This window comes from Amblyomma mixtum, chromosome 1, assembly GCF_055824585.1.
Source record: "Amblyomma mixtum isolate Tamu chromosome 1, ASM5582458v1, whole genome shotgun sequence".
NCBI classification, from domain to species: Eukaryota; Metazoa; Arthropoda; class Arachnida; order Ixodida; family Ixodidae; genus Amblyomma; species Amblyomma mixtum.
This window is the reverse complement of record NC_143012.1, coordinates 14,362,951-14,502,242: the sequence shown is the minus strand read 5'-3', so window position 1 is coordinate 14,502,242 and position 139,292 is coordinate 14,362,951. Positions and strand designations below refer to the sequence as shown.

Here is a 139,292-nt window from a genome sequence, read left to right as displayed (position 1 = left end):
CCGTCGCACGTGCACACAACGCTCGCAGGGCGTCTGCTACGGCGCCGCCCCGAGTTTCCGCTGCTCGCCGCTGCGGCGCTGGCGTCGCGCTCCCAAACTTGAGCTTGGGTTCCCTTCGTCTTGTTGAGAACGCGGTACGGGCCGTCGTATGAGGGGTTAAGAGGCGCCTTTAGAGCGTCTCGCCTTAGAAAAACATGCGTGGAGGATTCAAGGTCGGGGTGCACAAAGACCTGACGGTCGGATGATCGAGGCGGGACTGGGCGCAGGTGTTGAAGGTACTGCAGGGGCTGGGACGTGAGAGCCGAATGAACGAACAAGTCTCCGGGAAGCCGGGAATTTGACTATGGGCAACGCGATGGTAACATCGAAATTCCCCCCCCCCCCCCCCCAATTTGACCTTGTTTGATTTGGGCCGAACCATGTTCAGCCTAATATGACCTTTGTCATTCCGCTCGTTCTACCTTTGACAGGCCTTGACATTTAAACGGAATCGAAAGCATGTTGTTTAACAAAGATTCCCGGGTGGTCGAAATTATTCCGGAGCCCTCCACTACAGCTCCTCTTTCTCTCTTCTTTTTGGGCGTTCGCCTGCGATAGCCTCTGCTTTGGTGCGGGCTTCCTCATTCTTTTTTTTACTTCTTGAGAGTTTTACAATAAAGGGGAAAAGATTCAGCAGCTTCGCAACCGGACAGAATGTAGACATGTGCGGATAGCAACGTTTTGTGCGTGCTCTCGGGAGCGCGGCTGGCGAGTTGGCCTTACGCCACAAGAGCAATGAATTACGCCAGAGATTCGTGGTTAACGGTTCGTTCCACATGTATTTCGTATGGAGAAATTGTACTGCAACATATAAAAGGAAATCAAGATACATTTAGCTAAATTATACAAGCTCACAAAGTTATACAAGAGTCACAAAATAATACACTCGAAGGCCTCCACAAAAGTTTTTTCATATAGTTCAGTTTTTAGAGCGCACGCCCTTGAATGCAGTCTGAACGAATAGTGTTTGTGTATACTTAAACGCAAAAATTGGACTAATACGAATGCAAACTGTTTAAGTGCACACATTCCGAACAACACATCTTTACAACAGTCGTTCAGCTTGCGCCGATGATCCTCAACGGTGCACTACAGGCACCATCTTCAAACCGGCATACGAAATTCGAAGTCTAATTCACGGTTCACCAAGATGCTGGGAATGACGATAAATTGTGTTTGAGAAGGTGGGCGAAACCTACTGTCATTAATTATTGAACAGGATCGGATTTGTATTAAAACGCAATCGAACCCATCGTTTTTCACCAAGAGTGCTCGAAGAGAAGGCCGCAGATTTATGTAGGGAAGAACGTGTAATGTGTAAAATGTGAAACTGGTCACGGTGTGATGAAAAGGTCCCGAGACAGGCTGTACCCGAGTTCTAGGACCTCCCGTTCCCACAGAACTGGCTATTAGCGTCAAAACGTATGGAAGGATAGGACCGCGATCTAATAGGTGGTCCGCTACTTGTCATTGGTGCACTGTCGTGGTCGAAGACAAGTACTGACCACGAGCTCGTTGGTCCTGCGCCGGTGCACTAATTCGTCGCTGCCGGCCACGGTGCACCATGGTGTAGCAGCCGTACACTTCTGACACCATATTATCCTGGGCACTGCAGCCGAAAGCTTTGGCGAATTCTTGAATGTGCCTAAGGGGGACGTTCACCTTGTATTCGGGAACCATGAACGACCTGTGGAGAGTTGGGTCTGCTGACTCGCAGTTGTCTAGCGCGAAGTAGATGAAGAACAGCTGCATGGCAGAGAGCTCTTCGAGGCCAGCAAGCCGCAGGTCAAGCTTCCAGATTCGCCGGATGGGAAGGAGCTCTTCGAAGGCCTTCGCTGCCAGGATCAGGGCGGACGTGCGGCCGAGAAAATCCCTGCGCGCACTTGCCACGGCCTCGCTCGTTGGCGAAGCAGACATTGCGGTGAGGGTGGACTTGGCGTCTTCGTCGAAGCAGCTCAGCAAAACGGACAGCCTGCGCCGACTCTCTTCTGTGAAGCTCATCGAAATGTCTCGCTCGTACGGGTCCTCGTGCAGGAACTGCACCATAGCTCGGTAGAAGCGGACGGCAACGCGCGCCAGGTGGAGTACGAAGGACGAGCTGTTGATGGGCACGGACGTGTTGAACAGGGCCGCCGGCACGTGGATGACCTGCAGGGGGCGTCGGATCGATGCTTGCGTGGAAAATTCCGAGCCCGCGGCTTCTCGACTGAGTAGCGTGCCATCGCTGTGCAGCATCTGCAACTTCCGAGCTTGCTGATTTCGGGAAATGTCTGCGAAGAACTGGACCGCGCTGTCGGCTCTTTGCGTGTCTATTGGGGCGCAGGCTTCTTGCCTATGGCTGGCAGACGGGCCGAGTTGGGTCACGGTATGCCGCTTGACTCGGTAGCGTATGAACAGTGACGACAGCTCACTGATCCAGGGGAAGTCCAAAAGGTGCCCCAGGAACACGGACTCCAGCTGGGACAGCCAATCGCGCGTTGGGAGTTCCCGGCCCGTGGAATGGCGCCATATCTGGGCTGCCTTTGCGAAGCAGCCGGGCAGCACGGACTCCACGAGCCGTGCGCACAGGAGCGTGTTGTCCTCGGAGTTGCCGATTGTGTGGCCTAGCAGGCTCTCGGCGAATAGGTCTCGCAGACTGTGCAGGTCGCCAGGTAGAAACGGCGCCATGCGGACGACCGCGAGGAAGCCAAAGTAGTTCAACGCGTCCAAGGGCGGCACATCCTGTAGGGCGTCTTCGAGTTTTCGTGGAAAGTCCGGGGCAGAGTGAAGGACCACGTTGTCGGCTTCTTGGATTCGGCCACCCGTCAGAACAGTCAGGAACACGCGTAACCCCTCGGTCAGCTGACTGAAACGAACGACGACGACGCGGTCGTCCTCATACGTCGCGCGACAAACGGCGGCGATGGAAGTACATGCTGCTAGCAGGCGGTCTTCAAGCTCATCAGTAAAGGAAGCGCCAAGTAGGATGCCCGCTTCGCGGACTGCTTCCCTGACGAGCTCCAGTGCATTTTCACTCTCCTCGTTGGCGTCGGCGCAGAGACAACGCGGTTTGGCTAGCTCTATCACTGTTGCGGCCAGATCTTCTGGGTCGATGCCTACGCTGGGTTGGACGACAGTAGCCACGCCAAAGTCTCGACTTAGTTCAGCAGCGAAAGTCCATACAGTCTCGTCTTTCACTTCATCCGTTCGGGGCCACTTCTCTATCTTCCAATGGGAAAACAGGGCGTCGATAGCCTCTTTGGACGCGAGGGCGGAATTACTTGTGTCAGTGCAGGCGTCGTAAAGGTTCGCCGCTACCTTGATGTCTTGCTCACCCGCTGACCTCACAACATCGAGCAGCTGGTGTGTTAAGGCATCCTGGAGCAGGGTATCTTGCGAAACAAGCGATCCTGTTTTGCGGTCTGCTGGATGCTCGCTCATCCAAACGTCGCATACATGCCTGTAGAAGTCGTCACATGGTTTCGATTCATGGCTCAGGAGTCCACTCACGTAGGACGCCTCCCGCTTGCAATAATCGGTGGTGCAGTAATACGACTCGGTTGGCTTTGACGTAGGAACGACTGTTGGAGGTTGCCGTGTGTCTTCTTCTGTCGTGGTCCAGTGTTTGGGAGTCGTGGTGTAATCAGTAAGCGTGGTTTTGGTTAACGGCTCTGGTTCACGGGAAGGAGCGGGCTGCGGCTTTCTGATAATGGCGTATATCGTGATCGCGCAGGATACTATTATGAGCATAGAGCCGATACATATGAGCATCAACAAACACCAAAACGTCGTTGACATTTGCTCCGCGTAGTCCTCCGTGGCGAAGTCTACGTGCTTCTTTCTGAGCTTTATAGGGGACCTACTAGAACGCTTTCTGCGTCTTCTTTCTCCTGAGGTCCTACTTGAGCGTTTTCTGTGTCGTCTTCGTCTTGAAGACCTGCTGGAACGGGACCTGCTGCTTGTACCGCGGCCTCTTCTGCGTTGCGATTTTCCACGGGTTGTGTGCAGATGACGCCTTCTCCCTCCCCTTTGCTTCCTTTTTGCTGATGATCTTCTAATGCTTACAGATTCTTTGCTGCGACTGGCTTTGGATCTTTTGCGGCGTCTACTTCTAGATCGCCTGCCACGTCTTTTCTTGGACCTTGTGCCTACTATTCTTTCCGATGATCTGCTTCTTGAGTGCCTGGTGCGACTTCGCGATTTCCTGCCACGTCTGCTTCTGGATTCCCTGCTATGTCTGCTTTCTGATCTCATCTTGCCTCGGGACCTCGTTATTACAACACTGTCTGTGTGTCTTCTTTCGGGGCAACTGATCTCGGGACTCCTTTCAGTGTCTTCGCGTTTCCGGCTTCTGCTCGTGCGAGTTCTCTTGGAGCTTTCCTCGGGACTTCTTCTATGTTGATGGCGCCTTCCTCTAGATCGACTTCGGGAGCTCCTGCCACGGTGCCGTTTCCTTCGCCTTTTTCTGCCGCTTGATTTGTTCCTGTGGGAGCTGCTACTTGTGTTTCTCGTACGGCTGGTTTCTGGTCCTTTCAAGCTTGATCTTTCAGGCGTGCCGGAACCTTCCGACTTCCTTGAACGGAGGTCGGGTGCAGATTCCTTGGATGCGGCCTGGGTGTCTAACGTTCCTCGCTGACTTGGCAGCGTTCCATCCTTAGGCTTCATCTGCCTTTGCGGAGCCGGCTGTCTACCTACAGGAATGTCGGATGCCGTAGACGTTCCACGCTTCTCGTCTGTCCTAGAGGGCGCTGATGTTCGCTGCAGGGATGAGGGAGGACGCACCTCCACACTTGCACGATCATCCGGCGCCGCAAGCCACGTGCTCGATGCAAGATCTGTCTGGCTCGTTCGCGTTAACTCTGGCCGAGGTAGGGTGCCACGAGTAACAGGAATCGAACTGATGCCGAAATCGAAGGCCCGGAAGGGCTGCCCGCTTAGCTCGAACGTCGATTCTGCATCGCTAGCCGGTCCTTCAACTGGTTCCGTCTCCCGCTTTCCGCCCTTTTTTCGTTTACGCTTGGACGATCGCGATTTCCTGTGGCTTCTGTGTTCACCTTCGCCACGGCTGCCGCTGTGCTTCCGACCACTCGAAGACTTGGAGCTCTTACTTCCATGTTCTGATCGATGTCCTCTCTTATGCGACCTCCTGCTCTTTTCTTTGCGGTGTCTCTGATGACTATCGCCCACTGTGGTCATCGCTACCACCTCGAAGCGTCCAGTTTGGGCTTTCGGTACCACATCCTGTAAATGTGGATGGTTGTGTCGATGATGCCGCTGACTGTCACCTTGGCCTTCCAGAAGAGACAAGCACGTGCCTGACGAATTCAGCGCGGCAGCTTTCGGCGTCCCCGAAGTGTCCGTCTGCTCGGCGTACAAACCCATGTCTCCTTGTGCTATCGGTTCACTCTCTTCGTGGACAGCCCTCATCTGTATGCAATGTTTCGACGAACGTCTAGTATGACGTAAGCGCCTCTGGTCAGTTTCCAGCTCTCTGTGCATCGCCTGTTCTTCGGCGTGTTTGCCACGTACTAACCAAGGGACTCGCGCTTTGCCTTCCACTGCTTGCTTGGAAGGAGTGTCATGGGACTCTGAGAGCAATGTTGTCATTTCTTTTGGGCGTGGTAGCTCTACGTCCGTTTTCTGGTCTTGGATCCCCCTCGCAGCCAGTGATGACAACAGACCCGGTGCGCTCCTGCGAAGAAACCTTCTGGCAACGATTGCAATGCTTGCCGATAATCTCCCAGTCAGCGACGAGTTCGGCTGCAGTATGTTCGTTTCAAGGGTGCGGATCATATCTGCGTGCGCAGCTTTTCTGGGTGTCAGCAGCTGCGAGTCTGCGGTCTCATCTCCCGATCGCCGTGTGCCGTATCTCGTCGAAATGTTTTGGCTCGATGAAACGTAATTACGATGATCTGCTTTCGTGTCTTCGGTGCCGGCGTAGTTTACTTGGCTGCGAGCCGTCAGAGGGCCCCTGCTCTCCCTGGGCCTGTCGCGCACGACATCTGGGCTTTTTGACCGCTGTCCACAGACCGCGGCCGGAATTGGGACAACTTTCGGGGATCTACCGCGCGTCTTGCCTGAAGCTGTAGAACGTGCTTGGAGAGTAGAAGGCTTCACGCTTACTGGTGTCACCGGCAATGTGCTCTCCTCGCTTTCAAGAGATGCTTGCGGTTCAGCTGAAGTTGAAGTACCGGCGCTTTCCATTCTCTGCAGGCGGCTGGAAGATCGCTGTTTGAAGGACTTCGCCACTGAAGGTTTACTTCGCTGCCGCGGGCGCTCGGATGCATCGCAGTGCAGCTGGCGTTGAATATTTTCTCCTTGTGGAACGGTGGCAGCTGCATTTGGCGTGTGTAGTGGAGAAAGTGGCAGGGAAGTACCATATTCGTTGCCGTCCTCCCCTTTGGCAGGATCCGCAGGCTGGATGTTTGTATCCAGGTCGTATTGAGGCACCTGCGGGGACCAGGCCATGGCCGGGCAGCTCGGCTCTCCGTCGCCGGCTGATCCTGAACTGCTAGGCGGGCTGCGCTCGGTGAGAGATGAGCGGCGACTGACACCCGTAGTCGCAGGACTGTCCTGGTCCATTGCTGGCTGCTGGAGAAGCGACAAACGCACCCGCAACTGCTAAGTCGTCGGAAGGTAAAGATGGCGTCTCGGAGCGGTGCGGATACAGCACGCACAGCACGTGAGAACGAGTGTGAATAAGAACACGGCGATGATGATGATGATCGTGCTTGCATTCACTGCTGAATTTTCACTTGGTGATTGTGCTCGCATTCACTGCTGAATTTCAGTTCCGTTACGCATTTTTCGGTTCGCGTCTTCGTAGGTTGTGATTTGTGGAGGGCGTAGAGGGGCCTAATGTGTATCATTCTCAAAGGCCTGCCAAAAATCGCCTAGCTTTAGGCTCACTAGAATGTCCATCCACGCGGCAATCTTTAGTATAAAGCGAAAGACTGATGCGTTATTGGCACACAGTGGTCAGTGATGATGATGATGTCGCGGTCACACCCTTTACAACGGGAGAACATCTGTCATCAGAGTCCCCCCGAATGGTTGGGGACCACTCTGTTTCGAGTTCCTCGCTGCTGTGCTTTTGTTATTCTGTTGTTGACAAAAGCTGGCGCTGCTGGTACAGGTTTTGCAAAAGTCTTTTTTTTTTTGGCCCGGCGTTACCGGATACGGTGCGGAATTTCCATTAATTCTCATGGATTCACGCCAGTGCCTGAACCAGACGCAGTATAAAATCAAAATTACGACCTAATTCCACCTTTGTGTGAAATTTGAACGCGACTAACTTAGGGGTTTAACCGGGGCAATTTATATTCGATTTTTTCTGGGCGACGTGTTTATGACCACTTCGTCTTACTCGAAGCGCAGTCTTTTCAGATGTTCCTTCATACCTTGGGAAACAACCACAAGTAGGGTGACGCGAGGTTCGGGTGACAAGGCGGGTGAGGCAAAACAGCCAGACTAATTCTTACTTGACGACACGCAGATACTGGCGCGCTGGCGGCGAAGGTTCGTTGATGTTCCTAGTGGCTGTATAGAAATGTGTTCTTCAAGGAGTTGGAATATTTTGTTCAAGCTTAACGCTTAATAAAACAGTCGCAGCCCAGTGCAACATCTGATTGGGCGTCCTTTAAAAGCATGTTCAGCAGTTCGAAGTCAGACAACTTTTGATTCACCAGGTGGTGCGAGTGTCTGTGAGAATTGATTTGTCCCGGAGATATCTTCTAGGAATGTAACTGGTCGCTTTAGCGTGAAGCTAGTTGTCAGAGTGGTCAGGAAACTAAATCCAAACCAAGTCGAAGAATGCATTATACTTCACCGTGGTGCAACGGTATGCGGAGGTGTATTTAGATGGGGACGTGAAGGAGACGGACCATCCTGCTCCAATCATACACATATAATCTCATTTGGCGTACCGCACAGAATCCCATTTTTGGAGGCCATGAAGTTTAAAAAATGCTTTGTGCACATGGGACACCCTCTCTGAGAGTTTTCTACAAATCCGACCCAGACTGCATAAAACGTTACTACCAATATGTTTCACATGCAGTGATGTGCAATCTGGTGCACCCCAACTGCATGAAAGTCTCACCGGAAGAAGCTACTATAAGAGGTCTTCATATGTGCTGCGTATGTAGATCTTTTGGAATAAGTTGTCCTCGTGAATGAAAAATACAAGAAAATTCCTAACTCGCTTCCCTAACTTTCCGTGTTATTTCCAATTGTTTTTCGGATGCTTTCCGAATGATGTGCATAAGGTGACATGTAGTTCGTATGTATACAGACTTTCCCGCTATTATTCATCCGCATAAATTGTACGGGGCTTATATGATTTATACGGAAAACATGTGGAATGTATACAGTGGTCTATATGATCCACGCAGAAAATGTGCGGACTTTTTCTAATCGTAAAGAAAAAATAGAGCATAGAGACCCTTTTTACCCTTCTCTAATACAAGAAAGAGACTGACAGGAAGAGAGATTAAACTTGGCTAAGTTTAAGTTTTGGCTTTCGAGGGTGAGTTTGTGGACGGACAAAGCGAGCGTCGGCCGGTGTTTCTACTAGGATGTGTCTTGTGGCGGACGGGCGGCTGAGGCGCATTCCCGGAGCATGCGGCAGAAGGGCGAAGAGCCTGCGTATAATTCGGAGCCGTCGGGCGCGTGCAACAACGACCTCTGAGCAACTTGGGCAACACCCGTGTTCTGGATAAAACGCCTAACGGTTACAACAACCTTTGCTGAAGCGGCTGCAAAACCGACGTCTGCGCAGGTTCAAGGCGAAGGCCCGTGTCCAGGACTGAGGTGCGGGCAGCCATCAGAGGTTAACATATGCTTACGGTTACCATATGCACCGCGTGCCTCGATCCAGGCAGCGACGTTAACGGCGATGCCGTAAGGCTTAACGGTGGCTTATCAAGACGTAAGGTTATGGCGACGGCCAAGGTGTCTGCAGTGTGATGCGCTTACGGGCGTTGAGCGCAATGTGTCTATAGAAGGGTTGAGAGAGACTCTCCAACTTTCGACAGATCGACCCTATCAATGTCGGAAGCATACGGATGAATGTTGCGTGCGCTGCGAACACGTGAAAGGCGCTGTCTGCTATAGGCAGTGTCAAGTGCAGAACGCCAATTACAGGGCGAACAGTCCGCGTACGAACGTGTTGTGGCCCGCTCGTCAGTTAATGCTAGGTATATTTTGGGCAGGACGTAGCGCTGAAAGTTCACAAGCTCGAAGCCTGGAAGGCAACATAAAACGAAATCACTTGTGCAGTGCTTTGACTTGTGCAAATATCGGAATGCTCCCTTTTCATTCGAACCCCGCATAATTCTATCCAGTTTCCTTCAATTTTTCAGTATCAATTTCTCTACGAAAACAGATGCAAATTTTGTCTTACAAACTGCATGCGAACGCCTTCCAGTTTTCGTCGCCACTATTATGTTTTAGTTGTAGAATGGCCTGGATAGAGTTGCTACATCTTTGTAGCTCCGTGTGAACATTTGTGGACACCGTTTGTCAGATGATTTCGCACGCTTGCTGTTTTATTGTACACCCTTGTTGCAGCATGTGCGCAATATCCGAATATTCGCAATTCAGTCTGAACAGTTTTCTCCTACTCTTGTTTCTTTCACGATGTACCTTAGGACAGTGAATCTTGTGATGAAAGGATTGTGACCATGGAAGCTGGTCGCTAGGTATGTCAGTCGCATAGCTTTATCTTAGTTCATCGTACTGCAGAATAATTCGACGGTGTGAAGCAGGTTAAGCGAGCAAACACAGCGGCTCGACTGAAGCGCACGAAAAGGCCTCGTCGAATGCCTTCAGCCGCCGGAAGGGGACGTGGCAGCCTCCGGGTCTGCCGCCTTCTGTGGTGCAGTCCTGCAGTGAAAAACAGCCGCGGGAAATTTTTATTCGACGCATCTTAACAGCGCTGGGACGGTGCAAAAAGCTATAGATACAGGGCAAAGCACTGAATAACAAATGATATTGTAACGGGTAGAAATTTATTCGGAAACTTCGGTACATATTTATTCGTGATGGTCGATAACAGTTGCTGTATAGAGAGAATCTGCGTCATAGAGGGCTGTACAAGCGATAAAATCAGAGTCATGAACAGAGATTAAAACAGGAAAGGCGGAAATTAATCCGATGATCGTTGCTGTTTAAATCATTAAAAAATGCTGGACATGAAAACGAAACGCGCTAAAAGCAAAACGAAAATAGAATAGAACTCTATTTACACCCTTGCCGAAATATCTTGGCTTCTAATGACTTTGAAGGCATGGAGCATTAAAAAATATATACATATTTTTTAGCTGTAATAATGGCGACAGCACCAAGCTATTCAACGGCGAACACCTCGTTTTGCGTTTTGTAATGCCGAATAGGGGATAAAGCGATATTCGCCACCACCGCATCTTTTAAAACCACCCACTTGCATCACATATATTTTGTAGTCGGTGCGCCACCGCCATATAGAACGATTTCGACACAGAAAACTCCTTCAGCCTCATGTCTACAGCTGCTCAGCAGTTAGTCGCTCTGCAGCGACTTGGTCACAAATCTGACAATGCTAGACTACTTGAGTCGTGGGCAGACGTACACAACTGCCGGGAATGGGATCACTGAGGGTGTTCAGTCACATGCGCTTTCTTCCATCGCGACCTGTGCTCAAGAGTTACCGGAGCTTGCATAAATAGAACACGTGACACCTTGCGTCGTAGGTCACAGATCGTCTCAGGTGCGCGAGCCGTGGTCGCAGCGGGGCAGGATTGTTAAATGAAACAAACGCTCACCTTGAGACAACCGACTGTGTAGAGCATCCGGTGCGGGCTTAGCGAGGGCAGACGGGGCAAGCGGGGACCATCGCTCGCGTTGACCGCGATCAGCGCCGACTGGACGCAGTCGTACGCCAGGACGTTTTCGACCACGCTGTCGGACGGCGAACCTGCCGGCGCTCGACATTCGGCGGGGATGTCGGCACTGTCCGTCAGGTACCTGGACCACGTCGGTTAAAATGGCGGCCATCTGAAGCCACCGCAGCGCATTCCGGTTGTTTTAACAGTACTGAAGGAACACCATCCGGGATAATAGTCAGTGTAATATCAGTCTCATCATGAGAAAAGAAATAAGGAAGAGTAAGAAGAAGGAAATGAAGAAGTCGAATCAGAATAGTAATAAAAGCAATGCGTGAAGCCTCTTGGATTTACTATCACTATACACATTGGTCGTCTAATGCTGAGGTCCCGCTATATATAGTCAAAACAAGCTAGTACCAAGCGAAGAACTTTATAACAGCTTCTCGCTGACGAATTAGCCTCATCAAACCATAGATTAACAGGGCACATTATTTTTCTTATGTTTTGTCTCTGAGGTCATCTCAGTGTACATACTTCGAGCATGCACTGTTGCAAGGGAAACGAAAACCCAGCGCCCACACTGCAGCTATCAACACCGCCACCACTGTCATCATCATCGGTCGAAAATTCACGTTCGCTTTGGGACAAACGACCGACTATACTGCTGATCTCTCCTGCGCCAGCTAGCTTATCCCCGCAAAGTTCCTAATCTCGTCTGCCCACCTCACTCTCTGGTACTCTTTGCTGCCTTCAACCCTATAGCGGAGTTGGACGAGACAGGCTCGTCATAAAATTCATTTCTGCGTGGCTCATGACGAGTCCATGACGTGTGTTTTCTGGCACTCCGGTTTAAGCTGTATGTCAAAAAGTGTGCCGGAAGTCACGTGTTTTTGCAAGGCTACTGGTATTCATTGATCCGTGGCACAGCGGGGTCGTCTGCATCGTTGACGCATGTAACAGCTGCTGGTGGCCCATCGCGACGCGAGATCACCTGCTGCTCATGCGCAAGCGGATTTAAGACGCTGACCAACAAGCGAGAGAGAGCCCTCACATCCGGCTTCAAACAATGTGTAGTAATGGCCTCTCCTCTCGCCCAAAGGATTTTTTTTTTGTTCGCCAACAGATGACAGAGCGAACATTGAGTAACCATTTTGGTGCCGTTTCAGAAAAAAAGAGTTGTGTCCGTTGCGAGGTTAGTTAACGGACCCTTGGTTCTTGCCTTCGCATTATATGCTCTGCAGATGTTCATTTCCTATTCTTGATTTCAGCTGGGATGTTAATAACTCGTGTTTTGTTCCCGGGCCCATTCTTCTCTCTGCTGCATCCCAATGATGTCCTTATCATTTTCATTTTCATAGCTCATTATGCTGTCCACAATTTAATTTATTGCCTTTTCGTTAGCTTCCGAATTTCTGCTCCATACGTGAGTACCAGCAAGGTATACATCAGCTAACACATACTTTCATGAAGAATACTTGTAAACTTCTGTTCATTACGGAGCGAATAAATACAGCGCCGGAGAGGCGTCCAGATGCTTTGTACTTAGTTCCATCTTCTATTGCGCATCGTTTTCAAGTATACACTCTGTAGATTCCTGCTGTATTGCTGCCGTAAGCGATAGAGCGTCAGACAGCTTGTGAAAGCGACATATACCGTAACTATGAAAGAAGATAAATTAATGTAAAATGTGTTCCCAGATATGTACAGCTTTATAATGAATTTGAAGCAAAAATTTTCAAATGACCACATGACTAGCTAATATCCAGTCTAAGGGCGTAGCAGCTATGGACAAAAGAAACACGAGGAAATTAAACATCCTCTACTGACACAAGCATGAGCATAAAACCAAGCAAAGATCAAACAATGAAAAAAAAAGAAAAGAAATAGAAGATTTTTAATATCTAAGGGACTTAATTATGCACATACCTCTGAACAAGACGCCTTGCGATGAGGTGGCCGAGGCCCCCTACGTTTGCCGCCACGGGCCCATCCGGCGCATAGAAGGGCACTGTGAACAGTGCTGCCGGGACCATGACCGTGCCGTCGGTGGCCACCTCCACGTCCGCGTCGAGCGGGTCGAAGTGCACGTCTGACGGCGACACGCGCTCCTTCCAGGCACCCACAGAAGCCAGCCAGTCGGCGAGGAACCGGCCTCGGGGCTTCGGGAAGGACGCGTAGAAGGCGTCCAAACGCTCGGCGGTATCGGCGTACGCGGGCAGGCCGACGACCAGCCGGGGCGGTGTCTCGAACCTCGACAGCCAACGTCTTTAAAGGGGCAAGAGAAACAAATTTTAGAGTGCAGCTCCTAAGCTCCCGTTCCTGCATTGAGAGGCGTCGCCGTCGTCCCTCGGCGTAACCGATCGAACGAGCACCACAGCGGAGGATGAAAGACGGTGATAGCGTGAAGACGGGCTCCGCGGTGGCGACCCGAGGTGGCGAATAGCTCACGCGAGAATAATTCAACCGCCACCTGCTACAGCTGCTCACAATCCGGTGGGCAGGTTGTGGAGACGTACGTCACAAGGTCACGTGACCTGTGTGGCCCCCTATATTGCTTCAAGGCCAAACAGGCTTCATAGAAAGATCGTCGAAATTGCCGAGTGCATGCTAAAGCTAACGCTCTAAAACTGCAATATGAGCTCTGATCTGTCGTTCATTGTCATTACAGCTCTTGGAGCGCTGCACGTGACCTAAACTCACCTTACATGTCACAGCCATAACTCTGTTGTTGAAACAGAAACGAAGCCAAGTAGCATCAAGAACTATAATAATGAATTTTAGCGCGGGAATCATGAACTGTAGGCGTATACTAACGTCTAAAATATGATTTTAATGAAGCAAAACACGCAAGCAAAGATTCGATATCTATACTCTTTTAGAGACGAAAAAGAAGTTTGACCGCTTATGTCTCTACTCTGTTTGGTATATGTGTTTTATCTCCACAAATGATAGCAATGTCTCGTTGTAATATCAGTCAGAGGTAACCAAGAAGATTAGAAAAAAGACATGTGCACGATCAAGTGGCGTGCTCTCACTTTTTGTTGAGGCAATCGGCGATCGCATTCGTCATGGCGGAGGCCTCAGCTCGAGTTTTGTCCGTGATGTGCGACAGGTGGGCTATGGCAGCCAGCGCCGGTTCCATGACGTGCGCGACCATGCGCACGCAGCTGAAGATGAACGTCTGGACATTGGGCGACCTAGCGGTTGGGTGAGAAAACGTACGCGCAATTCCTTTAAGGGACCCTGAATCGCACCGTTGGACGCAGCGATTAAAGGCTGAACTCCGTGTACGTGTACGCGAACTGTCGAAGTGTTTTGTTCGTGTCGCTAGCCTCGACGCTTTTAGCAAAGCGTCCGAGGTGTGACATCAGCGCCTGTATTCCTTTTTCATATTCCGTATTCCTTCTGCCCTACGTTATCGCCGCGAGGATATATCTGCAAAGGCCAAATATGGCACCTTAGATATTTTTTATCCGTGTTTATTACCTCAGGGTAGGTTCTCCGCTCTTAAGACTGGTTCACATGGAAGCGATTGAGCGGCGCGTCGCAGCGAAAATTTCCAACTTGTTGGAACCTTGCTGCTCACGTGATGTCGCGACGACTCAAAAACAGGTTTTGGCGCCGCGGCGGCAGGAATCGTTAGCATTTTCGCTTGCGTGTGAACAAACCTAAGTCGAACGTTGACGGAAGAAACGACCCAGGGCGACAGCCTTCGTAAGTCATCCTACCGACTACCAAACGGCTCCCGTAATCGACAGTATAGAAAGCTTTAGTATAGTCAGTATAGCGTATGCCGCCTAATTACCATGACTGCGAGCCAACAATGAGCAGTTGGAGTGAATTGGATGCAAATTAAGCGAGCATAGTGGGAGGAAATCAGTCTAAATGTTTTTCGTTTCTAAGACAAGAAGCGGCGTACCTAGGGGGCTCGGCAAGAGCGGGCTCGACGAATGGGGCGAGTTCGTCCAGCACGTGCCAGCTGGTCCATAGGAACAGCGTGGGGACAGCCATTTGCTTCCACACGAACTCCAGCACGGTCCTGAGCAGCGGCGACTCATACACGCTGGCGTTCCGACTGTACGGAGTCTTCGCCTCGACCGCGTCGCCAAAGGCAGTTTGACTGACGCCTGTAAACGCTAGGTCTTTCACCTGCGACCACAAAGAATAAATTGCGCGGAAGCGCTGGAGAACACTGCCGATGGAACTCTACCGTTGCACGGTACGGACGGCACTTTAACAGAGCCGACGGCGGCCTGGCGTTCCACGGTATACGAACAGCACTCCTGAGAGCAGGGTTGACTACACTGTACAGTTCTGCGGCACGAAGGGAACTTTACTGTAACAGAGAAGTATAGGGTCTCTCTACCATTTCAGCAACAGCACCATTCTTAGACCGTGAACAGCACCAACCGCAGCATCGCTTTTTTTCACGAGATGTAGCGCCCTCCGGGGGAATGGGCGAAAAATGATTGAAAACCGTGCACATGCCGTGTACCAAGAGGGGGGACGGGGGGGGGGGGGGGGGGGCTGTTATCGGCAGCATAAAGGCTACCGAGAAGGCGGCGGGAGAGCACTGGTCTCATATGCAGAAGCGGTTCAGAAACGAAACTGGGCTGTTTTGCACATCGCTGCACTGTATAGGAGCTGGCAATATTCAACCAGTGGAGGAGGAGAGGCGCGCATGCGCAAAGCGCCCGTGTGAAAAAGTTGGATTAAAGACTGCGGTAGAAGAACTGACAACTGGCGGTACAATTGACGGACAACTGAGGAACTGGCGGTAGAGGAAGTGAGAGATGGTAGACCGCCTATTCAGAAAAGAATGCGCATATATGCGTATAATCTTCGCCGAGGAAACGCGCCTGATAAAGCTTTCCCGAAAAAGACAGCTTAAACAAGAAGATAACAGCCATCGTATGTTCCAACAAGGAAAGTGGCACCCGGATTCAGCAACCATCAGTGTCCAGCGTAGCCCTTGGATCGCGTACCTCCTTGACGGCTCTCGCCGTCGGTCGAATTTCCAGCGCGTGATGCGCTGCCTTGGCGCTGGCAACCGCCGTCTCGATGGCGCCGTACAGCGCGTACCGCAACTGCACGAGTTCGATGCTTCGCTCGACACCAGCGACGTCCATTAGGCTAAGTGCGTACCTGCAAAAAGCACGACGGGCAAGCCGGGGTCTTTGAACTCGTTCAGCAGTGCTTCCATTTGCTGCTCGTTTCATTCGTGCAGCATGAGGCAAGTGAATGATGCAGTCGCTTCAAGTGAGCCCGGGAGTCGAGGAAACAGGTTCCGGAACAGCGACCGAAGCCCGTCCTTCAGAACTTCCATAGTGAGTTCACGGACGGCGTCGTGGGTAGCGGGAAGGGAATGAAAAGTTCGTTGAAGAGATTCCTCTCGTGAGAAGGATGTGAGAATGACAATAAAAGACATTGCGTGTGCATCTTATTGCATAATGCTGCCACCGATGATCAGTCACATTTTCGTGTGTCTCTTGACAGCCAGTCCTGAGCTAGTAAGAAGGGGTGTGCGAATACCAAATTTTTCGAATACGAATCGAATACGAATACTTGGTTCCGAATATCGAATCGAATATCGAATAATCAAGGACAGACGCATTGAACCACTACAAAACATTATTTGAGCACCCAAGAACATAACAGTTCAACTATCAGTGATGAAATGAACACAAAAGGTGTGTGTGGCTGCACAAAAAGTATCAAAGTCTGAACATTATTCTTAGAAGAGCGGAAATATCTGAGAAGATGGCTAGTACACAGCATTGATTAAGGCTAGCTTGCCATAAGCACAAAAGCGCGTTGCTGGGATGAACATAAAAGAGGTTGTCGTGAAGGAAAACCGGCTGCTCGGCATGGTCAGGCAGAAGTAGTTCCCTTCTAGCTGAAACGACTTCTCCAGCCACAGAAAATGCCCCCCCCCCCCCCCCCCCCCCCCCCCCACTTGGTGCTGAACTGGCACGTATTGCGGGGTATTTCGTGCACAGCTCTGACTATACCAGCTGCGCAGGTATAGCCACAAAGAAGCTCACTAGCGCAGTCAGCTACTGCACGGCCCAACGTTACGCATTGCTCTGGGCGCCGCGATGTTGTTATGTCTCTGTCGATAGGACTTGCGCACCGAAATGAACGCCGGTGCTCGCAATAGGATATTCGGCTAGATTCGAATATTCGCGTCGGGTCGAATATTCGGAACAACACGAATACTTGAATTTCGAATCGAATACGAATACTAAAAATATCATATATGAATTATATTCGAAAACTTCGAATATTCGCACACCCCTACTAGTAAGCAGTAAGTGCCGAATTCGACCGGAAATACCTACTTACCCCATGTCTGCCTTCCTGGACACTGCAGCCTGAAGCGCGCCGCCGCCAAAATCCACGACGAGCGAGTGTGCGGCGTGAGGACGAATCCTGAGGAGGGCGCTGAGCCCGTAGACGTAGGCCAACTCAACGTGCAGCGCTAGCACGTCGTCGGCCGCCGTCGGCGCGCCTGGAGGCGGGTCGTACAGGAAGAGGTTTAGCCTCTCCATCAGCCGCCGCAGGACGGCGTGCTGCGACCTCCTCGAGCCCCTGATGGCCATGCAGTCCCGTAGAAGAGTAGCGGCCTTGTGGCGTGCGCCGTCACCAGGAGTGAGCGCGTATTGCTCCGCGGTAAGTGCCAGCTTCAGGTAGGAGAACATGAACTCCTGCGTGTACAAGAGTGTAATCGTGTGTTGGTTACGTGCCTTGTAAACGTGGCACACTGGGAGAGGACGGAAGACAAGAAGTGCACTAAGTGTTCTAGCACATCCTGTTTGAGTATGATTGATTGATTGATTGATTGATTGATTGATTGATTGATTGATTGATATTGAAAAACCTTTATTGATCTAAAGGAAGGTGTAGATGCTCGAAGTCTTCTTTGTCGGAACCCGTGGTCCTGGGCGACAAAGGCTTCTGCTTCCCAGCGAGCTCGTTCGACCAGCTGGTCTCCGGTGCCCTTCCTATTTCTAGCGCGCGTGTGTTTCGAAGATCAACTTTTGCGCACAGTGCGTTTGAGAAATGCCGTTTTTCCCACTTTTTTAATGGGCGCTTCTTGTGTGCCCTTTCTGTTCCTACTGCGCCGTCTTTCGAATAGGTTTGGTTTGGTTTATTAGAGTTTAATGTCCCAAGGCGACTCACTATGAATATTCTATTCTTTCACTATTCTTTTAAATAGGAGCTCACTCACAGTGGTCCAAGAAGTGAAGCACCTGCTTACTGCAGTGCTCTTTTTTTGTTGCACTTCCTGTTCCTAGTGCAATGTCTATTGAATATGGACTTTACGGTGGCCCGGATCGCGGAACGGGCTCTATGCGCGAACGGGGATCTAGCTGTTGTATAGAGAACCGACCGAAGTGCTTTTCAACGCGAAAGATGTACGCCCTACTTTTGTCAGTAATAAGGAGGGCGTTCTCCAATGTCGCCAAAAACTTTCGTAGCACGTCATTATTTTCCGATTAAAACACTACCGGGTAGTGCTTTGACCTGCGATGCGTTAGGGGTGGTACACGACCAGCCATTTTAAACCTAGCTGTCTGCGCGGCCTATCTGACGAGTATGTTTACAAAGTTCAGTTTTTTGTTCGCAACTACGTTGTATAGTGCCAAGAAGTCGTCTCCTACAACGTACACCGCCAAATCACGCTACAACGATGGAAGGGTGAAAAAGCAGGTGGTGTCTGGAATGTGTGACTGCCCTCATTACGTGAACTCGTCGTCACATATACACCACGCGTTGGGCTCCTCCTGGATTCGAGCTTTAAAACAAATTTTCGGCTTCATTCAGCGTCGAAACATCGAGATTAAACTGGATAATTGACCCTCGCGCGGAAGTGAGATTTTCATTCAGCTTATATACAATGGCAATGCCGCTTACACTGGGGATAGTTCCTAATTCAGCTGTCGTTCTGTAAACGTTTACCGGCATCTCCAAATTTTGGGATAGTTTATACATGGATTTTTTTTCGGCAGTGTCGTAACTGGTGCGGTTAAACATTCTACGCCTGCACCCACACTGTGACGTCACAAGAGAGTTACAAATGGCGGGCGCAGGCGAAAGCTTTTCTCTCTCATTGCAGAAAGTAGTGCAACTCTCGATATCATATGTCCGCACACTGAGCTCCAGAGCAAGTGGAATATATTTTTACAGCTTCAGCTGTTAGAGGAGTTTTGGGTGGAAGTCACATCGCTCGCACGAAATCATTTCATCGTCACGTGACCATTGTCGGTGACGTCATCATCGGTCATCTCACCGATCGTTGTCACTATGATATGACACTGGCTCTTGCGTCTCGTGATCGATGACCAACATGGTCGTGGATGATAATAATGAGTCAAACTGGGTCGCATCCATAAGTCGCATGACCTGTTAATTGTGATTCATGGGGGCCCATTAAACGTCTTACACGGGACGGTGACCCTTTTCCTGATTATCTCCTCACACAGCATAACCCACGTGCCACATTGCGTGAACGTCCCTTGATTTTTTTCGAGCCACGCTGGGGTGAAAGGAGTTATTCCTTTCGCACCCCGCATAGCGCTTTTCGAACTTTCCGCGTACCCTGTCCACGATGCTGCCCCCGGGTCCACTAAAGCGGCCGCACACATGGTCGTCGAAGTTGCGGCACGGCTCCACCAGCGGGTTGAGCGAGTCGCGGAAGAAGTCCGCCGTGGCCAGGCAGCCGGGCGAGTAGCAGACGCTGCCGTCGTCGCCTTCGGGCGGGGGCAGCGGCAGCGAGGTCACGGGTTCGCTTCCCCTCACGAACGCGAACGCCATGAATGCCAGCAGACCCACGGCGGCCCCGACCAGGGCGCCGACACACCATACCGCGGCCGCAGTTGGCACCGAGAAGTCGTCGCGGATGGCCACGTTCTGGTGCTCCTCCTGATGCTGTCAAGGCAAGCACCGAAATGGCGGCTCGCGATGTGAAATAGAGAGGGACGTACTGTCGTCGGATGCAACAGGAGAAGGAAGCGTCAAATGGGCCTCAAAGGAGGCCCTCTGACCAGTGATTGCGACCTGTATGCCTGCAGTCCGGAACTGCGGCAATCCCTCTTCAAGTAGAGGGATGTGCCGCCTTGCCGCCGCGGTGTGGTTGCAAAGCTCAGGGAGAAGCTTCGAGGCCAGTAGGAAACATCTAAGACCCCGTTATTGCGAACAGGTCAGCCACGTATCACACCTTGAATTCAATGAGGCTTGATACAGGGCTCAGAATAGACTGAAAATTAAACATATCGGCAGGACTGCCTGTAAGGTTGGGCTTGATTAACTTGTAATACTTAAAGGCGATAGCCACCGGCTCCAGTCACCTCTAAAGAAGGAGGCGAGCCGGCTTCGAAACGTTCGGCTTTAAATATAAAAAAATTTTTGGTTGGAGACTTGTCAGAGTTTCTTATAAGTGTTCAGAATTCTTCGGAATTTCGCCTACTCGAAAGAAGTATCGCGACCGGCGGGAAAGGCCATGAGCTCGGGGTGAAGAAGCTGGTCTGAGAAGATCCATTATACAACGTGGTTTCAACCCGAGTACACGAGAAAGAGAGCAAGAGAGAATGTTAGTGAAATACAGGGATTTCAACCGAAGTTACGCAACATACCTGAAGAGGATCCGCGGAGCTTGCGTCGAACATCGGCTTGGTCATTTCTTCTTCTTCTATTCCCCGCAATCGTTGTAAAACGTGCCCCGGGGACGCACGATTAGAGGATCGAGAGGAAGACAGAATATAAAAGCTTAAAATATTTTGCATTTTGAATTAATCACTTATTAATTTTTCGCTCTTTCTCTTCAATCCAAACTCATTTTTTTTTTCACTCCCTGATCTCCTTGTGGTAGACTCCCCCGGTGTTGCTCTCCCGTATGCTTTTCTTTTGCCTTTATTATGTACAGGTGAATACCAACCTTTGCCTCCTGATTCTTGGCCGATCCCCCAGTGTGGGTATGTGACAACTTTTCAAAGGCTAACAACAATAACAACAACAACTGAATCAACAGAAACAACTATAGAAAGGTTAAGGAGCATCGTAGGGGGAAAAAAATTAGGTAATGTCGTGCTAATCAGAATCGATGCTACTGTGAAAGCGGTCCCATACGTACTGTGTTTCCGGGTTCTTGGTTTTCGGGTTTTGGAAAATGGGTTTTTTGGGAAAAGAAATGGCGCAGTATCTGTTTCATATCTCGGTGGACACCTGAACCGCGCCGTAAGGGAAGGGATAAAGGAAGGACTGAAAGACAGGAAGGAAGACGGGCCGTAGTGGAGGGCTCCGGTATAATTTCGGCCGCGTGAATATCTTTAACGTACACTGGCAGGCGCACGGGTTTTGTAGTTTTTCGAATTCGGGGGTAAAAATCGAGCGCGACTTTTCATCTTCATAATAGGAGAGGAATCTGGTTTTTCGTGGAAACATTTCGAAATTCGTTTTTTTTTCGGGTTAAACTTACAAAGTGTAATAATTTAATCGATCTTTTTTTAATCGGAGGGTAACTATTAGGGCTTTGTTTCGGGCTGGAAAAATCTGAGTTGTCCAAATATTCCGGAATTTGACGCTTCTTTGCTAATTAATAATTACTGACAGTAAAGAATGTGGATAAGTTAGAGTCTGGGCAGAGTAGTTCCGCGGGCACAGCTGTTCCGGAAATCGGGGGAAAGTCTGGTTTCACCCGATTTTTCAGGAATATGTCCGGGGCGCAAAAATCGGGTTGTACCAGAAAACGAAGAATCCGAAGTATAATTCGCACATCCCTGTGAACTGCCTTTGTCAAAAAATTTTTCGTGTAGGGTTGCACTTTTCTATCTGCTGCACTTCTGTACAGGTGTGACCTGCGGTGAAATTATGTCCACAAATGGCGATGTGTGCTAGCATCAACAAATGTGTGGCAGCCTGCCTGCCTGCCTGCAGAAATGTTTATCCAATGCTGTTGGCGCCCATTTAGTTGGTTTATGGGGTTTAACGTCACAAAGCGACTCAAGCTATGAGAGACACCATCACCTCCATCGAAATTCGACCGCCGCGGCCGGGTTCGAACCCGCGTCTTTCAGGTCAATAGTCGAGCACCATAACCACTGAGCCACCGCGCGCGGCGGCTCGTTGGCGCTTATTTAATGTAACGCCACGCTACGTACTTGATGGCCGCCGTGCAAACCGCGGTTTGAGAGGATGTGCTGTAAATGATCACGTGGTAAAGTGTGAATGATGGCACTTCAGTTCCTGCTAACCGGATCACACTATTAACGGATAACGCCATTGTAAAGCTCACGCCTAAGAAATCACGGCAGCATTTGAGCAAATATGCACACACGGACGAGCAGCTGTGGTATCTATCGCCTAGTACATGATATACTTAGGGCCCTTCGTTTTCGGGTTTAAATTTTTGCGGAACTTGGGGGGTGGGGGGGGGGGGGGATGTAAGGGGGGTTGAAAAGCGTCTTCAAATCTTCCGCAACTCCCCCCCCCCCCCCCCCCCCACCCCGAAACACACACTTTGCCGAATCTACACGGCCGACAAACGAGATGCCGCCACCAGTGCAATCGCCGAGATCTCTGTGGGCACTAAAATTCCCCTGGATGTCCTGTGAACGTTTTAGACGTCCATGGGACGTCCAGTGGAGTTTGGATAACCATTGGGGATAACGGTGTTTTATTTGGCTTCGTCGTCACCGAAAGTGATGCGAATGTCCGACTTTTTTTGGTTGATTCTGGCAAGTACCCCAACAAATATAGCAAAGAACAATTCTGCCGGCAAAATTCCATTTATGTGCGAAATATGAGCACGAACAATTCATTAGTTTAATTGAGCAAAGCATTCTATGGCGCACGCTTTTAGACTTCTGACAATCAAGTATTGCTAGGGACAGTACCTCAGTACCTCTTTCATTGAAGCCAAAAATAGCCATTTCCGCTTGGGGCGCTGAGAGCGTTATCTTTCCTTAGGTGCCTCTTCAGACAGAGTAGCGGTGAGTGAAATCTCTTCACACACAGAAGACGAAGGTTCGATTCCCGCTGGTTTTGCATTTCATTTTTTATTTAACCTTAAATTATACTTTTTGAATGCAGAGAAGCCATGCAAAATCAAAAGAGCCAGCCGAAATTTGTTCAGTGCCGCCTCGCTGCTGCCGCGAACTTCACTTCCAGCATAGCCTCTGGGATTTGAGCTCCACTGTGATTGATCCATTTAAGGTTTAATTTTCCAGTTTGACAAGCTGAAAGAGAAAACACCACAAGCAGCCCGCAGACGAAAGCTTCGTTCAATGACAGCGTACCTACCTCTGCTTGACGGGCTCCGGTGGGCTGGCATACTACAAGCTGAACGAAACAATTCCCAGTACTTCTTGTAGGGCATATTTGCCTTACTACGACGCCGATCAGAGCTTGGAGTGTATCGTCGGCATGGAGGAAGAAAGTTTTCTTTCCTCCATGATCGTCGGGCATGGTGCGCTGCGTGGCATGGAGCTCGCATCCCGAAGGTACGCTAAAAATGTGAAGTTCACACCAACAGCTAAGCAACTGCACAAATTTCGGTTTCGGTTTCTGTTGTCTCTTTTTCTTGATCACGGTTTTTCTGCATTCAGACACAATATGATTCAATGTAAGAGAGAAAAAGTTCAATTAGCGGGAACCCAAGCCTACTGTTCTGCGTAATGCGAGTTCACTAGCCACTGCACAACGCAGCGTTCGCTTTGCGCCATGGCTAAAACCTCGCCTCCGCCCTCGAGGCTCGAGGCAACCAAGAGGGATAACGCTCGCAGCGCTCCAAGCGGAAGTGACCTTTTTTGGCTTCAATTTCAATACACAGGTGGCATAAGCATTTCAGACTAGTGCGCATCAGTTCTTGCGTTTACATCCTCAGATAGGCGGGTTGTAGTTTAGTTCTCATTGGGGGTTGTAGTTTTCTCTGTCGAAGGCACCGCGGACATAGCCGATGAGTAAGCAGGTAAGTCATGTTTATTTCGAGTTATATTGTCACGAAGCTTTGTAGTCTGATTTTTCATGTTCTTTTCCTTCGGCACATGGCTCTATCGCTTTTCTTGCTCGCGAGAGCCGACCATGTTTACGCGCACCGCAAATGCTTCTCTCGCTTAAGCCATGCGCTTTCGCGCTGGAATTTTACGCGCAGATGGCATACAATAGTCTTGCTTTTTCAATATCAAGTTTGGATGATTTACTTTTATGATTTGACCAGAATTTCTGCAGCTTTCGCATAGTGCGCGGTTACCGTTTAAAGCGTTGCAACATTCAGCCCCTGTCGGCCAGGCAACGGCCACTGTCATAACCACTTGTCATAACCACCTGTCATGACCATTTATAACCTGTCATAACCACTCATATTTGCCACCTCCGTATCGTATTCAGCTTGCGGGCACGAGTTCTCTCAATAACAAGGTATGGAGTTCTGCTACGCAACAGTTGTTTTGGTGCAGTGGTCCCAAACTGTCACGTGCGATTTTGATGCCACCTTGCAGTGGTTACAAATGACAGCGATATGTGACAGCCGCTCCACAGATCATAATTCGTTCTGTTTTATGCAGATGCTGCAGCAACCGACGTCGTTTTCGTCACACTGACGTCGTAGCCCACCGTTTTTCAACGAGACTGAAGTTGGGTTGTTCGGGAAACTTTGTGAATATGTCTGACACAGTAGGGCAGTGCGGCCAGTCTGGTCATTTTAGGAACGCTACAGGTGGCTATGATTCGACTAGCCCTACGTTTGCGAACGAGACTGTAGTTGAGTTACTCGTGGAAGTGGAGATAGAAAATATGTCAGACACAGAAGAACGGTGTGGTCAGTCTGGTAACAGAGGAAATGCTGCAGGCGACCATGACCCAGATGCACGTGACAGCGACTTTGAAAGTGAGTATTTGGAAGGAGCGGCATTTCAGAAAACTGTGTGGTATTTTTTTTTCTTGGGGGTGGTGGCAGGTTATTGAAATTGATTCAAGACAAAACACGTGTAACATGTGCTGGCTTATCCAATTTTTGAATTAATGTCAGCTTTTGGCTAACTAATAGGAGAACGAAGACTTTGAAATTAAACGATGGACTACAAAAAAATAGTTAAAAAACAAAGGTTAAACATAAATCAGTCCAGGTGTTGTACACAAACTGCATTGATGTCTTAGACATCATGAACATGAAAAAAAAAGTACTCGAGGCATACTGCCTTCCTAGACAAACATGTGCCATATAGCTAAAAGGTTACTGGCGCATCTCTGGCAACCACATAAGCGCACACAAACGTGACAGTACTGTCACATATGGTGAGATTTTTAGTAGTAAATCAAAATTCTGGCAGCTTGTTTTCCTCAGACCAGCACAGACTTGATTGTGCCTTCCTTCTGTGTTTGCGTCTTCGTTCAGTGAAAACACTTGCATATAAAGGGTAAAAAAAAAGTTTTTTATGCAAGTGTTTTCAATGAATGAAGAATATAAAAGTTTATTTAAAGTTTGTTTGCAAGTATTAGGTGCGTCCTGAGATGTGAACCAGAAAGTGAATCAGCTGTTCCATCAAGATGTTGCCTTCCAGGAACATAAGCGCCTCTGATGCTGCTATTTCTGTAATTTGACAAGGCAAAATACAACTCAGCACAATTACGTCTGCCATGCAGCAGGGGCTTGTCATGAAAACAGAACAGACATTAAGAAACTGGGTATCTATTGCAAAATAATTTTAGCCGCACTTTCGCATCAGATCTATTTACTTGGAAGTAAAAAGAATGCGTTGCATTAAAAAAACTGGTGGGTAGTTCGCCCTCTCCAGGGCTAAAAGGCGACGGCAGCTCTACAGCATCTTGCCATATACACATACATATGCACATACATACAGCACATACTCGAAAGCGCCCACCACTCTACCCGCATGTGCCATATGGCTCAAGCCCACATTGCAAAACATTTCATGTCCAAAGCATTTATCTTTGCTCAGCAGGGGAATGCTGAAGTTCTCACTGCCGACACAATATGACATTGTTTAAACCTGGACAAAGCCTCCCCTAGTGCAACGCTATGATGGACAAAACACACATAAAATATAATGTTAATAAATAAATGATGAGCTGTGGATCGAGTGATGACTAAAATTTCGGTTGCTGCAGCTCCTTTAGAGGCCATATGACTGTAAGTATACTGTAACTGTAAGGACATCTGACTGTAACCCACGGCTTCGCTGACCTCTGCATAGCAGCACAGCCTATCACGCCTCATGTTAGATTTCAATGCACAAACTCATTGTGCTTTGCACGTCATCTTAACTAATACTACGATCGAACTAATGTTGTTGCCAGATGTGCCGTGCCTATGAAGATTACTACCCAGTGATTACTATCAAACTAAACAAGCTAAACCAAGATAAACCAAACAAAGCTGACCTTGCAGTTGACAACTTCGGTTTAACTACTTTAAAAACTCTACATATTGAAGTTCACTGCACCATTCAACGAGAGTGACAGCGTGCCTCTACTGATCCTTATGATGTGGAGCAACGGGAGCATGAACTTGAGAAACAGCGACAGTATAAGCGTGCCAAGATGTCTAGTGAAGCTCCTGAAGAGTGAGAGGTTCGCCTCGAGGTGTCGCAGTAACAACTATGTGAGACTGGCAGCTGAACTACCCGAGGAGCGATAGGCAAGACTGGCTTCCAAGATGGCCTACCTTCAGCGAAGAGCTAAAGAATGTTTCGCAACGGCTTTGTCTGCGACTGCATACTTTGTACATGAATTTGTGGAAACTCCTGTCAGATTTTCGTGCAGTGCCTGTGATAGACCGTGGCACAGGAGGGAGTTGGAACCGGTGAAACCCGCTATGCATGAAAATTTGGCGATGGCCTTTCCCAGAGTTAGCTGCTGAAGAAGTTGACTCTTTCATAATTTGCAAAATCTGCTAAAGTTTGTTGTAGCAGTTGAAGATTCCATTGTGTAGTGTTAGCAATGAATAAAAATACCCGGCGTTGGGGAACATGTATAGATCTTGTGTTCAGTAACGTTACCCACATTACTGATTTTACTATAGCCAATTACTTCACAGATATAAGACGGCCTTTGTAAACGTCAAACCATGTAAACAACAATATGCTCCATGTAAAGTGTGCTATTTCCAAAGAAGAATGTGTGCAAATAAAGTGCCTTTGCTACAACAATTTGTCGTACGAGTGATTACTACCTATCTAAACAAGCTAAACCAAGGTCAACCAAGCAAAACAGACTTCTCGCTTGACAGCTTCGGTTCAACTACATTAAATCCCTACCATTTTTTTTGTTTGATTCCACATTTCTTTGCACAATAGAGTTGATAATTCTTGCAATATGAAATGCTTAAGCCCTGTTATACTGTTTTGATGCCATGCTGGAGGATGAATAGCAGCTAACTCTGCTCTTTTTCATGGGTATATTACATGACCATGAAGCAAAAAATTTAATAAAAAAAATTTGGTACCAAAATAAGAAATTCAAGGAAAAAAGGGCAAGCAGTTTCTGTTAATGCAGCTATTCTCTCGGGCTTCCCTTCTTTGTGAAGCATGGCGTCAAGGCGTGCTTGAGTAGACAGGAGTGCAGCTAATTGTAGTGAGAGTTTCTATTGCTACCACTAATTTATTCTTACTGTCTCGACAGGTGCTTGGTTAAAACACCAGGTTTTTAATCACGTTATATTAATATGTGCTCATTTCCATCAAGCATATGCAGACTTGATAGGAAAATATTGTTTCAAAGCTGAATTTGCCGTTAGATGCACTTGCACAGGTTTTGATTAAGGTTGCCTTTCCTGTTCTCTAGCTTGTGGCCATAGCACCATGTGAGTTGCAACATGTGGTGCTTTGCATTTATTGAAAATACTTGGGGTTTCATGATGCAGGCTCGGCCACCGCACATTGCAAACAAGGCACGCTCCCTGAGCAGGATTTGCATGGTGGAAGATCCTCTCCAGGGTGCTGTGTGACTTTTCATGACAGTGCGGGACATGTCGGTGATAAATCCACAAGCAAGCAGCTGGAACAGTGCAGCCGCTACAGTAAGGGCTTTGCAAAAACAAGCCACCAGCTGAAGAACCGTGACATCCACACCGGTGACAGTCCTTACCGTTGTGACCTCTGCGGCATATTCTTTGCCCGAAAGAGCAACTTGGTGGCACATTTGCGTACCCACACGGGTGAACGTCCATACCGCTGTGACTACTGTGACAGTAGCTTTACTGTGAAACAGACCCTGGTGGTGCACCTTCGCTCCCACACTGGCGAGCGTCCATACCATTGCGACTACTGTGACCGCAGCTTTGCACTAAGGCACAAACTGGTAATTCACCTGCGCACCCACACGGGGGAGAAGCCTTTCCGCTGCCACATCTGCCCCAAGATCTTTATAGAAAGCACACACCTATCGAGGCATATGAAAGTTCACACACATGAAAAACCATTTCAGTGTCGGTTCTGCCCAATGTTGTTTAGAGAGAAGCACCACTTAACAGTTCATGAAGGGAAAAAACATGCTAGAAATACTATGGCCCCACAAAGTTCCAGTGCCAGCTGACCTCACAGTAATATATGCCAGATTGGTACAGTACTGGCAAGTTGTTGATCCAAAAAATTCGTAAATTTATACGCGTTAAAAGTACATTGACTCCCGCACAAGAAGCAAAAGGATACCATGCTCCTACATTTGCATATAGGTATGGGAGTAGGACCTTGTCATCTGTTGTAGGGAGCGCTTATTCCAATAAGCTTGTAAGAAGAAAATGCGCATAATCAGTATTAGTGCAATATCTTGGCGCTCTGTCAACAAAACCTTAGGGGGGGTTGACAAAAGTGCTCCTCAACATTCCTGCAGTGAGTGCATCCTTTATATATATATTTTTTGGCACCAGCTTGTTAATACAAGTCTCAAAAGTCAGGTTGTTGGTTAGCTCAACTGGTATTTATTACATGTGTCATAAAGGTTGTTTTCTACATTGCACCTGCCATTATCATCATTATTAGCCAGACTACTCCCATTTCAGGGTAAAGGCCTCTCCCGTATCTCTCCATTTAACCCTGTCATGTGCCAGCTTCGGCCACCCTATCGCCACAAACTTATGTCATCCGCCCACCTAATTTTTTTTGCCGCCCCCTGCTGCGTTTGCCTACTCTTGGAAACCATTCCGTTGCTCTTAAAGACCATCAGTTATCTTTCCATTGCATTACATGCCCTGCCCAAGCCCATTTCTTGCTCTTGACTTCGACTGGGATGTCATCAACCCTTGTTTGTACCCCGACCCACTGTTCCCTCTTCCTGCCACTCAATGTCCCTTAACATGGGGCGTGATCGGTTGCGGTGATAGCATAATGCTATCGTGCGGTAGCTAGCAAAGCAGATCTGTTCGGGTCGCCCCGGGTTCGAAACCCAGTCGCGGCAACATTTCTTTTATTTCTGCAGGTATTTGAGAGGTATCAAAGGTCAAGGCTTCAGAGACCCAAAGGCTTTTTCAGGATTGCTATAATCGGATACATTTGAGGTCTGCAGTGAAGCTCCGCCCACATTCGGGAAAGCCGCACATAATTCTACGACCAAAAGTAGTCCGTTCTCAGAACTTTTTTTGTCACGTGACAAGAAGAAAAAAAAGCTCGAAGTTTGATACGTTGTCTGTTTAACAAAGTCAAATTATAAAGCTGGTTCCGTTTACTGTTGTTATTGGCTAGCGGAGTAATACTGGACGACGGCTCGGACCGTGACCCAGTGTTAACTCCTTTTTTATGTTGCACCCTACTGTAGTGAAGTAGTGCTTCCGCATGAAAAGAGGGGACGCACGGTGCAGCGGTTGACGAGCGGCAGGTGGCTTGTGATAGCGCTGTCACCGGAACACCGACGGAGCGAGGAGCGACAGCTGGCGTGCGATTGCATCGCCACCCGAAACGGCTCACACAGTTCGCGTTGGGGGGCGCCACAAATTTGAGCAGGAGCGAGTGGAGTGGGAGCACGCCCCCATGTGGCGACAGTTTTCCCGACATTCGTATCGAAATTGTGACGCAGTCGTTCATCGTACACCTTTGCGGGTGGTGCCATAAAGATTTCTCGTTGCTTACAGCATACGTCTCTTGAGGCTAGCTCGTGGCAGGGATTCGGAACACCGACATATGTACCTCCAATTGTATGTCTTTCTCAGACTTTTGTTTCAAAATTGTGCCGCAACCTTGCGTCGTACAACATTGCAGGTGGTGTCACACGAGTTCTCTCTATGCGTATCTGCTAGTAAAGTTTGAAGCTAGCTCGCGACAGGTATTCAAACCGAGTGTCCGAGTGCTTCGTTCCGATATTTGTGGATTCAGCGCTTGTGGAGTCTGCGTTCAGAGGCGTGTCTCGTAGTTTCATTCGACAGTGATCTTTGCACCAGCCGCCAAATACGCTCTTAACAGGAAGGAGTAAAAAGGGAGTAAGATGTTCTATAGCGCTGTGTGCTCTAGAGTACAGCTTACTCCCATATAGGTGTATTTGTGTTCAGAGTGTGCCTGAATAGCGCCGGTCGTAATGGCAACTGCCGTATGCATACGTTAAAAGCTACTGTCTTCAACCGGGCATCCGAAAATGTTGATGATTATTAGGTATATAACGTTGCGACCCCCACCGTGGCGCTGTGGCGTTCGGCTGCTGATACCAAGGTCGCGGTTCGAATCCCAGCCGCGGCGGCCGCATTTCGATGGTGCCGGAATGCAAAACTGCCCATGCGTTAATGAACTCTAAATTAATCCAGAGTACTCCACTGCGGCGTCGTTCATAACCCATGTGTCACTTCGGGACGCAAGACCCCACAATTTACAATGTATAACGTTGCAGATGCTGCTCAAAATGTGTTTGTCAGAGCGTGCATGAAGTTTGTCACCTGACATCATCTGTTCCATTGATAACTTTCTCAAAATACCAGGCCACGTTTTGGCATGTTAAATAGGGAAGCTATATTTTTGACGTGTGGTTTATTATTTTTGTTTCTGTCAAAACGGTCAAAACTACATGCACGCCTATTGGTGAAGTATTCATTGCAATTCAGGAAGGTTGCACCAGTCGAGCCACTTCGAATCTGTGAATAATACTTATTGTGAACAGGTTAGACGAAAATAACTTCCCACTAGTTTCTGTTGACCCACTGTTCAGTTCGTGCTATAAACTTCCTCAAGCAACTTCTGAGCCAGAGCCTCAGCATATATTACGCTCGAGACAATGCACTATGCAGACTCAAATTCCATTCTACTCAGTTAGTTCTAGTCTGGGAGGTCGTGTACCGCAACCAGCTCATTGAATCTTTGGGCTGAATTGTGAATAGCTGCGAGCTAATAGCTTGCAAGGACATTGCTCTTTTAACCGTTCCGACCTTGGGGCCGTCAACTGGCGCCGTGACCTAAACTTTAGTTTCCCGACGTCAAAACAAACGCCGTTGTCAGTTGAGCTGGTTCATTAGGCTCCCTATCGCGACAAACATCATCAGTCCTCGCGCTTTCATCGAGTAAACGACGACGAAGAAGGTGCCGCGGGTTGGAAAGCCTACGAGTAAGAGGTAAGCCAAAATTTTCTAGACTTACATTGCCTCAAAGCTTTGTAATGTTTGTTTCAGAGCACAGTTCTTAGAAGCTCGTTTCCGCATTCCGCGTCGTCGTCGACGTAACCGGTTTTCCAAGTAGTAGAGCGAAACGCCACCTGAAAGGTGGCTTCCACGGGAATATGCCGGAGGGTGGCTTGCAGTGTAACACGCCACGTGCCGCCACGCGTCAGTGTAGGCGTAACACGCCACCTTACAGGTGGCAGATAGTAGCAGAGTGAAACGCCACCTGTCACGGCGAAAGCGAATTAATGGACAGCTGTAAGGTGGCTGCCTGCCACCTGCCAGCGATGGCAGGTGGCGTGTGAAGAGGTGCGTTTTAACTTCGCGTTACCGACTAGGCACTTGACCCGCCGACAGTCGAGCGTACTTGCTGCTTCCCCGAGCACCGATTTGTATTCTGTATGTGGCCATGGGTTCCCCAGTAAACAAACTGAGTTCTGTGCCAGTTTAATTGTCTGCTTACTGTTGCCGCCCCTGTCGTTACAAGCCCCAGAGATTCAGGAGATGTTATGACGTGAGCCGTCTATGCACCCGGAGGTGGAGCCGCCGCTGGTTTTTCAGCATCCCCGGAGAGCCGTCAGTTTTTCCCGGCGTACCGAAAGGAAGACACGAAAAAATTACTTGTATGACGCGTGGTAGTGATGAACTTGATAACACGACGAAGCCGAGGAACATCTTTTTGAATTGGAGGAAATCAACTCGACCAATGAGTTGTTTTGTCGCGCTTAATACGAGCGCTTATGAATGCTAGCGTTTGCATTTTTGGTGTTTATACGATGCCTATGTGGGCGGGTAATGCCGCATGCATTTGCGTTTTTTCATGCTCCTTGTTCAAAGCCACCTTCATGCGGCCTTCTCGATTTTCTTGCCACGCAATAGGGGGCCAAATTTATCTCGAGTGATCTTAGCCTTATTAAATTCTTATTACGGTGTTCGAGATTGTCGTTGATGTTATTGGCGTGTTACCTCGAATCTCCTCCGCCACATTCAGTTGGGCACAGCCAAAAGCGTCGGGCATTTATAACCCATCAACGGTTGAGAGCCTTGTTCCTATACTGCCACTCAGAATTGAATTCTGCTTGTGAGAGTTCGCTCTATGAAACAAGGTGTAGTTATGAGACATACACGTAGCACTATTCAGCTTGAGTTTGACCCACTGTTGCTCAAAAGCTTTTTTTTTTACACAAGTAAGGCCTCGAACACGAGAACAAATGACATTACATGTGTTGTTTTGATGCAGTAGCCCCGTTTCGCCGTGTACACATTTAACGTCGCCATGGATTAGTGATTACAGATTACAGCGACACCTGACGGCCGTTTCATTTACCATAACTCGTTCTGTTTAATTCAGGTGCTGCACCAGTTTGCCGCCGTAACCCTATACGTTGGTCAACGAGACTCCAGTCGGGTTGTTCGTGAGACTTGGAAGAAATGTCCGAGGGAGAAGGACATCGGGGTCACTCTGGTGACATCGGGAATGCAGCAGACGGCTATAATACAGCTAGCCCTTCGTTTGTGAACGAGGCTGCAGATGGGCCATTCCTGAAACTTAAGAGGGAATTTATGGCCGACGCAGTAGGACAATGCAGTCAGTTTGGTGACAGCCGGAACGCAACAGGTGGCTATGATACAGCTAGCGCTATGTTTGTGAGCGAGACTGCATCTGGGTTTTTCCTGAAAGTTGAAAAAGGAACTGTAACTGACACAGAAGGACAACGTGGTCGGACTGGTGGCAGCGGAAACGCTATAGGCGTCTATGATACAGCTAACCCCACGTTTGTGAACGAGACTGCAGTTGAGTTACTCGTGAAAACTGAGATTGAATCAGACGCAGAAGGACAATGTGGTCAGTCCTGAAGCAGAGGGAATGCTGGAGACGACCATCACAAAGATGCACGTGACGGCGACTCTCAAAGTGAGTATTGGGAGAGAGTGGAATTTCAGAAAACTGTGCGATAATTGTTTGGGGTGCAACCGTTTTCTGTTACATTAGTCGTAATGTACCGGAAATTGTGGGCATTTATCTTGCAAGAGATGTTTTGTGATTCAAGACGAAACACGGGTAAATGTGTTGTTAGCTTGTCACTCTTTTGAATTAATGACAGCTTTTGGGTACGAAGATGTTTAAATTGAAAGATAGACTACAAAAATACAGTTGAGAAATGGAAGTTTAATATATTAACACTACACTGCCCTTGTTAAGAACAACATGGACTCATTGACACTCCGATCTGTAGCACACTAAGGGGGTAAAATTTAGCAGAGCGAAGGTATTACTTTACCAGGGTGCATCCACACTGTTTGATACCAAGATAAAAAAATTCAGGCAATAAGGGCAAGTAGTTTTTTTTTTTTTAACTGCTATTCTCTCCGGCTTCCTTTCACTGTGAAGGATGACAATATGGCGGCATGAGTATACAGGAATACAGCTAATCGTAATACGCTTTTGTATCACTGGCACTCATTTATTACTTCACATCAACAGGGCTTGTGGTTAAAGTAGCTCTAGTTTTAACTTAATTACATTAATGTCTGTTCATTGCCCTCAACAATATGCAGAGCGAAATGGGAAAATATTGTTTCAAAATCGAATTTGATTTAGCCCACTGCATGTTGCTTTAGAAACACTTTTCTAGGTTTTTGAATAAGGTCGCCTTCCCCATTCTCTAGATTGCGGCCGTAGCGCCACGTGAGCTGTGACATGTGCGGCTCTGCCTTTACTGAAAATACTTCGGCTTCCATGATGCAGGTTCGGCCACCGCACATTGCAAACAAGGCACGCCCCCTGAACAGGATTCGCATCGTGGAAGGTCCTCTCCAGGGTGCTGTGCGACTTTTAGTGCCAGTGCGGGACATGTCCGCGAAAAACTCACCAGCGAGCACCAGTGCAACCAGTGCAGCAAAAGCTTCGCCAAAAGAAGCCTCCTGCTAAAGCATCGCAAAGTCCACACCGGTGACCGTCCTCACCCTTGTGACCACTGCGGAAGACGCTTCTCGCGAAAGAGCTACCTGGTGGCACATTTGCGTGTCCACACGGGTGAACGTCCGTACCGCTGTGACTACTGCGGCAGAAGCTTTGCTGTGAAAAAGACCCTAGTGGTGCACCTTCGCTCCCACACGGGCGAGCGTCCTTACCTTTGCGACTACTGCGATCGCAGATTTTCGCTTAGACACAAACTGGTTATACACCTGCGCACCCACACTGGGGAGAAGCCTTTCCGGTGCCACCTTTGCCCCATGGTCTTTGTAGAAGGCACCTGCCTGTCGAGACACATGAAAATTCATACTCGCGAAAAACCATACCAATGTCGGTTCTGCCCATTGTTGTTTAGAGAGAAGCACCATTTAACAGGCCATGAAGCGAGAAAACACGCTAGGCGTCTTATGGTCTCATAAAGTTCCGATGCAGAATGTTCCCAACACTATAAGTAACAGTCATTGCTAGCCGTCCTCGCAGTGGTTAAATGTGGCAGATTGCCGACATACTGACGAGTTCTTTATAAAAAAAAAATGTAAATTTGCATGCATTCAAAGTACAATGGCCCCTGCACAAGAAGCTCAAGGATACTGGGACATTTGTTTAGAGAGTATAGGATCATGTCATCTGTTGTGGGCACCACTTGTTATAGCAGTGAGTTGTTTAAGAATTGAATAAAATTTGCATAAACAATATGTATTAATACGTACGCATTACTTTGCTCATTCGTGGCGTCAACGGAAAGTGTGTAGAAAAAAAATGGCTGTGGCTTAGCTTGGTTAAGCCTGGTAATTGCGAAGCAAGGCGACATCTGACAGGCTTGACAAGAGGAGCGAACCGGCGTTGGTGCCTACCAGCCTCGCGCTGCGACGGCGCGAGATGGGGCCCCGTTTTTTTTTTTACACAGATGGTATGACGTCACTTCGCGCGCGGCGCACCTGGTGAGAGGAGCGGGAGTTAGGCCGCCGTTGGTGCCTACCAGCCTCGCGCTGCGACGGCGCGAGATGGGGCCCCGTTTTTGCACATGGTATGACGTCATGCCAAAGGTGATGCCAAAGGTCAAGTGGTGCCTACCACCGCCTCGCGCTGGAACGGGCTGAGGTGGTAGCTAAAGTAGTATTGCTTCGCAATAAAAGTGTGGACACTTACCCGAGCTTACCAGAGTTACTCGGTTGCTCGGTAGTAACTCGGGTAAGCTCGGGTAAGTTTGGAGGAGCGCCGCTGAAGCTGCCGCCAATGGGAATAAGCTCAAGTACTAACTCGGGTCATTATGATCATCAGCCTGACTACGCCCACTGCAGGGCAAAGGCCTCTTCCATGTCTCTCCAATCAACCCTGTCCTTTGCCAGCAGCGGCCACAGTATCCCTTCAAACTTCTTGATCTGATCCGCTCGCATAACTTTCCGCCGCCCCCCTGCTACGCTTGCCTTCTCTTGGAATCCTCTCCATTATCCTTAAAGACCAGCGGTTATCTTGCATTCGCATCACATATACGCCCTGCCCAAGCCCATTTCTTCCTCTTAATTTCGACTAGGATGTCATTAACCCGCGTTTGTTCCCTCACCTACTCTGCCCGCCTCCGGTCTCTTAACGTTACACTATCATTTTTTTTTTCCATATATCTTGCTGCGTTGTCCTTGGTTGTTGCGTTGGTGGTCGAGACTAATCCGGAGTCCTCCACTGCGGCGTCGCTTATAACCATGGTGTGTCGTTTCGGGACGTAAAATCCCACGATTTATATTGCATAGCGTTTCCGACACTACTTAAAACGTGCGTGTCGCTGTCTGCATCACGTTTGTCACCTGACGTCTTTTCTATTTACAACTCTCTCACAACAGCCGACCACGTTTAGCCATGTTAAGTAAGGAATTTAAAGCCTGGCGTGTGATTTATTGCTTTTGTTCTGTCAAAGCAGGCAAAGCTACACTGCTTGCCGAACGGTTAAGAAGTATTAATTGCAATTCAGGAAGGTAGCGTCAAACCACTTCGAATCTGATCTGGGAACCATGCCTATTGTGAACAGCTAGGTTGCACGAAATTACTTCTCCCCCAAGTTTCTTTGCCTTGGGCAGGGCATGTAATGCGAAGGCAAGGTAACCGCTGGTCCTTAATGATAACGGAGTGGATTCCAAGATGAGCGTAGCAGGGGCCGGCAGAAAGTTAGGTGGACGGATGAGATTAAGTTTGCGGGGATGCGGTGGCCGCAGCTGGCAAAGGATGTGGTTAATTGGATAGACATGGGAGAGGCTTTTGCCCTGCAGTGGGCGTAGTCAGTCCGGTGGTGGTGGTGATGATGATGATGATGATGACGAAGTTTCTTTAGAGCCGCTGTACAGTTCGTGCGATCAATTAGTGGCCAATGGAGCCTCTGAGTCAGAGCCTCGACATTGCACTGCGCTGAATCAAATTCTGTCTTCCAGTTAATTCTAGTTTTGGAGGTCGTGTACCGTAACCAGAGCACTGAATATTTGGGCTACATTAGTGGACAGCTGCGAATTAATAGCTTGCAGAGGAACTGGCCTTTTAACCGTTCCGACCTTGGGCCTTCGATTAGCGCCGTCGCCTAAATTTTAGATCCGCGACATCAAAACATTGCCATTTTTGGTTGAGCTATTTATTATACCCTCCCTTCTGCGACAAACGTCACCAGCTCTCGCGCTTTTTTCGGGTTAACAACGACGAAGAAGGTGCTGCGGGCAGCAAAGCCTACGTGTAAACAGGTAAGCCAAAATTATTTCTGCTTGCCGCGAAGCTTTGTGATATTTGCGTTTTCACGTTCTCTTCCTACGACACGTGGCCTTATCGTTTTGTTGCCACCCGAGAGGAGACCACAGGTATCTCGAATTGTTGTAGCTGCGTTCAGTGATTTCTACGGTGTCCGAGATTGTCCTTGCTGTTTAGGCGCGCTTGCTAGAATATTCTTTGCACATGTGAGTAAGGCCGAGAGCCGCGGCTATTCTTGACCCTTCGACAGTCGAGCATACTTGCTGTTGCCGCCGCGACGGAGTTGTATTCTGTATGTGGTCATGGGTTCCCCAGTAAACAAGCTCAGTTCTGCGCCGTCCCTAATTGTCTGCTTACTATGAACGCCTGTGTCGTCAAGCGCCCCAGAGATTTGGGGGAGATGTGACGTGAACCGCCTATACACCCGGAGATGGAACCTACCGGTTAAGTCATCACTTGTTTTTTCAGCATCCTCGGAGAGCCGCATCGCCAAGAGTTGAACACTTTCTTCCTATTACCCCATCACAGTTGAATTCTGTTTGCTGGCATAAGTTCGCTGTGTACAACGAGGTAAATTCTGCGATATACACGTGACACTATCCTACTTCATCTGACCCACTGGTGCTAAGTAAAGGCTCAAAAACGCGAACAGATGCCATTACATGTGTTGTTTTGATGCAGTCTCCGCGTTTCGTCATGTGCAATTTTAATTAACGCAACCATTGATTAGTGATAGCCGATTACAGGGACATGTGACCGCCGCTTCATTGATCACGTTCCGTTTAACTCAGGTGCTGCATACCGTGACGTCGTTTCCTCCATCTTGCCGCCGTGGCCCTACGTTGGTGAATGAGACTCCAGTGGGGTTGTTCGTGAGATTTGAAAAGATGTCCGACTCAGGAGAATGTGATCAGTCTGGTGACAGCGGAGACGCTCCAGGAGGCTATGATACAGCTGGCCCTTCGTTTGTGATCGAGACTGCAGCTGGACCATTCCTTGAACTTAAGAATGAATTCATGACCGACGAAGAAGGACAGTACGTTCAGTCTGGTGATAGCGGGAACGCTACAGGCGGCTATGGTACATCTAGCCCTTCGTTTTTGATCGAGACTGCAACTAGGCCATTTCTGGAACTTAAGAATGAATTTATGACCGACGCAGAAGGACAGTATGTTCAGTCTGGGGATAGCGGGAACGCTACAGGCGGCTATGATACGTCCAGCCCTTCGTTTGTGAACAAAACTGCAGCCGGGCCATTCCTGGAACTTAAGAATGAATTTATGACCGACGAAGAAGGACAGTACGTTCAGTCTGGTGATAGCGGGAACGCTACAGTCGGCTATGATACGTCCAGCCCTTCGTTTGTGAACAAAACTGCAGCCGGGCCATTCCTGGAACTTAAGAATGAATTTATGACCGACGAAGAAGGACAGTACGTTCAGTCTGGTGATAGCGGGAACGCTACAGGCGGCTATGATGCAGCTAGCCCTTCGTTTGTGATCGAGACTGCAGCTGAGCCATTTCTGGAACTTAAGAATGAATTTATGACCGACGCAGAAGGACAGTATGTTCAGTCTGGCGATAGCGGGAACGCTACAGGCAGCTATGATACAGCTAGACATTCGTTTGAGAACGAGACTGCATCTGTGCCTTTCCTGAAACTTGAGAATGAATTTATGACCGACACAGAGGGACGGTGTGGTCAGTCTGGCGATAGCGGGAACGCTACAGGCAGCTATGATACAGCTAGACCTTCGTTTGTGAACGAGACTGCACCTGGGTTTTTCCTGAAAGTTGAGAAAGAAAATGTGCCCGACACCGAAGTACAGTGTGGTCAGCCTGTTGACAGCGGGAACGCTGCCAGTTGCTATGCTACAGCTGACTCTACGTTTGTAAACGAGACTGCTGTTGGGTTATACCTGAAAGCCGAGAAAGAAAGTGTGTCAGACACAGAAGGAAGATGTGATCTGCAGTCTGGTGACATTGGGAGCATTGCAAACAGCTATGATACAGCTAGTCCTACGTTTGTAAACAAGACTGCAGATAAAATGTCAGACACCGAAGGACAACGTGGCCAGTCTGGTGACAGCGGGAATGCTGACGGTTGCTATGATGCAGCTAGCCCTACGTTTCTGAACGAGACCGCAACTGGGTCATTCCTAAAACTTGAGAATGAAGAAATTGTGCCAGACACAGATGCACAATGTGGTCATTCTGGTCATGCCGGGAGTGTTGCAAGCGCCTATGATACGGCTGGCCCTGCGTTTCGGAACGAGACTGCAGTTGGGCTACCCTTGAAACTTAAGAAAGAAAATTTATCAGACACAGAAGGACAGAGTGGTCAGTGTGATGACAGCGGGAGCACTTCTGGCGGCAGTGACACAGATGCACCTGACAGCGACTCTGGAAGTGAGTATTTGGACCGAGCGGCATTTAAAAAAAGTGTGTTAGTTTTCGGGCCATTTCCTTACGTTAGTTGCGATACACCAAAAAGTATGCGCATTTACTTTCCAGGAAAAGAAATTGCTCATTTATGATTTGACAAGGAACACATATTGCAAAATATCGAGCACTACTGCTTAACGTTACTGCGGAACGTTAAACCCCCATAAACTAAACTAAACTGGAAATGGTAGACTGTTGCATCCTTCAAGCCACATGACGTGCACTGAGAACAGACGTGCAACATATGTGACCAGTTGGGAGAATGGCCTATTCTGTATTGTTGCAAATACGGAAGCTCGCACGAGAGGGCCAGTTTTTCTGCAGCACGTCCAAGGTTCATTTGCACTTATCTATTTCCCAAAATTGTTCAGAGACTTTCACACGTTGAAGTGAGCACATATCTCTTTTATGCCACATATTTTTGCAGAACAGATTTGATATTCGATCCTTGCAACCTGGAATGCCTAAGCCCTGATGTGCGATTTTTAATGCGTATCTGTGACCAATAACTACTATTTTATGTTCTTTTTCCGACGATATGCTACGTAATCCGATCAGACCCGAAAAATTTTATGTAAAAGCTGCTGGTTTGAAACTGAAAAAAAAAATCAGATGTGAAAAGGACAAGCAATTGTTCTCCAATTGCTATTCTTTCAGTCTTCCTTTCAGCGTGCAGGATAACATAGATGGGGTTTGAGTAGAGAGGAGCTTAGTTGATTGTGGTGAGCCTTGGCTCAAGTCCCTAGTCTCATAATTAAATAGTTTTTAGGCGCAAAAAAACAGACGAGACACATAGGAAGGTAACAGGACGAAGCGCCAGGAACAGGAACAGGCGCTTCGTCCTGTTACCTTCCTGTGTGTCTCGTCTCTTTGGCGCTTCGTCCTGTTACCTTCCTGTGTGTCTCGTCTGTTTTTTGCGCCTAAAAACTATTTAATTATGAACCAAAACCAACTAGCCCAGCAGCAAGTGCTCTTAGTCCCTAGTCTCAGTATCGCTAATTTATTCTGTCTGTGCCTTGACAGGCGCTGGTGTTAAAGAAGCTTTAGTTTTTAACTTGATTACATTGTAGTCTGCTTATTGCCGTTAACTAAATGCAGACAGAAGCAGGGAAACCTTGTTTCAACACCGAATTCCTTAAACCTGTCGAATCTTGTGTTACACATGTGGTCTCAAGTTTTCCATTAGGTTTCTTTCCACATTCTCAAGCTGGTGACCATTGCTCGAAGTGAGCTGTGACACGTGGGGTTCTATGTTCTTTTAAAAATACCCTGGCTTTCACGACGCAGGTTCGGACACCACACAAACTAATCCTACCAGCACGAGACATGTCCGTGGTAAATCCACGAGCAAGCAGCAGAACCAGTGCAAGCAGTGTGGCAGAAGCTTCTCCCAAAAAAGCCACCTCTTGAAGCATCTCCACGCCCACACCAGTGACCGCCCTTTCCGCTGTGACCACTGCGACCGCCGCTTTGTCCGAAAGTGCCATCTGGTGGCGCACCTGCGCACCCACACGGGTGAACGTCCGTTCCCCTGTGACTACTGTGACAGCAGCTTTGCTACGAAGCAGACCCTAGTGGTGCACCTTCGCTCCCACACGGGTGAGCGGCCGTACCGTTGCGACTACTGCGACCGCCGCTTTGCACTGAGACACAAACTGGTGATACACCGGCGCGTCCACACGGGGGAGAAGCCTTACCAGTGCCAGCTTTGCCCCATGGTGTTTGCACAAAGCACACACCTCTCGCGGCACATGCGAGTTCACAAGCGTGAGAAGCCATTCAGTTGCCGGTTCTGCCCAAAGGTATTCAGAGAGAAGCACCATTTAACACGACATGAAGATAAAAAACATATTAGGAAAAATAAGGCCCAGTAAGGTTCCGAAGGAAATATTTCCCGACATTACCTAATACAGTCATTTCTAGCTAACCTCTCAGTGGATTTGTATACAAGATTGCCTCCATTATAACATGTTCCTTATCCACAAAAAATAGCAAATGCACGTGTTTCAGAGTACATTCACACACAGGAGGACTTTAGATGACCTTGTAAGGAAAGCACAAGTGAACAGTACTCCTGCACTTGCATGGATGGGAGTGAAATCATGTCATGTAAAGTTGGCGCACGTGTTACTGCAGTACGCCTTTAAGAATATGAATAAAATTTGCACAATCAGTATGTATTTATGGTGCAGTATCTTGACATTCTGCGCACGACTGCTTAGGAAGGGTGTAAAAGAGCTCGTTAAAATCTTTTAGCTACCACTTTTTTTGTGTGTATTTCTGCCACTAGCCTGTACCTGCAAATACAGGCGGGTGTTTCACCTAAGGCTTCACACAATCTTTTAAAATAGGCTTTTTGAGCTAGAAGACCGATTTTTTCGGCATTGTCAGCAGTGTAGTACATAAAGACAGCTAAGATGTGCTAACTAGCAGGCTGGTTAAGTAATTTTGACTAACCTTTTAACTATTACTGCTAGGCTCCTTAATTATTGCGTGTCGTGCACAGCCCACCACAAGTTTGGTTTGGTTTATTGGGGTTTAACGTCCCAGAGCAACTCAGGCTATGAGGGACGCCGTGTGAAGGGCTCCGGAAATTTCGACCACCTGGGGTTCTTAACGTGCACTGACATCGCACAGCACACGGGCCTCTAGAATTTCGCCTCCATCGAAATTCAGCCGCCGCGGCCAGGATCGAACCCGCGTCTTTTGGGTCAGCAGCGCCGAGCGCCGTAACCACTGAGCCACCGCGGCGGGGCCCCTGTAATACCACAAGTAATATCCATACTAGTTCTTAAGTTTCGAAAACGCGGTTACCGTCGACTCTGTGGACCAACAAAGTTTGGCTACATAGCGCCAAAATACATGCGCTTTCGAGAAGCTTGCACGTAAAGCAACTTCTCCAGAGCACGTAACTCGTCGAAATAGCCAAAATTTGTTGGGCCACATCGCCGAGGGTAACCGCGCTTTAGAAATTTTGAAGAATGTTATGAATATTGCTTACAGCGGGCTACAAGTGTCAATAATTAAGGTGCCTCAAAGTAATAGTTAAAAGCTAACTTTTCAATATTAGTTAACCGGCATACCAGTTATGCTACACCGCTGACAATGCTACGGCGAAAAAGCGCTCTTCTACCTCAAAAAGCGTATTTTTGAAAATTTTGCAAAGTCCTAGGTGAAAGACCATGTATGCCATAGCTGTCAGTTCATTGGTGTTTTTTTGCACACTTTTTAAAATGTTCTATACAGTGCAGCTGTCCATGGCAATAATTTATGTGATTTTCAATCACATCAATAATTTTTTTAAATGAGAAAAGCAGTATGCCGCAGAAAGGCCCCTGCAGTTAGCACTTTGGCAAGGCGGCTGCTCATGTTTATGGCGGCAGTGAAAGTTCCGCATAGATGTTGGGGCTACTGCTTATATTATTTTTCGTAAATCGTCCAATGGCCATTGACTAATTGTCCTGAAAGGTCATCATCATCTTTCACTTGTTGCCTGCTGTTAAAGATCGGCATTATCTACTGTATATATGAGGTATTCCTCTAAATTACGTTATCGGTGTTTCATCATCATCATCATCAGCCTGACTACACCCACTGCAGGGCAAAGGCCTCTCCCATGTCTCTCCAATTAACCCTGTCCTTTGTCAGTTGCCGCCACTGTATCCCCGCAAAATTCTTAATCTCATCCGCCCACCTAACTTTCTGCCGTCCCCTGCTACGTTTGCTTTCTCTTGGAATCCACTCCGTTATGGTCAAATGTTTAGGGGAATCCCCCAAGGTGGAGTAGATTTGTAATAAGGGAGTAATTACTCCCTTATTGCCGTCCTGGTTAGCTCAATTGGTAGAGCGACTGCTCCGGTGAAGCGGTGGTCCTGGATTCAAACCCCGGACCAGGACGAATTTTTCTTTAACTAGGAAGTTTCTGAGAAAGCTGTATAGCTTTCCTTTGTAGCCGTATGGCTGCGCTCGGGTGGATGCCTATGAGTAATTACTCCCTTATTACCAGCGGTTATCTTGCCTTCGCATTACATGCCCTGCCCAAGCCCATTTCTTCCTCTTGATTTCAACTAAGATGTCATTAACCCGCGTTTGTTCCCTCACCCACTCCGCCCTCTTCCGATCTCTTAGCGTTACACCTATCATTTTTATTTCCATAGCTCGCTGCGTTGTCCTTAACTTAAGCTGAACCCTCTTTGTTAGCCTCCACTTTTCTGCCCCATAGGTGAGTACCGGTAGGATACAGCTGTTGTATACTTTTTCAGGGATATTGGTAAGCTACCATTCATGATCTGAGAGAACCTGCCATATGCGCTTCACCCCGTTCTTATATGACCAATGACCAATGCGAATTTCGGGCATTTTCTTTGCTGCAAGTGAATATATCCAATCGGCGCCTCAGCTTTACATTGCGGGCACAATGCTGGAGCAGGAATTGCCGGCATATCTCTTCTTATCAATCAGTCCATTTAGATATATCAGGGTTGGCCTGTGCGACACCAAATTAGGCAACAAAGATTTCTGCCTCCATTGCCACTCACAAATCTGCAGCTAATCTCCTAATAAGTGGATGGCGGGAGAGCGCTATACCTCCATAGCCCCATACATTTTCTATTTCATCAATATCACCACCTTAGGCGGGCCATTGCAGCAGCATGATACCCCCGTCCTCGAAAATCTGGATGCATGGGCAAGCTGTCGCTGTCAAAATTGGGTTGTCCGCTACTGCAGTCAGTATCAGTCGTTCTTTCGCTTCATTTGTGGTCCTTATCCTCCGTCTGCGCTAAAAGTTGAGGGGGTGGTCGTCGTCCCGATTTACGTCTATAATCCTGTTGATTGTGGACAAAAGTCGAAATACGAAGCTATTTCTCTCTGTGGCGTGCCGTGTTTTGAAAGTGTGACTACTTTCAGTTTTGCGTCGTACCTCACGGACAGCACTGAGCGCTCCGTGTAAAAATAACAACGAGCAGCACTGTTCAAAAAAAAAACAAACAGTGAAATGAATCAAAAGACGTTCATCTTAAAGTTGCTGCATGCAACATCGCCCTTCCCGAAAACGCACTCGTGTGGCCAACTAGCAAACGGCCAATTGGATTGCCATGGTATGTCGAAGCTCCGTCTTTTCCCAATTTTGGAACAAAAGCCTGCAGCAATGTCCCCATGCAAAATTTTGCAAGAGTTAAAACCAGGACGGCGGCAGACGGCATTTTGTTGCAGAGGGACGGCCGAGGTGTCGTAAAAGCAATTTTCCAATTGGATTTATTTGTTTTTATCCAGTCTCAATTGTCATAAACGAAAGGTGAAGCCTTCTCATGAGACGGCATGACCTTTCACAAATGATATGTCAGCCAAATGTCTGTGACGCACAAAAGTAGTCGCAGACGTCACGCCGAAGCATCCGTCGCTCGCACGTTCATTACCGGGGTCATTATGCAGTCGAAGCTTTGTCATCGCACAGAGATATAACGTGGTCGTCGGAAGGAGGCAAAACCACAGTGTCATCCCCCTCGTCCAGACCGTGGGCATGGCCAGCGTTAGTATCGAGGCGATGCGGCTGGCGCCATGCCGGCGCTAGACGGGGATTGCCGAACCACTGAAAGTCGAGTGAAGGCTGCAGTGTAGTGCCTAGAATTGGGGAAAAAACCACCAACCCAGTGCACACGTCAGCATCTTATCGCGGACGCTGCTAGACGGCGCGCGCTGTACCAAAATTAACCAGAGGCCACGCCCTCTTTCTCTCTTATTTCACTCCCACTTCAGGTGTCCACCGAGATATGTGAAACATACTGCGCCATTTCCTTTCTCAAAAAACCAAAACCAAACCACGTCCTCTTGAGTTCGCGTTTCGTTCCGGCCCGATGCACTCTAACGTTGGCTCGTCCGTGCCCTCGTCGCCTCCCGGGTGCGTCATAGCGCTCCTGGTCCAGTGCCCGGGTTCCACAGAAAAAAAGCAAAAACAAACAAAAAACGTGCAGGCAGTCGTACGAGGTGATGCGGCAAATTTGTGTTAGCAGTATTGGTTGTATCCCCGCCTTTGCCAAGAGTGATCGAGCAAACGCGACGGCGGCCGGAGCAAAGTTGCAGTCGAGTATCAGCGTTCCGCTCACCGGCGCTGGGCCTACTCCTCAGCTTCGAGTGTAAATTGGCGACGTGGTCTTGCGCTCTGGTTCACCTTCCTTGGATGATAAGTATGTGTGGCGTCACTGGCGTGTGATTTCGCGCCTTCGGAGCGCTGTCTTTGGCGCTGTGCGCAGTTGATAGTCGGCAGGCGTGCGGTGCGGAAGATTCGGCGCTCTTGGGATTGCACCTGGCGACAGGGACCAGACGGGCTGACAGCGGGAACGGCGTGGTAGCGTCAAATAGATGAGTTTTTCTCCCTTTAATGTTTAAATAGGTGCATTTAGGTGCAGGCTATATAGCTTGGTTTGCGCATAGTAGGGAGCAGATTTGAGTTTTTCTAGCGGCTAGGTGATACGAACCGACAGCAAAGTTTCTCAGCGCTTATTCGTGTGTCATGTGTCGTTCGATATGAAACAAAAAAAAAGAATTTTGTGAACGAAAGTTGACTATTCCCTTTCCGGGTGGCGGGTTTTGCAGTAAACCCGCGCATGACAGCATCCGGAATGCTCTAGGACGAACGGTTGTATCACTGCTGTTTTGATACGGAAATTGTTTTTAGGATAGGGAATGACGCAGCAAGTGTGTCCCATCTCGGTGGACACCTCAATCACGCCTTAGCGAGGATGTAGTCTGAGAAGGCGTACAGTCAAAGGTGCATGTGTCGTCGGTTCAAATCCCTATCGCAAGCTAGCCTGCAACTTACTAGCAGAAGCTGCACCCCGGAACGCTGTGCGACAGACTGTTGCGTCACAATTCGGACACGAATGTTGGGAAAAATGACGCGATTATATAGACAACCGACATGTACAGTCTTTGTCAAAAGTATACAGCCCAAGAGGTCTGCTTCTGAGCCCTGCAGCGCAGCTCCTCTTGCATACCCAGGGACCCTAATCTCACGAATGCCGGAGCAACTTAAGCACTCAACCTTGCAATCTGAAATGTGCTAAATATCTCCACTACGCGGCTTGGAAGCAAACACCATGGGCTGTATATTTTTGACAAAGACTGTACAGGATTGTCTGAAGTGATGGTTCTCGGCTTGCTGCCTACGTCACGATGATGTTACCGCTTGATGATGTCACTGTTTTTTCTTACCATCGCTGGGATTTTCTGTTCCATCTGCGAGTACGCACACTAACGCACATACGGCGCCGGCTTGTCTAGTAATGGGACTAGTAATTCTTTCGCATTCAAATCAACTTGCAAAGAACATGTCCTGTTATCTGGAACAATTGCCGGTAAAAGAACATGGCTCAGGGTAGATTATGTACAAGGGGCAAATGCGGGCAAGTCGACAAGGAACTAAAATGTCTCAATTACGATATAAAACAGTTTGGAAGCAGTGCCGATATTTTTCAATAAATGGTCACACCATGGATCTGGATGCACAGATTGCAAAGAGAAGGTAATGCTAGACCTCTGTGACCAGAGTAACATAGTTATTATAAATAGTGAAACTTAATGCGAAGGACAAATCAGGTGGGAATTCCGGAACAGGCAGACGACCCTTGCCTAAGGTTTTAGGGATCTACAGAGTGTTTCAGGAACGTGTAATATCGGCGGCTGCTGGAATCTCTGATCACCCAATCGACACTAGCTACCATGGACCGGATGCAAGGAACTATGCCGCCCATCTACGCACGCTCGTTACGCCACGTGTTGAGAAAGAAAGGAGACAGCACTGAGCCCTGCTGGGTGCCCTTGTCTCCCAGCTTAAAAGTTTCGAACTTGATTTCTCCTAGATTTACTTCTGCTGTTCTGTCGGTTAGAAAGTCGCTAACGTATGTTGCCGGCAACAGGGGGAAGCCTGGCTTCTATGTTTGCTAGTTGTTCCAGACTTTGCTGGAAGCAAGCCATGGTTCGTTCCCTGAACATGAAGAATTCCGCAGTGAGATTATCAGCACGTTCGGCTATTTTGTCCATCAATTCTAGCATCTTGAGCGTCAACCTGCTTCCAGAGCGTGTTTATGTCCGGCCTAACCTTGCTGTGGGTTTTAGACGATGCGCCCTTGTTTGGACTTTCTGCCGCCTTTTTAGGAGTACTGTCTTCTGTGTTTCCCTCTCTGGGTAGAGGTCTTTTCCCGGGGACTCTGGTGCCCGTATCCATTGCGTTTTGAATGTCTCCCCCTTCGTTTGTGCCACGCGGGGCCGCCTGAATCGCGTTTTGTGATTGTTGCAAAGGTGGTTTTTAGACCACTTTCGGCTGTTTTGTGTTACCGCTAATGAGTTTCCTCATCTAGGCAATTTCCTTCTTTATGGTGTCTAGCTTTCTGTCCGTCTCAGCGAGCTGCTCTACCAGTTCCTTCTCCCGAGCGGTCTCCCAAGGGGAGGTCTTACCTGGCCAGCTCACCTTTTTGCCCACGTCTCTGTTCTTGCTTGAACCTCTTCCTTTGCTCGATCTGCTGTCTCTGTCAGGACCCGAGCTGGCGCCTCCGGTTCCCGGTAATGGTGGGAAGGAGCTCGATCTGCTTCTCCTCCGGTGGCCTTGGCGGAGTCAGCTGCCCCTGGTTGTTCTTGGCTTTGTAAGGTTCTTTCTTGGCCAACCGATACTTGCAGTTCCGGCTGCCAGTGTTGTGTGCCCCCCTTGTCTGGGGAGCTTTGAAGGCGAAGGCCTTTAATGGCTCTTACTCGCGGTGTGCGTCCGTGCGCTGGAATCGTGCCAACTGTGGCCTGTCCTCCGCGCAGCGGCGCAACCTCCTCCCTTCCTTAACCGGCGCGCCGGGGAGGGGGGTGGGGGGGGGGAGGGGGGCGCGGCTCTGCATAGCAACCGTAACGTCACACAGTAGCGGTAGAACGAGCGCGCGCGCGTCGGCGGTGGCAGCTGCACCGCCGCTCCTTCGCCAGACGTCTCGTTGCAGTTGAGTGAGGCGCTTGGCTCCGAAGCGGCCCATAGAGTCCCTCGTTTACTGCAAGCACCTTTGGGTAATTCAAAGGGATAACGGCGAACACTTTTTTTTTTTTGCATAAGGCTTTCGCCAAGCACACTTTAGAATTTCCAGTCTTAGGTAATTTTTTGTCTCCAAAGGTGATCAAAATAGATTCGACTTGACGATTCTTCTGGCGTTGAGTACTACTATGTCCGGGTTGCGTTTGATGAATCCTTGACGGACTTTTTCCGGTGTTCCGATATCATAGGCGTTGCCGCGACGTAGGGTGCCATGGCGAGGGTCTTCTCCCCGATAACAATCATCTTGATCCCCGCGTAGGTGCTCGCGCGTTGACGATTCGGTATGCTGATCGTGTACGTGTTGTTCACGGATTTGATTCTTGAAGTGTCTTCGTCCAGGACGTCTCCATATGGTAGTTGCGCGGCCGCGCAGGTGGCCTGCAGTAGGTGACGTGGCACGTAATTGTGCAAATTCCAGCAAGCCTGGAGATTATTTTATAGTCGCTCTCCGGGGGCTTCAGCATCGGTGCCCTTTTTCGGATGTTCGGATCTTGCCTCTTTTCCTGAGTGGCAGTCGATTTCTTCTCCCCGGCGCCGTGCTCGCCAGCGTTCCCGGCGGCGTTCCAGCCAGCGTTTCCGCTGGCGTTCGCAGGCTTCCCGCCTTCTTTCATCATGCGGTCGTGCATGCTAAGAACGGTCTCCCACTCACCGTTCTCAAATTCGAGGGGGCCAGTTCGTCTCCGTCGACGGCTTTGATCATCGTGGTGGTCACAAGGCCGCCCCAGTGGCCGGCTCCCGTCGATGCAGGGGTAGCTACGCTAGGTCTGGGCGTTAGGCCTAGCTAGCTATATCACGCGTCCGAAAGGTGAAAAGTCCCATGAAATGCGAAATAGTCCATCGTTTGCCCACAATCCGGTGTCATCTTGCACGGAGTGACAATCCGGATCCGTTCGCGGTGGTTTCCGGCGCGCAGGCCCAAGTTGAACGCCGAAAAACGGCTGCTTGGCGGGAGCACATGCGACGCACGTCCGCGCCTCTGGCCGGTCTGAAATTTTAGAGACCCGTGTATTGTGCGATTTCAGTGAAAGTTAAAGAACCCCAAGTGGCCTAAATTTCCGGAGCCCTTTACTACGGCGTCCCATACAGCCTGAGTCGCTTTGGGATGTTAAGTGGTATGATGACTGTGATCTGTGAATGTTTAATCCACTAACGTTAACGCGTCATACTCCCCCCCCCCCCCCCCCCTAATTTTTGCCCTGCATCTCTTACACCGTTCTATGTACACACAACCCGGACGATCCTTTATTGCGACATTCCTTTCCTTCGGCTTTAGTATTTCTAAGCAGCTGCTTTAATTTTTCTGCCGCACTCCTGGCATTCCTTCGGGGCGATCTTTTCGCCTTTCACATATCCCTCTGAAACTCACTCAAGTTGCATGACCTTTGCACATTTGACGGCATTCTCTTCCTTGGCCTAACCTATCCCTCACATTCCCTGCTGCTCCCTAATTAACTTGTCATACTCATTCCTCGCGTTCCTTTTCTTCCCCTTTGCCATCACTCACACTGCCCTGCAGCTTCAACTTGCCTTCCCTATTCCTCGCATTCCTTCGCGGTGGACCTTCACATCTCTCTCACATTCATCTGCAGCTGTCTTCCCCTCCACCTCGCACTCCTTCGTATTTCACGTCCCCTCGGCGCCTATCCCTTTCCGACCCTTCGCTCTAGCGCCACTCCTTTCACTTCGTCCTTCCTCACATCCCCTCGCACGATTGCGCCGCGACTGGTTCATTGATTGATTTTTATTAGTTTTTGACGCGCTTTCTACATGATTTTATATCGAATTCTGGCTATATCGAGCTATTTTGTGATCACCACGCTGTTCAATATGAGATTCGAGCTCCACCCACGATAAAAATAAGTTGTTAGTTTCCACACACTCCATCACTAAAAGTGCATGCATGTTTATTTGATGTCATCTTGGTATTCAAAAAAGAGCTAGATTAGAAGTAAATGATCTATTACAAAATACAGAACAGTGCACAACTATGGAAGAAATGGCCGCACCTGCTGGTCTGCCTGCAGTCCTCTCCGCTATCAGTGATAGCTTATTTAAAACATACACTTGTTTCTTGTCACTTCATCCAAATACCATAACTATTAGTCTTCCACTCAACTGAACCAACAAAATATAATTTAGACATACTCCTTGCATTGAATGGAGTCCGTGCTAGCTCACAGTTCACTCTCACGTCAATGCAAGAGCATATCTGATTTAGCGTGGACAAGAGAAAGTGTGCCATAATGTGGGAGTACTGGATTGTTTATTTCCTTGAAACGTAACATTGACTGATAATTATATACACTGAATGGATACAAATGAGTATACGTTGCACGTAGCTGACAAGGAAGGGGATAAACACGACTAGCGGCGGCGAGAAAAGTCAGAAAGAGAACACAAAATGCAGAGGATGTTTTGTTACTCAAGCAGTATGCATATTTGTTTCCAACGATGCCCTACCACAGCCCCTTAACGCTGCGCGTTACGAGAGCACCAAGAAATGAAGGGAAAAGTAGACATTCTCGAGGCCGGCAACAGAACGGAAACAGCACAGTCAATATAGCAGCGATAGAGTGAAACACCAACCAACATGCGTTCCGCGCTTACGAACTTTGCTGCAACTCGATACTTGGTGGCGTGCGACCTTACCTGTATGGCACTACTGAAAAAACCCTGATTGGACCAAGCTTTGAACAGTTAGTACAAGGGATTGGGTACTTACTCGAGAAAGTGACAGCATAAATATACACCACTGGTAGAGATAGAGGGGAACAGGGCAGGGAGGGTGTTGAAGGGGAGAGGTGTTCCGCCAAAGCCACAAGCGTGCTGATACTAGACATGGCCGAGAGATATACAGAGCTAACCGTTATTGTGAAACGAGCTAGTATGTGAGCTACTACGCTGCGGGCTGTCTACTTCCAAACACGGAATATACTGGCTGCGTCGATGAGGCAGGAAACGTAGGTTACAGACACATGGGCGCCGCTAGAAAGCACATATCTCAATGATGCAGTACTGCCTCGGCCACCTGTCCAAACAGAACGGCGGCTCGGGAAGGCTTGGTGGAGACAAATGGATTATGTACAATACGGAAACCAAAGCAGCAAAGCTACGGGTGTGATTACGTGCCAGACACATGCCACGCTGTTCATGCATAACTCAAGATGAAGTAAAGAGTAGAGAAACAGGCAGAGGCTGCTGCTACAAATACAAAAACAAAGACGGCAGAACTTCCACTGTGAGAGATTAACTATCAAGAGAGGGTAAACGGACAAGACAAACAAAAAGCAGTATTTCCTCGTCTCTTTGCCACGAGAAAAATATTGGTAGCGCTTGGGTGTAAGACTGAAATCAAAAGCACCAAAGGAGACAAACAGTGCAATGAATTCACAAGCCTCCATTCAAGACAATGAACGCTTACAACAAACGCGAAATGCTACGTATGGGAAACACGAAAGCACAGACGCAGACTGAGACAAAACACGGTAACAATTTGGAAAGTTCGCCAAGAACGAAGAAATGACACAGAACTGCACCTGAAACGTGCTCAACTCAGATAACAGCAACAAAACTGGAAAACAAAGACAAGGACGTGAAAAAAAAGAGAGAAACATTTGATTTTGGCGCACAACACTCATTGGAAGATGCAACCGTTAGGAAAGGAGGGTCAAAAGGAAAAAAAAAAAAAGAAAATGAGAGAACAGCAGGAAGCACAGAAGCACAGAGGAGGAGGTGGGGTGGGGGGTGAACCCAGGGTGACAGACACAATGCGAGGTATCCTAGTCTTACACCGTGCATTCTTATGCCAATAGATCTGCTTGCTACAACTACTCCCGACGCAAAAACAAGGGCCCCTTTCCAAACAACAGCAGAGTAGTGACAATCAGAGCCCTTGCACACAAAATGCACGCTCACACACACTCACACGCACACTGTAAACCCATCACAGCGGCAAAAAGACGCAAAAACGACACGGAACACAAAAACATGAAAATTAAAGGAACCATCCGTCACTGCCGCAGTACTTGCCGGCAAAAGAACCACAATCCATCATAGTTGTCGTCTCCCTTTGTACAAGCCATGGGTACAAACACAGCAGCTTGACACGAATGAAAAAATAAAATAATAAATTGCTGGGGAGTCATCACCAAAAATGCAACAATAAGAAAAAAAAAGTACACGCTCGTGTTGAAAGAGTAGTGTGATAATTTGCCACTAAAACAGCGGGAAAAATAATGCAACGATTAAATGGGGGGGGGCTTACCAACTTCAAGAATAAACGAAACGTGAAAACGACGGTAATGGGGACACGGCTACAGTAACAACAGCACTGACAACTAAGCCACACTGGCCTGCCTTCTAGGCCATTTTTTTTTTTTCGCTCTTTGTGTATGTTGCGTGAACCGCAGTTCGGGCTGCTGCTCCCAGAGCTTCGAGGCAACCGCTCGAAGAAATAGAGAAAAGAATGCGCGCTCGAGAAATGCACCTATGTCGGGTGCACGAAAAGGAAAAACCTCGTGCGCGAAAGGAAACACAAGAAAGGGAGCATTGCCGCAGCCAATTTCTCCTCTTGCCTGGAGGAGCTTTTGTCACTAGGGCTACAAAGTCTGGGGATTCTGCAAAAGCAGTGCATAAAGCGCCAGAAAAGCGGGGGCTGCTGCGTGTTCCGCGAAGGAAGAAGTTTGCAACTCCGCCGCCATCTAAACTCCGGGCGCGTCTCTCTCTCCCTTGGTGCTCCGCAGAGGAGTAGCTTTGAAAGTGTCAGCCTTCGCCCGGTACCTCGGCGATGTGACACGGCGAAATGAAAGGTCGCGAGTAAAAGAGAGAGAGAGAGACGACGAAAACGGCAGGACTGCCTCTGGAAGTGTCGTCTGCATAGGTTCGTCCAACGCTGCCGCTACTGCTCTCCACTTGAGAAAAAACACTTTGATGGCTAGTTTGCACAAAGAGGAGCATCTCCATCACGTCACTCTCCCTTTCCAGTGCATTACGCACGCTCTGCGTTCTTTTTTTTTTTTTTTTAGTCCAGGCTCCCTCTCCCCTCATGAAAGGAAATCAAGTCCTACGGCGCTCGCAAGCTGATGATGCGCTCGCTACGTACTACTTCAACGCTGATGATCGGGGAAACAGGATGATGGGGAGTCAAAGGGAAGCCACATATATCTGGAACAGTGGCAGGCTGGGGAGAGGGAGTTCTCAGGAAAGGGGGAAGCAAGAGAGAAAGGATACACGGAGCCCCAAGACCTCACTCACTGAACGCCAGAAAAAGCTAGGCAACAGGGCACGCATTCCCTCCCAAACGCTTTTCGCTGCGAAAAACTGGGGAACAACCGCCAACAGGTAACAACTGCCGCGGTGATTGGAAGCGCCTCTGCCCACTGTCTGTCTGCATCGGTTTTTTTTTTTTTTTTGCTCTCTTCTATGCATCGGTTCCCGACACAAAAGTGCTTCGAGACAATGGCCACCACAATTGTGTCGATGTGCAGTGAGTGGCATTTTTGTTTCTTTGCATCAAGTTTCCGGCTGGAAAGGGTGGGTAGTAGTCTGTGAACCCGCTTAGAATAAGAGAGCCGGAAACGGAAGAGCATCATTTTCGTCTTTGTTCCGCTGCTGCCGTCGTCGTCAGCGACGACTACGAGTCCGAAAAAAAGCGAAAAAAAAAAAAAATTCCCCCGAGTTGTTGTCGTCAAACCCCTCTCCCTGGTGGACCTGCCCACCACCACAAGACCCCGCTGCAACTGGTATGCTCTGCTTGTTACACGCTTTCCCCTCCAGCACCTGAGTTCCCGCAGTGTGTGAAGGAATAATGGGACTCATAACAGTGGCATATAAAAAGGCAGGCAGCTTAAAACTGAGACAAAACTCAATCCAGAGTGGGCAGGAGCACTTACTCCGCTGGAATAAAAAAAAAAAGAAAGCACCGGCTTGAGCACAGCATCGTATGTGTGCCGATCCGATCAATGAAAAGCACCGGGACAACGGGTGGGCGACGCACTTGCAATGAGAATAATTTTCTCAGTGTATTAAAAAAAAACTGAACGGAAAGAAAATGGGTGAGAGAAGAGAACACAAGTTTCTTTCACATGCCGCTCATTAGCGGACCGAAAGGGAACTCTTGGGATGAGCTGCTGCCGCTGGCCCCGAGGCTAGGCCCGCTGAGACCGGCGACGGTGTTGGAGGGGGCGACAGAGAGACGGTGCAGGGCTTGAGGGGGGGAGGTGGGCGGGCCTTAAGTGCCCACCTTCATCTTCTTGTAGCGGAAGTATGAGTCGGCGTAGTGGCCGCCCAGTGCCTGCGAGTGCTGGCCGATGTAGCCGTGCTCGGGCGACGGCTCAGGTGATGGCATCAGCTGGTGCACCTTGCGCTTGCGGTCCGACGGGGACATCTCGGATTCCTGTCGACGAGGCAACGCAGAGCGGAAATGTCTTTTCAGCGCATCTCCAAAGATAGAAGCGAGTGCAGGTCAAAGAAGAAGACTTTGACAAGAGAAAGCTTAAGGAGGTTCACGGTTTTGACATTTTATAAACCAACATGGGCGCCGATGATGATACTAACTCCAAAAGCACTTACGTTATCAATGGCGCTGTGTTTGAAAAGACGGCACGTTACTTAGAAAGCGGTATCCTTGGCTGAGTTGCAGCGAAATGCAAGGCTTGCTCTTCAGCAGTCCACAAGCTGTACTACAGACTCCTTTTTTATTCCTTTTTCTAGAAGGACTGGGACCGGCTAGGGTATTTTGCATATCAAACATTGTCACAGCGCTCTGTGGAGCCGGTTAGCGGCACCAAGGGGCCATCACTTCGCTTCACCGGTTTACGGCGAAATCGAGATCGGGCATCCCCGCATGGCACTCTAGACCTTCGAATTAACCAGGCTGGTGTAGTCCACTGCTTCAAATTATCCAGTCAAATTTATGTCAGAAAGTACAGGACTGCAAAAATTCTTCGAATGATCCGGGATTTCGCATTAACCAAGTTCAAATCATAGAGGTTTTACTGTATTTTACATGAAAACAGTGACTAGAATGACCTTTCAGCAGGTAGATACAGTTAAACTTGGATGTAACGACCCTGCATATCCTCAATATTACAATTTTCCGAATCCCCGAACACTGCCCCCACTGAAACATGTATTTGTAAACCATATGCAATTAAGGCAATGCAGCGGTCGACCTTGATATAATCAACTAGCCACGTGAGCTATCCATTAACTAGTGCTGTGTTACTTGAAATATGGCTGAATCACGCGAAAGTTTCATGACGATAAAACGGAAACAGCCACGAAAGGAATGCTTATGATCACAACGAGCAAATGCTCTCGACACGATGCGTCGTGCGCCAGCGTGATTGGCACCTCTCGGGTGTTTCCTACTCCCCGTTTCCTCGTCCGGCACGTTAAGAAGCCATGTCATTATTCACGGCAGAGACAGTAGCGGCAGCTACCGCAATCGCACTCTCAACGCGATCGTGAAATGTCTCCCCATGCTTACGACTTCCGAGTAATGAGAGTTTATGGTGAACACGCTTTCTAGGCCATTTCATTTACATTTATTTCATCATTTTGGCTTCCATTCTGCACAGCCTTTCAAGTTTTCACCCAAAAACTGGATATAGCGAACACCTGCACGTAAATAAAAATTGCAGACTTTTCTAGATTTCAGTATATTCAGGTTTAACTATAACTGCAAATACATTTACTGCAGTATGCATGAAGTGGGCTGATGAGGGAAGTCATGAAACAAGCTCACATTACCCTCACTGAAAACGGCATTAGTGAAGTTTTGTTTTCTCACACTGTTCTTAATGGCAGTGAATTGAAAGACTGAATTGAACTGAATTCAATGCAGCGCTTAAGCCAGCCTGCTTAAAGAGCTGCATGACAGCAAACAATGCATCATTGGTTATATCCCAGCTATTTTCACGCCTCATGCTCCTCACTTCTTACGCGTCACAGCCACTGTTTGGTTGATGAAACTGAAACAGCATGTAAGAAGAAATTCAATTATAGATTACTCAATGGTAGCAGACGAATACCACGTGGTGATCCATGCATTCTAATGTCTTATGCATCATTACAGAGAAGAAAACATGCAACTAAAAAGAGGTGTCTACAGTCCTTTAAGAGGTCAGCCTCTCTAAGCCGAGTTATAGCAAGCCTATGGACAGGAAAACGATTGAGGTAACATTTAAGGGGGGATGAGGGTCTTGTAAACTTTTTTTTTATTTGTTAACATATCTTTCTGAAACTTAGCACCTGGGTGTATCATTGAATGCTGATTTCGAATATGCATTTAGATTTCAAATATCTCAGCTGGAAGGAAATATATGGCAAAATGAAATATCCTAATTAGGTCATTTCTTATGGGCCTTTTTAGTAAATTATCAGTTAAATAAACATTTTTAAAGAATAAGCAGACATTTGCAAAGGCCCAAAGCACATCCTAAAGCTAACAGAATGTCTACAAACTAATTTTGTTGATCATAAATAAACAACAAAGTTGGAAAGAAAAAATGACGTGGCGGTAATTAGCCCACACTTGGCCTAATTGCTCATATATCATGTTTAAAGGAAAAAAGAAAGCTTTAGCATGTGCTTTTGGCCTTTGCAAATGTCTGATTATTCTTAAAAAGTCATTCTTCAACTGATAAATTACTATAAAGGCCCGTAAGAAATTGCCTAATTTGAATGTTATTTTGAGATAAATTTTCTTCCAGGTAAGATATTTGAAATCTAAATGCATATTTGAAATCAGCATTCTATGGTACACCTGCGTGCTAAGTTTCAACAAGTTATGTCGAAAAATAAAAAACAAGTTTTCAAGACCCTCATCCCCCCTTAAACGACGAAAAAAGCCAGACTGCGTTAGCTGCTATGAGCAATGGTTGAGAAAGACCGCGACGTAGGCGTCCGACCCTGAGATGGGTGCGACTCCTCACCTGCTTGTCGTAGGAGGACCCCTGCTGCATGATGGGTTGACCCGACTGCTCCTGAGACTGCTGCCCTCCTGCCCAGGCTGACTGCCAGCTGCAAGACGCGCCGGGGGGACTCTGCTGGTCGCGGCTCTCGCTCGACATGTTGATGGCTTCGTTGTTTGCATCAACCTGCACAACAGCCACGCAGCACGGTTAGCCGAGCAAGCTGCGCAGTGTGGCACCACTGCGATGCCAAACAATGGAGGCCAAAGTATAAGCGGCAACAGGACATAAATGCACAAGAAGGAAGATTATACCCGTCATCATCACAGCCATCATCAGCAGCCCAGCCACACACCCTTCAGGACAAAGGCCTCTCCCACTGATCTACACTCAACCCAGTTCCGCACCAGCTACAGTCACCCTATCCCCGCAAACTTCATCTCAACCACCTACCGGACTCTGCAGCCCGCCGCTTTCTTTTCCTTTTCCTCAGAATCCAAGAAGACAGATGGAGGTGAAGGCTAATTTGTGATCAATGAGACAGGCCTTTGTTCAGCAATAGATGCAGACGGGATAACAAGTTTACCAAAGCTTTCGCCCACTCGGTTCCGGACAATTTCTTTACCTGCTGCTGCTGCTGTTGTTGTTGCTGCTGCTGCTGCTGCGGCTGGGGCGGGTAGGTGCCCTGACGCTGGCAGGCGCCCGCCTCGAAGGCCCAGCTGGGGTGCTTACTAGAATTATCCATGGTGGAATAATTAAGTGGACACTGGGGCTGGTAGACGGGCTCGCCCTTGCGCTTGTGGCGCTCCTCGGGCGAGCCACCCTCTTCCGCCGCCTGCTTGGCCTTCTCCTCCCCGTTGCTGCTGCTGCTCGAGGCTGCCGAGCCGGGCTGCTGGCCCTCGTACTGGCCGGCCTCCGACGGGGGCGCTGGCAGGCCGAGCGCCATCTGGCCCTGCAGAAGACGGCACATAAAGACGCTTTGCATATTGCAGCACAACAAAGAGACACACAGGGACAGTAAAAGGAAAAAGATAGGCAGCAAGATGTCCAATTCTGCACACACAGAACTCTAGACGGACAGCAGAGGGGCATTTCGCAAGGCGCACAGACCCAACACAACATATAAAGAGCTTTACATGGTCTGTAATGCACTGGCCCGCTCCGCATCATGTTAACTCCTAGCAACACCATGTTAACTCCTAGCAACACCATGTTAACTCCTAGACAACACAAAACAACAAACTGAACACTGGGCAGAAGGGGGGGGGGGGGTCTTCCTCTCTTGTTCAGTTTATTTTGTGTTGTAAAGAATTCTGTCATCCTGCCTTCTCACTACCGCTGTTCACTCATGGGCTACCTAATATGAAATGACAGAGCGACGCCCTACTACTGGTATAGCTATGAGCATGTAGCGATGCGCATGTTTAACACCGGCCATGTGCCAAAGAGAACGAGGCAGTGCCAGCACAAGAGATTAAGAACGCTGTCGGACTTTGGACTCGGCCGGATGCCGCTGCCGTGGTTCTTCCAGCTTGCTTTAATAAATGTGAACGCGGTCACCCCTTCCCGGCGACCTCAATAAGCTCATTCACTGGTGTAACTGGTGGGAGAAACACTGCCACAAGAGTGCAAGACAGAAGTGCCTCATTCTGCTGTCTCAATGGTTCATGCTCTCACTGATGTGCAGACCAGTGATAGATATTGATCCTTGTTCTGTATGTTTCCAGTTAGCGCGTCCATGACTGTATGCTGATGCATTATGTGCCACTACTGTCCAACACTGGATTCCAGGACTCTTTCTGGACGCTTGCGGTATGCAAGTCCAGACACACCCACATGTCGAACTCGGTTCAAGAAGCCTTGTTAGCCAGGCATAAAAACATGACTAAGGACTTTGAGGTGCCTTCAACTGCACAAGTTCTGCACAACCCATACCAAAAAACATGAGCCACTCACCAGGGCCTGTTGGGTGCAGATCTGTTGGTTGAAGAAGTTCTGAAGAGCTATGAGGGCATGGTTGCTTGCCGCAGTCGTCGAAACCTGCAGACAACACAGGCTAAGCTTTACAACAGTGCCAACCAACAATATGCCAATATACAATGGTATAAACTACTTGTGCTTTATTACGACGTCGCATTTTCTTCTGAGAGAGAACAATGTGATCTGAGTTACACTGGGTAGAGTTTATGTTTAGCATTGCCACTGTCTATACCGGGCAAGTTTTGTCTGGCACCAAACAGCTAACAGAGAAAATTTAACGTATACAGAGAGACTGAAAAAAACTGAAAAAGAGAAAGCTTAGTGATCCATGAACTATTTAAAAATGACTGTCTTATCTGCCCACTTCTACACATCAAAATTTTGAACCAGTGAGTGTCTTTGGTGGTGTCTCGAAACTACCAGACTGCAACAGAAACTAACAGAGTGTAGCAGAAATGCTGGAAATCGGTCCAAGCATCAAAAATGAGTTTCAAAAGTAATAAAAGAGACTGCAATGACTTGGAGTAGTGTAGTTCGTGGCATGATCGCCCAACACGACACAGCTCTTCCAGACAGGAAAAAGATGTAGAATAAGGGCCTATTCGTGCACACTCCATGTCAAACTATTTTCGAAACGGTGGTGCACAAGACATGTCCTTATGGCTGGTATCTTCGATAAACTTGCACAGTAGATGTCCAAAAACCAATTCGATACACAGGAGCCCACGGTAATGAAGCTGTACGCACACATGTGCAATTTATTGAAGATAAAATTGTGCACCGGTGTAATTTATCAAATATGCTAAGAGGCTATAATCTAATGAAAATAAATATAAAAGCACTTACCTGAGACGCATTCTTCCCCTTGCCCTTGAGGTTGATGGCTTTCTGGAAGGTTTTTGCAACTAAAGAAAAAAGATGATGACAGATACTCAGAACAAAAAGAAAAAAAAAAATTTATTTCAATGTACACGGCACTCGTGAAGGGTATATTTGACTGCGCACTCTGGAACAATGTGTGCTCCCCTCGCATACTAGTTCTAGCTATGATCCCACACGAGATCCCACAAAAATTAGCCTAGCTCATAAATCTTGAGACTGATATATTACAATGGGTTAAATAACTGTTATGTGATTTACAGAGGTGTTTGCAGGCAATAAGACATTTCAAAACCAGTCTGTGCTATTCAAGTTGTTCAATATGACTTTCCTGGCGGCAAGGCTGCAAAGAGACAATACCTGCCATAAGCCTACGGCAACATGTGCTTCAAGCAGATTTGTGATCAAATTTTGTGGTTAAACGGATAAGTAAGTCCACTGTAAAAACAACCAGTTCGATCCTGACAGGAACTGTTAAATTGCTATTCGATCCTGAGTGTTTGCAGACTGAATTGTGAGACTTTAGAAAAAAGCGCCTGATTAGCAAAGGATCACCGGAGCTTGACACTCACAAACTGCACACTTCACTAATCCAGAACATTGGGATCATTGGGAATCCAGAATCATTGAAAGGATGCCAATGAGTAATCACTGCCTTATTCCCAAACGAACAAGCAGGCTCACCCTTTGAGTTCTGCACGACCGAGAATTGGGCGAGCAGTGCGGGCGAGAGTTGAGGCGTCTGAATGATACCATTGTTCTTTTCCAGCTTCTTAGCCTGCACACACACACAAAAAAGAAAAAAAAAACACTATTACTAGTGTACACAAAACACAACACTCACACTGAAATGATAAGCCACAGAACAATGACAGGCAAGCAAGAGCATCGTAAGGGTAGTGTTCGGTAATGCTCAGTGAGGCGGAAATATAAAGGGGCCATGAATACTTTTCACGAATGCTGGCACCTTTGAGGCTTTTAAGCATTGTTCTAAACAGTGAAGGATATACAGAGGTAATATGATCATGCGAGGACACACAAAGGGTCGTGAATGAAGGGGAGACAAGGAGCAAGCATAGGGAAAAGATACCAGAAAGGAAAGAAATGAACCATGCTGAAAGGGCAGTAAGACTCTCTACAATACCACACCTGGACACTGAAAAGAAATTCATGAAATGGGCAAAACGAGCAACTTCAGCTATACATGGGCGAACGTGATGGCACAAACAGACCAGTCCAACACATGATGCTAAACCAGGAAATTTTTGAAAAATTGATGAGAAGCCAGTGCAGGTCTCAAGCAGCACATGCAATATGCACGGTGCTCAGGTGATGTCAGTAAGCCGCCACCTTGCCAACCCCAGCCTTTGACGACGAATTCAAGGGCCTGCCCACTTCTCTTCTTGTACAATGACACTGGACAGTGGCCTCACTTTGAAGTGTACGAGAAGCAACACAGGATAGAAGATATGAACTTAAAAAAAAAAAAAAGCAAGACCTGATTTAAGGGGGGTTCATGTCCTCCTTGTGATATGAACATGTTATTGTGCACACTATTTTACTCCTAAAAGAACCCTGAAATGATTCTGATGGCCATATTCTGACGCAACAAATCTGTAAAAATTGTTTTTGTATTCGAGGCAAATGTGGAAGCTCTGCGTGGACCCTATAATTTAAAAAGCAACAGGGGCAGGTTGGGGCATTGGCTGGGCGCAGTCCCGACCTGTTTTCTTTATTTTTTTTTTCTGGCATGTAGGCACGTATGGATTAAGGGGGAGAGCAGCAGCATCATTTTTAATCGCCCATGTCTTTGGTGTTAATGAAGCTTACAAAAATATCTTTGCGGTGTGGTGACGAGTGACGGAACACTGATCACTTGTGCACTTTTTCTAACCCCAGTAAATATATTTTCATGGTCCCTTCAACACAGCCCTATTCATTGCGTGCTCAGGTGATGATGTCAGTAAGCGTGCGTGTTGGTGCTTATGGTACTACTGGCCCTATTCTGCCTGTATGGGCACTATATAGGTTTTAGCCTACTCATAGTCTACTCTAACTGCCCCGACTTACCTTGAGACTGATAAGCTCTTAGTACTCCTCCAAATCATACAATACTGCAGTCAATGAAAAGTCTTGAGCAGAGCTCGCACAGAACAGTATGAATACGAGCCTCACCTGTGGGTCGTTCCACGCGAAAGGGGACGGCGCGCCAACTTCTTGACATTTTCGATTTGGCTGAAAAAATTCATATGAGTTAGGATAAGCCCGAATAGAAAGTATAGGGGTGATCTTTCGAAGAAAAAAAAAATTTCGTCCTCCAGATGTTATGCTCCGAAGTGTAACAAATCATTAACATCTATGTATTTTGAGAAAATTATTGTTAATGAACTGTTGCTTTTCCATAGAAGTTGATCTCAGCACGTAGACATGTACTGAAATGCTTTGTTGAGTCTCCAAAAGTAAACGAAGAACGACACCATTTTGTTTTAGTTGTTAGCATGAGTTTCCGAGCTAAATCGTCCATAAAGCAAGTTGTATGTAATACTGAACGTGAAAAAAATAACTAAACTAACTGTAACTAAGGTCTGCTTCTGCATGTAATGGTAGGCAGTGAAGTGGAAATTAGATGAAATGATGGGAGCTCGAAATGCATCATTCTGGTCATTAAAATCTTTTAAATTATTCGCGGCAGTTTGAAGTGCCTAGTGGTCAATCAGAACCGTGATGACGTCTCATTTTCGCATCCTATAAACCACTAGTACATGTCTGTACTCACTCAGCTGAAAGCTGTTTAATGTGGCTTCCAACATGGTATAAGCTGGAGAGAAAGTTCTTTTCACATCAATTCATGCAATAAGGCTAAGGGTGAAGAAAGACAACTGGGCACCAAAACACACACAAAAAAAGGGGCTAACACTCAAGCATTTGTACTTTCGGAATGCCTGGTAGGGGCAGTCAATATTATGGCAGCCAAGAAAAATCCGGTTGGGGCAGTCAAGATTACGTTCTCTTCATTTACCACATCAAGATGACTGAAATACATGGGCCCCAATGGGCTCTACGCATTTCCACCCTGTCCATTGTCTCAACTGAGGGCTTCCATATTAACAAGGCATAAAATAACTAAAAATGTTTGGTTTGGTTTTATGGGGTTTAACGTCCCAAAGCGACTAAGGCTATGAGAGACGCCGTAGTGGAGGGCTCCGGAAATTTCGACCACCTGGGGTTCTTTAACGTGCACTGACATCGCACAGTACACAGGCTTTTAGAATTTCTCCTCCAAAGAAATTCAACCGCCGCGGCCGGGTTCGAACCCGCGTCTTTCGGGTCAGCAGCTGAGCACCATAACCACTGAGCTACCGCGGCGGCATAACTATGTCTCGTCCCAAGAAAAACTGTTCATAATTGGAGTTTCTCACATTAATATGGGTCGTATTTATAGTACACGGCTGTAGAACCGCAAAACAGGAGACAAGTTTCGGGATTTCCACATTTTTCAAAGTAAATTTGGGGTGCATACCCTATTTACTTGCATAATTTGCGCACCACCAACAGATCTTCGAAAAAAAAAAAAAAAAAACTACTTGCATATTTTGCATTCTCTGCTGTGCAAACCCACCAGCATGTACGTGGGTGCATGCAATGGCAGGCTTGGGAAGATCGGCGTGGTTGGTTTCCCTGATAAACAGTTGTGCGCGTGCCTGAGTCTGAAACTACTGGTTTGCTGCTTATCAGCCAGGCCACACTCAAGTGTGCCGTTTTGTTGTGCCCGTTATCTCCTTTGCCTCTCACTGCTGGCTTTGCGACCGCATTGTTGTGCGTTTATTGTTCTGAGCTTGAGCCGCCATGACATCCAGCAGGGAACTGCATAACGTGGGACGGGTCAGGACAGACTGAGTCTTATATTTGGACTAAGTTTGCTTTCTGGCCAGTAAGGGGTGCAAGATGAGGGCCTGGTCTACCTATAGGCACCAATATACAGTACATACTGTGCATTATTACCTTTGTACCGTTTTTCAGATGTGTTCAGAAAATTTTTGGGTCATCTGCGCACCGAAACCTTAATTAAATAAACAGTAAATGTGGTATTTTTGGACACAACTACCGTGCCATATCGTTGCGTTAAAGTTGATAAAGGTCCTTGCGTTGTTCTTCACTATAATTGTAGATATCTTAATTCAGCAAGAAAACAACGCTGGTAAATGTCAAACAGGTAACGGTGCACGACATTACCACAACAGCCAAATGGTCAAGCCACTTAATTAGTTGCACATATAAAAAAACTGAAAAACTATTTTTTTTTTTGTTGGGGAGAAAATTTCTTTAAAAAAGAGTCACACCGGCGTGGTGTCCAGGCACTCACCCTGCTGGCAACTCATGGCGGTGTCTCCTACGGTCGAAAGAAATGTAGTCTTTCGGCAACATTGGGTTAGCAGACAATGTCTCGCAATTCATTGGTAGTCAGAGAAGGCATCATCCCCCACCCGAGTTTGAAAAGGCATACATACCCTGTCGCAGCAACTTGGGTCATCTATTCATTGCCATGGTAAGTGATGGGACTCATCCTAAGCCATCATAATGTTCCAGTAATTTGAAATGCTATTCAGATCATAAATGACACTACTTCTGAAGGAGTGCTGCTGATTGTGTGCGGACTCTATATTCATATAAAGAAAAATGACAGTGTCGCGCAGGTATTTGACCCTGACTTTTAACGTGTACCCAGTACAATATATGGTGTGCATATACAGGGTGCTCCATTCACTTCAATACAAATAATTAAAATTGAATTACCTATGCATCACTGAAAAAGGTAGATACCTTATTAAAACTAAATATAAATATCAATTTGCCTATTTATCTAACATGCTCTGACTGCTTTTTAAATCTTAGGTTTAGGTGAAAACTATAGTGAATAACACGGAACGGCCTATGTACTGAAAGCATTACGCCGTAACATATTTATTAAGAAAAACTGATATGGTGAAACTGCTCCACTTGGTCGTGTTATATCAAAATTTTTAATGCTTATAGAAACTACTAATTAATTATAGGAGTGGGTCTGGAAATAAAGGCTATGTTTTACCAAACCAGAGCATACCAGATGCTGATGCCACGCTGGAGTAAAAAAAAATAAAATGACTTCTAACAGAAAGTACTCGTAAAATTTTTTTTATATGTGAAACTGATTAACTGGCTTGACCATTTGGCTGTTTTCGCAATGTCATGTGCCGTTTTACACATGGTGTTTTCTGGCCCTCAGCGAGGCCGTTTGCACAGATTGAGATATTTGATTGAAATTAAATTAAAAACAACTCAAGGACTCCTATCAACTTTAATCCAACCAGCATTATTATCAAGGCTCTAGAAAACACAGCAGAACAGATCTGTCCCTAAATTTAAACCCCCAATTTACTTTTAAAAATGTGGAAATCCCAAAGCGTTTCTCCTGCTTGATGCGCCTAACTCAATACAAAATTTTGTCGTTCACTGCTTCCCTTTTAGGGCGCGACAGGGCACATGAATACATGTCTACGTGCCAAGATGCTCATTAACGATAGCTCATTAACAACAATTTTCTAAAATACCCAGATTAAGGCGATTTCTTAGACTTTGGAGCACGACACCTGGAGATCAAAGCTTTTTTTTTCTTCAAAGAATGCCTCTATACTTCTACTTGGCTTTGTCGTTATTCATACTAACTGTTTAGCCAAATCCGAAATGCAAGAAATGCGCGCCTCTCATTTCGCATAGAATGAACCCTGTGGTAAGAAAATTTCTAGCCGTTCATCTGCCGATGATATCAATGTGATGCCAAGAATTTCAATACAACCTGCCGATGTATACTTTCCTATCGTTTTAGATGCTGTGGTCATATATCAAGACAGCTTGTGATGACCACACAGATTTTTTTAATGACTGGAGAGGTTAGTACAACGAGCTTGGGCATGCTGATTCCTGGGTCATGTAATGTTGTGATTCTGATATTGATTTCATTCTATTTTTGCTTTCTCGTCCTTCACAACAGGCCGAAGTGACACCATGCCCTTGATTTCCATAACTTTGCTCGAGCCAGTAATGAAGAGTAGACGCGGGGCACAGTGCCCATTCAGCCAATGACAAAGGGTGGGAAAAAAACAGCAATGGTATTGGTTTCAAAATCATTATGCCAGCCCTGATGAACACTGAGGCATAAAACAAAAGTGAAACTCAGAGGCAACATGCAGAAACACACAGAAACATGCACAACACTTACAAGCATGCCCACTGAAAGCCATACTAGATTCTGAGAACTCTGCTACCGTAGAACCTCCCTATAGTGAAGTGGCTCAGACAAGCGAAAATCTTTATTGAAGTAGAACTCTTCTAAAGTAGAGTCACTCAGACCAACAAAAATTTTTACCATGTCAGTTTTTGGTAATGGCATGACTCTAAAGATGCTTTCTGGTAATTAATTGGCTACTTACTGAACACATAGTGTTGGTTTAGCAAAGAAACACTTAGAAATACCTTCCATCCTGCTCTTCTGGTTTCTTTATATGATAATTATTTATTTTCAGTTGTCACATTTTATGTTATAAAATTTTCTACGTCGCCTAAAACTTCTGGTAGTATGTGCCGTATATATATATGAATACAACATGGCCTCAAACAGCGTGGGAGGTGTTAATACTCGAGAGACACAACGAAGCATGGCAAAACACCCCCAACGCAGTGCTGCGACAATTCACCCCTTTTTTGCCTTCCCTACTCCTCACTTAAGTGCTTTCCCTCTCTTAGTGGCCCATGCTGCTCATGTTTATAGCCTGCTACTCCTTTTATATATTTTTTTTATGCACACCGTAAGCTTTGCCTCAAGGCTTGACAGCAGTCATAAAGTCAGCTTTTCCTTGCAGCTTGCAACGCCGAAAATTCCAACGCCAGATTTTCTGGGTAATGGGCCTTTAATGCTATCGTGTTAAAATGGAACCGTAGTTTCACTTCACTGTACCCATGGAAGTTTACTATGCGCAAGTTTACTATAGCGTGGTTGTACTGTACCTGAGGAAAGGTGAGAAGACCACAGCTAACACAGAGGACGCACACATGCACAGTGCCGGCAGCGCACGTACCTGTTCCTCGATAATGCGGTTGTAGAGCTTGTACGCGCTGACGCCAGGGGAGGTGAAGAGGATGTTGAGGCGGTTGCCGTTGAGGCAGTGGCCGTGGAGCAGTTCCTTCGTCTTGCGAGCGTCCTCGTGCAGACGGAATTCCACAACGCCAAAACCTTGTGGTACGCCGTTTACGATGGACAGCTGGCAGTAGGTCGGACTGGCAACGGTCGTGAAGAGCTGCCGGAAGGCATAGATGTCGCAGAAGGTGGTGGGCAGGTTCCCCACGTAGAGGCAGCGCGGGTACAGGTCCGCGTAGTTGACCAGGTTGTGCTCGAGCCAGTCGCAGTGGATCTCCCCCTGGGCCACCTGCTTCTTGTGCAGCAGGTTCTTGGCCTGGCAGGCGACGGCGCGGCTGCAGTACTCGACCAGGCCGAAGCCCAGGCTCTCGTCCGTGGCGTGATGGTAGATGAGGAAGCAGCGCACCACGGGCCCAAACTTCTCGCACAGCTCCTGAAACTGCTTGACCGTCCACTGGGTGGGCAGGTTGGTCACGCACAGGAAGCTGTCGCTGCTGCCCATCTTCAGCTTGGCGTCCGTGCCCAACAGGGTGCGCGGGAAGTTCCAAGGCCGGATCAGCGGGTCAAACTCATACGAGCTGTCCACTTTCATGCGCGCTGCACACAACAACGTGCACCTTCTATGAGGGCCCAATTAATGCCACAGCACATGTCAGTTACGCTGCTTCACCTTTAATGGATGAACAACAGGTGATAAAGATGTGTGCAGAGGGATAACATGAAACAGATGCAGAGGCGGCTGGTCAAACTCATACGAGCTGTCCACTTTCATGCGAGCTGCACACAACAACGTGCACTTTCTACGGGGGCCCAATCAATGCCACAGCACACGTCAGTTACACTGCTTCACCTTTAATGGATGAACAACAGGTGATAAAGATGTGTGCAGAGGGATAACACGAAACAGATGCAGAGGCGGCTGGTCAAACTCATACGAGCTGTCCACTTTCATGCGAGCTGCACACAACAACGTGCACTTTCTACGGGGGCCCAATTAATGCCACAGCACACGTCAGTTACACTGCTTCACCTTTAATGGATGAACAACAGGTGATAAAGATGTGTGCAGAGGGATAACACGAAACAGATGCAGAGGCGGCTGGTCAAACTCATACGAGCTGTCCACTTTCATGCGAGCTGCACACAACAACGTGCACTTTCTACGGGGGCCCAATCAATGCCACAGCACACGTCAGTTACGCTGCTTCACCTTTAATGGATGAACAACAGGTGATAAAGATGTGTGCAGAGGGATAACACGAAACAGATGCAGAGGCGGCTGGTCAAACTCATACGAGCTGTCCACTTTCATGCGAGCTGCACACAACAACGTGCACTTTCTACGGGGGCCCAATCAATGCCACAGCACACGTCAGTTACACTGCTTCACCTTTAATGGATGAACAACAGGTGATAAAGATGTGTGCAGAGGGATAACACGAAACAGATGCAGAGGCGGCTGGTCAAACTCATACGAGCTGTCCACTTTCATGCGAGCTGCACACAACAACGTGCACTTTCTATGGGGGCCCAATCAATGCCACAGCACACGTCAGTTACACTGCTTCACCTTTAATGGATGAACAACAGGTGATAAAGATGTGTGCAGAGGGATAACATGAAACAGATGCAGAGGCGGCTGGTCAAACTCATACGAGCTGTCCACTTTCATGCGTGCTGCACACAACAACGTGCACTTTCTAAGAAGGGAGGCCTCCCAATCAATGCCAAAGCACACGTCAGTTATGCTGCTTCACCTTTAATGGATGAACAACAGGTGATAAAGATGTGTGCAGAGGGATAACACGAAACAGATACAGAGATGGCTCACTATTAGGTTACTTTTTTCGGACAGAAGGAGCAACTGAAGAAGCAGCAGATAAAGCGTGCATGAAAATAACACGGTCAACGACCGGCTGATAATTTATAACAGATTGATAATTTATAACAGATTGATAATTGATAACAGACTGATAACTGACAACAGACTGATAACTGACAACAGATTGATAACTGAAAACAGATTGATAACTGAAAACAGACTGATAACTGACAACAGACTGATAACTGACAACAGACTGATAACTGACAACAGACTGATAACTGACAACAGATTGATAACTGACAACAGACTGATAACTGACAACAGATTGATAACTGACAACAATTGATAACTGATAACAGATTGATAACTGATAAAAGACCAGCTGAGAACAGTCGGTGATAACACAGCAGCTTGTAGAAATGTTATCTGGTTTGTGATCATGGAGCGCACCCTGTGCCAGCTCACGTCCACAAGTTTTGCACAGGAAATCATGTAATTACCAGCCAAACTTTGAACGCATGCATTCCACCAGCGCTCTCCTTCTTATTAGTAAGTTTATTACTAGTAACACCTCTGTCTACAGCTCTGTTTATGCAGCAGCTTGGTGGCACTCAGTTCTGGAGTATCTCTTAGGCGTCGACACACTTGGAACGCACCTGCACACGACAGCAACTGTTTCCTCTTGACAGCTCAGCAACGGCCATGCACCATTGTTTCCCCGAGAGAATGCGTGAAACAGGTGTGCGGACAGACGCCTCAGAGACAACACTCTGTTGTGACCCACAAAGTAGGAGGGATTCGCGTTAACTTGCAGGCTAGAGGGTTGTCGTGATTGCACCATGACACTTTAGGCTCTGTAAATGTGTTGTGCTCTCCTACACCGAAAACAAACTATGGGTATATTTTTGCAGCCGTGAACTTCTTACTGGAGCTCCTAGTGGACAGTGCTTTAACATTTTCTAGATGTAAAGCTTCACCTAAGATACTGTTGTGCAAAATGCATTGTGCGGCTGTAAAATATACACCCCGTCGTGACTTCTCCAACTTTTTTTGCAACAGCTAGTAAAGGTGCCACCTGGTGTTGTAAGCCTAGAAAACAACAAATGAGGAGTGCAAAGACGCACAGGATAAGGTAGCGGCACGGATGATCGCATCGCGCCCCTTCCTCAGTAGGCCTTTAAAAAATATGGCCGTCAGCAATCAAATTACACTTTTGACGCCCTTCTTAAACTAGGGTGTTTAGGACCAAAATTAATATTTTCTGAAGCTTGAAACCCCTAAAAAATGTCTTAAAGAAAAGTACCCATGCGGTGTTTTTTTAAGATACCAATACAATCCATTTTGGGAATTGCCACATGTCCAACAAGAAGTTCCAATGGAAGAAACCTAGCCCGAAACCATACTATGAATGTGAATAAATTTCCAGGACCAGAATTAAATGGGAGTATGCAGGGGCATTACATGACAAGTGTGCCCGATACTTCATTAAGGATTAAAAGGCCCGTGTAACAGAGGTATGACACCCGACTAGGAAGTTAGCCTAGCTTTTCAAGATAAAACAAATAATGTCAATATTTTAACACAACTGAGATTTTCAGCAAGGTGTGCACAAACTGCAACAAATATATCACTCAACAACAGCATGAAAACACATTTCGGGCCCAGGAAAGGTTTATGCAAAAAGAAATGTCCCTAGGGCTTACCTATGTGCGTCCTCCTGTTTATTTCTACCTTCTTCACCAGGGTCCCGGTTTGTTGGAAGAAATCAATGATATCCTGAAAGGGTGAAATAGCAGCTGTTAAAACAAGTATGGCTGGGGATTAGTGCTGCATTCTCACAGGTTGTAAAAAAAAAAAAAGGCAGGACCATCAGTGCCAACATTATGCAGCAAAAGGACTTGTGAACCTTGTGAAAGTGGACCCGCAATGGGGTGTTTTTCCAAAGGCATTCATATAAAATAATGGAAGAGAAGAATGGATACACACAGCATGGGTTTGCCTAGTTTTTTTTTTTTAACAAACAGGAGCTACCTCAGCTTGCACCTGGTCCAAAAAAAATTTACCTTTCTTAAAGTACTCATGGCCCAGGTGGTCATAAAACTGAACAGTATACTATATACTGTCATATAGTATACTTTATACAGTATATTATATACTGTCATATACTACGGTACTGGATTTGAGTACCACAACCTAAAGTGAAAGTGAACATGGTACAGCCCTAAAATAAAAAAAATTCAGGGGGCACTTAACACTGTTTACGCGCTGTGAAGGCAAAAGCATTAGTGTGTCATCGAGTGTTCGAACTCGACACAGGCTGCACACTGAGAAATGAAACGGACTCTCCTCCGAACGCTGATTCCACAAAGGTCCGATTAAAGCGCTCAAACATTTGGTTCGAATACCTATCGTGAGCTAGCCTCTAAACTGACTAAGAGATGTATGCTATACGCAACGATATATTGTATGACACTATGATCGGTTGTGTCACAATTCTGATACAATGATAGGTTCTTGAGGAAAGGAAATGGTGCAGTGACTGTATCATGTCTCAGTGGACACCTCAACCACGCCTTAAGAGAAGAGGTGAAGTCTGGGAAGGTATACAGTTGAAGGTGCATATGTTGTCGGTTCAAATCCCTGTCACAAGCTAGCTTCCAACATGACTAGCACAGCTAATGAGAAATCGTATGACACCACCCGGAATGCTGTGAATAGTGATGACGTCACAATATTTTTCTTGCAATTGCTGAGATTTTCTGTACCATCAACCGAGTACACTAGCACACGTCGCCAGCTTTTCTTTTAATGGGACTAGTAATGCTGGTGCATTAAAAAAGCAGCTGCTCACCTTTGCACGAAAGTGTGAGAGAAAAAATTTTCCTAGGCCCAATGAGGAGTTTCCAGCTCCGAAATTTATTCAGTTTTTTTTTTTGCATTTTTTTTCCTGCCTGCGCAGTGAAAAGTTGAGAAATCAAACAGAACGTCACTTAAAGGGTTTTATTCTTTTTTTCTTGAGGTTCTGGGCTAGCCTCCTTACTGCTACCACAATGAGAATACGAAAAGCTTAATAAAACTGTATGAAAAGAAAAAAAAAAGTCCGGTTTCACTTTGAAACATTTCGCAATGCCCAAGCAGACATTCCGCGGCGATTGTGGTACTGTCATGAAAAGCAGTGGCGTGGCTTTCTTGCAATGTTTACTGCAAATGCGCCTCATTTCAATGAGTTTCTGTAGTACAGCTGCAGGGTTTATACCTGTTGCATACGTGTAGGGGTTGCACTGTTGAGTTTAAACTGAAAAACACCGATAAAAGTACACCAAATTCATTTTTTAAAATTCAGTTTTAACCGAAACCAATCAGTGTTTCTGGGACGCACCTCACAGCTAGCTGGCTGTTCAGTACTACTTACAGTAGGTCACAGAAGAAAATTATATAAGTGCTGTAACCAGGAATGCTGTGAGACGATGTCATCTTAAGAATTTAGAGCTGCGGTTCAGTGGTTGTGAGTTTTCGATCATTTATCCGCAAACTGAGACACGCCGTTGTGGATCGGGAGGCTGCTCGTTCCAGCTAAGTGCTGTCAGCTAGTGTATACTCCGTCTACTCAGACTTATCACCCTGTCACTTGGTTAAGTAGGTTTTTCTACGGCTTGCAAGTATGCTGAAAACTTTTAACCATGACAGCTGTCAAAGCGAAACTATGTATAAACGGCGCAGAAGTTTCATGTAAAGGCTTCTGGAACGGTTAAGCGGCAGTTCCATAGCAGCCGTCAGCACGCGGACCATATGATGCGGGCCCACTTAAGCTTTTATCTCACGACTTGAGCATTTATTCCCGACATATTTACTTTTTACTACGACTGTACAACTTCCTTCTACAAGGACGTAACTCTTAATACAACTATTTGTTTTTTAATTAGTGCTAATAGTGAAAAAAAAAATTGATGCAGCACATGGATAATCACATCTTTCACACAAAAACAAACAAAACTTCGAACATAGGAAATCATATTCGCTGAAAAAAAAAAAGAAAACGAAAGTTGTGCTCCGAAACAAACAGTGAAAACTGTTTGCTCAATTTCCAAAAAATAAAACCAAACAGTCCAACCCCTACATATGTGACAATAATAGAAGGACTAATTTCAGTGCATTTCAGCAGCAGTGCCCTTTTTGCATGCATGTTCTGAAATCTAAAGCAATTCCTCAAAGTTTGTTCACTACGCTACAAACTGGATCATTAACAGCATAGTTTCAAAGAGTGGTTCTTTCTAACAAAGTTGTATGATGTAAAATGGCCACAACTACAACTCTGTTGCAGCTATGTGTATATGCGAGTGTCCACAATTACCTTAAGCTATTAAGGGCCCTGCATTGGCAAGAAAGAGATAGAAAGCTCCTTGATGAAAACTGAGATTAGCACTTTCCAGTCTTCACTATGGAATTCCCTGCCTTTGCAAGAAAGCTGGCTTCTATTAAGAAATATCTGTTTCAATAAGCACAGTAGCCCTGAAAAACTTGGTGAGCAATTCAGTAGTTGCAATATTAAGAAACCTATTCCCTCACAAAGAAACCTAGTACACTGGTTCAAGCATCAAGTTCAACCCTTTCTAATGACATCCAGCAGTGCAAACAATTGGTGTCACCTAAAGACTCTTACACTGTGAAATGATTTCAATGTATTAGAACAAAGTGTTTTCAGTGCACTTCATCATTAATGCAGTATTCATGCTCGCAAACATGAAAATAGGTTCTGTACCAAGTCGTGCAAAGTCTGGGATGCTGCGAACAGTACAAATAAGCAGCAGGGGTTCTGACATAACAGATTGTTTTCTTTCACCGCCTGTCACTCAAAGCCAGCTTTGTAGGTTCACCGACAGTGCTTGAAGCAACATTCAGATGTATGCAGCTGTTACACCTACATAACTCCTGTACAAAGAATGCCCGAGACAGTTTATGTTAACATGTAATGGTGCATTATAACGTGACATGGGGAGCTAGTTTCTGCACGTGCCCTTTCAGTACAACACACTGAAAGTGACACTGAACCAGCGCAATTTTTGCTTTCAGTAAAATTCAACTGTTTGGCCTTTTGTAGGTGTCAACATTAAAGTTCTCTGCCTCAAGTCAGTGCTTATGGGCTGACAAGGGAACAGTTACTGAACATGAAAGGAGCATTAAGAAAGCCATGGCAGTCTTGCTGGTCAGTTTTCCTATGACAGCTTCTTCTTTTTTTACTAATACAGGTCTTTTTCAAGGGCAAAAAAAAAAAAATCACGAGACAAGAACAAGCACACTTTATTTACAGAAATAAAACATGGATACATTTGTAAGCAAACTTATGGGAGAGCTAAGTAAACGAATAACTAATTTTTTGTGCTTACTTCAAAACACCGAGAGAGACGACACTGACAGTGTTATCGTTGAAGACGACCCAGGAGAATCAATAAGCATGTCTGAATGCAGTGTCCGGCAGACCAATACAGCAAAGGGAATTACGCGGAGAAATTTTCGTATTCTGAAGATTAAGAAGAAATTATGCATAAGGGAAGCTAGAAAGCTGCTCGACAGTGCAATGACAACTGCTGTAATCTGACATAGTTGTCACCCCGACTGTAACTAAACACTATGAATAGAACTAGGTACCCACGGTCTGTAAAAAGCAAAAGCATATTTCAACCAAACTGCACCAGTGTCAGATTTTCAGCGTTTTTAACAAGCAGGACGGTGATGGACCGAAACGAGGAAACTGCAATGACTGCAGACAAAAAGCGGTCCTAATCATGATGAGATGGTGCAACACAGTTTAGTCAAAGCTCACATGGGACATCATGTCTTGCTCCTGACAGTACTTGGTAGTGCTGCACTATGATTTTAGCTGCCTATGAGCACTTGCTTATGACATGTAAACAAACTACCAGTACTTCTAAAGCACTTGGCTTCCTATGGTAACAGAAATTTAGATTTGCCTTGCTCTGTAATCGTGACAAAAAGCACTGCAGTAATTCACAATTGCAGCGCTTCTGTAGTCCGTCAATTTCTTTCACAGTCAGATGCAGATGCTTAGCTGCTTTGCTGTTATGCAGGAGCTCAGCGCTACAGTCAACCTTCACACTTTTGTCCGCTAACGTTGCGTTGATATTTTCTGTTACTGCGCAAAGCCAGTAGCGATAGCGGGGGACACTCGAGAAAGTCAAGGCAGATAACGCCGAGAGAACGATAAAAACTGAAGCCCGTTTCAGACACCGACCCCAGACAGCCGCAGTCCAAACACGACAACACCACGAAGCCGGTGGAACGCAGCTAAGCGTGTGTGCCTCGCTCACCGAAGCGCGGCTTCGGCCACTTCAAGGACGACAGTACCTCGCCGGGCCGGTGGCAATGCTTCTGCTTAGTTATTCACCTCTTGCCCCACCCCGACGACTTCCGCCATGTCGCTAACTAAGAATTACGTCTAGTATCCGCTCTATGCAACTTTTGTTTTTGTCAAACCTCGGCTGCCCTGTCCACACAATTCCCTGCCGCATTCACTTCCCTTATCACAGGCGGAACTCAAGACGCGAACGTACACGCGCGCACACCCACACGGATTTATTGACAAACAAAGCAGAGCAGGAAACCCGCGTTCGCGCGGCAGTTCTGTTTCCGCGTAAGGTCATTCCCATCTCTTCCGCACAAAGGCGGCGGTTGACAGCGGGCTGTGCCGTTCCGTCCTGATTTGTACGATGGCTCCGATCCAAGATGGTCCCATATTCTTGGAGTCGCGCCGTGGCCCGAGCCAGCGAAACATGCATGCCCCCGTGCCTCACCGCGGAAGAACTCGCGAGGCGCGCAGTGGCGGCAGCGGGGCGGGAGTCGCGACAAGGCATCGTATGAAAAAATAGTTCCACGCATCTTTTTCTATTTGTAAATAAGCGGCACACTGCAGCATGCGCGCCGCTCGGGTCAAGTAAAAGCGAACAGGCGATCGAAGAAAATAAAGAAGGGGCGGGAGAAAAGGCGCGCGCTGCGCAGGAAAAATACCACCACGGGATGCGGTACAAAAAAAATCGATACACTCGCGCGCACGCCACCACCGCCGCCCCTCCGCTGCCTGCCTCGGCTTCCTCCTCTCCGCGAGCCTCCTCCTCCTCCTCGCCTGGGCGCGGGCGCCTACCCTCCCCCACATGCGCGGAGCTGAAAAGAATTCACGACGAAAATAACGAGCGCTGAAGAAGGAAAGGAAAAACGGAATAAAAGGTGTCGGCAGCCAAGCAAACACAACGCTGCGCATGACATGTTCAAAGACGCTGGTTTCGGGGGCAGCGGTAATGAACACGGCGTTGCGCGGGCTCCATGTCGCGGCCGCACCAAACCGCAAGATAACGTTGAGGGAGGGGGAAAACAAAGAAAACGCGGCGCTATGCCGCTGGCTTTGTGGACGACGAAGCGGGAGCCCCGCCGTCATTGCAGGCGCCGCGCCGAGGGCCCCTGTTTGTTTACGAACGCTAAGGCAGCACAAGACCGGCGCTCGTGTTCGGACCCGGTGTGCATGCCCAGCTCGTGGCATCGCGTGAGCGCGGCGTGCGATCAGGAACGCGAAAGACTCGCCTTTTCGGTGACTGACGGCGAAAGATGAACCATTTGGAGATTCCGCCCGTTGTGGAACTGGCGGAGGGACTGTAGCCATCGCTCCTCGCCTTGGCCCGAATCGTTGCCGTTGATGAAAGGGCAGTTGGCGTCTCCGCTGCATATTTTCTCGCCTCCTTTAATCTGCGAGTAGCAGTCTTTCATGGCTATTCCAGAGTTCAGGCCGACACTTCTCACACCTGCCGTTGAACAGGCCGCCATATTGATGCTTTTTAAGTCTGCTTTCGCGTCCCGCGCGCATGCGCAGAGCCGGCGAATTCATCTCGCGGCAGCAGGGGAGGGCCGGACACGTTTTTGTTTGCTAGCTGGGGCGCTTGGGCTTTTGCTTGTGCTTCGCTGGCGCGCTGCTTCTCTCTCGTTCGGTTCCTGTCTGGCGGGGCCGAGCGAGCGGCTCGCCTGCGCGTTGCTGCCGCAGCGCGTATTTACTGCGCCCTTCGGGAACACTGGCCTCTCCGGTTTTGAGAGCGCGCGCACGCCCGCCGTGCGTGTGTGCGGGGGATTTTCGGTTTCGGCCGGTCGCTGGCTGGCTGCTACGACGCCACTCCCCGTGCCGCACCGAGATGTCTAGCACCGTCGTCTAAAAGCCCGTGCAGTTTTCTAGGCGACCACCATGCCGTGCCGCACACGCCCAGCGGAGGCGCGAGCGGGAAACAGCCGCATTTTCGGGCCCCGCCTCATGGCTGGCTGTCACTCAAACCAGCTGCGCCCCAGCGCCTCCGACTTTCGCATGGCGCGTGTCCCAAGCACCGCGAACAATCGCGACAAGCGTTGTAATGTTCTTGCGGAAATTTTGTGGCAGCTCAGTAAGGTTAGAGACTTTTAGAGTAGGGGGACGTTATGGGAATAGCAGGGCGCCAGTGCGCAGGCGCCGGACAGTAACTCCCCTCGGGTTATTCTGCGCATGCGCACTGGCTCGCCGCTATTTCCCTATCCCCCTAACAGATAGGGTCCCCTGTTCCAAAATTCCCTATTGTCACAGTGCACCTCTTCAGGTCACAAATAACTAGTGGACCACACTAGAGCTAACCAGCCTTCAGCACATTTATAGCGAATGCTTGGCACTAGTGTCATAATTGTTTGAGGCACTTGACACAAACGACATTACCGACATGCCTGAATCACCACCAAGCAGATCACTGCCCATACTGTTCTGAACCGCAGAAGGATGCTTTCTTGCAAAGCACAGACATCCGTTCATACTGGCAGATATAACTCTTGCCAAAGTGTTCATTCTCACAAGCACAGTCCCATCACTCAAACCATGCTTGAAGGAGGCAAGGCATGTGCCATGCATTGATCAAAAATTTTTCGGACCAATGTTCTTGACACAAAACATGCAAACACAAGTAACCACAGACGTACTGCAAAATGACTTGTGTTTATTATTCAATGGAGAGTCCTCGTCCAAAAATCAGCACTTTGTGTGTGCATCAAGAATGTACAAGGTTGCGGTTGCATTCCATTCAAATGGCCTGAACTGTGTCATGACACCAGTGATGTGGCCCATGGTGACATAAAGAGAGAAAAAGTAAGGTGAACAGAAATAAAATAAACTTGAGGTAACCGGAAGAGGCCCAACCCGGCCTACTTACAAAAAAAAAAAGGAAAAGCACAAAGTGGCACCACACTTTCCCCCCCAACCCCAATTCACACAAACAAGGAGAAAAAAAAATACACTTAAGAGAACACTGGGCACTGTCCTGCACTTCCCCATCTTCGCACCTCTCGGCCAACCCATTCTGGTCCCCTCCCTTGCCGAGCTGGAGAGAGCTTCACTGTCCCGACTCCTTGAGGAATTCTTCGTAGGCGGCCGCGATCTCATCGTCCATGTCGTCATTACAGCAGTTGTTGGCGTAACCGCTTCCACTGCAAAGGAGCGTTTAACACACAAAATTAAGAGAATTCTACCACATAAGTTCTACTGCACCAATCAGCTGCTCCCTTCCAGAGTGGATACTGTACCCCAACTTTAGTTAGAAGTGTTAGTTTTCAAAGGCTATTTGTGAATAATGCATATCTAACTTCCTTCTAGCCTGTGTGACCAATATCATTGTGTGAGAAAAAAAAAGGCAGAATAAAAATACATATTTTTTTTCACATTCTCAGTGGACAGGTTTGATATCAACACTGGAGTGCTTTGGGCACACTTGTGATTTATGCTTTCTGGAGCACACTAGTGATTTATGTTTTCTGAATTTTTAAAAATTTTGCTTTAAATGAGGTCAAAAAAGTCACCCCTAGAGCACTAAAAAGAAGGTACTCTAAAATTGCTAGTAATCCGCATAACGGAAACTGTTGTCTAAAATTGTTTTCTTTCGTAAGGGTGCTGCTGGCTAGTTGGTGTAACATGATAAAAAAAGGCGAAGGAAACAGCGCCTTTGTCAATTGCCTCTACCTCGTCCTGTGTTTGCACTGTTCCTCCTTTATTTATCTTGTTTTCTTTGAGCTTAAAAGTTTGGTTGTACAGCAATGTGTCTATAAGTTCGCTAAAGACCGCTTGTTTCCTATATTTCTATTGTTTCCGCCTTAACATCTCTCATCTATCTATGCGAATAACTGACCTACAGAAAAAAATAAAAAATCTGCGTACATACATGTGTACTGAAAAGATCTAGACTGTCAGTTGTGTTAAATATGGTCAGAAAGAGTAAAATCAGCTTCATGACTACTATTACTGCCTATGTTTGGATACAGACTAGGTATTCTCCTGCAAAGGCAAGGGCAGTACATAAACTGGTTGCTACAGATGAAAAAAAAATGGCTGAGGCTTAGCTAAGGTTAAGCCTTGTCAGATGCGAAGCATATTGGTGGCTAGGCTTGGTAATACATGGCTTTCCTTGGTTGAATACTTGGTCATTTTAATACAACCAGTAGAAGCCTTCGTCGTGGGGGAAGACAACGGCATGGCTACAGCGGAACGCCGACTAACCCCGAGACGCGCGTTGGGTGGGCGCCTGGATTGCCACGGAAGCCGCGTCCGCCTGCCCGGTGGAGCGAGCGTTTCACCTACACCGAGTGTGAACGCGCGTTCGAAATGCGCGGGAATGCCGCTCGAGGACATTCCGGTGTCTGTGCGATGGCATCGTTCTCCCTCTCCCAGCGCGTGATGGCGATCTGTCGTGACGTCATCGTGTCACGTGGTTGGTCGCGTACAGCTCCGAGCGACGGCGTGAGGTGGGGGACCTGTTTCTCATCTGTCATGACGTCATCGTGTCACGTGGTTGGACGCGTACAGCCACGGTGACGGCGTGGGGCATAGCTCTAGCAATATGCTTCGCATAAAAGACTAAGAAGAGTGTACAGCTCTGTAACACTCCACGAGTCAAGGCACGCTAAGAGAAGACACAACCACGGTTGAAGTCGACACTTACTCAGACATTTCGATGTTCCCCATCCGTTCTGTGAGCAGGAGCTCTTGGATAAACCTCTCCTCTTCATTGGAGACTGGCACGCCGTCGGGACCACAAGTAATGGGAAGGCTCTGCACAGCAGCCGATGAAGGCACGCAGTATAAGTGACACTATACTTGTCTGAATCACCCAAACCAGCACAAACGCAATTATATGTTGGTATAACTAAGTTGTAAGTTGAAGACAAGTCCTCTAGTCGAAACGTTGGCAAAGTACCCTGAGGTTTTCCTTCCCTTGTTCACCTTGTGAATATCAAGAACCATCTGACCAACCTCTCGCTATCATACATTGTAATCAGCATTTTTTCACACACACACAAAAAAAAGAAAGAAAGCACAGTGCTGTTATCTGCTTTTAAGAGGGGAGCCTGGTCTTGAAAAAAAAATTATTAATGAAGTCACAGTTAAGAAATCTTCAGGGAATATGTATTTCTGTGTGCCGATTTGAAATATGCCATTTAATTTCATGTAAAACAATTCCTTGAGCACTTATGTAATTTTTATGCATGTATTTTGTGAAGAGCTTTGAAAAACATATCTTGCGGGAAACTTGCTGAAATGGATGCAATTGGGTTCTCTTGACACCAAGGAATGCAATAAGGGTAAAATTGTCTTCCTGCTTGTCATAGAACTTAAGTTATAAGGTTTTGAAGTTGTTGCTTCAGAAATATCAGGATAATTTTACCCTTATTGCATTCCTTGGTATCAAGAGAACCCAATGGCATCCATTTCAGCGAGTTTCCCGCAGCAAATTTTCTTCAAAACTCTTTGCAAAATACTAGCATTAAAAGTGCATAAGTGCTCAAGGAATTGTTTTACATGAACAAGAAATTAAATGACATATCTAGAATCAGCGCACAAAAATACATGTGCCCTGAAAATTTCGTAACTTTGACCAGATTAAAAAAATTTTCTTTTCAAGACCAGGCTCCCCCCTTAAAGGGGTGACATGTCTACCACAAAAAGCGATACCAGAACGGTGGCAGGCGTTATGCCTTCCTACTGACAGCACACATGGCAGTTTGCTCGTCAAAAGGACGTTGGCAACTCTGGAGCTGCTATGGACTCAGTTTATTTAGAATAAAACGGGCAAGCAAAGCAACAAAATCCGGTGCTATATGCGGAGGCCAACCCAAATTTGCAAAATTACAGATTAACAAAATCACTGTGGAAAGAAAGCCTTTTCTAATGCAGTGCTAAGGCATTACACAAAAGGCTCGCACACTGTTAAAAACGTTTCGGCCGATTTTTTGTGGCTGACTGCTCTAGGGAAAGATCAGACGCAGGTCAACAAAGTGAAACTGGTTGTTGCAGCAAAAAAGTTTTGGAATCACAAAAGAGGATGAGATATATCGCTATGAGCGAAACAGCAAAGCCCTCAAAGACCACGTTAAGATAACTCCCCAATCACTATTGAGTATACGGTAGTGAGACAATCTGCCATCGTTAAAGGAGTGCTTGAAGAAAATATGCAGACTGTGGGGCTTGTTTGACTGCACACTGCACCCTAAACATCTGCACCGTCAAAAGTAATGGTGCAGTGCTCCAGATTTGTATCAGTATGTCTAACAGAAATTACCTACGCAAACCTAATGCCCTAGACCAGTTGTGAACTAAGGCTTATGATACCATGTAAAACTGCTGGGCCATACTATTCGCAGGAATGATGCCACAATGATGGAAATTTGGTAACTAAGTTTGCCTGAACTAGTTTACATTCAAAGGCTTCAATAATGAGCTTCTAAATATTTCCTAAATATTGCCACTATTTCATGACTACATATATATACACATACATACCAGGTGTTTCAGTGAACACTTTCAAAAATTTTTTAAAATAGGCTTTCTGGGGTAAAAATATGGCTCTCGTGGCACAAAATTACCAGTGATGGCGGACCTCAGAAAACCAGTGAATCATCATAAGTAGTACGCTGGTTAACTAATTTTTAACTAGTAGAGTTAAGTGCCTAGTTGCAATTAGGGATTTGTAGCTGGTCGTTAGTAATAGCCATATCAGTTTTTAGAATTTCAAAAACGCGATTACCTTAGCAGCTGTGGCTCGACAAAATTTGGCCTTTTTGACTAGTTACGTGCACTGGAGGGGTTGCTTTGCCTGCATGCTTTTGAAAACGCACGTATTTCCGCATGACACAGCCAAATTTTGTTCAGCCAAAGCAGCCAGGGTAATCGAGTTTTCGAAATTCTAAAAACTTATATGGCTATTACTAATGACCGGCTGCAAATTTCTAATTGCAATCAGTTGCCTACCTGTGATAGCTATAAAGTTAGTTATCAATAATTATTTAACCAGTTTACTACTTAAGAGAATTCACCAGTTCTCCGGTTAGCACCAATACTGTTAATATCGTGCCACAAAAGCCATATTTTTGCCCCAAAAAGCCTATTTTTGAAAATTCCTGAAAATGCTTGCTGAAACACCCGGTATATATCCCCACATACAAGCACCCTTCACTTCTTCATTTTTACTGATCACAAAAACTGGATGGCATTATACTCGGAGCCCCTTTAAAACAAATTCCTGTGATTTATTACTACATTCTTGCTCTACTGCTGTGGTAAATGTGCAATGTTACCATTTACAGTACACTTCCTGGGGTCAGTTATCTACTTTTGTGTACCAACGATGACCCTAGTTTGCTTGCAAATTACTGCAGCCACAAACACTTAGTTCTAGCATACTCTGGACTGGTCATGACAATGCACGTAACCTAGAAACCCTTCAAACGCGGGTTAGAAGAGCGTGGTCGAGAGCCGTGCTTTCTGAATCTCAAGCCAAGCAAAGTGCGTCAATCCAGGCTGACCCAAGCATGTGAGTCATGATTACCTCAGAGCTCGGCATCTTTCCCGGGGCACAGAAGCACCACATGCTAATAATATTTACATAACTGACGATGTGATCAGCTGCAGTCTACAGCAGAATCTCAACGATATGATCACAAGTAATACGAATTTGTAAAATTCCCTGGCCAAAATGCCCTGCGTACAAAGGGTAGAATTTTGGATGTTCTGAACACTCTCCCGCTCCATTACAGGTTACCAATGCCACTACCCATGCACTGTGACCGCCACAATCACCAGTCTGATGCTACGTATTATGAGCATTGAGTGGAGACTCGTGGCCCATATGACGCCGCGATGGCTAGCTGTGTGGAGAGTACCATAAGGTGGCACGTGGCTGTAAATCAACACCGTGAATGTATTTCCCATGCTCCTTAATAAGATGCTCTTCTTGGAGGATGCAAATTTCGGATCGTGCAAACATTTTTTGCGACCACTTGCGGTTTATATCGTCGAGATTCTAATGTAGATGAGCCATAAAACAGAGCAGAGCATTAGGCTAAAAAAACAAGAAAGAAAAAGAAGCACACATGCACGCACTTCATGAAAAGGAAAAAAAAAAAAAAGATTGGCACAAAGACAAAAAAAAAAAGGGCTTAAGCGACTCAACTTAGAAAGAAAGTTTACTTGTTTCGATGGCGCTCTCCCCCCGTGCCAGGGTTGCAGGGAGAGGTAGGACAGGGAGGAAGCAGGTGACAGTGCACAAGGGAAGTGGAAGGAAGAAAACAAACAAACAAAAGAAAAAAAGAAGAAAACCCCCAAGAGGCGGAAACAAGCAGGGGGGAAGGAGCTGCAGTTTCACAGCTCTTATCTCAGGCAATACTCTGCAAAGAAGTGAGAAGAAAGAGGGCGTGCCCCAACGGTGTTAAGAAGCAGTGCAATTTGACATTCAGTACCTGGGGTGAGATAGACAGGCGTGCTGGCCACAGTGCTGCCACGACAAAATGCGCCGATCTTTCTGGGGCAAACATGCTAGTGGACCACCGCTATTTGGACACACCAAAGAAACAATTTTCGCGCTAGTTGAAATCATTTTGGAGTCCTTGATTTTAACCAGTGTCATCTCCTTGTCAACAGTGCACCTCCAGTTCGCCTACTCAGAGAGAGGGATTGTTAAGTATGAGAACTCTACGGTGGTTGGCGTGCACTACGCTCTGTCAGGTCTGGATTCCTTCAGATTCCAGGAACTTTTGTTGGATTCTGCTGGCTTCCAGAAATTCCCACGGACTTCCACTGCCTTTCTTTGTCTGCTTTCTTGCAATGAGAGGTTGCCATACATCCTGAGTAAGCCTTTTTACAATTTACAAGCACCAATTTGCAATCTCTGCTTTCTTGCACGGAGATGTGGCCAAGCAACTTGTGTAGCTTTTTAACAGGCACCAATTTCCAATAACATCTCAATTAATTATTTGCACTAGCAAGCCTGTAACTAATGACTGATGATCCTAATGTGACCTTGTAAACGGCAGCATTTCAGCAAAAAACTTCGATGATCACTTAAAATGTTCTGCAAATCATAATCCTTATAGCAGCACTAAAGGCCCGTTCACACTTGCCCAAAAATCCGGCGAGCGAAGCGGATTCGGCCGCTTTTGACGGCGAGCGACGCGGAAAGCGGCGCGGCGAGGGCGATCGGGCTGGACCCATTTCCGCCGCGCGGCGACAAACATGGCGGCGCCCTTCGAAGCCGGACCCCCCGCTTCAGAGAGAATTCTCGTTGTTGCTGCCTTTTTCAGTGCGTTCACTGGCCAGAAATGCGGCACAGGTCTTTCGCTTCCTCTCACCTCGCCTCCAAGAAAACGTATAAGTGGTAAATTTGCTTTCTTTTTTTATCAGGCAGCTTGACGATTCCGCCGCTTCTAGGCTTAACAGCAGAGTCGGTTTGTTGACAGTGATGGTTCTCGCCCTGACAACCAGATGGCGCCACTACACGCTGAGTTTATTTTTGCGTCTGTGCAAGCATACGCTGAACTAAAAGTGAGAATGTGCCAGCGTTTAAAGTACGTAAGCATGCATACGCTTATGGTACGTAGACAGCGCAAATTTATGCTCTTTTCTCACTATATCTGTGCATGCCACTAGCAGCTACGTGGTGTGGAAAAGCGAGAAACAGCAGCGGCGCGGCGGATCCACCTCGCCCGCGCGTGAACAAGTGAGAACAGGTCCTTGTTTTTACAGCGAGCGAATCCGCTTCGTTCGCCGGATTTTTGGGCAAGTGTGAACGGGCCTTAAGTGCAATGGAGCTTGAGTCCACACAATGCAGTCAGTGTGACTGTTACCACACCCTTCCTCCCTTCAAAACCTCCTTCCCCTTGCAGTGCTATGACTTGATCCCCATTAAGGATGCAGGGTCAGACTTCCACTACGGCACCTCTTTCTCTCTTCTTTCTTTCACTCCCTCATGGCAGGGTTGAAAATGTCCACTGATAAATGAGACAATTACGGTGCCCTTCCTTTCCTTACAAAACGAGTAAACCAGTCAGCCACTGCACGCTTCCTTCCTCACAACCTTGCAACACTAAGCATTACCAAGCTCTAGTGCCCCCGAGCGCTACTGTGCCTTTCCTTTTTCATAACTTCATCATCTAAACACTAAGCGTGATCAGGCTCAAGTGCCTAACTACTACAGTGCTTTTCCTCTCCTTTTTCTAGATATATTGCTTTGATAGATACCACCACAACAAACAGCCTTCGGGAGGCAAAAAAAATGTACTATCGGGGACAAAAGTAAGTGACCCCCTCCAAGTTCCAAGCTGTACCACACTGCATGTAGGCGCCACCTAACGATGCCCTCCTGGTCTCGACTCCAGCTGTGCATCGTTAGAGGGGAGTCGTTGCTTTTGTCCCCAATGGTGCATGCAAAGATGCAAGGAGATGAGCAGGCGAGTATACACATTATAACAAGCTGAACACGTAGCAATTTGGTAGCAGCTTGTAGTATTCTTAGCGAATGCATCGCAGACCTATCGAGTCAGCACTCCTGTCTATCCCACTCAGTCACCCAGGAGAAAAAGCAACAGACAGCAAGACACGGCAAAGAACAGACCAAGCGAATGCGAAGAATAAACATCCACTGAGACTTCAAAAATGCAGCGCTCGACTTTCCCGCCGAGTTGTGACAAGCCAAATGAACACTGATGGTCAGAGAGCAGTCTGCCCACATGCTGAATGAAATAGCAAGACCAGGACTGATTACTTTTTCACTGCTTGTTTTTGATATCAAATGCTAATTATTAAAGCCCCACATTAAAGGTGAACCTTAATAACCAGGGCTGCATTTACGAAGCTCGCTGCCTTTTTGTTTCTCACATGCAACAGGAAAAAGAGAACTCAGAACTAATGTGCGTTGTCAGGACACCTCAGTTTCACAGTAATGTGATAATGAAAGGAAAGAAAAAGGTTCATTCCGAGGCGAAAATGATACTGAAAAGAGTTGAAAACACAACAAAGAAAAATTCCTCGGCAACTCAGAGGTAGCAAGTTTAACCAACGTTACAACACTGATGCTCGATGTAGTGCTTAATGCGATGCTGCTACACAATACAATGCTACATAAAAAAATGATAATCCCTACAATAGAAATAGCCTTTAGTCAACTTCGTTAGGTCAACAACGGGAGATATTATACACTTGAATTCACTCTGCAATCTTAGCCATGGAGCCAGGGACCCATCTAAACCCACGAGAAATGCCTCCTCTATTTTGATGCCAGTCACATCCGTCGCTTCACAACGGGACCCGTTTGGACGCCTCCGTTTGTTTATTTCTTCCTATGTGGAGCCACTCACAAGGAGCAGAGGCAGCACAAACCACTGGCATGCCTGGGATTTCATGCTGGTGATGGAATGATGACAACAGTGCCCGAACATTGAAACAAATTTTTCACTCACCTATAAAACTTAAAGGTGCAGTGAAGAGGAATCTGAAGTAGTCTTTTTGCCGCGGGAACTCAATCCACTCGTTCCGAGCATCCTTAGAAACTTCGACTTATTGCCCTGTGTGGCCGATTTCCCTAATTAAATCGAATTAATGTCCGGCTCCCGCCTTTATTTTTTTAATTCTCCCCGTATGGTGGGCGGAGTCGACCAACGCGTGGAGTGCCTTTCAGCCAGCTCCGTGGAGGCTTTGCTTTGATTTTTTTTGTTTTTTAGGTTTCCGTGAATAAATAGTTTAATTCACAGATAATACAGCTGCAAAATAAGCCCGCAGAAATAAAAATACATGCGGACTATTTGCTTCTACGGATTACTGTGTATTACTCCGCCGATGGCAGAGCGGCAAGCCGCCACGGGGCTGGGTGAAAGGCACTCCACGCGTTGGTCGACTCCGCCCACCGTACGGGGAGAATTCAAAATAAAAGGGTGGGAGCCGACGGTAATTCAATTTAATTAGGGAGATCGGCCACACAGGGCAATAAATCGAAGTTTCTGAGAATGCTCGGAGCGTGTAGATCGAGTTCCCGTGGCAAAAAGACGAGTTCAGATTCCTCTTCACCTGCACCTTTAAACCTTGCAGTACAATCTTGGTGCTACGATCACGGCTGATACGAATTTCAGGATGATACCAATTCACCAAATTCCCTTGCCGGAGTGCGTGGTGTACAGTGCAGAGAAATTTGGATGTTCCGAACATTTTCTCACACCATGGGGTAGGAATGATATGAATGCAAGAGCTGTGAACGCACCCTCGAGCACTAAGTTCTGCCTGCACATAACCGACAAGCAGCACGCGCAGCCATAAGTAAATCCTGTCAGCTGGAAACGGATTGCGTGAATGCAAATGCCGTGTTTCTACACATGGCTCTTGTTTGTTTTGGATATGACACGAATATCTTTCACATACCAGTGAGATTTGTATCATGGAGATTCTAAGGTACGTATAGGATGTTTATTTTTCAAAGAAACGGATATACTGTATTTACTCGCATAATAGGCGCACCCCGAACTTGGCACTGTGATCAATACTGTATTTACACGATTGCAAGCCGACACCTCGCCACCCCCCGCTCCCCAATCTTTATTTTAACAAAGTTTTTGCTGAACTGACTACTAGCCCTCACTAGTGCTGCTGCGGACCCACAGCACGTACGAAATCGCGTAGAACAGCCGCACACAGTTTTCAGGGATGCTTACTTTAAACGTCTGTTTGGAAAGCTTCATTTCCAGCCGGAAACGTTCCCGACTTAGGCCCGCGAAAACCTCGGTGCTTGGAGTCGCGTACGAAAATTTAGGGACGCCGCAGTCGCAACTGCCGCACTTCTCGGCCACATCGTATTTTCCGACCTGCCGCATGCTAGCCGTGTTCGAGAGCAAACTCCCAGCCGTGTAGCTGTTAAGGTCCTTGGCCGTCGAGCTAAAACAGCAACGCTCCGCGGCAAAGCCATAAACCACGATGAACTATCGCGCTACCGCAGATCCCGGCACTTGACAGCAACAAAAAAAAAAAAAAAAAAAAAACGAGCTGGAGATGCTGATGGCGATATGGATAGCGAAAGCTCGCGGCGGAGGAACACGATGATGATGATGATGATCTTGGCCTTGGGCGCCCTCCGTGGGTGGCGTCTGGAAGCTCCTGTGCACGTGTGTGGCCTCCACGATCAAGCGCCCGTTGCGCGCAGCCGGAGCCGATCGCAGAGGCCTCGGCGCGTGCATTCCGAAGGCTATTCCCGCATGGGTCATGGAAAGTTTCGGTGCGGCCCTTCCACGGATCTTTTTTTATATATTTTCTTCGGGAAAACGGGGTGCGGCCCATACACGAGTGCGTTTAAGCGGTGTGTTCAATTTTGAGAGTCGAAAAATTTCCGGAAATTTTACCCCGCGTAATAGGCGCACCCCGAACTTTGAGCCGGATTTTCTGGAAAAAAAGTGCGCCTATTATGTGAGTAAATACGGTAGTAAAGAGCGTCTGGCTGTGACGACATACCTCCAGTGGAATTATCACTTCGCAGCATGCACGAAGGCTAGGAACAAGAGGCCAACTTTCGGAGGCAAATGGATACTGAAGAAGATAAAACAGCGCTATTTGAGATGGCTTCACCGCTAAGCTTAAAAGCTGCGAGGAAAAGCCAACTTTTTGAAAGCCTTGGGGCCATCAGGCAAAGCGTGCAGCGTGAACAGAAAAAAAAAAACAAGTAAAGCTGGCTATGAATACACAAAAAAGGTTATGTGGGTTTCTGAGAAAGGGAAGCCTGTAAAAGTGCAGTGAGGAGCAGGGAAAGGATGAAAAGGGGCAAACATTCACAACACGGACAAGCAAAGCGGCGGTAAGAAGCGAAAGCACTGTAGCACTGAGTGAGAAGTGTTGCTGTGCATGACTGCGTTGCGCACATTTCTTAAATAATGACGCTGCGGAATATTCCTGAGGAAAATTAAGCCTGTGTTATAGTTGTGGCCGCATTGTAATCGCACAAATGCAGTACTTCCACAAGACGTAAATGAAATCGAAAACGTGATAACATAATGTGATAAAGGAAAATAAATATTTCATAAAGGGATATTAAGAGCAGGATGAAAGGTATTTCTGAGTTTCTTATAAACCAACACTTTGCGTTCAGTAAGTAGCCAATTAATTACCAGACAGCATCCTTAGATCCATGTCATCTCCAACAACTGATATAGTAAAGACCGTGAGATAGGAAAGATTTTCGCTGGTCCTAGTCTCTTTAGCATAGAAGGGTTCTACTGTATATCTGTTCTAGGGCCAACAGCTTTCGATATATGAAATGAAAATTACCAGCGATTATTAAAAAAAATTTAGGAAGAGTTCGCTGTGGCCAAGAACTCATAATATCTGTGTTCGTTATATAGAGATCTAACTAACTCTTTACGCCCTTCTTTCAATTAAATTCGGAACTCTTGCAAACAAAAAGAAAAAAAAAACAGTTTATAAGGTGCTTCGGCCTACAATCTGGACCACAGGTTCCATGCCAAACGGGTGGTGCTCTATACAATGTTACACTTGGCTGCTCCAGTCTAGACAGTATGATAATTTCAAAAAAAAACAGAAATGGACACCACAATTAACTAAAAAAATTCAGGGGGGCACTTTGTTGACCTAAAGTGCGGTGAGGCGAAAGCCTCTAGTGTGGTGTTGCTGCTTGTGTCACTGATGTGTGGTTAAGATGCTAATTAAGCACACAATTGTTTGTGAATCTTAAATGCTGGAGACACTGGAGGGCGTTTGGGAGGCATCCGTCTGATTCGACGCCTTTCTGCAAACACTCTCCAGCGTCCTAGACAAGGAGAACTACATACGTGTTGGCAGGAAGTAGCGTAGCCATTAGCACACTCGGCTGCGGAATGGAAGGATGGTGGTTCGAATCCCATCGTGCACAATGATTTTTTTTTCTGGTCTGACTAGAAAAGCGTGACACCTCTGCTGACAACCTTCTGTCGACAATGATGAGGCATTAAAGGCTCTGGCCTTAATACGTAGCATAAGTTGAGTGCAGCAACTTCCAAGCTCCTGCCACGCTGTTGTGCTACCTTAGGTGGCAAAGTGTCCCAATGAGCGACGCCTCCCAATTTCAACTGCCCTCTCCCCACAACTACCCTTTCCTGCCTTCTTCACAAAGTAGCACCTTGTTGGGGAGCAAGCCATGCAAGTAGCTTCAACTATGATGTAAGCCACTGCCCCACACAGTGGTAAGTAAACGAACCGACGCGTCCATGGGACTACCATCGCAAAGCAAGCAAAGCAACAGGCATCGAAATTCGAGGAGGCATTGGAATGAGTCTCAACAGGCACACCAAATCACCCATGCTTCAGAAAGCGACTAAAGTAAAAGGATAAGAATAGCCAAAGATAAAAAGGGCAGTCCAAAAGAAAAGGCAGGGCCTTTCATGCCTCGCGAGCCTATGAGCCAGTGGCAATCAAGATGAGGATGTCGTAAAAGCCGACTCACGTCATCCGCCTGGCCAGCCGATGGGGAGCTCGAAGATGACGAAGAGCGGCCCCAGTTCCTCTCACGGAGCTCGAGGACATTCTTGACCATCAGAGCCGCGGTCCTGCAGGCCCCATGCACAGAGCAAGAGACCAAGAGCATGTGTTGATGCAGTAACAGCAGAGTCACCAAAAGTGCAAAAAGATGTCTATAGTCAGTGACAAAGAAGGCGAATAAACCAGAGGGCCTAATGGCCATTAAAGCGCGTGGAAGAGCTTGTGGCCTAAGTCATGCTACTCCTTTATTAATAAAATGTGATCATCGAACACATTTAGCCGCTATTTGATTTTTAAGCACTATCACTGATGACTTCAGTAAAAACAGAACAAGAAAAACAAACAGTAGAAACTCGATCATACGAATCTCATGAGGTCACGAAAAATAAGCATATCATCCAAACAAACAAAATTTGTATGCAGAATTTACGCAGTTCTGTTTTCAGCTGCCAGGATTGACCTACGGTCGTGCGCCACGACAGACTCGTAAGTTACCATTCACTACTCGCGGTGCAAACCGCACGACTGGCGATCGCGGAGTCTGTGATCTACTGGCAAAGAGTACTTGGTGCTGGAGGTTGCGGCAACTCGCGTGATCATATCATCCGCAACAGAAGAGGAGGTTTTTTTGTTAAATCCGAATTTTTGCCCATTGCACACAATGCACTCTGGCCAGGGTATGTTATGAAATCATATAAATCTCGCATTAACCGGGATCGTATTAACAAGGTTTTACTGGATGCTCAAGAAATGAACCATACTGCACTTTTGAATCTAGTTTTTGTGACACTTTTCAGAGCAGCCTTTTGCAAAACTTTTTTCAACGAGCCACACGCGAGCCTTTGAATGAGACTTGAAGTGGAGGCCACTGAGATGGCGGCCCGTCACTTACGGGTCAATGTCCTTTTTCTGTGAGATCTCGCAGAGCTTCTCAAATACACTGTCGAGAGCACAACAGTCAGTTTCAGGAGAGCCCACCTTCTCGTAGTCCTCCAGGCAGGCACCAGTAAGCTGGTCATGAGAGAGAGAGAAAAAAAAAGATATGTATTTAGCCACAGATTTCATGCCACTTAACATCATCAGCCCGATTACGTCCACCGCACGACAAAGGCCACTTCCATGTCCCTCCAATTAACCTTGTCCTGTGCCAGCTGCGTCCACGTTAACCCTGCAAACTTCCCTAAATCTCATCCCCCACTTGACTTCTGACACCCACCTTGTTACAGAAGTGTTAACCCAGTGCACCTTTAAAACTAAACACAGCTTGCACTCATTGAGCATTCATGGGTCACAGATACTTGCTAAAATGGAGCTGCAAAGACCAAGGATGAAAAGGATGATGAACTAAAGAAACACAAAATTTAAAGGACAAAGCACTGATTGAAGCACGCAGGCAAAAATTTTAACTTAACTGTCTCGCAGCTTCGACATGCAGCCTGAAAATTACCCCCTTCCTGCTTTCCAAGACTAAGGTTTCAGACCATAAAAGAATTCGTTTCTGCTGAACTAGGAAAGCGATCTGTTGATCCAGGTTTCTGTGCAATATAGAAATGTCTCCCGAGGTAGCGAAAAATATTCATACCATCAAGAACGAAAGAAATCTGTATGCAGAGAGCATGGGAAAAGCAGTCACGCAGATCTGTTTACGGCTGACAGGATTTATTTACGGCCGTGTGCCATCATTCCCTGTTCTCAGTGCGTACTGCGTGATTGGCGGCCACGTGTCGGCCATGTGCGAACAGCACTTAGTGCCAGAGCTTGTGGTTATGGCTTGCACTTCGTATCATTTGTAATGGTGCGAGAGAGTGTTTGGGACAACCAAATTTCTGCACATTGTGCACCATGCACTTTGGATGGGGAATATCATGAATTTGCATCAATGTTCTAATATGCACCCCGAATCAGAGCGGAACACAGTTCTACGAGGTTAACGTCCCAAAGCGACTCAGGCTATGAGAGATGCCGAAATAATTTAGTCCATTTCGGGTGCGCCGACATCGCACAGAACACAGGCCTCTAGCATTTTGCTGCCATTGAAATGCAACTGCTGTGGCCGGGATCAAACCCGCGTCTTTAGGGTTAGCAGCCAAGCACCATAACCCCTGAACCACTGCGGTGGCTTGCATGCCTCACTAACAAAGTTTCTTGAAATTACCCAGAAACAGAAGAGGCATCGCAGCCCAAACGAGTTTCTCAGTCAATTTCTGGCCAAAAAACGCAAGTACAGTTTCTAAGCACAGCTGCGCCACGATGCTCTCCGCTATGTGCAGCTTGAATTCTTTCAGAACTGTACGCCTGCTACTTCATTAGTAAATTTAATACAACCAAATGTTTGGGTATTAGGAGCACAAGAAAATTAGCAAAGCACTTCTACGTGTTCCGCATCCAGAAAAGTCACAATGCAACAACTGATTCCATTTTGTAAGTGCGAAGACTACACTACTAGCACTGCCAGAGTAGATGAACGATTGCAGTTTCAGTTCTTCTACAAGAAACTGCGTGGAAATCCATGGTTTCTGTTTAGTACTACTACTATTTTACGCAGACAAACGGCTCCAACAGATACAGCATTCTCCCTTTCTTTGCCTCTGTTGTACATTATACCCCGTTAATCTTTGTAGTATTTATGCAACTCTATGCAGTAGAGTCGTACCCGGATATAACGAACTCATATATAGCAAATTATGCTTTATATTGAACGCTCGGAAGTACTTTTAATATTATGCATGTGAAATGTACTTTTATAATGTACCACACATTGGTTATATCAAACGCTGAGCGCCTGTGATCAGTCAACAAACACCCATCAATGCGCTGCTGTACCGGCTCCAGGTAGTCTCCGGGCAACCATGCTACCCGGCCATGTTTCAGTGAAGCCCGTGAAATGCATGGGCGGGAGCAGCCCTTTTAAAATCCGCGCCATCAGCCAGCCTCGCTTTGTAGCGCTTCTATTCGGCAGCCACATACCACGCGATCAAGAGGGATTGGTAGAGTTGGAGAACAGTTGTAGATTCCAAAAGAGTAATTTTTAGAAAAACAATTTTTCGGTCATTTTCTTTGCCCCAAAGACCAGTGTTCCCCCTTAACGTTCTCGCTTGTACCATCATGATCACGTTTCCTTCACCAATGATGGCGCAACATACTAGTAGCACCTTCTTACTTGAACCACATGTGCTGTGATGGACCACCACCATCAGCCTACTTATGTTCCCTCTCCCACTGACTTGCAATTAACCCCATCCCACACCAGCCACGACCACCTTATCCCCGCAAACTGCGCAGTCTCATCAGCCCACCTGACTCAGCTTCATTTAACTTCACTTAGAATCCACTCTCACACCTTCAGGAAACATCAGTTATCCATTTTCCACGTTACATGCCCTGCCTCAGCCCATTTCAATTCTGGCAAGGCTACCATTCACAGAAACGGATACGCCTGCTAAAATGATAACCGTGCAGTGAAGCCATTTCAAAGGCTTTTGGACCTGGAAAATTCAGAAGTCCAGCAGTCTAGCAGAGGGGTGAGGAGGAGGAGGAGGCAGTCCGCTGCTCACCTTCAGCACCTGGATGGTGCACTTGATGTTTTCCTTAGTGAGTGACTGCAGAAGTGCGTGCATCATGTTGGGAATGCAGGAAGCCAGGTGCTTCACCTTGTACGAGTGGTCCTCTCGCAGGAACTGCGGAAAGGACAGCAACCACAAAAAGAGGGAGAGTTGTCAAGCTGGCTCCATATCCAAATACTACCAACCCCTCGAGAGAGAGAGAGAGAGAGACTGTCCCACAAAGCACTTGGTGATTGGCTGAAGGAGCCTAAGCTGGGGCCACATTCTGTACATGACCGCCAAGTGGATGCGTCCAAATGGCTGTGGCTTAAATTATACTCATGCCACACGCTCACAAGAAATGGCAGTAAATGCTTAAGGCCTTAAGTTTGTTAATGCCATTATTTTTGGAGTTCGTGCTACACGTCCACATTTAATGCCATTATCGAAAGTGACGATGACGATAACGCTTGCAAGGTAGTTAAAAGCTTCATCTGAATATAAACATTGCTAATGAGCACAATATATGGGAAATGTTGTTCAAATGTAATATAAAATCGATTTTTCAGAAAATACGGCTGTTCCTTCTTTACAAGTAGGAAAAGTAGCCATAGACTCGCATGTCAGCACCCAAGTCGAGAGTACCTGTCAATACGGCTGATAAAAATGGCGCTCTTCGCATCGAAAATGCAGTATAGTTGCCTCATCTGACTGAAAGTTAAGAATTAACTATTTCCTACTGGTTAGGAAGTTGCTACTAACAAAGCTGCATGCTTTTCTGCGTGTGGAATGGGAACGAGAGTAGGCATTGCACGGGCGAATGAGTTGTGGCGAACTCAATAGGTCGCGAATGGCAGTAAGGTTAATGCCATTAAATTTGTGCGTGTGGCACCGCACGAATGCCATTAAAACTTAAGGCACTAAGCACTTAATGCCATTAAATCTGTCCGTGTGGCACGGGTATTAGACACCTTCTCTTACTCCAACAAATGGAAAATGTCGTTTCCCTTGTCAACGTAATGAACACTCCATAGCGGCATTGCTAACGCTCACTTTGGAGGAGTACTGGTCCAAAGCACTGCAGACAGCGCTACATTATCAACAGTGCTGGAGGAGCGGCAGTTCGAAGCGCAAGTCCGATAAAACTGAGAGTGGTACAAGGAGAAGTTTTAAATGCTGCGCCTTTATAGACAGCATAGCAGGTCATTTAAGTGCTAGCAAGCTCGCGGCTTAGCAACGATCATTTTTCTTCAATTTCCACTGCGCGACACAACAGCCTGTACACTGCATACGCAGCTGCTTAGACAGGACAACTGCCAGTAGCATACCGGGTTAACTACGAGGCACACCTCTCCTGTACTGTCTACGTTATCGAGCTGAGCTAGCAAGGATAGAAAGATGAAGAGAAAAAAAAAAAAAAAAGAAGACAGCCTCAGACAGAGTACAGACGTCTCTGTGGTCCAATCAGAGCAAATGCATTTCTCTGGCATTAATGTATGTTGTTGGCTATATTGGCGATTTGACGTGAATAAAAACAGCTTAAAATATGAGAGACAGAAATGTCCCACCCAAGTGCTGCCTAGCAAATGAATGCATTTATTGAATGAACGCATTAAATGTAAAGAAAGTATGCACAGATGCACAAACAAAGTTAGCATCAACAAAGCAAAAGCACCAAAGGCCTAGCCGTCAATCATGAAGACAGGTTATGACAGATTTGTCTATGCCATAGCACACGAGGGGGCATCATGTGTCAGCAGACTTTCTGTATTGCAGTCTAGCCATGACATGGCCTATCATATTGCATGACTGACTGCATTTGAAGTTTTGTTCTGGTGTTCTTTTTTTAGTTTTGCTCTTGTGCATGCCTTTTTCACACGTACTTAAATGCACTCCTGTACTATACCAACTTCTCCCTGACTGAATACGCAAAGGAAATTTGGATAAGAATGAAAACCGCGGCCCGAGAACTCAGTTCAGTGAATCAAAAGCAAAAGGTGGAAATGCTTGCCACTACTGACCACCATTTGAGAGAAGAGTTCTGCAATGAACAGCAGCAACCCGCGTAGGTAGGCATCATCAAAGTCACCGGAGCCCAAGTCGTTTCGCTTGACACACTCTTTGTGACACCTGGCAAAAAAGAAGAGAAAATGCAATGGGCAAAAGTTGATCCAGTGCAGCAAGCTAAACTTGCCACACTGACAGGATGGCAAACTTTACCAAGTAACCAAAACGGTACGTATTGTTTCACCTGGATATTGTGCAAAACTATTCATTATATAATGAAGAGCAAAGGGGGCTTTAAGATATATAAAATGTAATAAACTAAGAACATAAGAAAAAAGTCTATTAGAGTTGCCCTTGAAGAGACCACTGACCACATACAATGATGAAACCGGTGGCACACAATAAAAATATGACTGCCTCAACACTGCAAAGTATAGCAGCAGAATCTCAATGATACGATCACGGTTGAAATGAATTTCAAGATGACACGAATTTGTAAAATGCCCTGGTCAGAGTGCACTGAGCGCAATGGGCAGAAATTCGGATATTACGAACAGCCCCCCGCCTCACTGCGGATGATACGAATGTACGAGCCGTGACCACACCCTCGAGAACCAAGTACTTGCTGCTCGCACACAGCCAATGCTGGGATAACCAGTCACACGGTGTGCACCGAGAGCAGGACCAGCAGCCTGTAAGTCACCAACGCTGCAATCGGCAGTCACACGCTGCGCACTGTGAACAGTGAGCAGTGGCGTGCGGCCAAAAGTAAACCCTGTCAGCTGGAAACAGATCTGTGTGAATTCTGCATATGAATTTTGTTAGTTTTAAGTTACACGAATTTCGGATGATAACCAATATTTTTCCTGACCCCGCGACATCCGTATGATCGAGATTGTACTGCAATAACAAACGTGGGCGGAGTAAGAACAGCCAGACTACAGCTACGAACGCACGGCAGATTCGCAGAGCAGGTTCGCTTACCGGTCTAGAAGCATGTTTGTAAAATCCTCCTCCACGCCTCGAATGTGGAGGTTGCTTCCCAGGTGGTTGCACAGGCGTGCCCCACTATACCTGAAGTTGGCCTCTTTCAAGCCCTGCACAAAGGACGGGGTAGGAAAAGCAAGCAAGATATATCACACAGCTGTGGCACACACAACTAAATTCACCCCAGTTTCGCACAGTTTCAAAGAGACACTTGACAAGAGGCCATGTTCCGACTTACTGCTGTCAGGAAAACTCGATGGGACCCCAATGCAATGCCACCATAGGCCTTTACCTGCATGCCTTCCTATTACCTGTTTTCCTTCTTTGTTTATGAAGCTAAAAAAAAAGCTAAGCTCAGGCGGTATAAACAAAGACATCAGTGGCTGGCTTTTTTGTGAGATGAACACATTTGAGAACGCATTACTGACGGTACTGGGCATTGGGGCTACGAGAAAACACCATAGTGGAGCGCTCTGGACTAAGTTCGACTCCTTCGGGTCACACGTGTGCTTTGCATTTCAGCTCCAAATGAACTTGAAATGATGCAGCATGATGAAGCACATCATGCATGCATATGTAGCAACCCCATATCCCAGAAACAAACGAACAAACAAGCAAAAAACACTGAGGGACCTTTGACAAAAGGTTTTTAAATGCCCTTTCCAGGCTTGGAAGAGCTTGTTGGAACTGACTTCACTGAGCAAAACCGAGAAAAGAATAATGAGAAAATCAGCCAAGACATAAGTTAAATGCTGCACAGCACTGCAAAACCGCGCCTTGAATCACCCCCACTTTACTTAACACATACTGCTAACACATGCTAACAGCAAACAGCTTCACACACAGAGCTAGGAGCTGCATGAGAAGGCAGTGCCTTCGCCGTGATTTGTTTCAGTCCCCTGATGCTCTCTTTCCACGCCGTGATCATTCTTTCAAAGTTAAACGCGTAAACTGTCATTCATCGTCTTATGCCAATTCATTTATTCCCCGTACTATCACTGAATGGAATAGTTTGCCATGAGTCATCGCCACAGAAACTGACAATAAAAAATTCCAAGAGCTTCTTCGCTGTGACGGAAATGTGTAAATGTTTACTGTTTTTGTTAGTGTTCAATTTTTCTTTGTGTGATGCCTTACGTTTCAATTAACGTTTTTTTTTGTTACACTTACTTGTTAAAATGTATCGCGATTACTTATGATTGTACCCCCCCCCCTATGTAATACCCTCTTCTGGAGGGCCTTTAGGGGCAACTTGAATAAATAAATAAATAAATAAACATGCAGAGGTATTGAAAAAGGACGTTTTATGAAGGCAACAGAAAGATACTATTATGGACCTTTAAAAATCTCATCTATGCTTGCAATGCGATAGGTCCGGGAAGCAGTACTCACCTGCTGGAAGATCGTGTCGACGACCTGAGAAAGACCGCCAGCATCGGTAATGCCACTCAGTATGCTTGTGACGTCTTCTATTTTGGAGTCAAACTCAGCAGGACACAGCGTGACGTCGTCGATGAAGCTCATGAGCTCCAACATTGCATATTGGTTCGCGTCCTGAGACTGCTGCTCGAATGAAAACAAGGAATGGAGGGAAAAAAAAAAATAAAAGTGTAAAGTGAGCAACCACACAGATCCAGCTTCATTGGTAGCACTACTACACTGCACACACATCAGAGCGCCTAAACATGAAGCACAAATAACCAGAGAGAGTTTTAGTGCTGAGAATGCAAGAATAATGTATGCAACATATTGTCATGCTAAGGTGACGATGATGATTTGTGTTAATGGTGCAAGGGTGACTTGAATAAAACTTGGAACATGTTGCTGTGAAGGTGAAGGTTGCACAAATAGGGGACGAACCACAAAGAAGAGACACAGACACACACAGGTGCTAGTGTGTGTGTGTCTCTGTGTCTCTTCCTTGCGGTTCGTCCCCTATCTGCGCAACCTTCACCTTCACAGCAAGGGGTCAAAAAGTAACATAACTAGCACGTTTTGTGCATGCACAGTGGGCCAAAGACCCAGTTTCCAAGTATTTCATCCCAAAGAAGCTGACTAACAGTCACAGGACAAGGAAAAGCTCGTGCCCATTGGAAAATCAGTGGGTACCCGATGGTACTGGGGATCAAACCTCAAACCTTTTGCAAGAAAGGCACATGCTCAAACCACTGCTCGACCAGCACTGTAGTTTCGCTGTGCTAAAAAAGCTGTCACAGTGTATGTCGAGAGCTTCAGATTAGTGTTTCTCTACTACTGTTTGTACTTACAGCACACAGTGTCAGTAAACAAAAGAAACAGAGAGTCACTGCCAAGAAAGCAGCTTCTGTCGAGTTTTACAAATGTGTACTGCATGTAAGTCATAAGAAAAACATTGTTCAAGAGCCAGAATCTCAGCATTCGCACTGAGACAATTGGCACAGTGACACTAGGCGTAATCATGCCAACATGACTCTTTGTTATGGCCACTACCATCATGTCAACATCAGAGTAACAGAGCTACCTAGAAGGAAAACTGCTGCCACGGACAGTCGTTCACTCACCACAATGCCAAGAAGTGTGAACTTTGTATCTGGCTTGCCTCATAATTGGCCAGAAATGTGGGTTCATTCAAAAGAAGGCAACTTTTGTTTAAGGAAGCCTAAGAAGTGCATTTATTTATCAGCATTAAGTTTAATGAAGAGACGAAAAAACACGTTAAAATGATTTTATGTGCAGCATCTCAATGCAGCTATGTTACATAAGTCGAATGCATGTGGTCGGCCCCAAACATTAGCCGAGCCAAATACAAAAGTCACCCTTTCAGGAATTCCCATAACTGACGAAGTGCTTTAAATAACTCACACAGGCACTGAAAGAAGCTTTCTGCCTTCAAGGCGATTTGGATAAATAATGTCAAACAAAGCCTTTCCTAGGCTTAGGAAGCTTAAAGGGACCCTGAACTGAATTTGATGGCAATATACTAAACGAACAAATCTGTAGAGATAATCTTTGTAAGTATTAGAGTGGAATTTAAAAGCGAGCTTTCTCACCGGGTGCGCCCAGGTGACGTGGGCGGGATGTAGTTTGGGACATGAAGGGTTGCAATGCTAACCCGTTTCCTTTTTTCTTTTCTGGTGCCCCAGGGCAAATGAGGTGAGGGGGGCGAGGTAGAGCACAATTTTTAATTGCCGATATCTTTGGTGTTAATGAAGCTAGCTTAAAATCTTCTGCGGTTTCAGAACTGCTTTCCAACCTTACAATGGAAAGCTTATAGCACCCTTAAAGCTCTTATCTGCAGAGTGAAGAGAGACCTCATCTCTTCAAGACCTTTTAGTCTTTTTAGAGGTGCTCTAAGTGGGCCAAAGACTTGACAGAGGCTGCATGTATTGACACAGGACCACAGGACTGTGACGCTTAATTGCGAATGCTAATGTAACAAGCAAAATATGTAATCTCTCACATTGTTCTCTGGTAGCTAATGTGCTCACTGGCAAAACTAGACAAAAAAAAAGTGAAAGTAAGTGAGAACACACCAAGCAATACACGGGTAGTTTCATGACACCTGATAGCACGGTCATATTAAATTGCTTTATAGTTGTTTCAGTTTGCTTTGCACGCTGACCACGTGTAACATTGGCGCAGTGATTTAATTTCAAACACAACGAAAGAAAAGAAAACTGGCAAAAAACAATTTTGTGAACTCACTGGTGAGGGTGGATAGGGTGGGCAGGGCTCCGCAACTTCCTGTGGCAGAGGGACTCTGAAGTGCCTCGGCACAAACACCGGGGCCTCAGGAGAAAGCGTGCTTTTCAGCACGAATGACGGCATGCTTTTATCTGCAATCAGTCAGCAATGCGAGCCAGTGTGAGGGGAGCTCACCGCCCGACAGCACATCACAGCAAATTCACTCCATGGTTGGTTCGTAGGTTCGTAATTACAATAATAACCGCTTGAGGAGATTTGGAACGCGAGTTATGATGATGACGGCTGCCGCCTACTGCTGCCCCCGGTAAGCTCACATGAAGCAACAAGGCTCGCCGATGGCACGTTTCTAGTCTTCGTCAGTTAATGCTGCTTCAACATTCAGTTATCTCATATTATGTGGCAAGTATAACTGCACTAGTAGCCCATTTAAAAGATTAAACAATGTAAAGTAGGATAAAAAAGCAATGAAAATCCCTCTTTGTTAAAAAATTGACTTCTTAAGGGACACAGCTAGCACAGTGGTACCATACTACATTAAGCGAGACAAAAGCCATAGCATCCTTTCTTGTTCCACCACTCCTACCAGGCTTTCACTGAACTGTTCCGATGCATAGCTCATGACGAACCGAGTGTCGGCGGCTTCTTCGCTGAAACAAACTGCACACGTAGACTAGCTAAAGATCGGAAGTTACATAGCCACAGAGCCTTCTGTGATCGGCTAGTCTCGCGAGCTGCTTTCGGATGATGAGCTAAGTTTTCTGCAAGTCCAGAACCTGAGCGATGCAATGAGCAACAGAGGGTCAGCAGCTACAACCCCTTCACACAAAGCCATCGCGCGGCGTATCGCCGCGAATCATCGCCTCGTGCAGTTAGCGCTTAATTCGAACTTCCGGTTCATTCGAACTCGCGCTTCGATTCGGTCAACATCGAATATACTAAGGGGATTCGGATCGGGTTCCTCTGAATAAGAAATTCACAAATTTCGAGCAAATTTCCGGTCTCCTTTCGAGTTTGAGCTACCGAGATTGTACTGCATTATTCTGAAACGATGAACAAGAACCCTAGTTATTCACTAAATCGACTTTTAAAGGCAGTAGCGACTGTCGCTGTGAATACTGAAGACGACTCACCGTGCTCCATGTTAACAAAGATGCGGCGCGCAAATTTTTTTCAAAATAATCACTTGGGACCTAATTAAAACAGGAGAAGGCACACGGTTCACGCTGCGTACGTGCCCTCGGGTACCAGACACGATACAAGCCACTGGGCAATGGCGAATGCACGCGCACGAGCTGGCGAATAGAACGTCGTTCGAACGCTATGCAATTTCTAACAGCTGCTACGTGCACAGGTTGTGCAACTGTCTGCAGGTAGAAAAATAGAAGTCCAATTATCACTGCGCAGATCGACTATCCGGAACAGCAGCAGTAGCATTCGTGCCAAAAAACAATTTAGTCGTCGTGCGCTCTCGCGCGCGCGCTCCGGTTCGAACAACGTGCAGTGTGGAACCAGAACGCCGAAACGAAGGCCGGTCGACCTGACACGCTTTATATGTCGCAGCCAATTTGCGCAATGGAGCCTACTGAATTACACCCAGCGCTAATCGGCACGACCAGTTCTGGCCAAGGAGCGCTGAGAAACAAACAGGTCGTTTGAGAATACGCGAATGCTCCGTCACATCCCCTCCGCAGCCGGGTCCCGAAAGAATTAACTCCAGAGACTAACAACCGAACTCACAGTGTCACGTCGAAGTCGCGAGATGGTCTAATGCGAACGTCAAACCAGTAGTGCAACCGTTAGATCGTACCACATCGAAACGTCTGCCAGGATTACAACGTCTGTTCCCTCCTCCCCTCGACTGGCGGCATGAAGGAACCGGTCAAATCTGCGACAACGTGACCCCCCCGGGGCAAAACAAACGTCGGCGCCGACCTGTCAGCTTGTTGTGCTGAGAACACGCACCGTCAGAGCAGTCTGCCGACGCTGGCCCGGCTTTGGGCGATTGTCGTAGCGGTGTGACCGCTGGCCCAGGAACGACGCTGCTTGATTTCTTCGGGGTACCGGTGTTCCCCCTTGAATCCATGTTCACCCGCGCTTCGGAGCTTGGCGGGTATGCACTCTTCCCGTTTACCAGCAGATTCGAAGGCGGAACAACCTAGCGCCGCCGATGGCAAGCATTAGCTTGTTGTTCACTCGGGGGGATGCGACGTGCGCGTCGGATTCGCCGCTGCTCGCTGCCGCTGCTAGCAAACGAAAAGCAAAACTAGCAAAAAGGCAGACAAAGCGCGTCATTTTGATCAGACATAAGTGAAACAACTTTTCCAAACAACTTTTTATTAAACACATCCTTTAATTATTTGTAATTTTTACTACTCACTTATAGTGTTATTAATAATTGAACAACGAAATAATTGCTTTTGACGTTGAACACCGGATAAGCGTAGTTGTGTAGCTCCGCAGAAACTGAAAATGGCGAAGCGCAGGAGACGTTCACGTGCGGCTGATGACGCTGAGGAACCTGCAGAAACACAAGAAAGATTGCCTCCAGTTACAAGAAAATCGGACGATCCACCCGAGAAGAAGGTATAAAACCGCATGCATCATATGATGCGTTGGGGAAAGACGTGACTCTGAAGTTCGAGGGAATTCTGGCCAGCAGCAACTTGTCACGCGCCATGCTTGGAGCGAAATCTGAACGTTTGTAAACAGTCGTGAATTGCACGAGACGTTTAGAAATGTTGCGTGTCCAGCCAAACCATATCGTTACAGTAGTACGCGTCCTGCAGTACTCTGCTCTCTCTGTTCTAATAGCTGTTCCTACTGATTCTACAGTTCAAATGGATCAACAAGCAGCGTGTCATGATCTTCGCATCGCGGGGAATCACGTTCAGAGACAGGCATCTGATGCTCAACCTCCGTACCTTGCTGCCTCATTCCAAGCCAGGTAAGTGCACTGTGAGAAGAATAAGAAAATTGTTTTCTTCAGAGTCATTGCGCTTAGACGCTACAGACGTTGCCACGAATGCGAAGTTGGCATGAACTGCAATCGCTGAGAAACACGCAGCCAATGCAGCACGTGTTGGAACCAGCGCGCGCCAGCAGCTAGCGGCGCGAGCTAGTTTAATGGACTTCTGATGACATTTGATGATGATTAGGTTAGCTGGACACAGCGCAGAAAGCGGCGAATAGAAAGATTAACTCAGGGCAGCTCATCAAGTTGTGGAACGTAAATGACAGGCATAACATTAAGGCAGGAAGAGAACGAAGTGTACTGAGAACCGAGCGCGTGTTGGTGACGTTGTAGTGGAAAACGGGGAAAGATGAATAACCCTGGGCAGTGCATTAAGGGGATACTGAAGCACTTTTCGTGAAAATCAGGCTGGCAGCGGCGACCTACACAGTTTTTCATGCTGCAGACTTGAATATAAAACCCAAATTAGGCAAGAACAAGCGCGAATTGGTCAAGAGGCCATGACGAAACATTGAGGACCGGAGAGGTGCCAATATGGATCCGGTGCTATGTTGAGTACAGATCGCAGCTTTCCATGGTGTGGTAGAAGCAATTGTGGTGACTGTTTTTTCACTGACCTCCAGAGAAAAGGATAGCACAGTTCGTTCATTCCAAGTATCACCTGAAACCAAAAAACATGCGAGCATACGCCATCTTGGATCTTGTGGATAACAGTGGAAGATGACACAGTCGCGGCCAACGTTCATGGAACTAAACTCAGTTGCCAAACCGAGAGCGGTTTCGCGGCGCCGCCACCACTGGCTGCTTTGAGTGGCGCTGCAGTCGTACCAGGCTTCAGCTGGTCCGATCAGTTGCTGTACTGCGCGCATGTCGTAGAGTGCTTTCGCGACGCGATTGCTGCTGTGATCGTTGTCTTTGTGTTTCGTGAGCTTGCATGCAGAGTTTCAGGTGCTGTATCTGCCATGCCGACGTGCTGTGCGCCGGGCTGCACGAGCGGTTACAGAAACAACACGACTGCGAGGCATTTTTTCGCGGATCTCCGTGCGGCATGGGATCGAGCCATTGCCCCGTGTTGACAGAAAACTCTCCGACAAATCACGCGTGTGCGATCTTATTTCCATTTTGAAAGGAGCGTGGTTATATGAGTTTCTTCACCAAAGAAGCATATTAGACAATTCTTTAAAGGTGGAGATCAGATCATCGCAAGGCTCATCGTAAGTTCACTTACCAGCTTATCTAAACGCGAATGCCTGGCAGACATTGGTGCAGTGTGTTTTAAACATAAATTAACAATAGCTTTAGAGCGCAAAGCCCCGCATTTATGGCACTCGAAAGCAGACCACAAGTACCTACGATTTATGTGGTGCAGTTTTCCGAAATAAGCAGATTTTACGCACAGCGTTCACTTCGTGAATGACTCCGCGCGCTGCTCACAACCCGAGCTGCGAAGGCAGTCAACTTCCTCGGGTTCCTGAGTCGTCAGTTTCTCTTTCCCTGCAACAGCGAGGATGCCTGACGCCAACTCCAGAAAAGCAATTTCAGTATTTTGAGTTTACCACTCTCCGTGTATTGATCCTAGCGTGCGCTACCGTTCCAACAATATTTTTCGATCCTTCACGCAGTGCACTACAGGTGGACACAAATACAGAAATACTTTTACATTTTGTTCCCAACACATTTTGCGCACGCACCCCTCGACGAGGCTCCACTTACTCCTCTCGATTTTTGCTGCTTCCCCATTAATAACATGGGTGTACGTCTTCAGTATGTCTTCTTCTTGAAAATGAAGGTCGCACACCCGTGATTTTTCGGAGAGTTTTCTTACAACACGGGGCAATGGCTCGATCCCATGCCGCACGGAGATCCGCGTCACGAGGAGCCGCGAAAAAATTCCTCGCAGTCTTGTTTTTTCTGTAGCCGCTCGTGCAGCCCGGCGCACAGCACGTCGGCATGGCAGATACAGCACCTGAAACTCTGCATGCAAGCGCACGTAGCACAGAGACAACGATCACAGCAGCAATCGCGTCGCGAAAGCACTCTACGACATGCGCGCACAGTAGCAGGATTCGCGTTTAGATAAGCTGTTAGGTGAACTTACGATGAGCCTTGCGATGATCTGATCTCCACCTTTAAAGTAGATGTCTAATATGCTACTTTGGTGAAGAAACTCTAATAACCACGCTCCTTTCAAAAATCATGACCACCCGCAGTTTCGGCCAACGGTGGCATTGGCTAGGCAGCGATGATCTATCACTCCAGTTGCTGCAGCAAAGATATGTGGCATACTCGCCGCACAGGGTTCAGAACTGACTGGTGTCTTTACGATAAACATCGGTAAGTGCGATATTTGGGACGCCAGTTGCTCAACATTCCTGAAGGCTGCATGCTACGACGCTGGGCGGCCGGGCCTGCGGCGTCTGCTAGCGGCGGCCAGCGGGAGCCTGTTTCGACGGCAGCGCCCCCTCGCGCTAAAATTTGCGAGCCGCTTCAGCCGCATGGAGAAGGCGGAGAGTTTGGCAACTTAGTTTAGTTCCATTAACGTTGGTCGCGGCCATATTTGTTTGTGCACCCGAATGCAGAGCAGTGTCTCGTGTTGAATCTGGTGCTCAGACTCAGCTGACTCGTTTTGCACGTCACAACGCACGCAGTTAACACGAGGAACAACGCATGCAGCATGCTCACTGAAAGCTCGCTCATGTGCCTTGAAGTATCCCTGGCTCCTCAACGTGACGTCACGTTGGTTGACAGAGACGAGTTCTCCCTCCCTCTCTGCTGTTCCCCTCTCCTGCACTCATGCGAGACGCGAGAGATTTGAACACTGTATTTTTAACTCAGGATTGCATGTCATTATTTTAGCCAGAGTCGAAAAAATAAGTTCACAGACATGTTCAAAAACGAGGCTACTTCAGAACCCTCAGATGTTGGCAGATTTGAAAACCGCCTCGGTGAGCAGAGGCTCATGAAGAACGATGAGATGAGGAAGTCTGTTAGGATTAGGTAATCATTGCCATGGCGAAGGCAGGGAAAGGATAATTGAGGTCCTTGGCAAGGCGCAAGTGTTTGGGGTAGGTGACATCAGTGGTGACACAGGTGTCCATCATGATTAAAGACCGTTGGCTACCCCAACTCAGTGGCATACTGCTGCTGGTTTGCAGAAAGTATAGTGATAATAATGGCCCTCATTATTAGCTCGTGCAACGGTTATTCTCAAGTTTGTACCGGTGTCCTGCATTTGACGAACTTGTGTGTGTCTCAGAGCTTGTTTGTGTATTCGATTCTTCATAATTAAAACGTGAAAAGGACCAAGAATTTGTTAATTGTGGCGAGTTCAAATTAAGGGAAGCCTTCTTTATTTTTATTGAAACCTCCTTAATGCCAGCTCACCTGGTGCAAACTATTTGTTTATTTGAACTGACGCTTTGGCCTTGCCAACATCAGTTGATTAAGAGGAGCCTGGTACGGCTCCCATTAGTTTGAGCTGTGTATAATTTAAACATATATTTGGTCTCTTCCAAGTTCGAACTATCATTACTTGTCTCCATCCACTTGACGTTGACGGGACTGCAGCATCTGTTTGATGAAGGAAGTTCAAAATAGTAGATTCCACTGCATCTAGATGTTTGCGCTCGGTGTCGTCGTTTCACCTGTATGCATATTTTTCTTTGCATTGCTCACCACAGAGTCCAAGATGGAGAAGAAGGACCCCCTTGTAGTCATAAATGAGGTGAGTGACTGGAATGTGAAGTAGCTATAGGCCTCATGCTTTATATTCGCCCCGCCGCGGTGGCTCAGTGGTTACGGCGCTCGGCTGCTGACCCAAAAGACGTGGGTTCGATCCCGGCCACGGCGGCTGAATTTCGATGAAGGCGAAATTCCAGAGGCCCATGTACTGTGCGATGTCAGTGCATGTTAAAGAACCCCAGCTGGACGAAATTTCCGGAGCCCTTCACTACGGCGTCCCTCATAGTCTGAGTCGCTTTGGGACATCAAACCGCAATAAACCAAACCAAACTAAACCAAAGCTTTATGTTGGGATACAGCTTAAAGGACTATAGACACCGGATTTTATTTAGTGTTTTCTTCTTTGAAAAGGTGTGTTCGGCATTAGAATACATAGATCATCGAGTGGTATTCGCCTACAATCGCTAAATAATTTATAATTGAATTTCTTCTCTCATGCTGTTTCGGTTTCATCAACCGAATGATGGCTGTGACATATAGTTGAACTTTAGGCCATGTGGCGCACGGAAAAACTGCTGAATAAATGTTGATACATAGTTTTAACTCATTACAGCCTGCTTCAAAGTTAGAATTATAGCAAATGATGTACCAGCAGTTCTGTTTTTTCGTGCCTCATGTCACCTTAAGTCCAACTACACGTCTCAGCTGTCACTTGGTTGATGAAACCGAAACAGCCTAAAGAAATTCAATTATATATTATTTAATGGGTACAGGTGAATACAATGGGGTGCTCCGTGTATACCAATGTCTAATGCATCATTTAAAAAAAGAAAACGCTAGGAAAAATTTAGTGTCTATAGTCCTCTTAAAGAAGAGCAGTTGAAAACAATAACCCTTGTCTCGCAGATTGCTTTATACGAACCAGTGCTATGAACCAGTTGTAGCACTAAATGAAAATCTTCTATTGTTTCACTCCGTTAAAAAGTCAGAGGCATCAAAATTCTTACACCTATGATTTCATGTTGTGATTAACTTTTTGTTTCGATAACACGAAAAGCTTCAGCAGCGGATAATTTTCTTGTTGTGGAGGAACAGTGTGAAGTTGCACGTAGAGCTGAATTCCTTTTTTTTTTTGTGGTTCAAAATAATTAAAAATTTCATTGTTTCAGATATGTGAAATGAAAAATTGCAACAAATGTCTGTATTTTGAGAACAAGAAGAGGAAAGATCTCTATTTATGGTGAGTGCATTGGTGATTTCTGAAGTTGATTTGTGTGTTGACATCTGGTGGACTTTTTGTCATTGTTTTTTTTTTTTTCCCAGGATGTCGAATATACCCAATGGGCCATCTGTCAAGTTTCTCATTGAGAATGGTATGTCAAACAGAACATTGCTATAAGAGAGAGCACTGAGCATAGTGTGTCCGGTTACATGCATTGCCAAAACTTTGGAAGCGGCATGAAAGTTTAGGTCATTTTATTTGAGTCGTCCGTTAGTGCTCACTTTGCCTGAAGCATGCTTAAGCATCAGGGAGCAAACACAGTGACTTGCAAAAAGTCCTGATGAACCCTATATGTCTTGGTTTCCATCCCTCCCTGCCTAACATGTGTGCAGAAAAGAGCACGCTGAAGCATAGTCTTTAAAAATGACCAAATTCAATTAATGATGGCTGGCTGTTGAGCGAATCAGTATGTTATGAGGAATTAAAGTATAATTAGTCCAGAAATAAAGCAGGTAAATGAAAGGCTGGGTTTGGAACATGCATGGAATGGGGTGCTTGAAGAGCCCAAAAAGCACGTCTGATTAACCTGGAAGCTCCGCAGACCTAAGTTTGGGAACCGATGCAGTAGTGTCGTAACTAGCAAATCAAACTTCTATTGTACACGTGGTTCTTCTGAAAGAAAAATAATTCTGATAAACGTTGCTCACTAATGAATGTGCTTGAGAAGCCGTTTGGAATTTTTTTTTACATGACTTTCTGTTGTCCATAGCATGCAGTGAAAAATGAATTTTTTTTTCTTCTCTCAGTTCACACTATGGAGGAGCTGAAGATGACGGGTAACTGCCTGAAAGGCTCACGGCCACTCCTATCTTTTGACAAGGTGATTCTTGACATTTTGTTTTGGTACAGTGTATTTATAAAGGACATTAAAGGCTACTACAAAGTTCATTTGCATTGAGATGAGAGAATAGGGTTTCAGGACTGCAAGTACGGTAGAATCTTGATGATATGATCACGGTTGATACGAATTTGCGAAAGTCCTCGACCGGAGTGCAGTAGGCAGAATTTTGGATGTACCGAACACGCTGCCGTGCCACTACGGATCATACGAATGCGAGCTACAGCCAAACATTTTAGCACTAAGCATTGCGTGCATATTGCCATGCATTACCAGTGTTGCGATCACCAGCCATGTGATGGGTGCCGTGAGTGAGTGACCGCCGATTTTGCTAGTGAGAAGTGATGCAGCGCATATACATCGCCAGTCGCGTAATACGCGCTGTGAGGTGTGACCAGTGGCATGGATGTAGATTAAATCCCGTCAGCCGTAAACAAAGATGCGTGATTACAATGCCTGTGCTTCTGCTTACGGATTTTCTTTGCTTTCGAATGATACAAATATTTTTCGTGACCCCGTGAAATCCTTATCATTGAGATTCAACTGTATGCCTTTTTTATGGAGAACAGAGCTTGGATAAGCAATAATAAACCAAATATGTTAAAGCGAAAGACTGTGTGACGCCCCTTGAGAATGGCAGTAAGTGCACCAGGTTCGGTGAATTTTTCGCAGATCAAGAATGGCTCATCGTCTTCCACTTGCAGCAATATTTCAATGGCCTGTGTCGATAGACTACAGCATTCTGTTCACAAAGAATCCACTGTCATCGAAAAGGGCGCTGTTATAAGCTAGCAAGCACCTAAAAATGAACTACATGTGTTGCCATCACAGGCCGATTTTACAGGCAAAATGCATGTGGTGACACCGAATTTTTGGCGCGAATCCCAGAGGCTATGCTTACCACCGTTCACTTCAAAGCAAGCGGTAGCCAGTTCTTGCTGGGGTAGACTTCATTCATTTAAGTTATCAACATATGAACATAACCAGAAAGAACCTGAGAATCAATTTTTACTGCATAGTCTAATAACGCTTAGTCTGCAGCATAGTTCCGTCCACATTCAGGACCGCCGCTCAGAATTTTTCCATGACAAAAAAAAAAAGTCTGTTGTCAAAACTTTTCTTGATACCTAAACAAGGAGATAATCACAAAAAAAAATTACGAGCTGTTAAATTTTTATGCCTCTAGCTTCACTGATGCAGTCAGACATTAAAAGGCTGATTTCGTTTACTGTTTGGTGTTAGAGGGCAGAGGGCAGAGTAATACTGGGCTCCTTGAACCATGGCTCATTGTTACCAGCTGCTTTTTTTTTTTTTTTTTAAGTTGTACTCTACTACAAGAAAGTTATTAGATGGAGTTACTCTCAGTGTGCCATTAAGAAGTGCATTACGCACAAATAGGCCTGCAATGGCCTCTTGTAAGATTACTCCTGTTTCGGATATGCTGGCAAAACTCTTTTGGAGGTCACATAGGTGCTCTTGTTTTTACATTGGCTGACACTAACAGAGCAGATGACATAGCCTGTAATTATAGGCTCTGTCATCTTCTGTTATGGTGACAGCTCCTGTGTGCCGATGAGTTTATTGTAACATCTTTTTTTTTTCCTTTTTCGTTGCAGGCCTTTAATGAGACTCCTTTCTCAAGGTTAATGAAAGAATTGCTCTCTCAGGTAAGGGCACTGCTTGTGTTCATTCCTGTCTTCCACTTCTTATTTTCACTCATTTCTGTTCCCACTTCTACCTTCCTCATTTTGGTACCAAATATTTGTGACAAACAGTTTGCATGTCACACTCGCAGTACTGACATACAAACTGATTTTAGCTGGAGTTGTTTCCAGCTTGTCCATGTCGTGGCATTGTTTCAAGAAACAGCTCCAAACCTGGGCTTTCGGCATTGACAACACAAGTCAAAAGTTTGGAGCACAGGGTGGTTGGCTTCAGGGCTATGCAGTATGCATCTTCTGCATTCGAAATCTCTAAAACATGAAAGGAACTTTCGTCCTGACTCCTCCAAAGGTTGAGACTTCCATGGATGCCACAATGGCCCTATTACAGAGCTTAATAGCAAGCTCTCCTGGAATCTAAACTTTTGATGAAGGATGACATCAATAACCATGATGGGATTCATGGCAAACATGCCTTAGAAGAAGAAAGAAAAAGTAGTTTTATATCACATTTACTCGCGTAATGAACCCACTATTTATTTTTTTTTTTGAAAAGTTGACATACTTTGGGGGTAGGTTTCGCAACGTGAGGGCAAAAAAATTGGCAGATTTTTTTTTTCGCAAGGGTCGAAATTTCATATCCTACGTCCCCTCGCCTATCATTTTCATCAACAAAAGCACGCGGTCAGCTGTGTTTGTGTCACCGGTGTTTAGCATTGTTTTCTTCGAAAGGTGTTGACTGTATCACACCGTGATGTGACGATTATGTTATAGCCGACAGCAACGGCCAATCGTGGCGAGGTATGCGCGCCTTGAGGATTTACGTGAAGTGAAAGGACATCTCGGGACAGTTATGACTGAGTATAGTGCGAATGTTTAGGCGTTAGCTGTGGTGCGAGAGAGGTTACGCATTTTCCACTCCCGATCCTAGCTTGTCACATCGCTGCGGGGTCTGAAGGTTCTGCTTGCACCATAGCTAGCCTTTCAGTGTAGAGTATGTTCTAAAGGGTTCTGGTTTGAACTGCTCCGTTCCTCTCTGATGCTTGAGAACTTGCCGGCTATAGATGCTGGGTTATGTGCGACTTTTTTTCTATGAATTTCATGCGGTAGACAGCACTGCAATGACGAGACGCACGAATGGAGATGGGTATTGAGGGAAGAATCGGAAGGCGCCCCCGTGTATCGTGACACGAAAGCAGATGTGATCAAGTGGTAAACACCGCTGAACAAGTACCGGTGCAACTGAGCATGCCACCCTAGCACACCTGGTGGGCTGCATATACGGAGTGTTCCACCTAAGATGTTCTGCAAGCTTTAAAAATCACTTTTTTTTAGTTAGAAGAGCGCTTTTTTGCGGCATAGCATTGTCAGTGCAGTAGAGCATCAGAATACAGCTAAGATGTATTCTGATGCTCAGCTGGTTAACCAACATTGATTAGTAAACTTTTTTACCATTACAGTCGGTCTACTTATTTAGTGAGACACGTGTAGCCCACCGTAAGTAATAGCCATATCAGTTTTTAGAATTTTGATGATGCGGTTGCCCTCGGCACTGTGAATCTATGAATATAAAGTCGAGAATAACCATTTCCGCACATGTGGGCATTAACTCACTAACACTATCACATACCCTTATGGTGGAGCTCTAGTATCCCCTCCAGTCTTTTTTTTCACACGCTGCATCCCTTAACCCTTTAAGGCACTCCGTACACAATTGTGTAGACAGCAAACTCACAGCTTTTTCTGAGAGACTAGTGCACCTAGCAGTGATTTCATTGTTTCAGTTGAACAGAGTAGCCTTCTTGTCTCAAATAAGTTGGTTTTTTTGTGCCATGTAGCGAACGCAGTAAATAATATTTCACTCAACAGTGGGCTAGGTAGCACTTTGTCCACCATTTTTGTGCAGATAGATTTTGTTGCAAGTGAAAAAAATGATTGTTTTTGCTCAATTTCGGGCGTAATGTGCATATTCGAAATGCAAAATGATTCCATGATTGCTAGGGTGCTTACCTGACACATAAGAACATTTCGGTGTTACTATTTCTAACAAATCTGGCACTTTGTACGGAATTCTGCACATCGTTGTACAAACTTACCTGCTGGTCTTTCACGCTCAAAAACTAGCAAATTTTCTTTCTTGAGGCCTAAATATACTACTTAGGTGAAAAAAAATAACCGATTTCAATAAAACAAAAAATGGCGTCTGAAAGGGTTAAACGGCTGTGGCCAATGGCACACATCTGGCAGCATACTGTTCTATCCCAAGCTGTTGGTGCTTTCCAGCCATGAAAACTGGGGCACTCTTTCTAAACAAGTGCACATCCATTCAATCTGCAGGGCAGATATGTGTGGCAATGAGGGACAGTGGTTGACACTTGTGGCTTGAGGGACAGTATAGCTTGGGCACGTTGGAAAGAACTGCACTGTTCTTAAGCATCATCCTGAGATAGATATTGTTCAGGCGCTGTGAAGACACTGTGCTGCTGACCATGCTCACTGTAGAACTCAGTACTGGTTGGGTCGTCAGGAGTCTCACCAAATCTCAAGCTGAATTCTGCACAACCCTTGGACATCTTGGAATGCTTTTTGGATTCCCTGAGCTCTGAATCCTATGCATGCCTCATTTGCCGCCTTCTTTACTCACCTTATTTGGAACTAATGCTCTAGTTGCTTATAGTGGTCGCTGTCACTATATAACTGGTTATTATTAAATTTTACCATCTTTTTGAGGAGGTGTACATTTGCATGTGTGTCAGGCAGGGAGGGGCAGAAGCGAAGGAATGTGGGATTCTTCAGGACCTTTGAAGCCGTTGGACATTTGCAAACCAAAAAGGATTAAAAATGCCCTGTTTAGCCCTTAGTGAGCATTGTTAGGTGTCACCGGCACTAAGTCCTCAGTGAGAGTTTTAGTGAAAAAGGAGTTTTGACAGGCACAGTTAAAGTGACGTAGATGCTTCTTGTGTGTACTATCTTGAATGTGGTTTTAGTGAGGACACACGAATCGGATAAGTTCGTGTGTGTACTGCATCTTTAGCATAAAAGTTTTTAATGACCATTGATTTTTTATTATTGTTGTATTTGTTAATGTGTTCCTGGTATTGGCAATTGTTGAAAGTATAGCCATGAGGTGACCTCCTTCTAATTGGGCAGTCTGTAGCCTTCTCGTGACAGTTTTGTCGGTTTCTGTTGATTGTGTCAACTGTCAGTGTCTGAAATTACGTTGTTTAATCTGGTTATAGCTGTAGACCATCGTTAGATTATTGGGAGTGCTGGCTCACTTTTGGCTTTTCAAGCCCTTTTTCAGTGCCTTACTGTTAATGCAATATTGAGAGACGCTCTGGGACATGTCTGGGGCATTAGTTGACACTCCAGGATCTGAAATACTTCGTGCTAGCCACTCAAGTGCAGCATATCTGTAGAGGTGGTCTTTGCAGTTATTCGAGTCACATTTGAAAGCTCTGCGTGGACCCTACTGATTTAAAAAAATTTAAAATTAAAAAAAAAACGCTGCTCGCAATAGCTCACAGCCGATTAGGGCAACATCTCACCGCTGTGTCCCCCACCCCGATGACGTCAGTGGGGAGTTGTGGGAGGACGGCCTTGAAGGCATTTACCTTGAAGGCCTTCACCACTCACAACCCGGTGGGCAGGTGCCACAAAGCACCTGCCACCTACCACAAAGCATGACTTCAGGGACATAAGTACATATGCCTGAAATCTGAAAATGTGCCTAGTAGTGCTACTGCACTAATATTCGCAGGAAAATTATGAGCATGTAATGCCAACGTTAACTTTGTACACTAAAACTGTTTCTCAAAAGATGATGAACTGGAGAGCACTGACAAAGTTTGCCCCCTTCGCCGTGCCTTGGGACGGGAATCATTATCAGATTTTCCTGACAACCGAATTACACATCACAATGGTGTGGTTACTTGCATAGTCACGCTATGCAGTTGCAGTCACATGAATGGGGTCTACATAGTCCTGGTAATTACTGTATTACTAATTACTCTTACCCAGCATTATTTGTGTGGTGTTTGTTTCTCTTTCTCTCCAGGTGTTTGGCACACCGAGGTACCATCCCAAGAGTCAGCCGTTTGTAGACCATGTGTTCACTTTCTCACTCCTGGACCACCGGATATGGTTCCGCAACTACCAGATTGTGGAGGAGACCGGGGCACTTGTTGAGATTGGTGAGTGTGCTGGTGGACGTGGTTCTCTGCACCACTACTTCGATCACGGGAGTGAAGTACTTGGAGAATCGAAATGAAATGGAGTGCATTTGGCAAATACTCTTGCATCATTAATAGCAGCTCCCCTTAATCCCTCAAGAGGCAAATATGTGTTCTAAACTTTCCAGTGCAGTAAAACCTCGTTGATACATTTCCAGCTCATACACTGAAAATCACGAGCAGTAAAAATTCTCCGCAGTGTTAGTGTTTCTCTTTTTGTTGATACGTTCCGGATGGTACGGTTCCCTGGTAAGTGCGTTTAAAATTTTGTCATTCTCATCATATGATGTGGTTAGTAGCCATCCGAACATGCGCGGACATACGAGCATACAAGGCTGCAAAGCATTGCGACAGCTTCATTCTTTGAGCACACATATCCAATCAAATTTTACTAGCAGCTGTATTATTGGTTATAGTTAGTGGTAACCCAAAAAACAGTGGAGCAGTGCTCATGCTCTTTTTACTGGTGGTCTGCAGTGCCTGATTTTTAATACACAAATTGAAATTCAGTAATTTTATTGCTGTTCTTTCTTCCCCAGGCCCGCGGTTTGTGCTGAATCCGATCAAGGTCTTTGAGGGAAGCTTTGGAGGAGCGGTGATCTACAGCAACCCAAACTATGTGACCCCAAGTGCGGTAGGTGTAGCTGCCATCTTGTGTATATATGGTCAAACATAATTGCGCTTTTGAAAAGATGGGACAAAACAGGGACGACACAAACTCTCGTGCGCAAGCTTCACGAGAGTTTGTGTCGTCCCTGTTTTGTCCCGTCTTTTCAAAAGCGCAATTATGTTTGACCATGTTAACTACCAACTAGCCCAATTTGAAACCCTCTTAATCTTGTGTATCTTCACTCATGGGAACGGTAGTCATGGTGCTCGGCTGCTGACCCAAAAAGCGCGGGTTCAATCCTGGCCGTGGGAGTCACCTTTCGATGAGGGCGAAATGCTACGGGCCTGTGTACTGGGCAATGTCATTGCATGCTAAAGAACCCCAGGTGGTAAAAATTTCCAGAACCCTCCACTACGGCATCCCTTACAGCCTAAGTTGCTTTGGGACGTTAAACCCCTTAAACCAAACCAAACCAGCTAAGCTATTTGTACTTGCAGGCTTGTTAATCTTCGTGCCCTGTGCTGCTTTTACTTGGCAGCCGCGGAGGAGCTTGGACCTGTATTGAGGGTCATTGTCCTTACATAAAGTGTTTGAGTCAGATTAAAGGGCGTTGACTGTTTTACAGCGTTCAAAACTTAGCGGTATGATTAGCACACCAACCGTGATGAGTGTAAGCATTTGTTTGGTGATGTCGAGGGGGGGGGGGGGGGGGGGGGGGGGCGAATAGTTGGGGTAACATTTCAGGAGAAGCAAGCAGGGTCAGGATGGCAAAGAACCAGTAGGGCAGATGAGATTAGGAAATTTGCAAGAATAAGGTGGCTACAGATGGTACAGGAGAGGGTCAGTTAGTGGTCCATGCTATGTCCTGCAGAGGGCATAGTTGGACCGATGATGACGATGATGATAAAGTTATCCTGCTGAGGCAGTTTTTGTGAGAACGTAGCGGTGCAGTAGAACTTCGCTTTTGTAAACTCGGATGTAGTAAAATGAAACTGTAGTCTCATGTGCCCTTCCGTAGACGACTATGCATTTATTGCTTTTTCAGTTATAGTAACATTGTTTCAAAGAAACGGCTACAGCAAAGAGCGTTGGTCTGTGGGGACACACTTCTCATGGAACGATGACACATAGTGGCATGCGTGCACTCCGTGATCGCGCGGCCAACATTCGGGGGCAAATGGATACCGAAGACTATAAAACGGTGCTATTACTGTAAAACGGTGAGGCAAAACATGTGGTGCGCACAGAAAACAAGAAAAAAAGTAAAGCTGGCCATGAATGTAGGAAGAAAGCGGTGCGTGTCACTGAGAAAAGAAAGACAGTAAAGTGTAGTGAAGAGTAGGGAAGGGAAGAAAAGGGGTGAATGTTTGCAGCACGGCAGTGCAAAGCACGAGGAACTGGGAAGCGGCGGCAAGAGGCAGAGGCACTGTGTTGAAGGGTGCAGCTGTGGAAAGTACCATGCTTAAGGCTTTTTAAAGGGAAATTTCCAAAGCTAGGTTATGTTCTTGGGCTTCTAGCTACTCATGGCATCTTTTTTTTTTTCTTTGCAATGCTGTCACGAAGTGAGCACTTGGCCACAAAGCTTTTTTTTTCCCCTTGGTTTCTTTGTTTTGCTGTTTTGACTGCATTTGGCTGGCTACGCAATTATGTTTGCATGCCTTCCAAGTGAAAGGCATGCAAAAAAAGCAAAAGTCTTTTTCAGTGGTGGAATCGTGCTCTTTAAGAAGGCAAGGACTAAAATTGAAACTATTTCAGTGCCTGTAAATTAGCCGATAGTGTGCAGAGCCTTTTTTCTGTTGAATTGATACCTCTTTTGTTGCAGTGTCAGCCACATCGCTTGCTTACCAATGGGACCCCTTAGGACGGCCAGTTGTTTACTCTTCACAATATGGTGCCGCTAGTGGGGAAATAGGGAAGTTGCACCATAGCGCGAGCTGCTGACACGGCTGCTAAATGCATGACTATAAATCGCTGCCTCACAAAAAAAAAAAAGTTAATTTCGTATGGTATGTCACTGAGTGACTGGTACTTTTCCTCTCTTGGCATATGTAATGCATACACGACGCAAAAGCTAGCACATGGGAGAACATAAGGTCCCGTCTGTTCTCCGCCAGGTAGTTGCGTGCAGTGACCCGAACGTTCCACGCGCGCTACCTTGGACGATGAACAGCTGGACGCCCCCACTCCAGCTGTTTTGTGCTATGTGTCGTGCGCGCGTGATGGACCAGCGATCGCCCAGATCTCCACGCGCGTGCGACCTGTATATAGGTATATTTTAATCTTGTAGTCGTGCGCGTATGGTGGAGTAGTGCTCGCCCAGAGCTCCACGCGCGTGCGCATTGTATATATGTATATTTTATTCCTTGTAGATATGTAAATAGACTCATTGAAAGTGTTCCCCTCCCCCTGTCCTTTCTACTGTCCCCTCACCACTTTTCTTTCACTCCTACTCTCTGCCTGCTATCCTTTATTTCGCTGCCACAGCTCAGGTGCTTCCCGTCGCGATAGCAGATGCCGGGGCAGCAAATATTCTTTTACCTTCCGTATCAAATGCACAATAAATAACCACTTACTACTACTACTACTACATAAGAAGGGGTAGAAGGAGAGGGTTTATGCGGTTGGAAAGGGGCTTGTCTGGCTGCATCAAGGAGCCATTGGCTGAATCTGCTACGTTTAGTGCACAATAGCTGTTTCTCTTTGAGTGGACAGAACTGTTGCGAATGCGTATCCTGAAATTAATATGCAAGATGTGGTGATGTGCAGTTACAGTGCTTTGCTCTGACTCTTGCCACTTGTGCAGCATCGACGCTCCCTGAAGGCAGCCGCTGCCGGCAAGTACAAGGAGCGGAAGGAAGCCAAGGCCAACCTGAAGCACCGCATCGCTGAGGGGCCTGCTCCGTCCAATCCGCTGGACGACATATTCCAGACGGTGCCTCCGGAGAAGGCCAAGGGAAGGGACAAACTGCTCTTTCGGCGGAAAAAGTAGAAACTTGTGCCATTACATGCCTTTTCACCCACACACACAGCTCTCGCCTGTTTTTATCATTGTCTCCTTTGTTTCTTTCTTATTAGGAGAAGTCCATTCCTTGGGAGTGCGACCCCAGTGGTTTCAAACATAAGTCCCACTGTCCCTAAAAGTTTCAGCCTTTGTTCTGGGAGAAGTGCTGTTGCTCGTTTTGACCCTTTGAGTGTTTTTGTCGTACGGGTACTGCGGCCGAATCCATCCTGTCCCGTGGTGTTTTTGCCGTAGGGACACGCCGCTGAGCTTGCATTTGAAATTTCGGGCCCTTCTGAAGAGACTTGCTTACAGGGAGGAGGCGCTGCCACCTTCTTGAACTTACAAGAAACGTTGCAAAATTGGTTATGCTACTGTCTTGCGGAGAAAAGGAAACTGATTGTGACCTTCGGGGTTACACGTGGTTTGCGGTGCCTTGCCTTCGTGGTTTCCGTTTCTCTGCATGATTGCAACGGAAGCGCGGAAGTTGATTCTTGTCTTTCTTTGGGACTCTTGCAGTGGCCCGTGAAAGCTGACTTTTATCATTCTTTGCGCTCTCTCGGTTTATCGACACTCACATGGTGTCATTGCTCTCCCATGAAGTTAGTTTCTTCTGGTTGTTCAGATGCCATTGTGTAATGGCTGCATGTACTGCACTTTCTTTTGAAACCAACAGCGATGGCTCCTCTGACATGGATTACGTTCCATCTGCTGATTGCGAGTCGGAGGAGAGCAGCTTGTCAGCAGAGGATGACAATTTGTCTCAGTGTTAAAGCAGTTCTAACTCCTACTGCTCCGACCTCACTGTAGCCGGAATGACCCGGAAGCGGGCGAGACGCGAAGACCCCCGATGGGACAAAGGTGATTTTTCGCTGTCTCTTTTTCACTTTGATGACTCACAATCTGGAAAAGTTTTGGCCTCTATGCTACTGTCTTTTGATGATGGAATCGATGATGGAATGATGATGGAATGGAATCGGTTCGCACATCATTGCAGAAACGAGTACGCTAGCGAAAAGTTAGGCGCGCGTCTCTCCCTTGTATCGCGGCTAAGAATCTAGGTGGCCATGGACCTCCTGGAGTTCTACTGCTTCTTGGCTTTATTATTGCTCATGGGATTGGTGCAGAAAAACCAACTTGAGGGACTACTGTCTGACGGACGCGATGCTTCAGACCCTGTTTTTTTTTTTTAAGTGTACATGGTGACACACTCTATGTACCTCTCAGGTACATGGTGGTGGTGTTCACCTGATACTAAATCACCAGCAATTTTTCATATTTGCTAGTGAAGTAGCGCAAAAAGGAAAAGTCTGACCAAGAGTGCATTAGTGGCAAGGGTCGACTCACCAGAGACCTTATCACTAAGTCTTCCAGCAGCATTGACTGCAGCATAGTGTCAGTCACGGAAACTTACCATCATGTAATGTAGAATGATTAGAAACGCAACCTTACCCTTTGCCCAAGTTTGCTCGTACCCTTTGACCAATACTACCGTATAAATGCGTGTAAGGGCCGCATCCGTGTATGGGCCGCACCCCATGGAAATCTTAACAAAAAAATAAATCCGTGTAAGGGCCGCACCTGAACTTTCCATGACCCAGGCGGGAATAGCCTTCTAAATGCACGCGCCGTGGCCTCCGCTATCGGCTCCGGCTGTGGACAACGTTCGCTCGATCGCGGAGCGCTTGATCGCGGAGGCCAAGCACGCGCACAAGAGCTTCCAAAAATCGTCCGTGGATGGCGCCCGAGGCCGCAGCCGTCATCATCGGCAATTTTTTCTCCCCCGCGACTTCCCGTTATCTTTCCTTCCTCCATGCGTTATCTACATCGGCATCAGTATCGCCAGCTCCAGCCTTTTATGGCGTGTTAGCGCATTCACCGTAGTTGTGGCTTTCGCGTGCTGCCACTGGGTAATGCAGTTTTAGCACAATGAGCAAGCACCTTATCAGTTACACGGCTGGGAGTTAGCTCTCGAATGCGGCAAGCGTGCGGCGGACAGGGAATTCGACGTGGCCGAGAAGTGCGTCTGATGATCGTGCAATCAAAAGGGTGCATTGAGAAAAACAAGCTGCAAAAAGCGTGCTTTCCGAGGCGAGCCGTGCAAGTTTCCTGAACTGGAAGAAGAGCTGCTCTGCTATGCGATGGAAATGCGGAACAACCGCTACGCGTTGACAGCGCACATGCTGCTCGGCTTCTTTGGGATGAGCGTGCACCAGAGCACAGCACCAGCTCAGAGTTGAAAGTATTCTGCCATAGCTAGAAATCGGGCCCCACCAAAGCACTGGCATAATGTGCCTGCGAATGTTCGCTGTGCATTGCTTCCTGTATGTCAGCAGCTTTCAAGCAAAAGCCCCTTTGCAGCTATGCCAATGGAGCAAGCCTTATAATTCTAAAAAGGCTGTGCACTCCCTCTCGTGGGGCAAAAGAAAAGAATTTGTCTTTTCACAGACAAACAAAGTAGTGAAACACAGTAGTGAAAGCAGTCGTGCATTTCAACCTTCATTCTTAACATGTCAGCTTTAATGTACCGAGAGAGCTGCAGTTGGACAAAAGCTGCAAGGGCAATTGTAAATCAGCTGAAAAAGATTGCCATCATGCTGCTGTGAAGCTGAAGAATGAGCATGCCGCCTGAGCAGCCTTTGGATAAAAGAAAAGAAATGATAGCAAAGAAAAACATAGGGGTTTGTTAAGCATTGACATTGCATTATTAAATGGATTTTTCTCATTCTTTTTTATCCTGGTCCTCTATTGTGTCATGCTTGCAAAAATGCCGCTGTGCAGGGCTCATCTATTCCAGAAGTTCTTTAAAATTTGTGAAGATCAAGAATGGTCAGTTTGCAGTGATCAACTTTTAACTTTTTAACTGCCCAGACTAAGACACACTTGAACAGCACTTGTTTCACACAGGCGGTGTTACAATTTTAGCTATTCATGAGAATGTCAATGTTTATTTGAACTATTTCTAACAACTTTATTTTTCTACCCTTCTCGTAATATTCAGTCACAAAAATTTGTCTAAAATGTGTAAATCTACATACTGCAGAGTAAATATGATTGCGTATTTGAAATCAGCATGCTGAATTACATAAAACTGGCAGACCATGATAGGGAGAGGGCAGGCAAATGGTTCTCTAATCATGAAGACAAGTCCTCTTGTCGGAATGTTGGCAAGCACCCTGAGGCTTTACATTCCCTTGTTCACTTTGTGATTATAAAATTGGAGAGTTCTCTGTTGATAGCTCAAACAGTAAAAAATTTTGCCTAGCTCTGCTTAGTACCATATGATGACCGAGATGGTTAGGGTCATTTGCTACTGAGAAACGAGACAAGTTAATGACATCCTAGCTGAAGTCAGGAAGAGGAAATGGATATAGGCAAGGTATGCAGCAGAGAGGGCAGATAGCTGATGGACCTTGGGTGTAATGGAGTAGATTTCTAGAGAGAGTCGACTGCAGGGGACGGCAGACTTGGGTGAGCTGATGAGAGCATTGCTGGCACAGGACAGGGTTGTGTAGAAAGCAATGGGAAATCAACTTGGAAATTCATGTCGAAACTTTTTTCTTCTGTGGATGCAACTGCTCTGATGATGATGTCATTTAGCTGTTTCTCTGTAGTCTTCAGAGAGTTTTAGAAAATGGTTGGGGCGAACAGGGTGACCCTATCCGCATGCGCTTAGCGTTAGGGGAACGGGTTCACGTTTTCTGTCTATAGAATGGGCCGCGGATGGTCGCTTTGCATTGCTTGAAGGCAGCGGCGGGAAAGAGAAGCTTTCAGAACAAATAAGTTAATATATATATGCTGTATTTTTTCATTGTGTGAATAAAACGACACGCAGACTGTTGCAGTTACCAATTTCTACTTAGGAAATGCGAAAAAATGATGTAAATATTTTTTTAATAATGCAGACATGTTCATTCCGAGCCAAGACTATCAACACAGGAAGTTGCCGCCGCTAACAGCCGATTGCCCCTCCGTGAGCGTGCCTTGCTTTATTTTTATGCGTAAGTTCTGTGCTCGCATTGGCGCTAGCTACATAAGAAATGCTTTTCACATTTTTTATTGTTTGCCACGTGCAGTGCCATCTCGGGCGGAACCCACAATGGTAACTCTCGCAAATGTAATTATTTTCAGTTTTGTTTACGTCCGCGCGAATAAAATGTACTGCCTAAATAAGACAAATGTGTTACCGGGATGCCAATTCTTTGTGACTCCTTTTTAGGACCAAAATTGCAAACCTGTTTGTGGAGATCAGTAGTTTGAACCTCCCGCGCTTTCTGACGTCAGTCGACGCGTACTCGCTAAGCCTAGCAGCTCTGTAAACACGGAAGCAATCTGAAAATTTGTCGTGCTTTATCGTTAAAATTTTGTGGTTCAGGAAACTTCAGCCAAAGCGAAAGTCTCATGTGCCTTTAGTTTGCTGTGAGTGTGAGCCACAGAGTAGTGGCAACGACGAATCGGTGATGTAGCGAGAGTGCCTGCTTCGATGGGCGCCGCCATGTTGACCCAACATAAAGCGACTTTGGGGCGCTCGCTATTTCGCCGATTTAGCGTTAGCGTCGCCCGCTCACCCAAACACCCAAGGTCCGGTAGCATTCTGCGCATGCACAGTAGCGTCCTACTATTCCCCTGTGACCTAAACCGATAGGGTGACCCTATTCTAAAACTCCCTGTTGTCGTGTTCAGTTCACCTAATAGTATGAGAGCCATGACAACAGTTCTTGATGCACAAGAATCTGCTGCGATTCAAGAGGCCTTGTTCTTATCAAGTTGAGCAGGACCAACCTACCTGCATCTACCAACGGTTATGTTGCAGCATTGCGCCGGCTTCGACTTCGATGATTATTGTTTTAGTTGGTGTCAAATGTGCCCATGTGAAAGGGGCATTAGTCTAAAGGAAAGCTGAACCTGTGTTTGAGAATTTGACAGAATTCAAGGATTCGAATGTGTCAGTTGTGTAGGTAGATCATGGCACTTTATTTTTTGGCGTGCATTTAAAACGGTAGCATCATCACCGATTGAAACAGAAACAATCTTTAGGTTTTTTCTCATCTCGACGGAGAAGCTATTATCGCTGACATTTCAGATAATCGCTGCCTTTGCTGACATCCTGCCGTGTGTTGTTTGCTGGTGCCGAACTTTTCACGGGCTTGACCTTTGGCGGCATTGGTTTTTGTGCTTCGAGCGAATGTTTCTACGTTGGAAATGTACCGCCACCGTAGATGACATCATCGCCGCGTCCCGTACTCAGCGCTGTGCACTGCGGAAAAGCCTGAAGTCCATTGTGATTTTATTCAGCGATTGCATTCTTTTCAAATGTTGGTGCAAAAAGACGTGGGATGCTTTACCTGCAAGGTTGACTCATTCAACCTCTCTAAGCACGTCGAATTCTAAAACCTCTTCAGTTGCCCATTAAACAGCATAGCTGAAATGTGGAAGGGTGTGCCACAGTGCCGTGAGACTAGTTTTTCAAGGAGGAAGTGGGAAACTATATGCTCAGGGTTCGTGCATTTATTACTCGGGAGATTTATTTACAGTAGAACGGTCGCTGCTCAGTGCATTAAAAGAACTTGAGCAAGCAAGCGCCACGTAAAAAAAAGCGTTCAGCTGGCTTTGCAGATGTTCCGACTCAAGACGCAGCATTCCTAATGTAAGCACAGTGCCATTAAGAACTTTTCATGCATATAATCAGTCTCTACAAAAATTCGTTGTCAGCCACGCACACAGAAAACCGTACTTAAACAAATTGTGCGGCATTAAACGAAAATGAAAAGGTGTCATGTTTGGCACGTTTTTTATTGGCATGCTTGCCAGATGATTTGAAGCTTGTGCTAATGTCAAAAATGGGGCTTCACATTGCAATGTGCTGGTGTGGTGAAGTGTGATTTACAAAATAGAATGTGCTACATGCATATGTGTCCACGGGTTTCTCCACGAAGGGAGTAATGCCCCCTACGTGTGATCACACTTGTGGACACGCAAAAGATGTAGATCGAGGTGGCTTTGTTCTTTTTGGGCGTGTAAAACTCATATAATGTTATTGATCAGATAAAAACATGATGTTCAGGATGCGCATGCATATTGCATCCAAACAATTCAACAGGGACAAAGTTTGCGCCATCATTTCATTGCAGTAGCTCTCTGAATGGATGTGCGGAACAAAACAGTAAAGTTATAGTCTTAAAACACTCACCACTCACTGTGACACTTGACAGTTACAAAGACACGGGAGGATAAGGATTACAAAGAGCCCGAAAAATGGACCTAGCCTTTGCGTCACATGTAAGGATGCGGTATATAACAGTGCAATAGGACGGCTGCTTGCCGCGTCTCATGTTTCGACAAGTGCCTTGCAGAGATCACAGTCTGACGTGCATCTGAAAGACAAACCACGATGGAGGACAGAGAAGGGTGTCACATGCTTTGTTCGGACTGGTAGTATGGTGTTATGGTGTGCGAGTGAAGGGAGTTAGCAGCTCAGCATTTGAAATTGGTTGGTTGGTTGGTTCATGGGGTTTAACGTCCCAAAGAGACTAAGGCTATGAGAGACGCCGTAGTGGAGGGCTCCGGAAATTTCGACCACCTGGGGCTCTTTAACGTGCACTGACATCGCACAGTACACGGGCCTCGAATTTCTCCTCCAAAGAAATTCAGCCGCCGCGGCCGGGATCGAACCCGCGTCTTTCGGGCCAGCAGCCGAGCACCATAGCCACTGAGCCACCGCGGCGGCGCATTTGAAATTGATCACTTTCTTATTCCCATTGCTAGCTCTCGAGGCTGTTAACGTAGTGAATTTGCCCGCATTTGTCTACTTCAAAGCACTGCTTAAAAAGAAAACTTTTAATTTATCCACTGATATTCGTAGTTCTCTGCGAGTCTTGTGGCATCTTGTAGAATTAGCAGTAGGTCTTGTTAAAGGGACTTTGAGGGTGGCTTATCTAATTATTGTTCATAGAAATGCAGTAGTTTTACATTTTGTGGCTTTGTTGATGTTTGACAGCAAAACATTTCTTTCTTTATTTTTTTTTTTTTCAGTGAAATTCGAAGTTAAGGCTGATGTTTCTTTCTCAAAATGCTAGTCAAACTCGTAACTTTGGGATTGGCTGGCATCTGATCTAGCCTAGGAAATTGGCTTATAAAACACGCTTGATGTCATTTAATTTGCTTGCGAAAACTGTCTGTGGCAGCCGTATCTGTTTTTTTTTTTTTTTTTCATTTTCTGGCCCTGCCTGGCTTATAAAAGCTTCATTTTCAGTGGGAGTTGCCTTTCTGTCGTTGGGACGCTGGAATCAATCAACATAGGCCAAGTTCAGTTTGTTCTCAGTGTCCGTAATTGAGTATTCGAAGCACTTTTCCCATCCGACAAAATTTTCAAGAGATTGAATGTGCGTGGTATTTTTGTGGAATAACTCTTACAGCTGATTATCCAGCAGGCACAGCCAAATGGCGACATGCAAGTACTTGCAAGCAATATGAATGGAGGGCAACAAAAGCTCCATCAAGCAAGACTGGTCATTGTATCCTGACTGCTCTGTGGACAGAAAGCTGTGGTTTGAACCAGCATGCTTAGCTTTTTACTGTAATGTTCGCACCACCGCAAACACCTTAGACAGTGCTGCATGAAATATAGCAAGAGAAGTTGCCGTGTTTTCAGTGGAATTGCTGGGTGTGAGTAGACTAGGACACACGTTTGCCGTTCACTGTGTCCGTCACTGCATTACCTGCACTATGCACATCGCCTTTCCGCAAGTTAAATATGTAATTTCAGTACATAGGGGCAACAGTTGTCCAGGACAGCACTTTATAAGGTCATACGATATAGTTCTGGCCATGCATGAAAAGGTTCTTTGTCGCTTTCAATACATTTTTGAAATGGTAAATCTGTGCTGAAAGTTGCCGGATAGTGCACGTGCTGCAGTGCTTGCACTCATTTCACTGTTCACAGTTCCTTCGGCTGTGGCTAAATTTCCCCCACAGGATTGCTTATGGTGCAGTGACTTGGAAGTGTTGGCAGACAAGCATTTGGACTAAATGAAGCCTTCATGCACAATGGCAGACGTGAATATTAAGTCTTAATGCCTTTATACCTACTGAGAGGTGTGAAAAAGTGTTTTGATTTACCTTAAAAGTGTTTGGTGGGTAACCTTGTAGCCTATTTTACGTCATGCAAGTGTTTGCTGATCATCAGGTCTCACAAGAATGGGAGGGACATGCCTTCTTGCCTTGTGCATTCTTAGTGCCGAGAATTGCCACCGATAACTGCGCTACTCCTCATAAGTACAACCTGCTCAGGACGTGGTCGTGGCGATCTCCAAACTTTTGACAAAAACTTTACATCATTGCACATCGACAGAAATGTGGAACCAAACCAGCTCCCAACACTGAGAAAGGCTTGGTTATGGTTAACGAGTAATTGTTGTAGGGCTTTGGCAGGGACATGTTATGCTTGAGACGTAGTGATGCATGCAAGGTTGACGAGATCACCGCAACATCAACCTTTAAAAAAACAAGTTGAGGAGCTGCACATTTTGAACAACATGGCATATGCTTGGACATGTAGTCATCACGTTGACGCTGATCTTTGAAAAAGAAAAAAACAAACTAGTAGACAAATGAAAACATGGTGCACATTTAAACATGTAGTTCTCGGGAGAAAGTCTGTCAGCATGTCACATTAAGAATGCCTATGGCTTCCCTTGCTGTCAAGGCAGATACGTTCCAACACCTGTCATTTGCGCCTATTACACTGCACTGATGCCACTATCACCAGCACCTCGGATGTTTTGAAACCTTTTCGATGTCCGGTGGTTTTATATACTCATGTAAGTTCTTTCCATGGCACCATTGAAGAAGGTGTCTGCAGGTGTGGTTGTTTCACTCAAATGGCTGAAATAGAGGCTCGAGAGTATGTGAAAAACAGCATGCTGAACTACACACACTTCGGACTTGTTGCTGGCTGCAGAAAAACAAGCGCCTGTCCTCACCAATAGAGTCTGCCCTTGTAAGACTTCACGCCGTTCCTGCGATGGCGTTTTTCTTGCACACAAAATCGTAGGCTCCATGTGCCCATAAGAGCATTATTGTTTGTGCAACTTCGTACGCATGTCCAGTAGACCTTGCCGATGAAGACATGTTCAAACATGATTGGCATTGCACTCTTGTTGTGGAGGAGTCGCTGTTCTTATTAGTGGCCTGGTTTTGGCTGTCAAGCAAGAAATGTCTGCATAACGGAAGACAGTCCACCTCATTTTGCATCCCGAATATTGCAGTCGCGTGACGGTTTGGCCTGAACTGCGTTCCTTGGCAGCGCGCCTACGCGCGTGGCACAATGGGATTCATGCGCAAGCTGTCGGACATGACTGCCAGCAATGTGCAGCATCATAGCACGACGCACGCTTTGGACTTTCGGTTCTTGACGGAAAAGAGCCTGTCAGTGCCGAGCGAGATGCGGTCGGCCTTGTGCGTTCCTGGCGACGGCGTTCCAGTCGCTGTTCCAGCCGACTCACTGTCCATGTTGTCTAGGGTGGGTGGCGGTGCGGTCTGGATTTTGTGCAGGACAATGCGGTAGGCCCCCGTGACGGCACTGCGTGCTCCCTTGTCGGCACAGTCACGCATGAGCTCGTCGTCGATGCCCAGCTCACGCAGGTGGGTGCGGGCTTCGAGCTCCTCTTCCGACACTGTGGCGTCTGGGTCGAGCGTGGGGAACATGTTGTAGCGGGGGTAGCCTTCGGGCAGTCGCTGGCTTCGGAGCCACTCGGAGCGACCGATGTCTGCCACCGTTGGCCGGTCTTGGGGGCACACCTGCGAGTTTGAATAAAAATTAGTGGACGCCTAGACAATGCCCAGTCAGGGTTGCGATAGCACAGGTAGCCCATCGAAGCATTGTCAGAACACTCCCGGTTAGTGACGTCATGCTCGCTGTTGTGACATGACTTGCTAGCCATAATCATATGTTCACGCATGACATCAGTTAGTCATTGTAGTCATGATCATAGACCACATATATGACATCTCATGTCTGTAGTCATACAACATCATAACCATGCATGTAATAATTGCCACCACAGATGCAGCTTATACAGCGTTTCGACAGAGTGTGATGTGAGTCAGCACCAAATGGGCCGACAAGTTCTTTATGCTATGGCATAATAAGTTGATGTTGACCAATCTGCTAAATTTGCCAACGATTTACAGCGGCACATTTGAAGTACAAATACAGAGTAAACCCTAATAAACCATTTTCGAGGAAGAGGTAGGTATAAGCGGCTCGCCTGCAGTATGGAGGCGATGAGTTTCTTGCATGGCTCGGACAGGTATTCGGGCATCGCGTAGTGCCCCTCGAGGATGAGCTTCTTGAGCGCGGCCACGGTCTGCGCCCGGAAGGGCATGCAGGCGGTGACCACGAAGTACAGGAGCACGCCCAGCGCCCACACGTCCACACCGGGCCCCGCGTAGCTCTCGTCGCGGAACAGCTCGGGCGCCGCGTACGGCGGGGAGCCGCAGAAGGTGCTCAGGGCCTCGTCCCTCGACCGGAGCTGTGTGCTGAAGCCGAAGTCTCCCACCTTGACCAGGTTGTGGCCCGCGATGAACACGTTCTCCGCCTTGATGTCGCGGTGCACGATGTTGCGCTCGTGCTGCGTCGTCAATGAGATAATCTTATTTTTTGTGCACAAAACCTGAGAAACAACGAAGCATTGCCCAGTATTTTACTATGAACACATCTTTTTACCCCAGCTTGCCCTTCGGAGAAGGTGAAATCGTTGATTTGTCGCTAGTCGTAAGACCAGATTTTTTTACCCTCGCACGTAGGCTGCGGGCGCGCTCCTACTCTCGACACTAGTCGCCATCTGTCGGCGCGCGCGGCCCGAGGGACTGCGGGTCGCGCCGGCGCCGCGCGTAGAACGCATGTTTACGTGTTCGCTTCTGCCGTTGTTGTGCTCCATCAGCTAACGTATGAGGGTGTGTGCTGTGCGTCACTACTCAAATTTTCCCTCTTCCAGACAGTACTGCGGCTATCTTGTGCGCAGTTACTCGTTAACGTGACATCCGAGGGTAGTCGACCAGGTAGTGTACGGACTGGAAACCGGCACTTCTATGCAGATTTCTGCGCAGTCGTGTCGTTTGTTGCCGCCTTTTACGTGCGATATCATATATGATAATTTTATGCATCAGAATGTAGATCTATTGATTTGACTCAGTGGAGTAGCAACTGGATAGGCGAGCTGCAGACTGAGGGTTGTCCTGACTGAGCGCGTGTTTTCGATCACCAGTACGTGTTCGGCATCCTTGCGCTGAGCTTGCTCTTGTTCCCATTAAACACATTTCATGCACAGGATTGTAAGCACGACCGCTACCGATTTCAGCTGCTTTTTACGCACGCATGTAAGAGGGATCTGGGGGGTAAAGGTTTATCTATAGTATCTTTCTGCTGTTGGTATCTACACTAGTTTGGTTTGGTTTATTAAGGTTTTACGTCCCAAAGCGACTCAGGCTATGAGGGACGCCGTAGTGAAGGGCTCCGGAAATTTCGACCACCTGAGGTTCTTTAACGTGCACTGACATCGCACAGCACACGGGCCTCATGAATTTCGCCTCCATCGAAATTCGGCCGCCGTGGCCGGGATCGAACCCGCGTCTTTTGGGCCAGAGCCGAGAGCCGTAACCACTGAGCCACCGCACCGGTGCGGTATCTACCTTATTCATAGGAAAAATGCTATGCACGATTTCATTACATTTTCCACACTTAGTCAAACGGCTACGCAACGCTCTCACTTGCGGCGAGAGCTCCTGAATAAAATAACGCGATTTCGGACCCCAGAATTAGTGAAAGCTGGATTAGCTGCTCATATCTATTCAAGCTTTGATAAATTAAGCGAAAGTACGTTTTTATGCACCAGGTTGCATAAACCATGACAAAATTTGTTTTCTGTTGGCGCTGCGACTCAGTTGAGCTCACAGCGGTAATTTGTTGATAAACTGGCGCGGCGACAAGAAAGCCCTGTTTGTGGAAGGGGGGGGGCTTAATTACCGGCCGATAGGAAGGAAAAAGAGTGCATGGGAATTAGAACTGCATGCTAGCAGCACACCTAATGCTTGATATTGAACAAAAAGTTTCTTTCCGGTGGAGCACCAAGACGGAATTCGATATAAGCACGAGCGCGTTCTAAGCGCCGGCACAATTAACCTGAATGTCAAACTAAATGTCATTAAAACACGTCAATGTTATCGCCTTGATAACGTAAATACTTCCTGCAACACAGCCACGCAGCGGAAGTATGCTCGACAATGTTTCTTTAGCGCCCGAAGCGCGGCTATATGCAGGCGCGGCCGCGGAACTGCCGCTGCCCCGCAGTCCCCAAAGAAACGCCCGCACCGCGGCGCGCCAGTCGGTGCAAAATGGCCGCGCCCGGGAGAGGCTCAAAACAACTTATGTCTTCAGTAAAGCTCCGCCCACATTCAGCCTCCGCGCATAGAATTCTTCCACAACGAAAAAGTAGTCCTCTGCTTAAACGTTTCTTTTTGCGTAAACAAGAAGCTTACCACAAGAAAAAAATTATGAGCTCTAGAATTTTGCTACATGGATTGTTCGATATAGTCAAACATTAAAGGCTGATTTCGTTTACAGTTGCTATTGGCCAGCGAAGTAATACAGGACGCCGCGGACCGCGGCCCAGTGTTAGCACTGCTGTTTTTTAAACTTTTATCCTACTATAGGTTCTTATGTACGGTAATGTTTTGCAAATAAGATGTAACTATTTTCAAACTTATATTTCAGTGCGAAAGTGCACACTGCTTTCAGAATAGACAGGCGCTGCTGGCTTTATATTATTCCTCCATTCCCTGTCCTTCCTCTTGACCCCCTCCTTCCCTGTCCCTTGGCCTCTCCTTGTCCCTTTTTTAAGGCGAAAACCTTTAATGGCTCATTCTCCCGTCCATCCGGCGTTACATCCAGCGCCTTGGGTGCCTCATCGACGAGCGGAGCTGCCAAAAGGTGACATCATCATCGTCTACAGGTGGAGCCGTCGGCGCGGCGGCGTCGAGCGCTGCTCCGTCGTCAGTCGGTGTGCGGCAGCTAGTGGAGGAAGATGGCTCACAAGTGGGGCAGCCGTAACAAACACAGGTAGTCACTGACAGTCGAAGTACCGAGACAAAGGCTTTCGCCTAACGCACTTTAGGCTGCCAAAGTGTCCCCATAGTTTTTTTCCGCTGGCCGCAGTTCATGCGGCCATAAGTTACGAAATGCTGGCGCACCATGTGGTTGATGGCCGACGCCACCTGCGCGAAGACGACGCGAGCGTCCTCCTCCGTGTAGCGTCCGTCGCTGGTGATCTTCTGGAAGAGCTCCCCGCCCGGCGCGAACTCCAACGCGAGGTGTACCCGGCTCAGGGTCTCGATCACCTCGTACAGCCGGATCACGTGCGGGTGGTGCAGCGCCTCCATGCTGGCGATCTCCCGGGCCAACATGCGCTGCGTCTTGGCGTCCATCTTGCTCTTGTCCAGGATCTTCACGGCCACTTTCTCTGCGCCGTCAGAAGGGGACACGAGCTAGGTCAAGATGCGAATATCTCGTGGGGCAAAGAAAGCCGCAGTAATTATTGCACTATTGATCGGTTTATACCTGACTGAATCGCCTCTTGAGGGAAGAGGTGAAGGAGGGAGTGAATGAAGTAAAAGAGGCGACGTGGCGGAGGGATTCAGATTAATAGCTTCGACCACCTTGAAGTTTTTAACTTTCACTGACTTTTCACAGCACACCGGTGTCTTTTGCATTCACTTTTATCGAAAACTGGCTATCGAGCTGAGGCTTGATCACATGACCTGAGCTTTGCAGCCGAAGGCAGTAACCATTTAGTGTCCGCGGCAAGTACTTTCAAGGCGGCAAAAGTAGAGAGACTTAGCATAGCACGATTCGCTTCCGCGGGAACCCACTGCGCCTGCTCGGGTCACCCTGAGGGCGCTGACCCCAGGTGCCGGCCAGCGACCCGCACGTCAATCGGCGCGTCCGCAGCGGATAGCGCTATTCGATAGCTCTCAATAGACGCTTTTGTCATGTCGCGTGCCGCCACCTCTACCGCGAGCTGCCACTGCGCATGCGCAGATCCCCGATGGTGCCGGGCACCTGCGCGCACGGCTGCTGCGTCGGGACCAATCAGCACGTGCGCACTGCCGGCGCCTGATAGGCGGTAGAGGTACGCGCTATGCTAAAAGCTAATATATTGCACCTAAGGTTGTAGGTGGTGCTTGCGTATACGCGCTAGCCTCCAAAAGTTGGCCAGAAATTGTGCCGCGGTACTTAACCAGGGATTCATGCTGATAAGGTTAAAAATGTTCTGCTTCCTAAGGAATTGCTTCTCGCGACTGGCTGACGCATGTGTTCTAACTGGCCAGATCCGTCACAGCGGAAGCCGAGGCGGCAACGCACCACGACAGGATTCAGCGCATTGACAAAGCCCTGGAAACCTTATGAACGCACTAAATACTTGTGTCAACTGTACGCCAACGTTTTATCGCTGAACGCCTGTCGCAACTTCAATTACGGATTAATTCATAAGTCAGGGTTGTCATTGCTGACTAAGCATCCACCCAACCAAGCCTCAATCATCTGATTTCCCGGTCACCTGGAACTACCAGGAGGAAACGAAGCCGCTCACAGGCATGCCCGAGCTCTTCTATACCGGGCGCTTCCCCTGATGACCATGAAGGGTGCCGTGACCTGATAGGTTTAGCAGTGTGTGCTGACAATCTCGTGCCATACAGAACAGCCAGAAAGGAGTACCCAACACCACACAAATCCCTCAATAAGTTAGAAGAGAACACCCTTAGGAGACTACAAACCAACACATACCCAACACCAGCTAAATTACACCTGTGGTACCCTACACTATACTCTCCGCAGTGCCCACACTGTGGAGATGTAGCTAACCTCTACCATATGGTGTGGGCATGCCAATTTAATCCCTTACTTGACCCCATTCCCAACCCCTCGGAGGAGCAGTGGGAGGCTATTCTGCTCAGCGATGATCCTGACCGTCAGCACTGGCTGGTGGGGAGGGCCACCGCAGCAGCAGCAGCCAATGGACTACCGGACTAGGCGGCCCACCCACATGTTCTGAAAATACTGAATAAATAAAGATGTTTTCAATCAATCAATCAATATCGCTGCGATGCACAGGTCGTCTTATAATAACGGTTGGGTGTAGCGCAGAAAAAATAAGGCAGGTTTTCCTCACTTGAAACATAAGCAAGGGCTGTTCAGCTGGCATAACATAACTTTGGCTCTATCTAGCTACCTCGCGTGCTTTATCGCTGCTGTGTTCTCATTTTGTGCTCAGCACCATTTCGTGTTCATGGATAGTTTTTCATAGTTCATTTGAAGACGGAGGATTTCTACTTAAGGGCCTCGGACTAGCTGCCGCGTAGATTTAATATGGTGTTTGTAGTGTTACAAATATTAATTTTCTCTAATGGCCCGGTGGAAGTGCCCACACGATACTGCCCTGAGTTTGCTCTGCAAACACTTTTTGAAGAACGGTGAGATCATACACGAGGGGGTGTAGAGACGCACCTTTTACGAGACAGTGGACTGCCACCTTGACCTGAGAGAAGTTTCCGGTTCCCAGCTCTCCACGGAACCGGTAGAATCCAACCCTCCTACCCAGCGCCACATCCTTCTGCCATCGGTTGTCGTGGGTGAGGGCGTCGAGTAGCCGCTGGTAAGGCGTCACGCCACCAGAGGTCACCGTCGTCGCGGGACTCCAATCTGCGTGCGCGTTTGTGAAGTTACCTTGGCATTCATATGAACCGCCCGGAGTTGTTCCTTGAATGTAAGAATACAGGGAAGTTCTAGCGCCCTGCGAACGACTGCTGCTGGCTTACAGGGGGCGCCACAATCTCAGCTTCCAAAAGCTGAACATTTTTTTTTTGTGTCACTGACCTGGTGTCGTAGCGGCAGTGTTCGGCGTGACGGGGCATGGAGCCTTGGTGCCGGTGTCCGATGTCCGGTGTGAGTTAGAGGAGGAAGAGGCGTTGTTTCGGTGGCGGCCGTTGGGCGGCGGTGTGTCGCTGGGCGAGGCGGGCGGACCGAGGCCGTCGGCGCCCGCGGTCACCCGGCGGTCGGCCGTCCACGCTACCGGCGGCTCGTCCGCCGGGGACACGCGCGCCGCTGGCATCCTGCGAAAGAGAGGGAGAGCGACTCGAGTAAACACATGCACGACTTACAGCCTCAGTGGTTAAGAGTCTTTAGGTCATGAGGTTTGCCGTTTCAGTCGTATACGATCTTGAAAAGTGAGGACGACGGTTCTCCTAACCTTGCAGAGATTTAGGTCTTGAGGAGTGCCCATGGGGCCTGAACACTTTTGATCAAGTCTTCTGACCACCAGTATACGCGCATATACTGGTGGTTTTCACGATCTAGAGAGGGCGCTTCAAGTAATGCACTATGGCTGTGTTGCGGAGGACTCCTCCTGTGGCCAGCCTACGAGGACTGTGTTTTGTTTAAAAATTTTGCGATAAACTCGTGCTTGTTTGTCGAAGATGTAAAGGAACAAAGAGAGGTGAGAAGAATCGCATTCTGGCGTTTGAAGAGGGCCGTCGTGAAAGCGGCGGAGTGGTAGACGGTCGACAAATGTTTTCGAGAAAATTGAAAATCAGTGACAAACGCAAGAGGCGCCCGTGTGCTGTGCGATGTCAGTGCATGTTAAAGATCCCCAGGTAACCGACATTTTCCCGGAGACCTCCACTACGGCACCTTTTTCTCTCTTCTTTCACTCCCACCTTCCTTCCTTCCCTTGCGGCGCGGTTCAGGTGTCCGCCGAGATATGTGAGACAGATATTGACCCGCCGCGGTGGCTCAGTGGTAAAGCGCCCGTCTACCGAGCCGGAGTACCCGGGTTCGAACCCTACCGCGGCGGCCGCGGTTCGATGGAGGCGAAACGCAAGAGGCGCCCGTCGAAACGTTCGCAACCACCCTGAGGCTTTACCCTCCCTTGTTCACTTTGTGATTATAAGGACAGCTAGACCACCCATTATTGCTTTTGTGCAGATCGTTCAGTTCAATCTTCGGATTTCAGGTTCATTGCCGATGGCTTACTCCTGTTGTCAAGAGGTGAACCTTTCGCCAAGATAAACTCGTGTTTCAACGACTGCTCTTGTTTTCTAGTGCATTTGCTCAGATTACATAGCTATTTGTTATTGCTGCTGCTATAACCTGTTGCACTGTGCTGTATTCGCTTTGTTATCTCTTCTCGATTGTATGGGAGGTGTAGCCAGTCAAGCCACATAGTTGTGGCTTGTGTGTTTGCTGCTTTCCTTACCATATTTTTGCCGTGAAAGGCAAAATCAAGCGAATCCAGAGCAAACGGGCTAGAGTTGTCTTATTTTCAAGCGGCACGGTAGCGACATAGATGCACTCCTGTACTGGTGCTGTTGGTCTGGCTCGAAGAGCCATTTGCCTTACAGTGGTGAAAAGGCTTACTGTACCAGTCGGGCTGTAGTGAAGAATTTTATTGCTAATTTGCTGCCTCACCAGCTCCTTTCCTTTGTCAACTCGCTTTTCTGCTTTGTCAGCAATCTTCTATAGTCTCAGCTCATGTTTTGAACTATTGCTCACTTTAAGATCGCTTGAATATGTTTACGATGCCCGTTCGAAAGTGTCAAGCATGTTTTTATAAATGTGTGAAATCTGTGGCTCGGCTAACTGCGCCTAACTACGCATGCGCAGGTGCTAACTGCGCATGCGTCGGCAGTCACCTTCCTTTTCTTCTGTTCGATCGCAGAAGAAGCGTACTCAATGAGGTGACGTATGCAGTGTGGAAGCCGCATTCAAAATAGCGATCGTCGGAGCGGCTTACCGAGCGTGCTTGTGTCGTGACGGGCTTACATTGACCCTTTGATACTGTTCGTATCAATCTTGAAGCCTTCGAGAATTCGTAAACGTTTTGCACGAGCGAAACAGATACAGGATTTTTTGTGCCGCTCGTTCACGGTTGACCGCAGTTGCGTTCGTAGAACACCGTAATCGATGCCGCTCAAAAATCTTCGGATGCCTTGCAAGGTACCGTACCGAGATTAAATTGCTGACACCTGTGAGCGTAGCCGACTTGAAATCGCACCATCTCGTCCCTATGGTTGCAACCTGAAGGTCACGGAATCTGGCATAGGAGCCCAACTCGGGCTCGAGGTTTTGACGTTGGTAACCGGAATCGAGTGTACGTAAGTGGCGAATGGCGGCGGCCGTGCGTTTCGGCTTGGCCGTGCGAGAGATGGCGCCAGGAGCGCGCGCAGCTAGAGCAGCGCGCTGCTCCGGCTGCGGAGCTGGTTACGAGAGACAACGGCGACGCCGCGAAACGTAGTAACGGGCACCAAAGAACTGCGCTCTAAAAAAAAAAAGAAATAGAGAACGAAAGGCAGAAGTAGTTAGCCTTGGCATGAACACAACCGCTTACGCGTCGTCCACATCCTCTGAAAAAAAAAAAGAATACATTAAAAATACGGAAACGGCAAACGAAGCACGCAACGGCGCCCCATGCGCGCGCGTCAATTTTACACGCTCTGGCGACAGAGGCGGCGTGACGCGGTCACGCTGGCGCTGTTTTACAAGCACCCCGCGAGTGGAGGACTTGCAAAAGCGATTCCTGTTTTTTTTAGACCTTTGTTGGATGCTCGTGGCAACCTGCGCGGTAGGTTCTTCTTTTTATTTTCCTGATCTCTCTTCTTTCCCTCTCTTTCAGCCTCTCGTTCCATTTTGTTTTTCTGCAGTACTCCACACTCAAAATTAGAAAGCTCGTTCGGGCTGCGAGCCCTCGCGGTTCACGGAGCGGTTTCTCAACCATGCGTGGTGTTGCCCCCCGCTCGCCCGCTTGGGATAAAACGTTCCGTAATCACAGGCCAACGCTTATGGTTGTTGTGGATACGCTCTAAACAGAAATGAGTAAATGAAGAGTAAGGTGTTCTGTAGCTCACTCCCTTTTATAAAAGAAAAAAGGTCGTGCGCTAGAGGACATCTTACTTCCTTTTTACTCCCTTAAAGGCGTTTTTGTGTTTAGAGTGTATATTGCTATTGCTGCTTCCTTTTGTTGATAGCAGCAGTTACAGTTGCAAGAGAATTGCTGTGACCCGGAATGAGACAAGGCTTCGCGTAGCTGGATTTTCAAGCGGTAATATATATATATGTATATATATATATATATATATACAGCTAAATGTAACCAAGCTTTTAAAAAGCAGGGGATGCCCTAGCCGTCTGAAACCAACTGAGGGTTCTTTAGAGTCGCGTGAACTAGTCTGCAGTATTTTTTCGTTTTTCAAGGTTAAGTAATTAGTTAAGCTTAATTAGCTAACTTTTTAATTATTCACTTGATGAACGAAGTGTCAATGGAAAAGTTGTAGATCGCTTTGAAAAACAGCTGACTGAAATATTTGCAGCAACGTACTGTTTACGTAGTTTTTTTACCGGCCTTTAACCGTAATTCGGACAATAAAAAAAAGCTTCCACGCGACAACCGCTCCACTTCAACGTC

At 47.0% G+C, this 139,292-nt stretch overlaps 7 protein-coding genes and 1 long non-coding RNA gene across 12 annotated transcripts; 3 read left to right on the top strand and 5 right to left on the bottom strand.

The window, feature by feature from the left end:
• Positions 1 to 1,322: 1,322 nt before the first annotated feature.
• On the bottom strand, positions 1,323 to 4,140 carry LOC149365521 (uncharacterized). Its single transcript, XM_089543402.1, has one exon. The coding sequence runs from the start codon at positions 3,814 to 3,816 to the stop codon at positions 1,507 to 1,509; it is 2,310 nt and encodes a 769-aa protein (XP_089399528.1). The 5' UTR covers positions 3,817 to 4,140; the 3' UTR covers positions 1,323 to 1,506.
• A 5,429-nt stretch (positions 4,141 to 9,569) lies between these two features.
• On the bottom strand, positions 9,570 to 20,570 carry LOC149365520 (uncharacterized). The gene is made up of 9 exons (XM_089568784.1): positions 20,519 to 20,570; positions 19,485 to 19,814; positions 17,229 to 17,590; positions 15,869 to 16,028; positions 14,803 to 15,032; positions 13,919 to 14,080; positions 12,810 to 13,148; positions 10,821 to 11,022; positions 9,570 to 9,903 (listed from the first exon to the last, which is right to left on the bottom strand). Exons 1-9 carry the CDS (start codon positions 20,561 to 20,563, stop codon positions 9,787 to 9,789), a joined length of 1,947 nt encoding a protein of 648 aa, XP_089424910.1. The 5' UTR covers positions 20,564 to 20,570; the 3' UTR covers positions 9,570 to 9,786.
• A 9,917-nt stretch (positions 20,571 to 30,487) lies between these two features.
• On the top strand, positions 30,488 to 34,402 carry LOC149365519 (uncharacterized). Its single transcript, XR_016288225.1, has 2 exons — positions 30,488 to 33,385; positions 34,220 to 34,402. It is a non-coding gene; the product is annotated as an uncharacterized LOC149365519 (long non-coding RNA).
• Positions 34,403 to 37,887: 3,485 nt separating this feature from the next.
• LOC149365518 (uncharacterized) lies at positions 37,888 to 42,140 on the top strand. Its single transcript, XM_089543388.1, has 3 exons — positions 37,888 to 38,607; positions 39,001 to 39,580; positions 40,904 to 42,140. Exons 1-3 carry the CDS (start codon positions 38,059 to 38,061, stop codon positions 41,488 to 41,490), a joined length of 1,716 nt encoding a protein of 571 aa, XP_089399514.1. The 5' UTR covers positions 37,888 to 38,058; the 3' UTR covers positions 41,491 to 42,140.
• An 8,786-nt stretch (positions 42,141 to 50,926) lies between these two features.
• LOC149365517 (uncharacterized) lies at positions 50,927 to 77,503 on the bottom strand. 2 transcript variants are annotated; one of them, XM_089543319.1, is made up of 10 exons: positions 77,041 to 77,503; positions 71,154 to 71,226; positions 67,567 to 68,222; positions 62,630 to 62,689; positions 61,139 to 61,232; positions 60,422 to 60,480; positions 59,552 to 59,635; positions 58,221 to 58,547; positions 57,617 to 57,781; positions 50,927 to 55,074 (listed from the first exon to the last, which is right to left on the bottom strand). In XM_089543319.1, the coding sequence occupies exons 1-10, from the start codon at positions 77,278 to 77,280 to the stop codon at positions 54,910 to 54,912; spliced, it is 1,923 nt and encodes a 640-aa protein (XP_089399445.1). In that variant the 5' UTR covers positions 77,281 to 77,503; the 3' UTR covers positions 50,927 to 54,909. The 2 variants fall into 2 exon arrangements, with proteins under 2 accessions (XP_089399445.1, XP_089399453.1); XM_089543327.1 differs by lacking the exon at positions 62,630 to 62,689.
• A 935-nt stretch (positions 77,504 to 78,438) lies between these two features.
• Positions 78,439 to 103,798, bottom strand: LOC149365516 (polyadenylate-binding protein-interacting protein 1-like). Of its 4 annotated transcripts, none has more exons than XM_089543340.1 (10): positions 103,438 to 103,798; positions 101,506 to 101,636; positions 99,214 to 99,384; positions 97,819 to 97,931; positions 96,849 to 96,957; positions 94,840 to 94,962; positions 92,178 to 92,296; positions 91,251 to 91,353; positions 80,451 to 80,560; positions 78,439 to 78,945 (listed from the first exon to the last, which is right to left on the bottom strand). In XM_089543340.1, the coding sequence occupies exons 1-10, from the start codon at positions 103,586 to 103,588 to the stop codon at positions 78,852 to 78,854; spliced, it is 1,224 nt and encodes a 407-aa protein (XP_089399466.1). In that variant the 5' UTR covers positions 103,589 to 103,798; the 3' UTR covers positions 78,439 to 78,851. The 4 variants fall into 4 exon arrangements, with proteins under 4 accessions (XP_089399466.1, XP_089399471.1, XP_089399487.1 ...); XM_089543345.1 differs by having other exon boundaries at positions 103,468 to 103,796; XM_089543361.1 differs by lacking the exon at positions 103,438 to 103,798 and adding an exon at positions 103,243 to 103,416.
• Positions 103,799 to 103,949: 151 nt separating this feature from the next.
• On the top strand, positions 103,950 to 119,802 carry LOC149365515 (ribosome biogenesis protein BRX1 homolog). The gene is made up of 10 exons (XM_089543375.1): positions 103,950 to 104,088; positions 104,338 to 104,449; positions 108,157 to 108,200; positions 109,327 to 109,397; positions 109,481 to 109,530; positions 110,186 to 110,259; positions 111,894 to 111,944; positions 115,996 to 116,131; positions 116,710 to 116,804; positions 119,584 to 119,802. The coding sequence occupies exons 1-10, from the start codon at positions 103,975 to 103,977 to the stop codon at positions 119,767 to 119,769; spliced, it is 933 nt and encodes a 310-aa protein (XP_089399501.1). The 5' UTR covers positions 103,950 to 103,974; the 3' UTR covers positions 119,770 to 119,802.
• Positions 119,803 to 125,808: 6,006 nt separating this feature from the next.
• On the bottom strand, positions 125,809 to 135,953 carry LOC149365514 (serine/threonine-protein kinase NIM1). Its single transcript, XM_089543307.1, has 5 exons — positions 135,710 to 135,953; positions 135,341 to 135,535; positions 133,027 to 133,295; positions 130,047 to 130,409; positions 125,809 to 129,576 (listed from the first exon to the last, which is right to left on the bottom strand). Exons 1-5 carry the CDS (start codon positions 135,942 to 135,944, stop codon positions 129,154 to 129,156), a joined length of 1,485 nt encoding a protein of 494 aa, XP_089399433.1. The 5' UTR covers positions 135,945 to 135,953; the 3' UTR covers positions 125,809 to 129,153.
• Between the last annotated feature and the right edge of the window lie 3,339 nt (positions 135,954 to 139,292).

Bases quoted from the DNA above. Each gene is read 5' to 3' on its own strand.
- LOC149365521 (XM_089543402.1), bottom strand. From the start codon at position 3,816: ATGTCAACGACGTTTTGGTGTTTGTTGATGCTCATATGTATCGGCTCT.
- LOC149365520 (XM_089568784.1), bottom strand. From the start codon at position 20,563: ATGACCAAGCCGATGTTCGACGCAAGCTCCGCGGATCCTCTTCAG. The intron at 13,149-13,918 runs GTGAGAGCACGC...GCCCCTTTAAAG, and splicing joins GCCGATTGCCTCAACAAAAA to ACGTTGGCTGTCGAGGTTCG. The intron at 9,904-10,820 runs GTGAGCGTTTGT...TTTTCACTGCAG, and splicing joins ACACAGTCGGTTGTCTCAAG to GACTGCACCACAGAAGGCGG.
- LOC149365517 (XM_089543319.1), bottom strand. From the start codon at position 77,280: ATGGCGGCCTGTTCAACGGCAGGTGTGAGAAGTGTCGGCCTGAACTCT. The intron at 71,227-77,040 runs GCGAGTCTTTCG...TCACCCTTTCAG, and splicing joins CGCCGTCAGTCACCGAAAAG to GATATCATTGATTTCTTCCA. The intron at 60,481-61,138 runs GTGAGCCTGCTT...TTTTTTCTTTAG, and splicing joins GGTCGTGCAGAACTCAAAGG to TTGCAAAAACCTTCCAGAAA.
- LOC149365515 (XM_089543375.1), top strand. From the start codon at position 103,975: ATGGCGAAGCGCAGGAGACGTTCACGTGCGGCTGATGACGCTGAGGAA. The intron at 109,531-110,185 runs GTATGTCAAACA...TTCTTCTCTCAG, and splicing joins CAAGTTTCTCATTGAGAATG to TTCACACTATGGAGGAGCTG. The intron at 110,260-111,893 runs GTGATTCTTGAC...TTTTCGTTGCAG, and splicing joins CACTCCTATCTTTTGACAAG to GCCTTTAATGAGACTCCTTT.
- LOC149365518 (XM_089543388.1), top strand. From the start codon at position 38,059: ATGTCCGACTCAGGAGAATGTGATCAGTCTGGTGACAGCGGAGACGCT. The intron at 38,608-39,000 runs GTTCAGTCTGGT...ACCGAAGTACAG, and splicing joins CCGACGAAGAAGGACAGTAC to TGTGGTCAGCCTGTTGACAG. The intron at 39,581-40,903 runs GTGAGTATTTGG...TTCACGACGCAG, and splicing joins ACCTGACAGCGACTCTGGAA to GTTCGGACACCACACAAACT.
- LOC149365514 (XM_089543307.1), bottom strand. From the start codon at position 135,944: ATGCCAGCGGCGCGCGTGTCCCCGGCGGACGAGCCGCCGGTAGCGTGG. The intron at 135,536-135,709 runs GTCAGTGACACA...ACGCGCACGCAG, and splicing joins CACTGCCGCTACGACACCAG to ATTGGAGTCCCGCGACGACG. The intron at 129,577-130,046 runs GCGAGCCGCTTA...TCAAACTCGCAG, and splicing joins TCATCGCCTCCATACTGCAG to GTGTGCCCCCAAGACCGGCC.
- LOC149365516 (XM_089543340.1), bottom strand. From the start codon at position 103,588: ATGGATTCAAGGGGGAACACCGGTACCCCGAAGAAATCAAGCAGCGTC. The intron at 96,958-97,818 runs GTAAGCGAACCT...CTTTTTTGCCAG, and splicing joins ACAAACATGCTTCTAGACCG to GTGTCACAAAGAGTGTGTCA. The intron at 94,963-96,848 runs GTCAGTAGTGGC...TCCTTTCCGCAG, and splicing joins AACTCTTCTCTCAAATGGTG to TTCCTGCGAGAGGACCACTC.